Source organism: Garra rufa, chromosome 10, assembly GCF_049309525.1.
Source record: "Garra rufa chromosome 10, GarRuf1.0, whole genome shotgun sequence".
In the NCBI taxonomy this organism is placed as follows: Eukaryota; Metazoa; Chordata; class Actinopteri; order Cypriniformes; family Cyprinidae; genus Garra; species Garra rufa.
Window position 1 is genome coordinate 21,924,277 of NC_133370.1, and position 144,179 is coordinate 22,068,455.

A 144,179-nucleotide genomic window follows, 5' to 3' on the forward strand; every position below is an offset into this window, starting at 1 on the left:
AACCCTCAATTTGTTGTTTCCCTCTCAAACGCGATTGGATTGTGCAGGCCCCACATATTGGGACAGCTTATCAGCAATCACCTTCAGCCTTCCGCCAAAGTCAACTCCATAGTCAGATAATGATTTAGATAAGAGACGAAACCATGGACGAAACAATGGATGAAGACGCAGCAGGTCCATCCCGGAAATGTGCCAACCCGTGGCCCTAGTTCAGAGTTGTGTCAGAACATTGCTATATTGCCTTCTTTGCTGGTTTGGGTTTATTGATTTGATTGATGAAAAAACAGAGAAACTCACATGTACACACAATTATTAGCTGAATTTTCTTATCTGGTATTACACATTAATTTGCTTTGATGTTCTTGAGTATGCGGTGTGTTTAACACAGTCAGGTTCAAATGTGGGTACAAAAAATCCATTGAAACTCTAGCAGAGGTTTGTCAGAGCGATGCCATTGTGCTATTGCCTTGTGGGCAAGTGAGAAATGTTAAAGCAACATGGTAAAAAGATGAAAATGACTTGATTTTACTTCCAATTCCTTTTACATTCTCCAAGGTATTAACATTAACATTTTTCATAACTTAATGTAGGACGTTTCTGTGCATAAATGTAAGCACTGTGGCAGTAATAATGCAATATTTAGAAAATGTACTCTTGTACTCTTGATACTCAAGTACTTTTAAAAACAAGTACTTCAGTACTTTTACTTAAGTAGACATCTGACAGTAGTAATTTTACTTGTACTTGAGTAAAATTTAGCAAGGGGTATGTGTACTTTTACTCAAGTAATAAAGCTGTGTACTCTGTCCGCCTCTGTTCAAAAGTACAATCAGTGTACTAAAGTGGTACACAATTTTTAAATTTGTTTGTAATGACACCTAAATAACGCAAGGGGGAGACATTTATCTTCAAAATTTCTCCTTTTCCAATAAACCTTTGCTTTAGCAATGTGTAGCTGCTTTATTAATACAGACACGTACAGTAAGGTTTTAAATGCATAATTTGTTAAATACATTAGTTATTTTGAAATAACAATAAACAACACTTTTGTATCATGTATTAATCTTGATTGATGTTAATTTCATCATGTAAAATGAAAAATTGTAGACTATTCGTCTGTTATACTACTTGGAAGTAACGCCAGATTATTAGCCTAATGCTAAAATGCTCATTGTTAGTTCGTGCATTAACGTTAACAGCTGAGACCTTATTGTAAATTTTCAGTAAAATGTTTTTGACTTGTGCATAACACATTGTGATATTTTAAGAATCTTAGGAGTTAAAAAATCCTTTAAAAAAAATCAATAAATCCATAGTCTATGTGCAAGACCATCCATTTTCGTCACTAATTAAAGAAGACAAAATGCAGTAAACAGTAAAATAATTTGTTCTATAACGTGTATTTACAATTAGGCTACAGCTAGGCCTATAATAAAGTGTTTTTGTAAAGCTATAATAATTGAAAGCGCCTGAAATCGGAAGCCTTCATTACTGCGCCGTAATTAATAACATGGATATACAGCAACCTTAAAGCAGAAATATTCTATTCTCTTCAATAATTTTCACGACAATCAATAATTGAGACACAAAATGGCGCCGGTTGCGTTTGTAAAAAAGAGAGACATAAATGAAAGTGGCGCCAATCATAGAAAACGTGATAAATCAGAATAATATATTTTAGGGAACCGTGTACTAAAAATGAAAACGAACACAGAGCTTTAATGTTAGCAGTTCAAAAATCATGTCGATAAAATACACAACAGATCAGTAATTGGACAAAATGGGAGAGTATAGCCTTTTTATTTTTTAAAGCAATGTTGTCATTTCTTTTACAGAAAACGAATTATTAAATAACTTTCTTAATAGAGAAAAAAAAAACTATTTTAAACCAAAGACCGTTTTAAATGCTAAAACAAAATTATGACATAAGCAATTTGGACACTTTCTGGATGTTAGACATTACTGAATAATGTCTATTGTTAATAATAAAACATCTGGTCCATCAGTTTTATCGGTTGTGTTTATTTCTATATTTTTTCCAGCTCTCTTTTTCCCTTACAGTCTAACTATAAAATGTTTATATTATCATAAATAAGTAAAGTGCATCTCTCTGATGAATTATATAGCCTAATATCTTACACACTTACAGATGGTGACAAACTGTCAATTTTATGTTGCTATATAAAGTAATTTAATTTAATATAAATTTGCATAAACATGGTCTCTAAGGTTACTCCACTTCAGGAAATGACATCAGGACCCCATTTTTGAAGTTCATACAAAAGCAATGTGAAAACCTCAAAGACAGCATTACACCAAGAATAACTATTTTTCACAGATGAATGATGTTTTTGTTCATTTATTTTGTCCTCCTTATAGAGATGCCAGGTAAGTGTCATTTAAATAATAAGACATTAAAAATGATTTAAATGTATTTAAGTTTGCTTTTGTTTTGTTTAAAGCAGCAGTTCTGGGAGTGAGCTTGGATCAAGGTGCAAAGGTTTTACTTAAGGCAAAGGGCAAAACTGTGTATCTGCCCTGCAAAGTGACTGGTCTGGGCTCATCAGGCTATATCCACTGGTACCAAATAAAAGATGGAAAAGCCCCATCGAGACTACTTTATATCAATAAAGAAGGTGTTGTGACTCGTGATACCAACAATCCCGATGCAAGTGACTTCACAGTGGACAAAACAAAGCTGTATGATCTAAAACTGAGTAACACTCAGGACAGCCATGCTGCAGTTTACTTCTGCGCCTACTGGGACACAAGCAGCGGCCACAGTGAGAAGATTTACTCACATCCTCTACATGAACTATACTGGTAATGCTATATAATGAATAGAATATTTATATACTTATACTGTCCTTTTCTGTTTAAATTTGACTTAAGATATATGTACAGGATAGCTTAATGATGGTATTTAGATCTGTTTGGATCTGACTTTTACATAATTGCTTTTGAGGACACATTATGAATGTACAAGGTTGTTTTTACATACTATATTTATATTTGTAATTTGTGAATGTGTTAAGTTTATCTTGATTGTTAAAAAAAGTTATTGTTTGTCTAGGGGTTATAGGTTTGTAATGTTCAGTCTGATAAAGTGCTTGCTTGAAAATCACTTTTCCTTGTCAAGGTTATAGTTAACTAAAAATAAATAATAAACTGAAACAAAATACAATTTGAAAAACACAGACTTACTTTATTTCAGCTTGTTGCCAAGACATTTAGTTTAGTTTACCCTGATGTAAAAATCACTAAAACTAAAGCTGAAATAAAAAGAAAAACTATAAAAACAAAAAACTAATTAAAAATAATCAAAGCTTTAAGTAAGTTGAAACTTAAAACTGATATTATAAAATAAAAACATCAATGATACTAATATAACACTGTGTGGTGAAAATAAATTCTGGTTACATCAGCAGTGTGTTATTTGATATTCACTTAAGTTGAATATCAAATAATTTGAAAGGCACTGCAAAAGTTACAAAAGCTGCATTACAAAACAAACAGAACGAATGTATGAATCAGTGTTGCCAAGTCCATGGTCTTCATGTGGAATTGGGCTATTTTAAGACTGTTGCCACAGGGTGTTTTTCAAGTACGCAATAACTAATAATGTGATATTTAGCCCATGGAATGCTAATTTTACCAGGGGGACCTCGCCAAAAAACGCGATTGGGATAGTTTTGAGTAACAACTGGGTTGGTTTTGTTGTGAAAACCTGGCAACCCTGGTATAAATAGAATCACATGAATAGATTTTACTGTAATTTTATCATATAAATAGATTTCACTCGATCTATGTCGTGTGAATTTTAAAAAGTGTCATTATTAAAAATTTATCTATAGTGTTATTCTCTGTCAATATAGTGTTTTTATTAAATGAAAAATAAATAAACATATATGCTTGATAACTCATGGTTAAATTGTGCTGTAATATTACAGGTGTCAAATCAGTATTGATTCCCAAATAGCACATGTACATCTGCAAGATGTCTGTTAAAGATTGATTTGGAAAGCATCTGCTTTATACGAACGTCTGTCAGACGCCTGTAAGATGTCAGTTTTACATACATTCTAATTCATTAACATCTTAAAAACATCTACTAGACGTCTATAGACATCTATAGGAAACGTCCAATAGACGTATTGCAAATGAGCAAACTACGTCTTGCAGATGTAAATGCAGATGTCAAATAGACATCTCCAAGATGTACGTGTGCTATCAGGGTTCCCTTCAGCCATCATTTATAAAGGTTGGTCTTGTTGGTAAAAAACCTTCTTGTAATAGTGATGACGATGAGAAACAAAGAGGAAACCACGAGGCCATTATCATTACCTTCTGATTGGCTGATGTCGTTCATAATTCTTCACACTCCTGGACGGCAGATGTAGATATGGCAGTGTCTGGAATGATAACATTCGGGTTGTTAGTAGTCTTAATAGGTGAGATTTTAGTATCCAGTTATAATTATTAATATTTGACTTTAAAAAAGGTATTTCCAGTAATTTCATGGTATTTTTAGTTTCCTCTTGAGGTTTGTCTTACACAAGTGACTTGTCAGTTATCTTGAAACATTTTAAACAAAACAGTCGTTGTATAGGACTTGTGCTACATAAATATTGTTTACCATTTTATGATCAATACGGATTCTAAGAGAAAACACTCAAGCAGCGTACTGTGTTTAATGTAATGCCAAAATATAGGCTATAAGTGCTTTATTGTGGGAACACACTCAGTGCAGTTGAATGGTTTATCTCATGTTTTTAGATTGTGTAAATGGACAACCTAAGCATCCTGAATCTCTGGTGATTAGGACAAGGGGTAAAGCTGCTATGATCAAATGCGAAGTGGATTCATCTACATTTCAGTCCAATGCTCTCCACTGGTACAGAGCCCCACCAAACGGAGCTCTCCAAAGATTAATATATTTTGAAGCTGGATCGACAACACCCAAAAAAGACCCAGATGCCCCCCGTAGTAGTAGATATGCTGGATCGGTGAAGGATAAGATGGAGACAGCGGTGAATGATAAGAAGGATAAGGTAGTCACACTGACTATCTCAAGACTGGAGCTCAACGATGCAGGATCCTATTACTGCGCGCTCTGGAGTGAAGACAACAACACAGTGATAACTATAAGAGGAAATCATTACAAAAACCTGCTTTTATCATCAAAGTGGTTTTATATGGAACGGCAGCAAGGAGGCGACATTAAACATATTTATTGTGATGTTGCTTTTTGTTGTCAATATTTCATTAAAAATAAGGTTAAATGTTCCAAAAGTGTATTGTCTCAGAAAAAAAAGAACCCTAAAGACAATAGGCTAAAATAAAATTGTCTCTTTGGCTAATTAAATTTTCATTTAGTTTCAACACCTGTTATTACCTTTTTGTGACCGTGGACCACAAAATCAGTCTTATAGCACAGGTATATTAATAGCAGTAGCCAAAAATACATAGTATGAGTCAAAGTTATAGATTTTTCTTTTATGCCAAAAATCATTGGGATATTAAATAAAGATCGTGTTCCATGAAGATATTTTGTAAAGCTCCTCCGTAAATATATCAAAACTTAATTTCTGATTAGTAATGTGCATTGCTAAGAATTTCATTTGGACAACTTTAAAGGCATTTTTACCTAATATTTAGATTTTTTTTCACCCTCAGATTCCAGATTTTCAAATAGTTGTATATCAGCCAAATATTGTCCATACATCCATTAAAAAGCTTATTTATTTAGCTTTTATATGATGTATAAATCTGAATTTGAAAAAATGTACCCTTATTACTGGTTTTGTGGTCTAGCATCACATTCTGTATTTTACATGTCATAGATCCAGATCTTTCTATTTGTGCCTACCAGGACTCAAGAAACCACACACTCTTAAAATAAATAATCATTATGTGTATTTTGGTGTGATTGAGTGGCAGTTTGTATAAAGTGCTATAAAAGTGACTTGACCTAACTTGTTACTTTCTTAGTGGACATATGAAATATCGATTATAAGTTGAATATCCCTGTTATGAACAAGAGTAGAGAAGTATCCTCAGCTGAACAGAGCTGCTCGCATTCATGTGACCAAAAATGAGTGAGTACATGAGTAAAGAACATGTTTGTTTGGAAACAAGTTACAATTTTATAGTAAAACCACATTTAAATTAAATAATTAAATCATTTACCTGTTGAGAATGTGTTGACTACCTAAATTCTATCACAAAGAACCATTTGTGACCCTGGACCACAAAACTAGTGATAAGTGTTTTTTTTTTTATTTAAGATGCATCTAAAAATAATAAATTAATAAGCATTTTATTGATGTATGGTTTGTTGGGATAGGATAATATTTGACCAAGATACAACTATTTGAAAATCTGGAATCTGAGTGTGCTAAAAAAATCTAAATATTGAGAAAATCGCCTTCAAAGTTGTCCAAATGAAGTTCTTAGCAATGGATATTACTAAACAAAAACAAAGTTTTTAGATATTTACAGTAGGAAATTTACCAAATATCTTCATGGAACATGATCTTTACTTAATATCCTAATGACTTTTGGCAAAAAAAGAAAAATCGATAATTTTGACCCATACAGTGTATTTTTGGCTATTGCTACCAATTTACCCATGTTACTCAAGACTGATTTTGTGGTCCAGGGTCACATTTGGTTAATAATACTGGCTTGTACAAAACATCTGTATTTGTGTGTGTGTGTTTCCCATTTTTGTTTTTTCTACACATTCATATCAACCTCACTATAAAATAGTATTAAGTAAAAAGTATTAGTATCAATTTAAAAAGGTGCATCTCTCAGGCAAATGTGAGATAGATATGTGGCTAATGTAACATAAACTGCGTTTTTTATATTCCTATACTTCAATTTGAAATTTGGTTAGTGTAAAAGGCTCATGTAAACTTTTTTTAAATGGTTTCTAAGGTAACTTAATTTCAGGAAATGACATCAGCACCCCATTTTTGAAGTTCGTACAAAAGCAGTGTGAAAACTTCAAAGGCATTAGACTAAGCAAAAACCTTTTTCACCAGATGAATGATGTTTTTATACATTTATATTATCCTCCTCTTAGTGATGCCAGGTAAGTGACATTTATAATAAAATAACAAATAACAAATGATTTAAATGTATTGAAGTTTGCTTTTGTTTTGTTTAAAGCAGCAGTTCTAGGAGTAAGTGTGGATCAAGGTCCGAAAGTTTTGGTTAAGGCAAAGGGCAAAACTGTGTATCTGCCCTGCAAGGCGACTGGTCTGGGCTCATCAGACTATATCCACTGGTACCAAATAAAAGACGGTGAAGCCCCATCGAGACTACTTTATATCAGTGAAGCAGGTAGTTTCACTCGTGATACCAACAATCCCCAAGCAAATGACTTCACAGTGGACAGAACAAAGCTTTATGATCTAAAACTGAGTAACATTCAGGAGAGTCATGCTGCTGTTTACTTCTGTGCCTACTGGGACACAAGCGGCAGCCACAGTGAGAAGATTTACTCACATCCTCTACATGAACTACAATGGTAATGTTATTAATGAATACAATATTTCTATACTTAAATTGTCAAGTTCTTATTTTGACTTGTGTATATGTACAGGCTGGCTGAATGATGGTATTTAGATCTGTTTGGATCTGAATTTGATGTTTGCTTTGGTGTTCATGGACACATTATGAATGTACAAGGTCACTTGTTCATACTGTATTTATATTTGTGATTCTGGAGTATGTTAAGTGTATCTTGATTGTAATGTGTATCTCAACAGTTTAAAAAAATTGTCATTGTTATTTGTCTAGGGAATGGATTATAATTTTGTAATGTTCAGTTTAATAAAGCGCTTGCTTGAAATATCACTCTTTCTTGTTAGGGTTACAGACAGTTAACCAAAAACTAAAGCCATAAAAATAAACGTTTTGATACTGTAAGTACTTGAAAAATAAACATTAACTGAAATAAAATGCAATCTGAAAAACAAAGACTTTATTTGTGACCCTGGTCTTAAGTCGCTGGGGTATATTTGTAGCAATAGCCAAAAATACATTGTATGGGTCAAAATTATTGATTTTTCTTTTATGCCAAAAATCATTAGGAAATTGAGTAAAGATCATGTTCCATGAAGATTTTTTGTAAAATTCCTACTATAAATATATCAAAATGTAATTTTTGATTAGTAATATGCATTGTTAAGAACTTAATTTGGAGAACTTTAAAGGTGATTTTCTCAGTATTTTGATTTTTTTGCACCCTCAGATTCCAGATCTTCAAATAGATGTATCTCGGCCAAATATTGTCCTATCCTAACAAACCATACATCAATAGAAAGCTTATTTATTGAACTTTCATATGATGCATACATCTCAGTTTTGTAAAATTTAACCTTATGACTGGTTTTGTGGTCCAGGGTCACATTTAGAGAATTAATTTCAGCTAGTTGCATTTAGTTGAACTTGATGTAAAATAACTAAAACTAAAGCTGAAAAACAATAATAATAAAAAAAACTATAGAACTAACACATCAAAATGAATAACGCTTTAAGTACAACACAAAATAAAAACATCAGTGATACTAATATAACACTGGTAAAAATAAATTCAAGTCGCATAGCAGTGTTTAAATAATTTGAAAGGCATTGCAAAAGATACAAAAGCTGGATTACTAAACAAACAGAATAAATGAATAAATTAGTGTTGCCAAGTTGCCCTGAAATGCAAATTTTACCAGGGGAACCTCACTAGGAAATGTGTATTTTAGCCACCAAGACACAATTGGGCTAGTTTTGAGTAACAATTAGGCAGGTTTTGTTGTGAAAACCTGGCAACCCTGGTATAAATAGAATCATATGAAACAGATTTTACGGTTTATCTTAAATACAAAGCACAAATTAGTTTTTCCAAACCACGCATTGTAAATTTTAAAAGCGTGTGTTGTTAACCACTTCAGCAAAAATAAATAAATATGCTCTATAACTCCTATATTGTGCTGTAAAATTACAGGTTTCAAATAAATATTGATTCCCTTCACCCATCATTTATAAAGATTGGTCTAGTTTGTGTGAAAAACCTTCTTATGCTAGTAATGACGAGATATGAGCAAAGAGGAAACCACAAGGCCATTATCTTTACCTTCTGATTGGCTGATGTCATTCATAATTCTTTCGAGTCTTGGACGACAGATGTAGACATGGCACTGCCTGGAATGGTAACATTTGGGCTGTTAGTAGTCCTAACAGGTGAGATTTTAGTATCCAGTTATAATTGTTAACATTTCTGTAAGTCACAGTTACTATTATTCAGAGATATTTGACTTTAAAGAAAAGGCATTTTCAGTTATTTTGTGGTATTTTCAGTTTTTCGCTTGAGGTTTGTCTCGCACAAGCGACTTGTCAGCTATATTGAAAACATTTTAAACACAATAGTCATTGTTGTATAGGACTTGTGCTATGTACAAATAGTTTAACAATATGGATTCTAACAGTGTTTAAACTGTGTTTAATGTAAAGCCAAAATGTAGGCGATATGTGCTTCGTTGTGTGTACATAGTGCATTTGAATTGTTTTTCTTATAATTTTAGATTGTTTAAATGGACAAATTACACATCCTGAACCTGTGATGATTAGGCCAAAAAGTAAAGTTGTGCTAATTAAATGCAAAGTGGATTCAGCCAGCGTTGTCCACGTGTACAGAGCTCCACCAAACGGAGCTCTCCAACGATTAATGTATTTTGAAGCTGGTTCGACAAAGCCCCAAAAAGACACCAATGTCCCCCGTCGAATTTCTGGATCAATGAAGGATAATGAAGTGACACTGACTATCTCAAAAGTGGAGTCCGAAGATGCAGGATCTTATTACTGTGCGCTCTGGAGTGGAGACAACACAGTGTTAACTGTAAGAGGAAATCATTACAAAAACCTGCTTTTATCAGCGATGCGGTTTTATTTGGAACAGCAGCAAGGAGGCGACATTAAACACATTTTTTTGTGATGTTGCATTTTGTCGTCAGTATTTCATTAAAAAGGTGTGTTGTCTTAGAAGAAAGAATGCTTAACACAATGTTTGCTAGCTGTACTTGACTGATTTTATTTCAATGCAAGTTTTTTCTAATATGTCTTAGTTTTTGTTTTTTATGTAGCCCTATAGATTTTATTTTTCTTTTACATGTCACAGTTCCATATCTCAGTCTTAATTTTAAATTATTAAATCATTTTCATCTTAATCATTTTACATTTAAATTAGCATTTACAAAACTTTTAATCATAAAGATGTTGACAACTCTTTTATGTGATTTATTATAACATTTTTAACACAAAAATTCACCATGGTTTTATTATAGTAAAAGTGTAGCAACCATGTTTTTTGGCATATTGGCAACAATTTCTATAATCTTAGTTTTACTACAAATACCATGGTTAAACTATGGTTAGTGTAGCAAGCCCATGGTTAATTTGTGGTTACCATGGTTTAACTATAGTAACCATGGCTTATTGTTTTTATTTGTAGTAAAACCATGGCTAATTTTCATAAGGGCTGTCCCACGGCTGTGCACTACCTTCACAATCAACATTTTGATCATAATAAAGTTCTATTATGGGTAATTCCATGCAAATGTCAACCTGAGCATGAAAAAATTAAGTTTTTACCAAAGGTTTTCACTATAGCCTACTGATAGCACAGATTTGACCAACATTTGGTGGTTCAAAAGCCCATGTGAGGTCTCTCTTAAAGTTTTTAAACCATTTTTTTTAGTGCATGATTTTACGGTAAGTGCTATTTTCAGGCTTGTCACATCCATACATATTCCTCATAAATAGACACATCAAAATTAAAACAAAGTAACAAATTATATGTTCTGTGAAGAGACATCACTTCTCTATTTGTTGGGTATACTGCATCAGGTTTGTGCATTTAATTCACATAAATCCTACAAAGTATGTAGTCTCTCAAAAACTGTGTCCTTTTCTGTCAAATCCATATCGCATGATTATTTTCCCTTTTTTTTTTTTTTTTTAGAAAACTTGTGCATAGACTGATATTTTTCTGATGCTTAGAATCTATCAACAAGGGTTTATTAAAATAAAAACAGATGGTTTAGTATATTGGTAACACATTCATTCTTTAAGCATTTATATGTCACATCCATAACACTGGATTTGCCCTTAAACATTAATGGACGTTGTGAACGCGTACAGTTGAATGTTGCGGTGGATCAGAGGTAAATAATGATATAAATACTGTTCAGTTTCTAGCACAGACCGATCGTTATGTGTCTTAAGACCTCAGCTGCATGGTTTAATTTGGTTCTGTTTGCGTATGTTTTTTTGACTCTCAAAGATTTGGTGCATAATGACTGCCATTATATGACTGATAGACTGCAATGGTTTGAGTTAAAAAAAAATCTTTGTTTGTGTTCTACAGAAGAAACAAATTCACCTACATCTCGAATGCTCTGAGGGTAACCAGATAAACATCCAATTTTCATTTTTGGGTAAACTATCCCTTTAAATTACTACTAGCTTTCTGCTGTCTCAGACCACAACATAATTGTCCTGTGTCCACTACCTTACCTTCTCTATGTGCAATTCGCTAAAATTTACACACTGCACATTTAAGTCTTATAAAAGTGTAAACATTATAGTTTGATTGTGTGCATTTATGATAAATAAAAACAAACAGGTCAGCCATTTTATTTAAGTTCATTTGAATTGAATTTGGAACACAACTGATTGAGTCATATGTAACTATTACAGAGGGTTCAAACGCTCACTGATGCTTCAGAAGGAAACACAATCCATTACGAGCTGGGGGTGAATTTGAAGATCAGGGTAAATTTAACTTATTTTGATTTTGTCTTCTGAGAAAGATGTAAGTATCTTTTGTAGCTTCTGAAGGGCAGTACGTAATTTAAAAAATATGATATTTAGGCAAAATAAGAAAAATATACACATTTTCATTGTTCAAAAGTTAACACCCCTGGCTCTTAATTCATCGATTTTTGTTCTCAAGCATCAGTGAGCGTTTGAACCTTCAGTAATAATTGCATATGAGTCCCTCAGTTGTCCTCAGTCTGAAAAGATGGATCTCAAAGTCATACATTCATTGTCGGATGAAATACACAAAAGGGTTAAATACACACACACACACAAAAAAAAAAAAAAAAAAAAAAAAAAGAATTTGTGGGACCAAAAAGATTTTTCTGAAGAACACAGAACAAAGCTATTGATAATTCAGGTAACAACACAGTATAAAGTATCAACTTTTTAATGGGATCATCTATATGTGTGTACTGTGTGTATATATTATGTATATATAATTACACACACACACACACACACACACACATACATGTTTATTAAAGAAAAATATTTTAGATTTATATATAAAATATTTATAATTCTATATATAATCTAAATTAAATACAAGTATAACTATTCATACACATAATTTTTTTTAATCTATACATGTATGTGTGTGTATTTATATATACATAATAAATATACACAGTAAACACATTTAGTATGTAAACATAAACTTTTATTTCGGATGCGATTAATCGTGATTAATCCTTTGACAGCCCTAATATATATATATATACTTTTTTTTAATGTGAAATAACTTATTCAGGTCAGTACTAAATAATAAATAACATACATTTTTTATAATCCCTCTTATTTTGGTCAAATAATTAATATTTACAGATTCTGCAAGGTGTATGTAAACTTTTGAGTTTAATGTATAAGCCCAATTTCCAACAAGTCCAACATGCATCCCCAAGAGCATATCTGTGATATTTTAACAGTTGATTGTTTAACATGCAGATCTCCAACAGTGGGTGGTGCTACTGAACTGTGAAAGAGGATGTGAAAATCATATACATTTAAGGTGAGATCATATATATCAGTCAGGTATTGTAGAAATGCATCTTTTTTTTGGTTTGTTTGTTTGTTTTTTTTATTCTGATTGCTGAACAAATCACATTTAAAACAAGAGCGCTGACGTTTATCAGAGCTACATCTCAGGAAATGACATTAGCAAAGTAATGTGTATTTACACAATTTTCTGTAACGATTTTTGCCAAAAAAAAGTCTAAAAAAAGTGTACAGTAAAACATCATCATCTTGCTTAACCAAATGAATGATGTACTCTTGTTCTCATAAAGATCCATGTTAAGTAAACTTTAAATGGGGGTTAAATCGTTTAATATGACATAAATATAGTGACACTAAAAAGTAATTTGATACTCAAAATTATCATTATGTGAAAAAATAAATAACTAAGTTATTAGCTATAAGCTATTAGCAAAAGTAAATCTAAATTAAAAATGCACACTCACTACATGTTAAACATAAAATTATATTCAAGGTTAATAATACTGTACAAAAAACTGGTTATGGGTGTTTTTCATATTTGTGTTTTTGTTTGTCTGAATTTCCCAGCTGTTTTGTTTTCCCTATATATTCATATCAACCTACCATAAAAGATTTATTAAAATAATCTTAAGTATTGGTTTCACTCACATAATCAAATCTTTAAAAAAAAATCCCTTTTTTATATGACTATAATTCAAAGTAAGCTCATGTAAAAAAAAAAAAATTGAAATGGTTTTTAAGGTAACTCCATTTCAGGAAATGACATCAGCACCCCATTTTTGAAGTTCATACAAAAGCTGTGTGAAAACGTGAAAGACAACATTGCACTAGTATAAACTTTTTTTTTTTTTTTTAACAATTGAAATATGTTTTTATACATTTATATTGTCCTCCTATTAAAGATGCCAGGTAAGTGACATTTATAATAATAATAACAATTAAATGATTTAAATGTATTGAAGTTTGGGTTTGTGTAATCAAAGCAGCAGTTCTGGGAGTGAGTTTGGATCAAGGTCAAAAGGCTTTAGTTAAAACAGAGGGCAAAACTGTGTATCTGCCCTGCAAAGTGACTGATTTGCAATCTTGGAATTATATCCATTGGTACCAAATAAAAGACGGTGAAGGCCCATCAAGACTACTCCATATCAGTCATGGAGGTAGTGTGACTCGTGATACCACCAATCCCCAAGCAAATGACTTCACAGTGGACAAAACAAAGCTGTATGATTTAAAACTGAGTAACACTCAGAAGAATCACGCTGCCATTTACTTCTGTGCCTACTGGGACACAAGCGACCACAGTGAGAAGATTTACTCACATCCTGTACATGAACTAATAAATAAAATGTTTATTGTACACACTGTTATTAGTGATCTTTGAGTGTCTAGCGTGTAATCTCAACAGATGTGAGGACATGAAATGATGACGACGAGATATGCGCAAACAGGAAACCACAAGGCCATGATCATTACCTTCTGATTGGCTGATGTCGTTCATATCATAACTCTTCACACTCCTGGACGGCAGATGTAAACATGGCAGTGTCTGGAATGGTAACATTTGGGTTGTTAGTAGTCTTAATAGGTGAGATTTTAGTATTCTGTTATTTTTAAAATTTCTCAGTCACAATTACTTTTGAGAAGGCATTTCCAGTTATTTCGTAGTATTTTACGTCTTTCTCTTGAGGTTAATCTCGCACAAGCGACTATCTTGAAAACATTTTTTAAACAAAACAGTGCCTAGTTGTGCTATACGTCTATAGTTTATAGTCCTACTGTTTTATGCACGATGCGGATTCTAAAGAAACCCTCGAGCAGCGTAGGGATCAGGCTATATCAACTGCTGTTCGTGAGCTTTTAGGTTCTTGAGTTTAATGTAATGTCAAAATATAACTGCTTCATTATGTGTATACACGCGTAGCGCATTATAATGGTTTCTCTCATTGTTTTAGATTGTTTAAATGGACAAATTACGCACCTTCACAGTGTGATGATTAGGACACGCAGTAAAGCTGCTCTAATTAAATGCCAAGTGGATTCAGCGACGTTTAAGTCCAGAGCTCTCCACTGGTACAAAGCTCCACCAATGGGAGTTCCCCAACGATTAATGTATTTCGACGCTGGATCAAAAGTTTCCAAAAAAGATCCAGATGCCCCCCGTAAAATATCTGGATCGGTGAACGATGCGGATAAGGATAAACCAGTGACACTGACTCTCACAATCCCAAAACCGGAGCTCAGCGATGAGGGATCCTATTACTGCGCGCTCTGGAGTGAAGACAACACAGTGTTAGCTGTAAAAGGAAATCATTACAAAAACCTGCTTTCATTATCAATGCGGTTTCATTTGGTTATAACAACAACATGGAAGAGACATCAGACATAGGCCTATAGTTTATTCGTGATGTTGCTTTTGGTCTTCAATAAGAAATTATGTTAAATGCTGCAAAAGTGTATTCGTGTCTCAGAAGAAAGAACTCTGATGACAAAAAACTAAAACTCTTGTCTCCTTTGCTCTTAAAAAGAATGTAATTTTGTTACATTACATTTTTGTTATATGAAGGTCACATTAAAGTATAAAAACGTTCTACAGTGTCTTAATTTTTCTAAAATGTATTTAATAGATAAATTGTTTTTATTATACATTTGACACAATTGAGATCTAAATTTCATGAAAATTTATTGGGGGAAAAAACTTATTGATGGATATTTATTTATTCATGCAGTGTTTAAATGTTTGAAACATTCACTACATTCAAATTACAGCTGTCAGTGGCATCACTTCCTCCACAATCAACATTTTTGGCCATAAAAAATATATCAAAATATGAACTTTTATTACAAGAAAAGATAAAGGTATGAAGGTGTCAGTAAAAAGCATGCATAAAAACGAAATTTGTGACCACTAAACCAGTCATAAGGTTGTTGTTTTTAATTGAGCTGAATAGATAATTGAAGCTGAATAAATAAGCTGTCCGTTGATGTGGTTTGTTAGTACAGGGCAATATTTTGCCAAGATACGACTATTTGAAAATCCGGAATCTGAAAAAATCTAAATATTGAGAAAATTGTTTAAGTGAATTTCTTAGCAATACATATTATTAATCAAAAAATAAGTTTTGATATATTTACGTTAGGAAATTTACAAAATATCTTCATTGAACATGTTTTTTCAAGATTTTTTTAAATAAACGAAAAATTATTTTGACCCATACAATGTATTTTTGTCTATTGCTACAAATATACCCGTACTTCTATAAGACTGGTTGTGTGAATGATGTGTGAAGAGAAAAAATAAAGATGAACACTTAATTGTACAGAATGTTTTATTTAGATCCTGGAGTTTGTCTGTTTAAATTTTTTTTTTTTTAAATCCACCTTAGAATGCTATCAAACCCAATACAAATGTGATGGAATTCTTTAAAAAACATGACTGGGCCAATGTTGAAGATTTCCATAAACAGTGTTTTTACAATCCAGTTATTCATATTTTTTCAAAACAATAAATGACAGTTTGAGCCTAAATACCTTCCATCCCTTAAAAAACTGAGATACTACACTGCTAATATTGTAAGCTTTACAACATATTAAGGTACAGGATATGTTTTTAAAAATAAAGTGTAAAAAGGGTGTGAAAACAATTAGCTGCTCAATTAGTTAAGATCAACAAAAGGGACTTAATTTTAAAATGTGATGAGAAAAACTTATGCATTGAAACCTTCTCAGGAAATGACATCAGCAAACTTTATTTGAATGCCTTACATAGCTGTGTACAACAGTAAAACAGAGCATTACTCCAAACACCTTTTTCAACTAGATGAAGGATGTTTGCGTACATTCATATTGTCTTTCTTTTAGAGATCCCAGGTAGGTACCATTTGAAATTAAGCCTTTGAAATTGTCCTTTTAAGAAATAAGAACTTTTTTTGTTTAATCAAAGCAGCTGTTTTTGGAGTGACTTTGGAACAAGGTCAACAGATTTTGGTCAAAGCAGTGGGCAAAACATCATATCTCCCATGCAAAGTGACCGATTTGCAATCTTGGAATTACATCCACTGGTACCAAAAGAGAGAGGGTGAAGCTCCATCAAGACTTCTGTATATCAGTGAAGTTGGCAGCTTTATTCATGACACTAACAATCCCCAAGCAAACGACTTCACTGTGGACAGAACACAGCTCTACAACCTAAAACTTAGCAACACAAAACCGATTCATGCTGCCGTTTACTTCTGCGCCTACTGGGACTCAAACAACCACAGTGAAAACATTCATATGCACACTGTACTTTAACTCAAGGATATTGTCATTAGACAACATTCATTGAATCTGAAAATAAATGTGACATCTATTATAGAGCAGATTTTTCATGTGCATATAAACCCAATTTCCATCTCCACTATTATAAGTCTGACATGCATCCCAAAGAGCAATGCAACAGGCATGCTTTGTTTTGTTTTTTCTGCAATATCTTTCAAATAATCTCAAGTGTTTGTGATATTTGAACACTTGCTTGTTTAACATACAGACCTTCAACAATGGATGGTGCTATTGAGCTGCAAAAGAGGATTTTTCAGCTCTATCAGTTACTAAATTACTTCAAATAAGTCACATTTTACTGAAATTAATTAAAGAAAATCACAATAAAATATCAAATATATCAGTTTTAAATACATTTTTAAATAATTCATCCTGAATGCTGAACAAATCAGACCACATGTAAAAAGAGTACTGACATTTATCAGAGCTCCGCCTAATTTGATAATCTTTTATACCCAATTTCAGGAAATTACATCAGCACCCCATTTTTGAAGTTCATACAAAAGCAGTGTGAAACCTCAAAGACAGCGTTACACCAAGCAATAAAGCATTTTACTAGATTAATGATGTATTTATACATTTTTATTGTCCTACTCATAGAGATGCCAGGTAAGTGACATTCATAATAATAAGGTGATAAAAAAAGTAAATTCTAAAAATATTTCAATGTATTAAATTCATAATGTATTGAGTTTTGTTTTAATCACATCAGTTCTGGGAGTGAGTTTCAATCAAGGTCCAAAGGTTTTGCTTAAGACAGAGGGCAAAACTGTGTATCTGCCTTGCAAAGTGACTGGCAAGGGCTACATCCATTGGTACCAAAAGAAAGATGGTGAAGCCCCATCAAGACTACTTTATATCAGCCAAGCAGGCGATGTGACTCGTGATACCAACAATCCCCAAGCAAATGACTTCACAGTGGACAAAACAAAGCTGTATGATCTAAAACTGAGTAACACTCAGAAGAATCATGCTGCTGTTTACTTCTGCGCCTATTGGGACTCAAGCAGCCACACTGAGAAGATTTACTCACATCCTGTACATGAACTGATGAATAAAGTATCCTTAAATGGCCCTTTAAGCGTTGCACAGGATGGCTGGATGATGGCATTTGAACAAATGCATGAATATCGCATCATATACTTTATACTACAAAATTAAGCACAAATAAGAGTCTTGACTCTTTGTGATTTAATTTAGCAGTAAAACTTTTTAAAAACTACACACCGTGAAGCACACAATATTGAACGTTTTTGAACAGGTTTTCATTTAAAAAACCTGTTTACCATTTGAATCCGTACAACTGAGCAAGAGGCGTTTGCTTTGATATCTGCTTTGGGAAAGTTTTTACATCCAGGGTTGAATTGTACTCTGAAATAATATGTGTAAAATGAGTAAATAAATACAAATCAAGGTAAACACTTGACTGAAGAGAATATACACTACTGTTCAAAAGTTTGGGGTCAGTACATTTGTATTGTTTCTTTTTTCTTTTTTTTAAGAAGTGAATACTTTTATTCACCAAGGATGTATTAAGTTTATGATTAAAAGTTTATTAAAAGTTAATAATAAATAATTTACATTGTTATAAAAAAATTATATTTTGAATAAACACTGTACTTTTTAAACTTGTTATTCATGAAAGAATCCTTGAAAAAAAATTACAGGTTCCAAAAATTTGGCAGCACAACTGTTGATATTATCCAACATTGATCATTCTAATAATAAATCAGCTTTTCATCACAGGAATAAATTCTATTTTAAAGTATGTTAAAAATAAAAAACATTATTTTATGTTGTAAAAACATTTTGCAATATTACTGTTTTTTCTGTATTTTTAATCAAATAAATGCAGCCTTGATGAGCATAAGAGACTTCTTTAAAGACTATTACAAGTCTTACTGACTGAAAACTTTAGAACGGTAGTGTATGTATTCCAATCAAGGGGTTTAATAAAATCTGCAAACATTGTGAAAATATTGTTGGATTGTGCATGTGTGATAAATAAAACACTAGCTAATTCACCTAATAAGACAGCTATTTCACATAAAAGATGTTTACATAGTCCACAAGAGAAAATAATAGTTGAATGTATAAAAATGACCCCGTTCAAAAGTTTACACACACGTATTAATACTGTTCTAACTTGAATGATACAGCTGTTTATTTGTTGTTGTTTTGAATCTGTACCACTGAGCAAGAGCCGTTTGCTTTGATATCCGCTTTGGGAAAGTTTTTACATCCAGGGTTGAATTGTGCTAAAATAATGTGTGTAAAATGAGTGTTGATTCCCATCACCCATCATTTACCCTAAATATTGTTTTAGCTGGTGTGAAAAAACTTCTTGTCATAGTTGTGACAAGATGTACATGCATAGAGGAAACCACAAGGCCATCATCATTACCTTGTGATTGGCTGATGTTGTTCATAACTCTACAGGCTCCTGGGCTACGTAGACATGGCACTGTCTGGAATGATAACATTTGGGTTGGTAGTAGTCTTCATAGGTGAGATTTTAGCATTTTTAGTTAACTATTTTTAGTTAATTAGCCAATTCAGTGATTTCAGTAAACTAATTTGTTCCACACAAGTGGCTCAACATCTTGCAAACATTTTATTTATGTTATAAAGTCATAAACAATTACAGTACTAATGTTTTATCGATGTAACGTTCACTAGGTATTCTAACAGAAAACGCTTGAGCTGCGTAGCCTACTAAGTCTATAAGTCATGTATCAATATATCACTGCTTTAATTAAGGTTTCAGATGCCTGATTAGTACAATTTAATGGCTTCTTTTATCGTTTTAGGTTGTTTAAATGGACAACCTACGCATCCATTACCTGTATTGATCAGAGCAAGTGGTAGAACTGCTCGAATCCAGTGCAAAGTGGATTCATCCAAGCTCAAGTCCACTGCTCTCCACTGGTACAGACTCAAGGATCAAAGTTTCCAAAGGTTAATGTATTTTGAAGCTGGATCGAAAGTTGGAAAAAGCGATCCCGGTGTACCCAGTAGATATGCTGGATCGGTGAATAATGATGTAGTGACACTGACTATCTCAACACTGGAGCGCAGCGATGCAGGATCTTATAACTGTGCGCTCTGGAGTGAAGACAATAACACAGTGCTAACTGTAAGAGGAAGTCATTACAAAAACATCATCTTTTTATCATCAAAGCTGTTGCTAGAAAGCAGCAACAAGGGAGACATATGCAACATCTTTTAACTGTGATGTTGCTTTTTGCTGTCAATATTTCATTAAAACATGTACAATTGTAAATGCTCAGAATGTGTAACGTGTCTCAGAAGTAAGAACTCTAATAAACACAATATTTACTAGATACTGGTGATACTTTTAAAGGTGTCAGTGCATTCTTGAAAAGAAATACGAGACATGATGTGTGAAGTAAATAATACAAATCAAGGTAAACACTTGACTGAAGAGAATATGAATTCCAATCAAGGGGTTTAAATAAATCTGCAAAAAGTGTGAAAATATTGTTTGATTGTTCATGTGTGATAAATAAAACAGCTAATTCACCTTATAAGAGCTATTTTAACAAGGTCAGCTATTTCATATAAAATATTTACATAGTCCACAAGAGAAACTAATAGCTAAATGTATGAAAATGACCCTGTTCAAAAGTTTACATATACGTCTTAATACTGTTCTAACTTGAATGGGGATGAACCGATATGAAAATTTTGGCCGATATCGATATCCGATATTAATTTTTCTGTTATGGCCGGTGACCGATATTTACCGATATCTATATGTGTTTTTAAAAAATGTTTCTGAGATGATAAAAGTTTGTACATACTTACTTTTCATTTTTGACCGAAAAATTTTATGTATGTTTTGAATTTTTAAAAATCGTAGCTTCATCAGAATGAGATGACACTTGGTGACTTTTGTTGCATTAGCTATGTGAGTACACAAAAAATCAGTGACATGATTCGGATATGTTAAAGGGTAAAAAAAAAATATTCACCCTTGGCTCCTTCGCGGTCAAAAATGACCGACATAGGAAATGAATGGGAAATAAGAAAAAATGCGATAATTCAGAGAATCTTTTGGTAGTACAAGCTACAAATCAGCCACTGTGCTGAAAAGAAGTGTTCAGCAAGCAAGGACTGACAGTTTTTATCTTTTTATGCCACTAGATGGTGCAATTTTCACTTTAAAAATGGATTTTAAATGCTTTTACTCTATTTTAATGTGAAATGTTGTATTTATTGAAAAATAATAAGTACATAATTAAATTAAAAAATATAATATAAAATATAATTCTAGTGGGAAAAAATCGTTCATTAAAACTGTATAAATATTGCATAGATTCATAAAAAATGCTCAAAATTCTAAATAATAATCACAAAATATTATTGAACAAAAATGTATTTAATTGATTTTCCTGAAGAAGAAAAAAAAGTTACTTTTTAAGGCTTCGGTCACTTTTGCCCGCCAGGGAGCCAAGTGTGACCCCTAAATGAGGAGGCTCAGAGGGTTAATTTCTTCCTTTATTTTCAGAATGTATTTTATTTCCAAATAACAAGGTTACAGGGCTACCATAAAACATAATTAACCAACTTTTACTACTAATCAAGCATGCCAGTATTCATGGCAACATGTTTTCAGCTCTGTGCACTCCAGTTAAACTCAAATTTGAGAAAAAGGCTAAATCAAAATATCCAACACATATCCTGATTGTTCGTGCACATTTTTATGTAAATGTAAATGTCCAAATCCTGAAACAAGGTTTCTACCAAGCAAACATAAAAAAACAAGTCAATTTTAAGACCCATCTATAAAAATGTTCAAACAAAAATGAGAACTGTGACATAACCGTAATTCAAAAGACATGGTGCGATATCGGACAGATGCCGACACGATATCGGACCGATGCCGATAGGTTAAAAAAATGACGAACATTGGCCAATATCGATATTTATGCCCATATATATCGTGCATCCCTAAACTTGAATGATCCACAGTTGTTTTTGTTGTTGTTGTTTTGTTTTGTGACAGTTCTTCATGAGTTCCTTGTTTGTCCTGAACAGAAAAATCCTTTGTGTCCCACAAATTCTTTGGTTTTTCTGCATTTTTGTGTTTTTGAACCCTTTCCAATAATGACTGTATGATTTTGAGATCCAGGAAAACCGAGGGATTCATATGCAACTATTACAGAAGGTTCAAACACTCACTGATGCTCCAGAAGGAAAAAAACATGCACTAAGAGCCAGGGGTGAAAACTTTTGAACAGAATGAAAATGTGTACATTTTTCTTATTTTGCCTAAATATCATATTTTAGCACTGACCTTCAGAAACTACAGAAGGTACTTACATGTTTCCCAGAAGACAAAATCAGTTAAATTTACCCTGATCGTTAAATTAAAAAAGTTTTCACCACCTGGCTCTTTATGTGTTGTTTTTCCTTCTGAAGCATTGGACAGCAATTAAACCTTCTGCTGAACCTGAAGGATTTTTCAGAAGAACAGCAGGCAGTTTGACTGTTCAGGACAAACGAGTGACTCATTAACAGCTATCACTAAACAAATAAAACAGCTGTGGATCATTCGGGAAACAACACAGTGTTAAGAACTTTATGTAAACTTTTGAACATAGTCATTTTTATAAACTAATATTTTCTTTTGTGGACTATATGTGGATGTCTTTTATGTGAACTATCTTTTTGAGGTCAGTACTAAATAAAAAATAACATGCATTTTGTATGATCCCTCTTATTTTGGTAAAACAATTAACATTTTAGCAGATTCTGCAAGGTGTATGTAAACTTTTGACTTAAACTGTTTGCGATTGAAATGATACTGCTAAGAAAATGGACCAGTATTGGAGGCCTTCCATCTCAGGAAATGACATCAGCAAATGTATTTGATTGTCTTACATGGCTGTGTATACAACAGTAAAACAGAGCATTACTCCAAACATCTTTTTCAACTAGATGGATGATGTTTGCATACATTTTTATAGTCCTCTTTTCAGAGATCCTAGGTAGGTACTGTTTGAAATTAAGTCATTTAAATTAGCCTTTATAAAAATAAAAATATATATTTTTGTTTTGTTTAGTCAACGCAGCTGTTTTGGAAGTGACTTTGGAACAAGGTCAACAGATTTTGGTTAAAGCAGTGGGCAAAACGTCATATCTCCCCTGCAAAGTGACCAATTTGCAATCTTGGGATTATATCCATTGGTACCAAAAGAGAGAAGGTGAAGCTCCATCAAGACTTCTGTATGTCAATGCAGTTGGTAGCTTCACTTATGATACAAACAATCCCCAAGCAAACGACTTCACCGTGGACAGAACACAGCTCTATGACCTAAAACTGAGCAACACAAAACCGATTCACGCTGCTGTTTATTTTTGTGCTCGCTGGGACTCAAACAACCACAGTGAAAACATTCACACATATACTGTGCATTAACTCAAGGATATTGTCATTAGATGACATACATTAGATTTTACTCTTCTGAATATAAAAGTGACATCTATTATGTAGCTGATTTTTCATGTATATATAAACCTAGTTTCCACCTTCACTATTATAAGTCCAACACGCATCCTGAAAAGCAATGCAACGAAGACGCTTTATTTATTTTTTCTTCAAGACCTTTCAAATAATCTGCTATATTTGTGATGTTTAAACAGTTGCTTGTTTAACATGCATATCTCCAACAGTGGATGGTGCTATTGAGCTGTAAAAGGGGTTTTTACAGCATTAAGGCTCAATGCAAGTTACTAAATTACTTCTAATAAATTGCATTTTACTAAATTACTCATAATAAATTGATAATAACCCTGAGATATCATATATATCAGTCATGCGTAATGGAAAGGTATCTGTTTTTTAAACAATTCATCTTGATTGCAGAACAAATCAAACCACATATGGAAAGAGCACTAACATACTAGAGCTCCACCTCAGGAAATGACATCAGCAAGGAGTAACTGAATAATTTTCTGCAATGATTTTTACAAAATAGTGTTTGGAAGTGTAACTTTATGCACCATATATCATCTCACTCTGTCACCAAATTAACGATGCTTGTAAACTTGTGCACTTTTATTCTCATAATGATCCATGGTAAGTAAATCTTAAAGGAGGATAAACAGGTCAAATAAAAAAAAAATATGAATACATTAAGAAAAAAATAAATACCACTTATTTAAAAATAAAAATGTTTTTCGATGTATTTCATTGCAGGAGTGGAAAGTGTGAGTTTACATCAAGCTCAAAAAGTCTTGGTTAAGCTAAAAGGTAAAACTGTGTCCTTTAAATGTGAGGTAACAGACTTGGGCTCTGGTGGTTTTGTTCACTGGTACCATAAAAAAGATGGTGAAGGATTTAAAAGACTACTGTACATAAGCTATTCTGGGACTGCTACAACAGATGCAAACGACTTTGTCTCTGAAAAAATTGGAAATTCATATGGCATAAAACTCAAAGAAATAAAGGAGGACCACGCTGGGATGTATTACTGTGCGAGCTGGGAGGGCAGCCACAGTGAGAGAATACTTTGACATCTTTTACATAAACCATAAGAGACTGTTACTCTACAACTGGAGCGTTGCCAAAATCTAACTGTTATAAACCACATTTTTTACAGTATTAACTCATCTGATAGATAGTCTCTGAGAAGAACCACAACATCGTGTGGTTTTGTGTAGCACATATGCTTGCAGATAGCAAAAACAACAATATAGGGTTAGAATAATACTTAACGAAATTTAGTGCAAATGCCACATGCAGGCCTTCTTATTGCTAACAATATTTAGGGATGAAGTACAACTTCAGCAGGCAATTCAAGAGTCTCAATAACAACAAATCAGAAAAAGAAGGGGAAAAACAGCTCTATTTTATATTTTTACATTAATGTAATCAATATTCTATTTATTAAAGCCATGAATCTCATCAAGTTTGTGTTTTTAAACATTTTACATTAAGTCAAATAACTCAAAACAGTAACAATTTAAACTATATATTTTGTTTGTAAACTTATGTTCGGCTATTCTATTTAATAGTTACCTTTTAACTATTTTTTAATAATTCGGGTCATCAGTAATCAATTAAATCTCTGTAAATATTGGTCACAGACATGGAAATTTACTTTAAATTACACCAAGCTAATTACTAACTAAAAACTTCCACAGATTATGTTTCCATGCTATTTTAAGTCTTATTTTGATGTAACAAAGTGGTTATGTGTCTAAGTGTGCGAGTTGTTTACTTACTTTTTTAATTAGTCTTCCAGTGAACACCATTTTGTTCGTTCAGGTTGATTCAGGGACGCGTCTGAACACAAGAGGCGGGATTTATCGCATGAACCAATCACAGCTGAACATAACCAGTCATATCCAATCATATAGGCGTTATGCCCAACAGGCTTCCGTTTTCTGCTAAACAGGTCTCGTTGCTTCCGGTTCACGCGTTTTGCATATCCCTCTTTAAATATGAGCATGATTTACTCAAGATTCATTCAAAGTAGACACTAAAAATGATCATAACCAATGTCCATCACATATGTGGATTGATATATAAAAGTTTTAAATTTTTATTATTTTCACTAACATTTATATATAAATATCGAATGAAACGTCCACAATAAACAGCTGGCTTGTTTAACTGATTACCTTAAAAGTCCGTCGACATCGCCATTATTTATTACGGTTATTAACACGTTCTCCGACAAGCGGAAGCAATGAGACCTGTTTTCCGGGGTTGGTCAGGTGACGTTCGACATATAGCCTATTGCGATCAAGAAATTGCAATTGTCTAAGGGGAAGCGGGAGAGAAGCTGTAACTTTACCAATGGAAAAAAAACAACGATTGATTTATAAACCTTTTCATGTTACATTTTGTAAAATTGACGTTGTTATATTATTGTACTACGATTTTCCCCCCTCATCCATTATTTTGATGAGGCTCGCCTTGCCTCCTCAGAGAAAATGCCCCTGAGGTAAACGTAAGAGGTAGATCATGTCACATCTAATCTGTAACTCATTTTAGCAATTAGCATGACAGTAAGAAACTCAATAGCTTTACAACTTCCTGTTTGTTGCTCACTGAAATTAATTCTACCTTCATCATAGAGAAAACAAAGAAGAGGACTTTCTCTGCCATCATGAATGTCTTGAATGCTCTTCTGGTGCTTTCCTTTTTCTTGTTTATTCAGTTCATATGCAAAGGTGAGTATTTTATTGTGTGGCCTTATAACTTATTCTGTATTATAAAACTAGATATAAAAACTAATTTAAAATGATAAAACTATTTTAAATAACAGAATCCATAACCATTATTATGCATCTAACCTAGTTTATAGTCTCTATTAAAAGGTTTGATTTGTGATTTGTTGTTTTTGTAGTGGATGGAGCCGTGGCACTGCAACAGAAAATCTCACTGACCAAAGCAGAGGAGAAGTTAGCCATTAGACTGTCACTTACACATAAGCTGCTGGGACTACATCCATTGGTATTAGCAAAAAGATCAAGAAACCTTAAAGAGAATTCTGTATGCTGAAATTAGTGATGGATCCACAAAAAATGATGCTGGTTTTGAATCCATTAAATCAGAAAAGAAAGCATCAAATCATTTTGTTTTGAAAATCACCAAGCTGAAAAAGGAGCATGCAGCAATGTATTACTGTGCATGCTGGGTCTCAGGCAGCACAGCGAGTCTAAAAACTAAAGGCCCCACATACAAAACACAACTCTTCCTCCAAAGTTAAATCATGATAAAATAAACAGAGCAATTCCTAAAGGGTCCTCACTACTTCTGTATTTGGGCCCGTTATTGTTACTGTCACGACCACACACAAAGGGAGAAGGTGAGTATCTTTCAAGGTATTTATTAACAAACGTGCACAGTTCAACACACGTGCAAACGGGTGAATAATGTCTCTGTGGTCAAATCTTCAAACATAACACAACAGGTGAGTTCAAGTTCATAAGGATCATAGCGTTAGCAACAGTCACTTCCCTCTGACACGATTAACGTGTTTCACAGGAGAACATCAGAGCAATCCACGGGGAGCACAGGAGAACATCAGAAGAATCCACGAGGAGCACAGGAGAGACAACAGGAGGGGGAGAAGATCCACAGAGAAGCATCCATGCAACTTCGATACCAGCCGGTGAGTGAGTGAATGAGGTAAGTATTTGAAGGGTGTGGTGATTGCTGGTGCAGGTGACGGTGATTAGAATTCTGGTGATGGTTCACGGGTGTGCTGTGGTGGTGATTGGCTGGTTGGTGGAGGATCGTGGTGATTGGGGCTGAGGGAACGTGCAGAGGGTGTGACATCACCCCCTCCTCCACGGGTGACTCCTGGCACCCAAGAACGGCGACGGGGACGACCACGACCTCTGGGAGCTGGGCGTTCGGGATGTTGGCGGTGGAATTCCTCGAGGAGAGTCGGGTCCAGGATGTCGTCACGGGGTATCCACGATCTCTCCTCGGGTCCGAACCCCTCCCAGTCCACTAGGTACTGGAGCTGGCCGTTCCGCCGCCGGGAGTCTAGGATTTCTTGGACTTGGTAGATGTTATCTCCAAGGATCTCTGGCGGGTCGGGAGGAGGAGGTGACTCCGATTCTGTGGAGGAAGGGAACAGGGGTTCAGTGTGGCGTTTGAGTAGGGAAACGTGAAACGAGGGAGCGATTCTGTAATGTGGAGGTAGGTTTAGACGGTAGGTGACAGGGTTGATTTGTGAGTGCACGGTGAAGGGCCCTATGTAGCGGGGACTCAGCTTCCTGCTGGGCAGCCGGAGGCGTATGTCTCGAGTGGACAGCCATACTTGGTCCCCGGGGAGGTAAACTGGGTTGGGTAGCCTACGACGGTTGGCGTGTTCCGTATGCCTCCGTACTGCCCGCTGGAGATGGACGTGCGCTGAGTCCCACACCCTCTCGCTCTCTCGGAACCAGTGATCTACCGCGGGCACCTCGGAGGACTCTCCAGTCCATGGAAACAGAGCTGGTTGATAACCTAGAATACATTGGAATGGGGTTAGACCAGTAGAGGTTTGACGGAGGGAATTTTGCGCATACTCAGCCCACGGTAGATACTGGCTCCAGGTGTTTTGATGTTGGGAACAGTACGTCCGAAGGTAGCGGGAGATTTCCTGTATTTTCCGTTCGGTCTGCCCGTTCGTTTGAGGGTGATATCCGGATGACAGGCTGACTGTGGTACCCAGGAGTTGGAAGAAGGCCCGCCAGACCCTGGAAATGAATTGGGGTCCCCGATCGGACACGATGTCTTCTGGGAGTCCGAAGTTCCGGAATACATTGTGGAACAGTGCTTCTGCGGTTTCTAGTGCTGTGGGGAGACCTTTGAGAGGTATTAATTTGCAAGCTTTTGAGAATCGATCGACTACCACTAAAATTGTGGTGTAACCCTGAGAGGGGGGCAGGTCTGTGGCGAAGTCAATGCCCAAGTGTGTCCAGGGTCGGCGGGGAATAGGTAATGGTTGTAATTTACCTTCAGGTAAGCGGCGTGGGGTTGTGTTAACGGCGCAGACCGAACATCCTTGGACGTACCGTTCCACTTCCCTGCTCATGTTGGGCCACCAATATTTCTGCTGGAGGAGCGAGAGGGTTCGCCTGCTGCCAGGATGTCCTGAGCCGGGGGACGTGTGCGTACTATCCAGCAGAAGGGGTCTGAGACGGCTTGGGACATAGACACGACCCGGGGGAAGCTCCGGTGGTGCAGGTTCCTCGAAGGTGGCGGCTCGTATATCTTCATCCAGCTGCCATAGTATGGGTGCGAGAAAGACAGATGGGGGTAGAATTGGATCAGGATCGTCAGAGGTAGGTTCAGGTGAGTACATACGTGATAGGGCGTCTGCTTTGGTGTTTTTGTGGCCGGGTTGGTAAGTAATGTTGAAATCGAATCGGGCAAAGAATAGTGACCAGCGAGCTTGACGGGCATTTAGTCTCTTGGCGTGCTGAATGTACTGGAGGTTCTTGTGGTCGGTTATTACGGTGAAGGGGAACTGGGCTCCTTCCAACCAGTGCCGCCACTCTTCGAGGGCGAGCTTTATTGCCAGCAGTTCGCGGTCTCCAATTCCATAATTCTGCTCGGCTGGGGTGAGTTTCTTGGAATAGTACGCACACGGATGGAGGGATCGGGGTTCATCAGACCACTGGGACAGCACAGCTCCTACGCCTACGTCCGCCGCATCAACTTCCACCACGAAGGGCCTTGAAGGGTCGGGGTGCTTGAGGATAGGAGCGGTGGTGAACATCAGCTTTAGACGGTCGAAGGCTTGCTGAGCCTCTGGAGTCCACTGTAGTACCCGGCGTCCTCCCTTTAAGAGGGAAGTGAGTGGAGCCGATAGGAGGCTATAGTTTTTTATAAAGCGTCGGTAGAAGTTAGCGAAGCCTAAGAAACGCTGAAGCTCCTTCACCGTCCTGGGCTCCGCCCACTTGGCCACTGCGTCCACCTTACCGGCTTCCATACGAACTCCCTCCGCAGTGATCACGTATCCGAGAAAGGAGATGGAGGGCTGATGGAATTCACATTTTTCTAATTTCAGATAGAGTTGGTACTCACGGAGGCGTTGGAGAACCTGGCGGACGTGGTCTTGATGTTCCTTTAGGTTACGTGAGTAAATGAGGATATCGTCAATGTAGATGATTACGAATCGATGGAGGTAGTCGCGGAAGATTTCGTTCATGAAATTCTGAAATACGGAAGGACTGTTAGCCAGGCCATAGGGCATCACCTGATATTCATAGTGACCGGTCGGGGTGATGAAGGCGGTTTTCCACTCATCTCCTTCTCGGATACGGATCAGGTTGTACGCACTGCGGAGGTCGAGTTTGGTGAAGATGTGGGCTTCCCGTAGTTCCTCCAAGGCAGCTGGCACTAGAGGAAGTGGATAGGCGAATTTCACCGTGGCGTCGTTGAGCACCCGGTAGTCAATGCAGGGTCTGAGCCCGCCATCCTTCTTGGGGACGAAGAAGAAACTGGATGCTGCTGGGGACGTGGAAGGTCTGATGAACCCCTGTTGGAGAGCCTCCTGGATGTAATTCTCCATGGCCTCCTGCTCAGGACGTGAGAGGGGGTAGATCTTCCCGTGGGGTAGTTTGGCGCCTGGCAGCAGGTCGATACTACAATCCCAGGGCCGGTGCGGTGGTAGTTGTGTGGCCCGTTCCTTGCTGAAGACATCGGTGAAAGACTGATAGACGGGGGGAATGGCGGTGGTGGATTGAGTGGCAGGGCTCTCTATGGTGGTGGCGTGCAGAGGGATAGGATGGTATGGAGACTCTGCATCCGACGAGGAAGGATGGTAGCCGTGGTTCCTGCACGTTTTGCCCCACTCCAGGACCTCTCCTGTGCTCCAATCTATGCGGGGTTGGTGCTTAATGAGCCATGGTCTGCCCAGGATGACATCCACGTTGGCTCGCGGGAGTACTAGGAGGGTTAGATGTTCACGGTGGTTGTGTTGGGAGACGAGGGTCACTTTTCTGGTCCGGTGAGATATCTTACCATCGCCCAATGGTGAGTTTTGGATTGTGGTAATTTGGTATGTGACCTCATTTTGAACGGTGGGAATTCGATATTTAGCAATGAAGTGTGATGAAACAAAATTGCCAGCCGCTCCGGAATCCACGAGCACATAGATGGGGAGAGTACGAGAGTTTACTATTAGTTCAGCGGTAATATGGGGTAAGAGAGACATGGCCGGAGTAATAGATACAGTACTCACCATTGGACGAGGCGGGCGGACTGGACAGGCACTGATGAAGTGAGAGGCTTCTCCACAATATAGGCACAGACGATTATTAATTCGTCGTTTCCTCTCCGCAGGATCCAGGCGATAGGAGTCCGTAATCATAGGTTCTTCCGCATCTCGTTGGGGTGACGGTGTTCGAAGTGGAGGGAAGCTGGGTACAGACTTTGTAGAAGGACATGCTGAGAGATGTTGAGAGATGCCTACTGCCTTCTTAATAAAGGTTTCCAGCGGTACGTTGTCATCGTAAATGACCATATGCTTGCGGATCTGGGGTTTAAGCCCCTTACGGTAGGCTGCTAGGAGAGCGATTTGGTTCCAACCACTGGTGGCCGCTAGGGAGCGGAAGCGCAGGGTGTATTCGTGAATATTGGACGCACCTTGATTCAGAGTGATCAGTTCATCGTGTACGGAAAGGGGAGTGAGCACAGCTCCAAACACGTCCTTGAAGTGGGCAACGAAAGCATTATAGGAGATTAAAGCGTCGCTCCGTGAATTCCAGAGTGCGTCTGCCCATTGAAGTGCCTGCCCAGTGAGGAGGGAAATCATAAAAGATATCTTAGAAATTTCGTTAGGAAACTGGTGTGCGTTGGCTTCGATATAGAGGGAACTTTGCAGGAGGAAACCATTGCAGCCACCCGGGTCTCCGGAATAACTCATAGGGCGAGAGAGGGGCGTGTTGGAAATCGTCGTTGGAGCAGCAGGTAGAGATTGACGAAGGACGTTTACCATATCCGAAAATGGGTCAGGGGTGTCTTCGGTGATAGTGGCGCTCGCCTCCATGAGTGACGCGGTGAGTTAATACTTTTTTGGGCTGGTATCCTGTCACGACCACACACAAAGGGAGAAGGTGAGTATCTTTCAAGGTATTTATTAACAAACGTGCACAGTTCAACACACGTGCAAACGGGTGAATAATGTCTCTGTGGTCAAATCTTCAAACATAACACAACAGGTGAGTTCAAGTTCATAAGGATCATAGCGTTAGCAACAGTCACTTCCCTCTGACACGATTAACGTGTTTCACAGGAGAACATCAGAGCAATCCACGGGGAGCACAGGAGAACATCAGAAGAATCCACGAGGAGCACAGGAGAGACAACAGGAGGGGGAGAAGATCCACAGAGAAGCATCCATGCAACTTCGATACCAGCCGGTGAGTGAGTGAATGAGGTAAGTATTTGAAGGGTGTGGTGATTGCTGGTGCAGGTGACGGTGATTAGAATTCTGGTGATGGTTCACGGGTGTGCTGTGGTGGTGATTGGCTGGTTGGTGGAGGATCGTGGTGATTGGGGCTGAGGGAACGTGCAGAGGGTGTGACAGTTACATTCTACAACCTTTTTTGTATTTTTGATAACAGATATATCCACCTTTTTTTCACCGTATGAGTGGGCATGGCCATTTGTAAATATTATTTTACTTCCGTTCTCATCATACCATATTATTTTAATGTTTAATGTGTAACAGTTTTACCGTTTACTACACATTGTTATTCTCGTTATATATATAATAATAATAATGAACTATAGGCTTACTACTGCGTTGAAAAATGGTGGATAGTAAATTAGCATCCTGTCCTGCCCGCAGATTAATGAAAGAACAAACCAAAAATATAAAAATATCATTTTTGTACAGTTATTCAAAATTGTAAAACCAACTATCGAATATGGAACCACACACTAATTAGTATTTTATCAACATTTGATTGATTTAATAATCCTAAACATGTTTCAAGCAATACACAGGAGTATACAATATTTTCCAAAAAAAAGTTAAAAATAATACAAAATTCAAGTTTAAATATACTTTTTGAATATAAATAAAAATACTCAAACCTAGTGTGCACCTTTATCACATTTATGTCATAAACCTCAGTAGAAACTCAGAATAGCATGAGGACAGGAACCTTAATAGCTAAGCAACTTCCTGTTGCTCAGTCATCCCTGATATTAAAAAAAGCAGAAGCTCACTAGTCTTATATCTACCATCATGAGTCCTCAGCTACAGTTATCCTTTTTGCTGTTTATTCTCCTTATATGCACAGGTAAGCATTTTAATGTGTGACCATTTTATCTTTATAACATCATTCTTTGTTACCATAAATGCTTTTTAACCAGAAAATCTTAGTGTTAAAATATGTTTTATAATTACCTTTTTTTTTTGCTACAGTGGATGGAGCTGGGAAGCTTCAGCAGAAAATCTCACTGACCAAACCGGTTGAAAAGTTAGCCATTATAGACTGTCAATTAAATATGCGCTGCTGGGACTACATCCACTGGTATCAGCAAAAAGATGGAGAAACACTTAAGAGAATCCTGTATGTTAAGATTAATGATGGATCATCAAAAAATGACGCTGGTGATGAGTCCATCAAATCAGAAAAGAAAGCATCAAATCATTTTGCTTTGAAATTCACCAAGCTGAAAACAGAGCATTCTGCAATGTATTACTGTGCATGCTGGGACGACAACTATGGCAGCACAGTAAATATAAAGACTGAAGCTTTGCACAAAAACTGCAGGGTTCCTGTCTTGATCAGAAACCACAATCTTTCTATGAACTTTATATAAACATGTACTACTGTAGCTCAAACAGTAGAGCATGGTGCTAATAACACAAATGGGTTTGATTCAGGGAATACGTGAAATGATAAAATGTATATCTTGAATGCAGTATAAGCTGTGACTGATGATAATCATTAGGATCTTTTTTTTTTCTGACAGATTTAGTAAATTAGCATCCTGTCCTGCATTGTAATGAAAGAACACACCCCAAGCCAAAATATTGCTTATGACATTTTTGTACAGTTATTCAAAACTGCAATACCAATCATTAAATATAAAATAGTCTAAGGGTAGTATTTAATTAATTCTTTTTTGATTGATCCTAAAAATGTAATATGGCCTAACTTTTAAGTAATACACAGGAGTTTCCAAGAAAAAAGAAAATTAATAAATAAATAAAAAAAAATTCAATTTAAAATATCCTTCTGAATCTAAATAAAAAAAAATTCTTAGCTCCATCTGAGCAGTACTAACTGTCTCTTGTTTAATACAAATGGTCAAAAATGTAATATTAAGAAAGAAGGGGAAAAAAAACTTACAGACTTGAACCAAAAAAGAAAGAGATTCAAACATTTTGACCAGTATCACATTTATATCATAAACCTCAATACAAACTCAGAATAGCCTGAGGACAGGAACCTTAATAGCAAAGCAACTTCCTGTTTGTTGCTCAGTCATCCCTGATAAAAGACAGAAGCTCACTAGTCTTATATCTACCATCATGAGTCCTCAGCTACAATTAACCTTTTTGCTGTTTATTCACCTTATATGTAAAGGTAAGCATTTTAATGTGTGACAATTTTACCTTGATATAATTAATAATATAATTTTACCTTCATTTTTTTAAACAGGAATTTTTTTTTATAATGTTTTATCATTATATATGTATAAGGTAGTCTGATTTGTAAACTGATTTTTTTTACAGTGGGTGGAGCTGGGGAGCTGCAACAGAAAATCTCACTGACCAAAGCACAGACGAAGTTAGCCATTATAGACTGTCGCTTTCCTTCAGACTGCATAAATTATATCCACTGGTATCAGCAGAAAGATGGAGAAACACTCAAGAGAATCCTGTATGCTGGCATTGATGATGGGTCCACAAAAGAGAATGATGCTGGCGATGAGTCCATCAAATCAGAAAAGAAAACATCAAATCATTTTGCTTTGAAATTCACCAAGCTGAAAACAGAGCATTCTGCAATGTATTACTGTGCTTGTTGGGTCTGGGACTACAGCTCAATCAGCACAGTAAGTATAAATACTGAAGCTTTGCACAAAAACGGCAGGGTTCCTGTTTTGATCAGAAACCACAATCTTTCTGTCAACTTTATATCAAAATGTACTACTGTAGCTCAAACAGTAGAGAATGGTATCAATAACACAAATGGGTTTGATTCAGGGAATAAGTGAAATGATATCTTGAATGCAGTATATGCCGTGACTGAAGAAAATCATTAGAATCTTTTTTTTTTTTTTGCTGTCAGATTTATAGTAAATTAGCATCCGGTCCTGCAGAGTAATGAAAGAACACACCCCAAATATGAAATCACACAATAAATGGTATTTTATAATTTTTTTTGATTGATTCAGTGATCCTAAAAATGTCATGTGGTCTAACTTTCAAATAATACACAGTTAAAATATCAGCTTTGAATCTAAATAAAAAGCTTTCCCTAGCTCCATTTGAGCAGTACTAACTGTTCCTTCTTTAATAAAAATGGTCAAAAATGTAATATTAAAAAAAGAAGGGAAAAAATTTACTGACTTGAACCAAAAAAGAAAGAGACTCAAACATTTGGACCTGTATCACACACCCCAAATATGAAATCACACAATAAATAGTATTTAATATTTTTTTTATTGATTCAATGATCCTAAAAATGTCATGTGGTCAAACTGTTAAATAGGGGTGAGCGGGGCACAACCTAACGCGGGGTTAATTGTAACACGCGTGGTTTAAATATTTCCACACACGCTAGCATAACCAAATTCACGGTGTTTACTAGTTGCCATAGCAACACTATGCAGAGAAAAAAAGAGCGCCAGAATTCAAAAGCCTTTTGAAGATATCGCTGAATATTTATTTTACCATAGTAAAAGTACATTTCTGGCTGAAGTAAACTTTTCATTTCAGTTTTAAATATTCATTTAAAATTAGATAAATCTGCTATTATTTTAATCTCCAATTTGTTATTTATCAGTTTAGATGGTTAATGCTTCGCAAACCAGCAGAAGACACTAACCTGTTTTAAACTCCAGTCGCGCAGATGGGGAACGTTGTAACACTGTGTTACAATATTCCCCGCTGTTATTAAACTATGCTATTCTGTGACATTAGCGGTGCAGTTTACACGAGTTACTTCTAAGGATTTTGATAAGATACCTCAAGAAACAGGTGAATAAAGGCTGACAATCAATGTTTAATGTTCAGAAGTTATTATTTCAAGTAATGTAAAGCATTTTGGCTCGTTTATGTGTGTCGTGTTCTATGAGAGCTGTGTGTGGAGGAGTGGAGTCTTCTTCTGAATGTCTAAATGTGTTTCATCTATCTGTCCACCTTGTTTTGAACTACTGTACAGCTGTGTGTTGCGATCAGGGCCGTTCAAAGCATTGTTGCAATGTGTTAATTTTCAAACTCCAAAATTAGATCATTTTTATTTTTTAAAAAAACGTCATTACTTCATTTGAAAAAGTTAACTCATGTATTTTACTGACAAAATATTTTAGTTTGTTGTGTATATTTTTTTCATTCGATCAGATAACATTTTAAGCTGTCATATGGTCATGTTACAACGTGCCCCTCAGATGTTACAATGTACCCCACCTACGGGGCATGTTGTCACGTTTCACTTCCTTTCTTTTGAGGCAAATAACGAAAAACGTATACACTGTAAATATGAAACAAAGCTTTATATTTGTACTAGACAAGTGTGAAAATAACGTGGATAAAAAAATTGTACTCTGAACCCCACGTGGATTTACATAAACCGCGAAATTCAAAAAGTGTTAGGTTGTGCCCCGCTCTCCCCTAATACACAGGAGGGTACACAACTTAAAAAAGAAATCAAGTTAAAATATTAGTTTGGAATCTAAATAAAAAGCTTTCCTATCTCCATTTGAGCAGTAACCATCCTTTCTTCAATAATAATGGTCAAAAAAAGAAGGAAAAAAACTTGACCGACTTGAACCAAAAAAGAAAGAGACTCAAACATTTGGACCTGTATCACATTTATATCATAAACCTCAATACAGGACAGGAACCTTAATAGCAAAGCAACTTCCTGTTTGTTGCTCAGTCATTCCTGATAAAAAGCAGAAGCTCACTAGACTTAAATCTACCATGACTCCTCAGCTACAATTTTTCTTTTTGCTGTTTATTTTACTTATATGTAAAGGTAAGTGTTTTATTGAGTGGTCATTTTATGTTCATATCATTATTCTGTTACCCAATTTTTTTATTTTTTTATTTTTTATTTTTGGCAGTGGATAGTGCCGGGGAGCTGCAAAACTGCTTTCACTGACCAAACCAGTGGAAAAGTTAGCCATTATAGACTGTCAATTAAATATGCGCTGCTGGGACTACATCCACTGGTATCAGCAAAAAGATGGACAAAGACTCAAGAGAATCCTGTATGCTTACATTAAAGATGGATCCGCAAACAATGATGCTGGTGATGAGTCCATCAAATCAGAAAAGAAAGCATCAAATCATTTTGCTTTAAAATTCACCAAGCTGAAAAAAGAGCATGCAGCGATGTATTACTGTGCATGCTGGGACGACATCTTAGCACAGTACATATAAAGACTGAAGCTTTGCATAAAAACTGCAGGGTTCCTGTCTAAATCAGAAACCATCATCTTTCTGTGAACTTTAAACATGCATGTACTACTGTAGCTCAAACAGTAGAGCATGGTGCTAATAACACCAAGATTATGGGTTTGATTCATATAAAATCTTCATTTAGTAGGTGCAATTGGGAGGTGGCTGTCCAGGACCATAACCCTTAAATTCGTAAAAAAAAAATGATATTGAAATAATTTTTACCATTTTATTCCATTTTTTTTTTTATTTACGTTCAAAAACATGTTTATTTTCTTTGTAAATTATGAAACTTTATGTAAAAAAATGTGTCACACATTTTTGTCACTACTGAAACAGTGTACTGTATGTTTTAGTCCCCTGGCTACACCCCTACATTTGTGATTAGGAAATATTCCTGTGTCCCCCTCTTTCATAGCTACAAGGTGTGCGTAAACAGGCCCCATCATTTTGAGGTAAATTTGTTCAAAAGTATAAAAATCACTACCGAACACCGTTTTCTATAATCAAACACACTTTTTTGGGAGTTATTCCATAAGAATTAGTTTTTATATGTGCACAGCTGTTGAGAACTGTGCTAGCTAACCATGTGCTGATTAGTATCTTTGAGGTAGGCTCAAAAGTATCTAAAATTGTCACTACTGAAATAGTCATGACCAAAACATTTGGTGGAGTTTCAGTCTGTAACAGTCATGACCGAATCAGTCATCTTTGTTTCTGTAGTGACAAAAGGGAACAAATAATCCTTTGCTTGGAGGAAATAAACAACATTTTAGTGCACATTTTTAGTATTTTAGTTTGTTTTAGTAATGTAAGTGTTAAAATTCTGTAATGTGATGTGGTCGCTACCAAAACATTACTACCCATAATTATATAATATAATATAATAATATAATACCATAATAATGACAAAGCAAAAACCAGATTTGCAAATTATACAAATTTATTAAAAATAAAACACTGAAATAAGTACATTGCATAAGTATTCATACCCTTATCTCAGTACATAGTTGAAGCACCTTTACAGCCTCAAGTCTTTTTGGGTATGATGTGACAAGCTTTGCACATCTGCATTTGACAATTATCTGCCATTCTTTGCCTCACCTTTTCACCTCTCAAGCTCTGTCAGCTTGGATGAGGGCTGGCAGACATTTTCTAGAGTCCTAGTTGTTCCAATCGTCTTTCATTATGGATAATGGAGGCTACATGCTTCTGTGAACCGTCAATGCAGCAGATTTTTTTCTGAACTCTTCCCTAGATCATTGCCTTAACGCAAGTCTGTCACTGAGCTCTACAGGCAGTTATCCTGACCTCAGGACTTGGTTTTTGCTCTGATATGCATTTTCAGCTGTTAGACCTTTTCTGAGAGTGTGTGCCTTTTTAAATCATACTCATTCAAATGAATTTGCCACAGTTTAACTCCACTCGAAGTGTAGTAACATCTAGAAGCAATATGAATGCTCCTGAGCTAAATTTCGAGTGTCCCAGAAAAGGGTATGAATACTTATGCAATGAGATCTTTTCAGTTTTTTATTTCTAATAAATTTACAAAGTTGTTACAAACATGTTTTGTGCTTTGTCATCATGGTGTATAAGATGTAGATTGATGTCAGTATAAAAAAAGTAATTTAAAGCAGTTTAACATAATGCTGCAACAAAACAAAATGTGAAAAAAATAAAGGGGAAAGTATGAATACTTTTGCAAGGCACTGTATATTTAAACTAATGAATCCTTAAGTTTGAAATCAGTATGATCAACTTTTTGCCATTAAAGAAAAGTTGGATTTAAAATACAAAGTAAATCATATTTGAAAGTTTGTTAAAATAGTAATTGTTATTGTTTTACCTCAGAAAATATTTTAATAAAATAATAAAAATATATGTTTACAAGGAAGATGTAAGCAAAATCATAGGTCAATATAACACTTCTTATAAAATTATTATTAGTGTGTTTTGGTTGTGACAAATTTGGGAGGACAAATATTCCAAAACTTTCTGAAAATACAACATAACTAACTGTGCAATTAAACTATAAATGTTTCTTGGATATTGTAAAATTTGCATACATACAAAATCTTTCAGGACGTTTCCAATGCTAACTTTGAACTACTTCTGTAGAATGGCCCATATATTATATGTGCATAGGATAATAGACAAAAATCAGCTGATACTGGGTTCTGGTGTGGTGTTATGCCTGCTGGATGTCCTCATACTGTATAATGTGGTGAAAAACTACAGATGTGCACACAAACCCATTCTTCAAATGTGAACTTACATAGTAGAAATGACTAACACTTGTCTGGGATATGAAAATATACATCCCCTGCTGGTTAAATAATATCGATCTTTCAGAAATCATTCTAATATGCTGATTTGGTGCTCAAACAAAAAAAAAGTTATTTTAAACTGTAATAACATTTCAAAGTTACTGATCTTACCACATTTTTTAACAAATGCAGCCTTGGTGAGCATAAGAGACTTATGCTCATCAAAAGTAATCAAAACCACCATGCTAATTTTATTAACGTTTGTAGATTAATTATAAAGCAGATGTTGTAGAATCTGTCACATCTGAATCATGAACCACAAAACAAACTGAAATTAGCATAAGGGCCGGAAACTTAATATCATAAACCTCCTGTATGACCTCCCCTCATGCCAGAATGAAGACAGTTGTTCTCCAAACACTCTCTGCCATCATGAGTCTTCAAATATGTTTTTTGTTTCTTATTTTCCTTTTATGCAAAGGTGAGTCGTCTCTCTTTTTTTACCATAGTTTTTTTAGTTTTTAACCATGAATTTTAATTTTTAAGTTAAAACTTAACTAAAACTTGACATTTATATCAGCTATTATATCTATAGGGCAACATACTGCTTTTATGACAAGTCTGTATTTTTGTTCCAGTGGACGGAGATGTGAAGCTCGAACAGAAAATCTCATTGACCAAATCTGTGGACAAGACAGTGGTTATAGACTGTAAATATCCTTCAGACTGTAGTGGCTACATTCACTGGTACCAACTAAAAGAGGGAGAAACCTTCAGAAGAATATTATATACATCAATTACAAGTGCAACCACAAGCAACGATGCCGGTTTTGAATTGTTTAAAATAGATAGGAAACCGTCAAATTTGGCTCTGAAAATACCTGAACTGAAAAAGGAGTATTCAGCGGTGTATTACTGTGCCTGTTGGGTCTCAGGCAGCACAGTAGCTGTAAATATTAACTCCCTGTACAAAAACCCAGCAGGCTTCCTGCTTTAACTTGAAACCACAAGCCACAAGTTTTTAATGATAAAAAAAAACATCAGCTATACACTGAAACAGGATTTCATTCAGCCCAAAGAGTTTTTGCACTTGGGAAAAGAAGGTCAATTTTAGTTAATGAAGAACAAATGTGCTGATTAATAGTAAGAAACCTGAATAAGCTGTAGCATTTAAGGAATCAATAAAATTTAATTATTGCTTGAATTCATTTTCAATTTCAACTGAATTTGTCAGTTTTTTATCAGACATTCAGTGAGTCCCTTTGGCCAATGACCACACAGACCGCTGTGTTTCCACAATCGAGTCAAATCCCAGCTCGTTGACAGTTGTACCTGCCATGAGTCTGTTGAAAGACTTGTAAATAAAATTGTAGCCCTACTGTTAACAGTGTGATATGACACTGTATTGCTGGATCTTTTTAATGCAGAAGTAAAATGGTTTAGCACTTAATGGACCAAATCAATATTAACATTCTTTTTTTTCTTTTTTAGACAATATTAAAAAGTCTACAGGGATGTTCTACAACTTGAAGCAACAACAGGTGTTCTTTTGCATAAGCTGTACCTTTTTGTTCAAGAATAAATGACTGTGGTAACAAGAAAGTCTTTGGTTCGGGTACAAGACTTTATGTGACAGGTAAGAACATTTTCATATAATTAAAGTATTCTAGGCTGATTATAGGCATTGTAAACTTATTTTCACACTAATTACTTGTGTAATTCAGCTAGAGACAGAGAGAAGAATAGGTAGAATAGTAATTCTAGGCTGCTCAGCTAGTCTGCTTGTTTGCTTAAAAAAAGGAGAAAAGAATATGTGACGGACCACAAAACCAAGGGTCAGTTTTTTAAAATTGAGAAGTCTCTGAATCAATAAGCTTTCCATTGGTGTATGGTTTGTTAGGACAGGACAGTATTTGGCCGAGATACAACTATAAATCTGAAATCAGAGGGTGCAAAAAATCTAAATATTGAAGTTTTTAATCAAAAATTAAGTTTGATACATTTACAGTAGAAAATTTACAATACATGGAACATGATCTTCACATAATATCCTAATGATTTTTTGCATAAACGAAAAATCGATAATGTATGGAATATGTTTTTGGCTGTTGCAACAATTATACCAGACTAGAAGGTTGTGCATTATTCAGAAGTATTTGTAGTAGATTTACTTTGAGTGGGCATCAAAAGGTTTGGATCTGGAACACGGCTGATTGTAACAGGTAGGAATTTCCTCAAACACATATAATTATGTAATTCCTAAGTAAAAACTTTGCCTCCTTTTGCTTATTTGCTTATTGGTGCTCAGTTAGTCTGCTTGTTTGCTTAAAAAAAGCAGAAAAGAATATGTGATGGACCAAAAAACCAAGGGTCAGTTTTTTTTAAATTGAGAAGTCTGAAAGCTTTGTTAAAGGGTCACATATGTTAAAGAGATAGTTTATCCGAACTGAATCATTAATTTGTCACCCTCATGTCATTCTAAGCCTGTATGACTTTCTTCTGTGAAACACAAAAGAAGGTATTTTGTAAACTGTTGTTTTGTCCATATAGTGAAAATAAAACATGGTTCAGTGTTGTTTTAGACCCTAATGACTTTAACTGTATGAACAAAAACAGTTGAAACCTTCTTCAAAATATCCTTTGTGTTCTACAGAAGAATAAAGTCATACAGATTTTGAATGGCATGAGGGCGATAATGACAGAATTTTGATTTTTGTGTGAAATATCCCTTTTACGTGTAACCCTGGAGCACAAAACCAGTTATAAGGGTACATTTTTGAGATATTGAGATTTATAAATCTATTTGAAATTCTGGAATCGGAGGCTGCAAAAAATCTAAATACTGAGAAAATTACCTCTAAAGTTGTCAAAATTAAGTACTTTAGAAATCAAAAATTAAGTTTTGATATATTTATGGTAGGAAATTTACAAAATATCTCCATGGAACATGATCTTTATTTAATATCCTAATAATTTTTGACATAAAAGAAAAATTATTTTGAGCCATACAATGTATTATTGGCTATTGCGACAAATATACCAGTGCTACTTAAGGTTTTGGGGTTCAGGGTCTCAAATAATCTCAATTATAACAGGCTAGAAGGTTTTGCATTATTCAGAAGTATTTGATATAGACTTAATCTGAGTGGGCAACTGGATCAAAAGATTTGGATCTGGAACACGGCTGATTGTAACAGGTAGGAAAGAGTGTCAGAATTTCCTCAAATGCATAAAAATGACATATTTTTTGCTTATTTGCTTACTGGTGCTCAGTTAGTCGGCTTGTTTGCTTAAAAAAAGAGAAAAGAATATGTGATGGACCACAAAACCAAGAGTCAATTTTGTAAAATTGAGAAGTCTCTGAATAAATAAACTTTCCATTGGTGTATGGTTCGTTAGGATAGGACAATATTTGGCCGAGACACAACTATTTGAAAATCTGAAATCTGAGGATGTAAAAAAATCGAAATATTGAGAAAATCACCGTTAAAGTTGTTCAAATGAAGTTTTTAATCAAAAATTAAGTTTTGATACATTTACAGTAGGAAATTTACAATATATCTACATGAAACATGTTCTTCACTTAATATCCTCATGATTTTTTGCGTAAAAGAAAAATAATGTACACAATATATTTTTGGCTGTTGCAACAATTACGCCAGGCTAGAAGGTTTTGCTTTATTCAGAAGTATTTGTAATAGACTTAATCTGAGTGGGCTATGACATCAAAAGGTTTGGATCTGGAACACGGCTGATTGTAACAGGTAGGAAAGAGTGTCAGAATTTCCTCAAACGCATAAAATAATATAATTTCTAAGTAAAAACTCCTTTTGATCATTGGTGCTCAATTAGTCTGCTTGTTTGCTTAATACAACTACAAGTGGAACATGATCTTCACTTAATATCCTAATGATTTTTGGCGTAAAAGAAAAAACGATAAATGTACACAATATATTTTTGGCTATTGCTATAAATATTCTCGTGTTACTTAAGACTGGGGTCTATGGTCACATTATGTTAAAGGGATAGTTTACCCAAAATGAAAAATCTGTCATTATTTTGTCACCCTCATGTCATTCTAAGCCTGTATGACTTTCTTCAGTGGAACACAAAAGAAGATATTTTGTAAACTGTTGTTTTGTCCATATAATGAAAATAAAAAAGGGTTCAGTGCTGTTTTGGACCCCAAAGACTTTAACTGTATGAACAAATACAGTTGAAACGTTCTTCAAAATATTATTTGTGTTCTACAGAAGAATGAAGTCATACAGATTTTAAGTGACATGAGAGCAATGATAACAGAATTTTCATTTCTGTGTGAACTATCTCTGGACCACCTTTTTTTTTATTATTATTGAGATTTATACAACATCTGAAAGTTGATGTTAGGGTAGAACCATATTTGTCCGGGATACAACTATTTGAAAATCTGGAATCTGAGGGTGCAAAAAATCTTTTTTTTATTTAATATTGAGAAAATCACCTTTAAATTTGTCGAAATGAATATTGTTAAGGTTTTGGGGTTCAGGGTCTCAAACAGTGTAGACCATCAGGAGCAGTGATCTTAAACAATTACACCAGGCTAGAGGGTTTTGCATTATTCAGAAGTATTTGTAATAGACTTAATCTGAGTGGGCAACCGAATCAAAAGGTTTGGATCTGGAACACGGCTGATTGTAACAGGTAGGAAAGAGTGTCCGAATTTCCTCAAACACATAAAATAATATAATTTCTCGGTAAAAACTTTGCCTCCTTTTGATTATTGGTGCTCAATTAATCGGCTTGTTTACTTAAAAAAGGATAAAAGGATATGTGACAAATCACAAAACCAAGGGTAATTTTTTTTAAATTGAGAAGTCTGAAAGCTGAATAATGGAAATAAACTTTCTATTGGTTTATGGTTCTTTAGGATAGGACAATATTTGAAAAACTGAAATCTGAGGGTGCAAAAAAAATCTAAATATTGAGAAAATCACAGTTAAAGTGAAGTTTTCCATCAAAAATTAAGTTTTGAAACATTAACAGTAGGAAATTTACAATATATCAACATGGAACATGATCTTTACTTAATATCCTAATGATTTTTTGCGTAAAAGAAAAATCAATAATGTACACAATATATTTTGGGCTGTTGCTAAAGATATACCCGTGCTACTTAAGACTGGTTTTGTGGTCCAGGGTCACATATGTTAAAGGGATAGTTTACCCAAAATGAAAAATCTGTCATTATTTTCTCACCCTCATGTCATTCTAAACCTGTATGACTTTCTTCTGTGAAACACAAAAAGAAGATATTTTGTAAACTGTTTTTTTGCCCATAATAGTGAAAATAAAAAGGGGTTCAGTGTTGTTTTAGACCCAAGTGACCTTAACTGTACGAACAAAATATCCTTTGTGTTCTAAAGAAGGATAAAGTCATACAGATTTTGAGTGGCATGAGAGCGATGATAACAGAATTTTAATTTCTGTCCCTTTAGAATTTTAATTTAATCCCTTTAAAATGTGACCCTGGACCATAAAACCAGTCATAAGGGTAATTTTTTATTTTAATAGCGATTTATTATCTGAAAGCTGGTGTTAGGGTAGAACTGTTTGTTACTTCTTCCTGCCCAGGTACTACAGATGAAATTTAGCTTGTAGCTAATTCTGGTACAGCTGAGGGCCATGCACTGTCCCTGTTAAATAAACAAACAAATAAATAAATAAATAAAACCATATTTGTCCGAGATACAACTATTTAAAAATCTGTAATTTGAAGGTGCAAAAAAATCTAAATATTTAGAAAATCACCTTTAAATTGGTCCAAATGAATTTCTTAGCAATGCATTTTACTAATCAAAAATTAAGTTTTGATATATTTACGGTAGGAAATTTACAAAAAATCTCCATGAAATAATCTTTATTTAATATCCTAATGATTTTTGGCAAAAAAGGAAAAATAATTTGGACCCATATAATGTATTGTTGGCTATTGCTACAAATATACCTGTAAGGTTTTGTGGTCCAGGGTCACAAACAGAAACAGTGTAGACCTTCAGGAGCAGTGATCTTAAACAATTATACCAGGCTAGAAGGTCTTCCATTATTTAGAAGTATTTGTAATAGACTTGATCTGAGTGGGCAACTTAATTAAAAGATTTGGATCTGGAACACGGCTGATTGTAACAGGTAGGAATTTCCTCAAATGCATAAAATTATGTAATTTCTAAGTAAAAACTTTGCCTTTTTGCTTATTTGCTTACTGCTACTCAATAAATCCTTTGTTTGCTTAAAAAGTTAGAAAAAAAAATGTGACGGACCACAAAACCAAGGGTTATTTTTTTAAGTTGAGAAGTCTGAAAGCTGAATAATGGAAATAAACTTTCTATTAATGTATGGTTCGTTAGGATAGGACAATATTTGAAAAACTGAAATCTGAGGATGCAAAAAATCTAAATCTAAAAAATCGATATATTTTTGCTATAGCTACAGACATACCCGTGCTACTTAAGACTGGTTTTGTGGTCCAGGGTCACATAAGTTAAGGTATGGTTTACCCAAAATAAAAATTGTCATTATTTTCTCCGTCTCATGTCATTCTAAGCCTGTATAACTTTCTTCTGCGAAACACAAAAGAAGGTATTTTGTAAACTGTTTTTTTTTTGTTCATATAGTGTAAATAAAAAGGGGTTCAGTGCTGTTATAGACCCCAATGACTTTAACTGTATGAACAAAAACAGTTGAAACATTCTTTAAAATATTCTGTGTGTTCTGCAGAAGAATAAAGTCATATAGATTTTGAGTGGCATGAGAGCAATGATAAAAAAAAAAAAAATCTGTGTGAACTATCACTTTAAAATGTGACTCTGGACCTCAAAACCAGTCATAAGGGTAATTTTTTATTTATTTTTTATTGAGATTTATATATTATCTGAAAGCTGATGTTAGGGTAGAACCATATTTGTCCGAGATACAACTATTTGAAAATCTGGAATCTGAAGGTGCAAAAAAATCTAAATATTGAGAAAATCACCTTTAAAGTTGTTCTTAGCAATGCATATTACTAATCAAAAATTGAGTTTTGATATATTTACGGTAGGAAATTTACTAAGTATCTCCATAGAACATGACCTTTATTTAATATCCTAATGATTTTTGGCATAAAGGAAAAATAATTTGGACCCATACAATGTGTTGTTGGCTACTGCTACAAATATACCCGTGCTACTTAAGGTTTTGTGGTTCAGGGTCTCAAATAGTGTAGACCATCAGGAGCAGTAATCTTAAAATAGAAGGTTTTGCATTTTAGAAGTATTTGTAATAGATTTAATCTGAGTGGGCTACGACATCAAAAGGTTTGGATCTGGAACAGGGCTTGTTGTAACCAAGCGTGTCAGAATTTCCTCAAACGCATAAAATGACATAATTTCTATGTAAAAACTTTGCCTCCTTTTGCTTATTTTCGCATTGATCACTGAAGCTATGTTTAACATTTGTTTCTCTTTAGAATCAGGCAAAGACAAAGCCATAGCACCAAAGTTGTCTGGATATCTACCAAAAGAAAACCCTGACAAACATGGCAAACAGACAATGTTATGCCAGGCCAGTGGCATGTTTCCTGACTTGGTGAGATTTGCATGGAAAAAAAAAGATGCAGGAACATGGAAGGATGTATCAGAGGGAGAAGTTGTCGAGCAGAGGAATGAAAGTCCAGTCTCTGTGACAAGTATGTTGATTTTGGATAAAGACAAGGCCAAAAACGACAACTACCAATGCAATGTTTTCCATGAGGGAGGCGCTGACAAACCCCAAAGTCTTGAAATGAAGAAAGGTAATTTGAAGAAACTGATTTACTACAGTCATATGTGTTAATAAAGGTGTGTGTGTGTTTTGCATTTTAATTTTTGTCATTGTATTTTTATATTTTAGGTGACAGTAAGGAACAGACAAAGGAATCCAAAGATGATGATCAGAACCCAACATGTCCACCCAGCACTGGGGATCCCATAAAAAAGGAAATGTCAGGTGAATAAAGAAAAATAAATGGATAAATGTATATACATTTTGGATAAAGATAAATTTGGATGGATTTTTAACTATTTTTGTATTTTGAAATCTTTGAAAAATTTGCAAGCCAACGTTTAAAGTAATACTTTTTTGCCTGGATCAGTTAAAATCAGAGTATAATCATTTGTATATTTTCTTTTTATGCTTCACAAAGTAATTTAACCGACTATTATTATTATTATTATTATTATTATTATTATTAACATCGTTAACATTAGTTAATGCACTGTTGACAAACAACAACAAACAATTAACGACTGTATTTTTATTAAATAACATTAACAGATTAAAAGTGTAATAAAAGTGTTATTCATTATTCATTGTTCATTTCATGTTAGTTAATACATTAACTAATGTTAACTAATGACACCGTATTGTAAAGTGTTATTAAAAAATGTACATTGTCAAAACATTCATGCCAAAACATTTAATCTACATAAATTGTTACCTAAACATAATGTGCACAGATATTTATATGATTTTCATATAATAATTTAACTGTGTTTTTTGCTTTATTACAGGAGATTCAGAGCAAATATCCAGCATGCCCCTGTTGGTTTATGCATATGGTGCCATGCTCATGAAGAATGGTTTATTTTTTTTCGTTGTGTCTATATTTCTAATAAAGAGAAGAGCTGGAAAGAAAGATGAAAGTTCTTAGAGACTGAATGCATAAGATAAATATCAAGCAAGCACATTTCACCGATTAAAGAACAGATGCATATCTGCAGCAGTATTATCTCTGCTTAAATGTATTGCTTTTAAATTCATAGTAGATCTGCTTTGCACAATTTAATTTTGCATCTGTGAATTGCAGTTTTTTTTATTTTTAAAAATATACAATGTACCCAATTTTTAAATGTTTTGTTTTTCAATTGTAATCTGTTTTTGTTGCATTCTCAGAATTTATTAAATAAAATATTCTCAAAAAATGTTGTCTTTATGTGTGTTGTAAAATGAATTCTTTACAAATGCACTTTTTCCAATTATGAATAATTACACTCTTTTAATAAATCATGCTTGTATCAGAGGTTATCTTAAAAATAAAATGAAATTATCATATAAAAAGATGATTGCCTTTATCCATTTTATTATTGATAAATTAAAACACCAATAAAATACAGTATATATCAGATAAGTATTTAATCAGGTGCCAATAATCATAAAAGTAGTATAATAATACTAAACTTGACTATTATGTCTGCTAATTTTTTTTTGTGCCTGATTTACTGCTTTAAAAAACAACACTTTACGTCTTTATACACTACCAGTCAAAAGTTTTTGAACAGTAAGATTTTTAACGTTTTAGGCTCACCAAGCCTGCATCTGATCCAAAGTACAGCAAAACAGTACAATTTTGAAATATTTTAAAATAACCTTTATTATTATTATTATTATTATTATCATCAATATTTATTCTTTGATGAATAGAAAGATTCATATATCACCATTTTTTTAAAAAAACTGTTGTATTACACATTATACCATTCCAAAGCTTGAAGTCAGTTTAATTTAACAATACATTTTATAATTTAAATTTAAAATGTTTACATGTAAATTATGTTTAAAAATGAATGTTTTTGAGCAAGAAATCAGAAATCATGTGACTGGTGTAATGATGCTAAAAATTCAGCTTTAAAATCACAGGAATAATTTACATTTCAAAATATTTTCAAATAGAAAAAGAGTTATTTTAAATAGTAAAAATATTTAAAATGTGACTGTTTTGCTGTACTTTGGTTAAAATAAATGCATGCTTGGTGAGCAGAAGAGAATTCATTAAAAAACATTAAAAATCTTACTGTTTAATTAGGTGCATATAGTTGTTATCAACGTCATGGCAAATACTATAATATAATAATAATAATAATTATAATAATAATACTAAACTTGACTATTATGTCTGCTAAATTACCGCCTAAAATACAATTGTACTTTAAAAACAAATAAACAGTATTGAACAGTAGGATTTTTACTCACCAAACCTGCATTTGGTCTAAAGTACAGCAAAAACGGTAACATTTTAAAATATTTTTACTATTTAAAATAATTATTTTCTATTTAAATATATTTTAAAATGTAATTTATCTCTGTGATCTGGAGTAATGATGCTGAAAATGTAGCTACATTTTCAGCATCATTCCTCCAGACTTCAATGCCACATGATTCTTCAGAAATCATTCTAATTTGCTGATCTGCGGTTTAAGAAACATTTATTATTCTTATTATCAATATTTAAAACTCTAAATTTTTTCAGGATTCTTTGATTAATAGAAAAGAATCAAAGATCACAATTTATCTGAAATAAAAAAACCTTTGTAACATTATATACAACACCATTCAAACGCTTGGAGTCAGTAGAATTTAATAATAAATGTTTACGTTTTAAATGTAAATGTTTAAATGTAAATTGTGTTTAATAATACATATTTTTGAAGCAGATTCAGAATATTAGAATGATTTCTGAAGGATCGTGTGACTGGAGTAATGATGCTAAAAATTCAGCTTTGAAATCACAGGAATACATTACATTTTAAAATATATTAAAATAAAAAACAATTATTTTAAATAGTACAAATATTCAAAATCTGACTGTTTTGCTGTACTTTGGATCAAATAAATCTAGGCTTGGTGAGCAGAAAAAACTTCTTTAAAAAAATCTTACTGTTCAAAAACTTTTGACTGGTAGTGTATAGATTACTACGCTACAAAAGAGCATTTCTTTATTCTGTTTTAATGCATTAATGAAGTTCAAAGACCAAACCCTGTACATGACTGAAAACATCATGATGGTGATTGAAACTGCTGCGGTAGGAAAATGTGGTTGTTTATGTACACACCGCAGGCGGAGGCGCTTACTGGAAAGAAAACATGCAGCAGTTTAACCACAGCATGATTGGCTGATAATTTATTAGCGTCTGCAGGGTGTTTGTCTTGTTAATCTAAGCTGTTATTTGTGGGCGAGGAGGTTGCACTATCCGTGAGAGCGCAAACTGACTCTCAGCTGGGGTTTCCGCTCACTTGCGCTCGCTTTCAGGCGGTAAAAACTGCATAGAGACTCGCATTTCATAAAAACAGTAACTGTTTTAATGCATAACAAAAGAAGAATACAATCTGCCATCATCCTGCATATTTGAGGCTTTGTGATAAGTACATACTGTATGGAGATTCTCAAATTATTTAACGAATAACCTGCACCAGCTACATAAGCCCTTATTCAGTAAGCACGGCACAAGTAAACTTAACAGGAAGTAGATTTAACTTAAGATGATTTAGGAATGCTTACTGAAGAGGAGCCAAAACAAACATTAAAACATATTACACATCCATGCATCATCACAAGTCATATATTTCTTCATTTTAGTGCATTTCATGCAAAACTAGACTTTATTTTGCAAGTAAATCAAGCCTCTCTGTTCATTCCAGAAACTCACAGACTGGTAGAAAAAGCACAAAAAAAAAACAAAAAAAAAAAACACACTGATAAGAGGCAGTGCAGACCTGAGACTAAACTGCTATTCACATTTAGGTCCTCTCCAGTGATGTATGTGAGATCAGACGCATAACAATGTTAATACACATTTAGAGCTCGTGGCGTAAACGTAAGGCGGCTCTGGTTGTTACACAGAAGCATTTGAAAAGCGTCGTGTGAAAACAAGCTAAGTCGTGTTCAACACTGATATCATTTGATGATTAAGTTCAGTATACACATTAAAAATCCTTCATTTTATCAATCTGTACTGCTATAGTTTTGTTCAGTGGAAAAAAATTATGCACTAAGAGTTTGTGTGGGCATATAAACCGATAAACAAACTGCTGATCATGGCGATGGTGGATCGAAGGCAGAGTGACTGTCTATTTTGGGTCACCCGTGTACAAAAACCCATTTTAAGACACACGGCTCGAGGTCGAGCGGCGCTAGAAGAGGCTGTTGTACTCTGAAAGTCAGTGTTTCATCTGAGCTCCTGATGAAAAAGCAAAATAAATTTTTTAGATTGCGTGGATTAGATGAAGTGAGGAAAGAAAAACATTTTTATTGAATAACTTTTAATGTTGTCTAACTATTTTTATATAATACCTGTTAGACGATGGGCTTCTCTAGATCATGTTTATCATCAAGGTCTTCATCCGAGTCTAAAGAAGCAAAAAATCATGTTTGGTGTGATTAACACTGATATATGCAAACAGAAAATGGCTGTTGTTTGCACACAACAAACAAGCTTAAAAACACCAGTGAGGATGTTTTTATCAATGCACAAGGTAGATAATATTCATAAAAATATTAAAATATAAATTTTATTTTATATATTATTAAAGTAAACATGGAAATATATTATGGTTTCTATTTTAATATACTTTAAAATACAATTTATTCCTGTGATGCTGAATTTTTTAGTCGTCAGTGTCACATGATCATTCAGAAATCATTCTAATATGCTGATTTATTATCAGTGATGAAAACAGTTGTGCTGCTTAATACTTTTTTGGAACCTGTGGTACTTTTTTCAGGATTATTTGATTAATATAGAGTAACAAGTTAAAAAGAAGAGCATTTATTCAAAATAGAAATCTTTACTAACAATATATTGCTATCACCTTCATAAATAAAAGTATTAATACCATCTAAAAACGAAAGAATAAAAATGTACTGACTTCAAACTTTTAAACAAGAGTGCATATTGTTAGAAAAGATTCCTATTTTAAATAAATGCTGCTCTTTTGAACTTTTTATACATCAAAGAATCCTGAAAAAATATCAGATGTTCCAAAAAATATTAGGTAGCACAACTGTTTTCAACATTGATAATAAATCAGCATATTACAATGATTTCTGAAGGCTCATGTGACACTGAAGACTAGAGTAAGGATGCTGAAAATTTTGCTTTGATCACAAGAAGAAAATTAAATTTTAAAGTATATTACAATATGGAATGTCACAATATACATTTTTTGTCTGTATTTTTGATCAAATAAACGCAGCCTTGATGATCATAAGAAATGTCTTTTAAAAGAAAAACGTTCAACATCATACCGATCCCAAACTTTAAAATAAAACCATTTATTCATATTAGAATAAATTTAAATATTAACCAAGTATTTATTCCTTTTAGAAGCCCTGTTTACTAAGATGCACACCATCTGAATAAAAGCAGCACAGTAAAGTAATCATTTTTAAGGCTGTGAATCTAAAGAACACAAAGGCATAGAGCAATGCAAAGACGTGTGATAATTTAGAATTATTGCATGAAATATTAAAGGGACACATACTGTAGCAATGCCAAAAAGAGTTAAGTTGCTCAAAAAAGACTAGACACTGCCGATTCAATTACCAGGGGGGTGTTCCATAAACCAAGTTTACCAAATAAGTCAAGCTTGTTTCAGTTAGTCCGACTTATTTTCAGCCAAATCAAGTGACAATAAGTCAGACTAACTGAAATCAGCCTGACTTATTTGGTAAACTTGGTTTATGGAACACCCCCCAGGAAGTACAAAGAATCAAAACAAAATAAGAAGCAAAAACAAAATAAGAAAAGCTATTAAACTAAAAATACTGTTAGAAATAGAAAATAGAAAAAAAACAACTATATATCTACTGAAGAATTATTTTAGGATTTGTTGGTGAGATTTTGTTTGTAAGATTATAAATGTTTTTACTGTCACTTTGGATCAGCTTAATGCATTAATCCTTGTTAAATAAAAATATTAATTTCTTTTTAAAAAATCCTACCCCAAACTGCTTTTTACTGACCCCAAACTGTGAACATTAATATATATACACACACACACACACACACACAAATATATATATATATATATATATATATATATATATATATATATATATATATATATAGTACAATGAGACAAAATTGTTGTTCAATGTTTTTATTGAACATTGATGATTTTGTGTGAATATAAATATAAATCATAAAAGTGGTTTGTTTTGTTTAAGCATTTTTAAATGTATGAGACAAGGTGGTCCTTTCACCAAATCACCTGCATTGGGCAAAATTCACAAAATATTTATACAAATACTAAAGTAATACGTTTAAAACGGTTTCAAATAGAAAGTTAGTTGTTCAAAACAATCATTTTAGCAAAGTCTGTACTATTTTCTGTTTATTTTGATAAAATATTTAATTCAATTAATATACTGTTATTAAAATGTATATTTTAATTTAAATTTAATTTAATAAAAAAAAGATTCTGAGAGCACTGAAGGAGATGCCATAATAATTTAATGTAGCTTTACAGTAGTACCAATAAATATGATATTTTGGTAACACTTTACAATAAGGTTCATTAGTTAAAATTAACATTAGTTAACATGAACTAAAAATAATCAATACTTCTACAGCATTTATTAATCTTAGTGAATCTTAATTGCATTATTTACTAATGCGTTATTAAAACCACAAGTTGTGTTTGTAAACATTAGTTAATGCACAGTGAACTAACATTAACAAAGACTAGTGAATAGTGTAATAAATGCAGTTAACACTTTACAATAAGGTTCATTAGTTAACATTAGTTAACCACATTAGTTAACATGAACTAAGAATGAACTGCACTTATACAGCATTTATTAATCTTTGTTAATGTTAATTTCAATATTTACTAATGCATTATTAAAATTTTGTTAACATTAGTTAATGCAGTGTGAACTAACATGAACAAACAATGAACAACTGTATTTCCGTTAACTAACGTTAATAAAGATTAGTAAATACAGTAACAAATGTATTTCTCATGGTTAGTTCATGTTAGTTAATACATTAACTAAGGTTTAACTAATGAACCTTATTGTAAAGTGTTACCTAAATGCATTGTCAGTTGTTTTTTCGTGTCCTTTAATACATTAACTAATGTTAACAAGTGACACCTTATTGTAAAGTGTTACCAATATTTTATTTTGTGATATGATATGATTAATATCATATTTTCCTACATGATGGTTTTATTATAAATACGATGATTATATCTAAGGTGGACACCTAAACTAATATATGACATTTGCCATAGAAATAATCAACTTTAGTGTCTATAACATATAAAATTATAATAAAGCAAAACCTACAATTTATTAATAGGAAATGGTGTATTTTCCCAAGGCTCTTTAATACAGCTGCAACACCTCTAAATACAATTTTCCTTGAATATCTTAAACCGCTCACCGCAGTGCACCTGAGCTCTGACAGTGGCATTTCCTGGAAAATACGTGTCTGTTAATGCTGTATAAACACGGCGACAACATCATATCGCTCTTTTGTAACTGTGATCAGTTTAAATAAACTATGACTACCAAAAATGTAGCAAACGTCAAAAAAAAAAAAAAACATGCTGCAAAGTCATTATCGTGTGACAGAAATAGACAAACAAGTTAATACTACTTGTAAAAGACATGATTGTAAATTTCCATGTTGCCCTGAGAACCATTTCCATTTTTGTCCCACTAGTACTAAACAGTTATCAAGTTATTACCTGCCATGGACTCCGGAGGCGAGTAGAATTGGCCATCTGTAACAGGCCCTGGGTATAAAAGAGGTTCTCGATCTTGCGCATTCTGCACTGAAAGATACCCTATCACACAGGACACACGTGTTAACATGTTAACACACCATGATATTGACATAATGTAAGAACAAAGGAGTCACACTCAGCATAAGTTATAATGTCAACTATGTCCATTAGCCTTTACTGATCATGTTTGCCCGTTTCATTGCAATTCGATTTTAGATGCTCACTGATTTCATCACCAGCCTCCTGGGGAAGAACTTTGAAGTCCAGCAGCCACGTCTCTATCCATGCCAGAATGAAGGAGATAATGGGTAACAAATACCCAAACGCTCCTTGTGATAGAAGCTGGACAACAGAAGCACATTTTTGAGTTAAAGCAAAAAGAATATAAATCGCAAATAAAAAAATTGAATGAAAAACAAATCATACCTTTGATACAACTACTTTCACTATTAAGAAACCAGTGGTGACTGCTGTAGTTATCTGTAATGAAGAAATGTGGAGATATGATGATCATTACATTAGTATTTACAACTTTTAAAACTATATGTGACCCTGGACCACAAAACCAGTCTTAAGTCGCTGGGGTATATTTGTAGCAATAGCCAAAAATGCATTGTATGGGTCAAAATTATTGATTTTTCTTTTATGCCAAAAATCATTAGGAAATTAAGTAAAGATCATGTTCCATGAAGATTTTTTCATTTTTTCTACTGTAAATATATCAAAATGTAATTTTTGATCAGTAATATGCATTGTTAAGAACCTAATTTGGACAACTTTAAAGGTGATTTTCTCAGGATTTAGATTTTTTTGCACCCTCAGATTCCAGGTTTTCAAATAGATGTATCTTGGCCAAATATTGTCCTATCCTAACAAACCATACATCAATAGAAAGCTTATTTATTGAGCTTTCATATGATGTATATATCTCAGTTTTGTCAAATTTAACCTTATGAATGGTTTTGTCGTCCAGGGTCACATATAGTTATATGTTTAAGTAAAGCTCAGTCGAACTGTTTTGAGCAAGCAGCTCATGTTAGGTACTGAACAAATTTCTAGCATGTTTTTAATGAGTAAAGCAACAGAGCTCTCTGGTGGAGAATAGAGGAATATAAAGTAAAGGCCTCTTACCGCAATGGCCCACCAATGGCGCAGTTTGCAGACTGCATAGGCCAAAATCAAGGCTGCGAAACGGAACACAGCCAAAAGCTAAAGAGAGAAACATTCACATGTTAATATCATCATATATATACACAACATATACCATTTACATATTAACCTTAATGACATTTACAGTATAATCTTACGAAAGATTTCCATTTAATATAAATGCTGTTCTTTTTCTTTAACGTGGCAGTAAGCCTATGGGCAAGGCTTCCGGTTCATTAGTCGCTATATGGAATTAACAGGAAGAATAAGAAAACAGTAAAACTGCGTGCATTACAAACCAGTGTGTTCATATTTAAGATAATACATTAAAATAATATGGTAAGACACACCAATCTGCAATATCAAGCAGCAAAACGAGTTGTTTTTTGCAGCTTGTAGAAAAAATAATAGCTGGACATGGATGAGACCAGAAGTCAGACCCATACATTTCAAAATGGCTGCGCCTGCTCTTATGGCAAAAATATGGTGGATTTATCAAAGAATACATGAAATAATATCATGCTTTCCACAAAACTATTAAGCATTTGTTTTCAGCAGTGATAATAAAAAATGTTTCTTGACCACTGTTTCTTGGCTGCTGAAAATTCAGCTTTGCCATCACAGGAATAAATTACATTTTAAAAATAGGCCTACATAAAAACTGAAAACATTTTAAATTGTAGTAATTTTACAATATTACTCTATTTTTGCAGCCTTGGTGACCATTAAAGACTGAACACTTTTCTATGGTAGTATAAGTGTGTTCTGCTCACCAAGCCTGCATTTATTTGATCCAAAGTACAGCAAAGCAGTAATATTGTGAAATATTTTTACTATTTAAAATAACTGCTTTCTAAGTGAATATAATTTAAAATGTAATTTATTCCTGTGATTAAATATTTTTAGCATCATTACTCCAGCCTTAAGTGACACACGATCCTTTAGAAATCATTTAAGTTTTATTATTATTAATATTTAAAACAATTGAGTTATTTTAAGGATTCTTTGATGAATAGAAAAATCCAAAGATCTGAAATAAAAAGCTTTTGTAACATTATGCACTATACCACTCAAAAGATGGAGACAGTATAATTTATAAGTTAGAGAAATTAATACTTTTATTTTGCAAGTATGCTTTAAATTGAGGTGATGATAAAGACATTTATAATGTTTCTGTTTCAGACAAATGCTGTTCTTCTGAACTTCCTATTCATAAAAGAAACCTAAAATTTCTAAAATAAAATAAAAAAAACTACTCAGCTGTTCAAATCAGAATATTAGAATGATTTCTGAAAAATCATGTGACTGAAGTAATGATGCTAAAAAATCAGCTTTGAAATCACAGGAATAAATAACATTTTAAAATATATTCAAATAGAAAACAGTTAATAATACAACTATTTTACTGTTTTTGCTGTACATTGGATCAAATAAATGCAGGCTTTGTAAGGATAATAGACTTTTTTAAAACATTAAACATTTTTCTGTTCAAAAACATTTGACTGGTAGTGTACATAATACACTTACATGTTCTGTCAACCTTTCAGGACTGGTTTATCAACATTTCATTAAAATGACTTGTTACATTAAAGAATGCAGTCAGGTAGCATTTTAAAAATGGCAACACTGTGTATTAAAATAAATCTAGGCCACCAGCAGCTTACAGGGCAAAGTCTACCATATTATTTCCTAAATGCAAAGTTGTATTGAAAAAAAAAGGAACAAGAACAACAGTGTTTTTTTTTAACCCAGCATGACACTATGGCAGGAACTCTCACATTTAAACAATTGAAGATAAAGTTTTTAAACTAATTTTAGTGTGCCAAAGAACAACTAGATGTGTATATAACATAAAATTAGATTAGATCAGATTAGATTCAACTTCATTGTGCAGAGTACAAGTACAGAACCAATACAATGCAGTTAGCATCTAACCAGAAGTGCAAATAGCAATATGTATATAACTAAATACACACTACCGATCAAAAGTTTGAACACACTTCCCCATTAATGAGAAAGGGGAAGTGCGTCCAAACTTTTAACTGGTAGTGTAAAGATATGCATGTATATATGTATGTATATACAATAAGATTTTTATGTTTTATGTCAAATTAAGATTTTTGATGAAATCTGAGAGCTTTCTGACCCTGCATAGGCAGCATTGCAACTGAAATAGTTCATGTGACATCAGTTCAACGATAATTTTATGAAGCTACAAGACTTTTTTGTGCAAAGAGAAAGAAAACAAAAATAATACAACTTAATTTAACAATTCTTCTCCTTCAAGTCACGTCCTCCACCATTATAGAGAGTACCACAAGTCCACATGCTGTCCATGCAGGGTCAGAAAGCTCTTGGATTTTGTCAAAAATATCTTAATTTATCTACAATTTACCAAAGGCCTAATCTAAGCCCTATCTGTGAAACCAGGCCTACGTTTTCCTGGACAGAAACTATGTGGTTTGAAAGAGCGTGAGTGAGGTCATATTTCAAGTTAGAAGAGTCATCTTTAAAAAGGGAACTGTGGGATGAACTGTCCACAGTATTTTACCACAACCAGTTTTATCATAATTCACACCTTTAAAAGCTGGTGATTTCCCTGCTAAAGCATGAAAATGTAATATATCTTAAAGAGAAGGTCCTGTTTACTTGTCCAATATGTTAGGAATTCCCAAACCTTTTGTCAACCAAACCCATCTGACCTAAAATATTTACATGAAATCCCTTCTCAAAATAGAAGCTAATATTTCAGAAATAAAGGGTATTGTATAGGCCAGTACTTACAAATATGTCAAAAAATGATTTGTGGTAATCATACTCCACCACCTCTTTTTTCAGCTGCTCTTGTATGCCTCCATTCACCTGGAGAAACATAAACAAAAATGTAGTGCAACTAAATCAGTGCTACACTGGAGTTTTCTCACATATATTTCAAGGCATCATTAATGATATCTAGTGGAAATGTATTACTACAACATACATTGAGCTCAATGATCCACAGCAAGGTGACGAACAAAAGGTCGAAGGTCACAAACAAGCAAAATGTTCTTCGGACATCAGAGATGCACTTCTTCTCTCCTCCTTCATAGGACTCGATACGGGCAGAAATGGGTGTTGAGTTAATGTTGCCCACACCCCCTATAGTGGCCCGGGAACCCACACTGCTGCTGCATTGGCTGTCCATGGCTCGTGTCACTCCATTCACACTCACTCGTCTGGAGAATGAGACTCTGTAGTCATGCCTAGTTCTGAAAGCACACACAAAGTGGAGGCATTTTACACAGTGATCAAAGGTTTATAGTTTTTACGGCCACTTGTTAAAAAAATTGTGGCATCTCAACATCAACAAACCACCAAACATCCTGTGTCTAGTCACTAGGCGGATATAGTAAAAAAAAAAGAAAAAGAAAAAAAAAAAGTGATGAAACATTAACACCAATTATAGAGTGCAACAGTTGCGTTCCAGATATAAAAACTACATTCATTTTATACATAGGGGAAGTTATTTTAATGATAATTTTTAAAACGGTGAGTTAAAATATCGTTGATTGAAGGTATATGCTTTTGTTGAAGCCACAGTCTGCATCATTTCAACTTATTTTTAAACAAGCTTGTTTAACAGCAGTATTCCAGGTGAAAACTACATTACCCATGATTCATGTCCACCATTTAGAGAATCGAAACAAGCAAATTGCACCAAAAGAACACTTTATTTCAAAATAACTGTTAAATGTTGTTTCTTTATTCATAATTAACACCTTTAAATCAATATTTTTCTATTCATCTGTTTTTAATTTGATTATGTCCTTTGGAATGCTTCATGGGATTATAGTTCTTTTTCTTATTAAAACTGTTAAACAATCTTGTCTTTTCAGTCCAAAAACTTTTTGTATCAAATCAAAGTTTGTAATGTTGTAATTGTTGTAGCTGATTGGTTTGGTTCATAACTTACAATTTTTTTTAACAGAGATATGTGGGGAAAAATGAATGGGATAAATACTTCAGAATCAGAACCAAGTTTGTTGAAAAGTTAGGTTGGCACTGTTGCCCTCTATTACACTTCTCTCTGGAATACTATATCCTGATTGGTCAAACAAGGCATTTAGCTGTAAAATATTTCGAATAATATTAATAACCCGCTTGTCCATATTTTATTTATTCGCATGTAATAAGCAGGATAATACAATCGTGATGGTGAATTAATCCTGCTAAAATCAATAAGGCTTGCTATAATAAAATTTTGATCACAAATGCTAGGACTGTAAATAGTGAATAGTAACTAGGCATGAAAATGTAGTCCAGCAAGTCTTATCAGGAAGTATATATATAAAAAGTAAAAAAGTAAAAAAAAAAAAAAAAGAGTCAAGAGTTTAAGAGAACAGCAACTGTCTGTTTGGTTACTGAGACAAGTTCCTCTTATTTGTCATTTACCAAAAACAACGAGCTCAGGAATTCTCATGCCTTATGGGCTGCATTGTTTGCATATCACTCTGTATAAGACAGACCTAACCACACAAGGCAGGCAGGATATTTGCTTCCCCAAAAAAGACTTATACATGAGAAGAAGTGACCTGACTTTTTGCTGAAATTCCTATTATTCTGGACTACCCTTACTGACAATACAGTTACAGTAACTTATGGGAAATTTGACTTCATTGCTTTCATGACTCTAGCTGATATGGTGATACAAAATGGACTTGGTTCCTTTTCTAATATGGAAAATAAAAGTATACAACGCAAATAACTCAAACTAACTATGTTAGTTTGTGTTTATGCTGTGAACTGGTTACTTCAGAGCTCTGCCAAACCAATATATAACGTTAAGCTATAGGTTAGCATGATAATATAGCAGTATGACAGGATAAGCAACGCAAATTTCTCAAAATGTGAAACACAGTGTCATAATTACACATTACAAATGTCTATCATGCTAACTAAAACGTTAACAAGCGAAATTAACAATCATAGACTCTCTTAAAAACAATCTATCTGGTTACATCGAGTCGATTTACAGAACATTAACGTACAGGTTCAGTTCTTGTCGTATTAGCTTTGGTTTATCAAAATAAATGTGAGCTGTCGATCATGTCGCTTACCTTGCTATGCAATCTCATAAAAGTACGCCTTGTTTTACAGTCAACCGATAAATCAGCGAGGATCTACCTGTGTCGTTAAAAAATCCGCACCATCTGATGACTTTCGCTTCAGTCATACAGGAAATAGTGTGATGTTGTTTTGGAAAGGGAATTCTGGGATATGTAGTAGAACCCGGAAATGTATCAGACCTACGACAACATTTTAAATGTATGAATTTCATTTAATTATTTTTTAATAATTAAACGATTGAACGAATTACATTTTAATATTTTTAGTTTCTTCATTTTGAACAATATCCATCTTATTTTTTCTGTAAGAGTGGGTGCGGCCTTTTTAAGTGGGGTCTGGCTTCCGGTCTCATCCCTGTCCAGCTATTTTTAGCTGTACGAAACAGCTCATTTGGCGGCTTGATTTTGCAAATTGGTCCATATTACCATATTAATTTAATGTATTATCTTAATTATAAACACATTTTTTTCCGTTTACTTTACGTTGTTATTCTTCTCACTGTTTTCTTACAGTGGCTAATTAACCGTAACTCTCGCCCATAGACTTACTTATTGAAGAATAAGGTATAATTTCAGTATTTCTTTTGTGAAAACTTTAATGGGATATTTAATGCCTGAAATGCAACGACATATAGATGTTTTAGTCTTTGAGTCACTGTATTCTTGTAAGATGCTATAAAATATTACTTAATAACATTATGTTATCAAGACATACACTACCATTCAAACATTTTTTAACAGTAAGATTTTTAATGTTTCTTAAAGTCTCTTCTGCTTAGCAATCCTGCATTTATTTGATCCAAAGCAGAGCAAAATTTCTAAAATTGAGAAATATTTTTACTATTTAAAATAACTGTTTTCTGTTTTAATATATTTTAAAATGTCATTTATTCCAGTGATTTTAAAGCTGAATTTTTAGCATCACTACTCCATTCACATGATCCTTCAGAAACCAATATTCTGATTTGCTGCTCAAAAAAACATTTATTATTATTTCTTTGAAAACAGCTGAGTAGAATTTTTTCAGGTTGGTTTGGTGAATAAAAAGTTCAGAAGAACAGCATACCTTCAAATTTGACTGTTTTTGTTGTACTTTGGAACAAATAAATGCAGGCTTGGTAAGCAGAAGAGACTTCTTTAAAAAAAACATCTTACTATTCAAAAACTTATGACTGAGCGTATACAGCCAGGTCTTTATTTCACATAGACTTGAGCAAAAACGCAATTCTTTTATTAAAATATGTACTCATCTACAGCTATTTTGCTGAAGTTTTTGTCTGTCTTAAAAAAGGTATATACTGTTAAATAATTTTTGCTTAACAACAGTGAAAGAAAGGTAAACAATTTTATTTAAATCAGAATTCCAGAAGTTTCTTTAACAACATTTGAAAACAAACTGTAAGCATCCACACTGTAAATCATTTTAAAGACTAAATAAAATAAGAAGTAGATAAACAGAATGTTAACTGTCAAACAAAAAAATGAAGTGCTACATTAGTTCAACCTGTATCAGCACAAGATACAATTGTAATTTGCCCACAATGTGGCATATTGAAAATGAGGCTTCAATAATATGAGGCACAGTTCACACTGTAAATCAACAACTACTGAACTTTAAACCGGCATTCATTGTACATTTCAAAGCTGATTATATTGAACAGTACCTGCACTCATTTCATGTGCTATGTCGGTGTAATATTTATTTAGAAGCTGTTTATTTAAGCCTGCTGTGTTATGGTTAATGTATATTGCAATGTAATGCAAAGCATGGTGTTCAGCAGTCAGACGTCATCTTCTCAGTCAGAGCTGTTTGGCAGGTGCTGGGTGGGTCGAACACCCCAGGGTCACTAATGCCCAGCTGAAGGTCAAAGAAGCGAGTGGACGTGGTCACACTACTGTTTTTGGCGTATGTCTCCTGCACAGGATAGCAGTCCTTCAGAGTGTACACACCAACCCAAGCTTCATCTGTGAAAGACAGAAAAAATGGGCAGACCATGCAAATCAGGATCACATTAGAGGTTCCTTATAAGAAAAATCAAGGCATGTGTGATATACAAAATACTTCTGGTTCATTAGCCGCTATAATGAAATAGCAATAAGAATAACAACATGCAGTAAACAGTAAAACGGTTTGCACTACAAACCAGTGTGTTCATAATTAAGAAAATGTATTAAAATAGACACCAATTTGCAATATCAAGCAGGAAAAGAAGCTGCTTTGTACAGCTAAAAATAGCTGGATGCAGATGAGACCAGAAGCCAGACCCATAAAATTTACCCATTCTTACATGTAGAAAAAGGTGGATTTTAAACATACTTTTGCGAGCTGGTTTCCGATCAGACCATTCTTGGACCTCGATCATGTCTCCAGGTCCTCCAATGAAGTACTGGTCCTCGTATGTGGAGTTCAGGGGAATATCATAAGGGTCCCAGGCCTCCGTCAGAGCGATCTTTGCACACTGCTTAGTAATTTCCTCAATTTGGAAAAGCACTCCACTCTTGAACAAGTAGATGTACTCAAAGAACCTCAAAGACAATTGCACAATGCAAATACTTTTAATGCAAGCAACTTTGAGTTTTTTCAATACAATTTAAATCAGTTATATTGATACAATTGTGTTTGGTCATTCTAATTTCGACAATGATAAATCATTCGCATCCAAAACGGTAAAAAATTGCTCAAGCAGTCATTAGATTTTGGACATTTACTTGAGAAGCAAAATGACCATGTCTTTTTTTTGACCAATCAAAAGTTTTTGAACAGTAAGATTTTTATGAAAGTCTAATCTGATCTGCAAAATTGTAAAATATTTGTACATTCTTGCTAAATAAAAGTATTAATTAATTTCTATCATTTCTTTCCCCAAAACAGCAAATCAGCATATTAGAATGATTTCTGAAGGATCATGTAACACTGAAGACAGGAGTGATGATGCTGAAAATTTACCTTTATTCAGAGGAATAAATTACATTTTAAAAATATATTCAAATAGAAAGTTATTTTAAATAGTATAGATATTTCACAATATTACTGCTTTTGCTGTATTTTAGATCAAATAAATGCATGGTGAGCAGAAGAGAATTATTTAAAAAACATTAAAAATCTTACTGTTCAGAAACGTTTGACGTGTACATTCTCATTTTGCTTCTTAGCTAAATTTAAATCGATTTAAAAATGTTTAGATAGCAAGACAAAAATAGCATATTGAGTAATAATAATAATAATAAACATTTGCAGTGATAAGAACGCGTATTTCATAGTACTTCTCGTACTTCTTACATGGTGTGTGTCCTGTTTTCTGCTCCAGGACCCTAATTCGCTGATTCTGTGCATCATATGAGACCGCTGCCCTTGTGTTTCGCCCCGTCCCGTGGTCATATTGAACGGTCCGACCCTCCCACTGTAACGGCGCTAGACAGGGCTGCGGCGCTGCCGCTACTGACGGTGGAAAGCCCAGACAAGGCACCATCGCGGACAATGAGATTACTAGTGCAAAAACAACAAAGCCTGGCATATCTGTTGGTGCAAAACTATAATTACAAGAGATTTAAATAGTCACATAGATATTCAAAGGCCTGTGAGTGAAGTAGAGGTTTTCCAGAAAGTGTCTGCGCCGGTGCCTAATCCAAAATGACAATATACACCAGCGTCCATGTCACAAACACGTCGGAAACACTGATTGGTCAGATATATCCAACCGCATGACAAACCCAGATAATTATTTTCCACTAGCTGAAAAAAAATATTAGGCCAAGATCGATTTTTATTACTAAAATGTATTCCTAACAATAACATAATTTATTAATAATTATAATATTAAAACATTATTTGTAGCCGTTTCTGTAGAAACGAACCATATATGATTTCACTATAATAATAATGATTATCAGCAATAATAACAATAGGTTAATAAATGTATTATCCATGTTTAATATCAGCGTGTTTAATGTATTATTTACATTTTTGTTGTAAGGAACCGTAAGAATTTGTTTTAAAAACGACTCTTCTTCTCGCCAAGCCTCCATTTATTTGATACAAAATACAGCAAGAGCAGTAATATTGTGAAATATTTTTACTATTTAAAATAACTGCTTTCTATTTGAATATTTTTTTTAAATGTAATTTTTCTGCGATTAAATCAAAATTTTCAGCATCAGTTTTGTGTCACATGAATCAGCATATTAGAATAATTTCTGAAGGATCATGTGACATGATCCTTCAGAAATTATTCTAATATGCTGATTTGCTGTTCAAAAAAACATTTTATTATTATTATCGATATTTAAAACAGTTGAGTACATTTTTTTATTCTTCATTTTCTTCATTTGATAAATAAAAAGATCCAAAGATCAGCATTTATGTAAAATAAAAAGCTTTTGTAAGATTATACACTGAAAGCTTGTGGTCAGTATAACTTTTGTTTTGTTTTTGGAAAGAAATTATAGAAATTAATACTTTAGCAAGGACGCTTTAAATTGATCAAAAGTGAGGATAAAGATATTTATAATTTTACAAAAGATTTTAATTTCAGAAAAAAGGTGTTCCTCTGAACGTTCTATTCATTAAAGAAACCTGAGGAAAAAAATCTAATTAACATAATAATAAATGTTTTTTGAGCAGCAAGTCAGAATATTAGAATGATTTCTAAAGGATCATGTGACTGGAGTAATGGTGCTAAAATTCAGCTTTGAAATCACAGGAATACATTACATTTTAAAATATATTAAAATAGAAAGCAGTTATTTTAAAAAGAAAAAATGACAATATTACTGCTTATAAGATTTAAAAATATCCTAGTGGCCAAAAACTTTTGACTGGTAACGTTAGTAGTCAGTATTTGCCGTCTGTGCTGTTATTATAAACTCCGCCATTTGCATCAGTTTGTTTTCTTGCAGATATTACTAAGACATCCATCCACCAGATGGCAGTATCTGTTGCTGCCATTACTTGTGACTTTAGCCTGCCTGTCTTTAATGTGTGTTTAGTGTTGTTGGCTTTTTAATGTGGCGACTCCAACGTGTGTACTACAGAGTAGTTTGATACGTTTAAAAAGACTGACAAAATGTCTGAATTGACAGAGCCTCACATTGAATCCAGTGATGATGAACTCCCAGAGGAGGTCGCCTTTGATGCGTCCAAAAGTGCTGCGCTGAAAACCATAAAAGATGCACTGGAATCAGTCAAAAGGTTCGCGAGTGAGTCCACTGGCTTCAGACACAGAGCACATGAGCTTATGAGGTGTAAACATGTTTGTTTTTTGTCTTTCAGAGAAAAGAACATACTGAAGGAGAAGCGAAAAAAGAGACAACAGCTGTTTCAAGAGCAAAAGGTAACGTTACTGTCCTCAGGATGGCTACTACATTATTACTACAAAGACACGTTTATACTTTTTAACGTAACGAAATGTTATATCTGTTGTTTTTCAGAAGAGAAAACTTCTTCCTCAAGAGCTTTTGGAGGAATTTGATACAAAACTCCAGAAGTAAGTTCTCCATCTTCTGAATAAAAACGATTTGATTCCTTAAATCATTTTGGAAACGTAATACATACGTATTCCTTCATTTTAGAAAGACAAATCCATCAATCAAGAAACGTATCAACAAAAAGGTATCAACAACGCCATTAGACATCGACAAAGGTAACAATAAAATCTCTAACCTTGTAATTTTTTGTAACTTCAGACACTTTTTTTCTGTTGGTCAGTTAAAACATTAAATGACAACTCTTTTGTAGACAAAGAGCAGAAGTCCACGCCTGAGAAAATTGCAAAAAGGTAAGAATAATAGTATGTTTATTTACACTTTATCTTATTGAAAGCGTTCAACATGTACTTATGGAAGATGTGTCTAATTTCAGTTTACCAGAGAGCTACAAAGTAACGAGGGTAAAGGATGAATCCGCTTCTAAAACACTGCAACAAAAGGCCGCAGACTTCATTCAGTCCCGCCTTTATGGACCAGGAACCCAAAGAACGACTAGTAAGTTCATGCGTTGTCCTACTCAGATCTTTCTTTTTACTGTATCTTTTAGACCAACTGAATATTCACACTATTTGTGTATATTTATCTTCAGATGCAGCCCTTCTGTCCCTCAATAAAAAAAGGGGTGCGAGCCAAGGTGCAGCTGTGAATTTTGCAAATGTAAAATTGAGTGAGTGGTGAGATCTTCATGTCCAGCAAGTATTTCATGTGTTTTGTAAAGCAACAGGCTGATCTGTCTTTATTCATTTATAGGTGCTAAACAAAGAGGAAGAATTGCAAGGACCAACAAGCATTTTATACAACACACTCTGACAAAGAACTGCTAAATTTTGAGTTCAACACATGAAAACGGTCACATCCGGAGATGGCTTCTATCATCCAGCTGTCTTTGAACTTGTGGATCACATTTTTCGAAAGGACACCTTCAGTTATTTCATACCTTTTTTCTTTAAACCATTTTAAAGAAATTACATACTTTACATCTTGTGTACAAATTAAAACTTAAAGGGATAGTTCAGCCAAAAATGAAAATTGGATAAATATCTGCTTACCCACAGGGCATCCAAGATATAGGTGAGTTTGTTTCTTTAGTAGAACACAAACAAATAATTTGAACTCAAACCGTTGCAGTCTGTCAGTCATATAATGGCAGTCAATCTACAGCTTTAAGAGTCAAAAAACATACACAGACAAAACCAAATTAAACCTGCGGCTTGTGATGATACATTGAGGCATTAAGACACAAAACGATCAGTCTGTGCAAGAAACTGAACAGTATTTATATCATTTTTTACCTTTGATGTCCAACTGTCCTAAGCGTGTTCACAACAGGCAGCGCTAATGCCTCAATGTATCATTACAAGCCGCAGGGTTTAATTTGGTTTAGTCTGTGTTTTATTTTTATTTTTTTTGACTCTCAAAGCTGTGGATCCCATTAACTGCCGTTGTATGAGTGACAGACTGCAACGGTTTGAGTTAAAAATCTTCTTTTGTGTTTTACTGAAGAAACAAAGTCACCTACATCTTGGATGTCCTGGAGGTAAACAGATAAACATCACATTTTCATTTTGGGGTGAACTATCCCTTTAACTCTGAACTTTTTTTTTTTTTACTACTGGCAGAAGATGAATGTGAGTTTAAGTTTGCATATATACTCTACATGTCAATAAATGTAAACCTGATCTAAAGATGAACAATTAATGCATCAGTTACATTGTACATAAGATTGACTTTAATAAACAAAGTAATTGACCAAATGAACAAGTCATGGTTATAGAATTTTATAAGGAAGCTGGATAGTTTATCTGAAAATGACAAACCTGTAATTACTCACCCTCATGTCGTTCCAAACCCGTACACAATTAGGGTATTTTTGATGAAATCAGAGCGCTTTCTGATGCGATGCAACGGACCCATAATTCAGTTAAATAACGCTTGACGTCACTCCATTCAAAGTAAATGGGAGGCTTGACACCGACAACCCATTTGAATGTACTATTACGGTACATTCACATGGGTTGTCGACGCTCAACAGAGGGCGTGTCTGAAGCTTGGACTTTGACACAACTGTCACATTAGGTGCGTTTCCATTACAGATTTGCGCAAAACTTTTATAAAATATTGCCAATGTTGATTAAAAAGTATAGCGAAATGACAATGTTTCCATTAACCGATGTTACGCAACTAAAACTTATTTTTTCCTCTCGCGATAAGCCATGGCAATGGATTTTTGTGGGATTTTTTTGGCTATATTTAATCAAATGTGACTTGTAAATGCGAAAAAAAAAACTTTTCCACTGCTGTTTTGCGCAATTTAAAGGGTAATGAAAACGCAGCTAGTGACAACAGCCAATCACACTTTCTTGGTGTTGCTTGAACATGATTGGCTAGTGTTTGCTAGGGTAGATTGGCTAGGGTAATTGCATAAGGCGATCTAATTGGCTGATGCCTGCATTGGCAATTTTTCAACTTATGCCGCGAGCAACGCGACGGACCCACAATTGAGTTCAACAATGCTTGATGGCACTCCATTCAAAGTACTGTTAAGGTAACACCATTTCTGGTGTCGCATGAACCGAATTGGTTAGCATCTGCACTAGGATATTTCTATAAGGCGATCTGCAAAGGACCCACAATTCAGTTTGACAATGCTTGATGTCAATCCATTCTAAGAAAATGAGAGTCATTGATGCCGACGCCCCGTGTGAATGCATATTAGTTTTCTGGTGTTGCATGAACGGGATTGGTTAGCGTTTGTGCTGGGTTATTTGCATAAGGCAATCTGATTGGCTGAAACCTGCATTGGAGATTGAAAAGTTTTCAATTTCCGCCTTGAGCAACGCAAGTGACACGACGCAACAGACCTATAATGTACTTTTATGGTACATTCACACAGGGCATCAATGCTTAGCGGAGGGTGTATCTGAAGCTTGGTTCTGACTCGACCATCATAGTGACAACAGCCAATCACATTACTTTTCTGGATTTGGTTGCATGAAAAGGATTGGCTAGTATCTGCACTAGGTATTTGCATAAGGTGATCTGATTGGCTGACGCCTGCATTGGCACTATAAAAGTTAAAAAGTTTTCAACATCTGCCGCAAGCAATACCAGTGACGTGACCATTACAAGACATTCACACATGCTGTCAATTACAGCCATTTACACGGGGTGACAATCAACAGCCAATCACATTACTTTTCTGGTGTTGCGTGATCAGGATTGGCTAGCGTCTGTGCTAGGGTATTTGCATAAGGCAATCTGATTGGCTGATGCCTACATTGGTGCTTAAAAAGTTTTCAATATCCTCCTCGAGCAACGCAAGTGACACGACGCAACAGACCCACAATTCAGTTCAGCAAAGCTTGACGACACTCCATTCAAAGTAAATGAGAGGTGTTGACGCTGACGTCCCGTGTGAGTGTACTTTTTGGTACATTCACACGGGGCATTAATGCTTGATTCGGTCTGAAGCTTGGTTTTGACTCGACCATCATAGTGATCAATTACATTACTTTTCTAGGGTTGCATGAAAAGGATTGGCTAGTATCTGCAGTAGGTATTTGCATAAGGACATCACTCCATTCAATGTAAATGAGGAAGTTGACGCAGATGGCCCTTGTGAATGTACTGTTATGGTACTGTACATTTAAACAGGGCGTCTGCGGTGATGCTTGACTGAGGGCGTGTCTGAAGCTTGGTGCTGATGTGACCATCCTAGTGACAACAGCCAATCGCATTAGTTTTCTGGTATTGCATGAATGGGATTGGCTAGCATCTGCAGAGGGGCTTGAAAAGTATTCAACTTCTTCCACAAGCAACTCCAGTGACGCAATGCAACGACCCCACAATTCAGTTCGACAACACTTGCCGAAGTAAGCGAGAGGCGTTGAGGCCATGTGAATGTATGGTTATGGACTTACAATGCCCACCGCGTACACGTGTCCGTTAAGTCCATGAGACGGTAGGGTGTCCTATTTGTCATTTTAGCTTTTAGAAGGGTGCTCGCCTTCGCCCCCTTTGCGCCCTCGATACACTTCTACCAAGCCTGCATTAGGGCAAGTTCCGCGGCAGACATCTACCCGACAACCAAAGCGGCATTACATCATGAACATGCGGTGATATGAGGGTGAGTAATTAATGACAGAATTTTTTTTTTTTTTTTTTTCAAAAATAAATATTCTGTCATTTACTTATGATGTCCCAAACCCATAAGGCTTTAGTTAATCTGAAACCGTAGAGGTTTCTGACTAGGTAACCACAATTTAAAAGATTATGAAGGCATCATAAAGGATTTAATATGATATGAATCAAGCAGTTTAATCCAAGTCTTATAGAGATATAATCGTTTAATACATACAAGCTTTACCATATGTGACCCTGGACCACAAAACCAGTCATAAGGTTAAATTTGACAAAACTGATTTATAACTGATTTAACTCAATAAATAAGCTTTCTATTGATGTATGGTTTGTTAGGATAGGACAATATTTGGCCGAGATACATCTATTTGAAATCAGAAATCTGAGGATGCAAAAAAATCAAAAAGACTGAGAAAATCACCTTTAAAGTTGTCCAAATTAGGTTCTTAACAATGCATACTACAAATCAAAAATTACATTTTGATATGTTTACAGTTGGAATTTTACAAAAAATCTTCATAGAACATGAACTTTACTTAATTTCTTAATGATTTTTGGCATAAAAGAAAAATCAAAAATTTTGACCCATGCAATGTATTTTTGGCTATTGCTACAAATATACCCCAGCGACTTAAGACTGGTTTTGTGGTCCAGGGTCACATATGCGATTTACTCTGTATACGTTTATCTCTTCACAAAACTGTCATTAAACAGTTTGATACAATTGGATTGTCTCAGGTTTTAATAAAAGTATCTTCATGTGTTTGAAGATTAACTAAAGTCTTACAAGTTTGGAATAAGATGAGGGTGATTAAATGAGGACAGTTTTCACTGTTGGATGAACTCTTCCTTTAAATATGTGATGAGACACTTATTTTGGCACTATTAATGCGCTGCATGGTGTAATCACATACTTAATACTTGTGCAACATCCGAACGCTCGCTGAAATGCCTCAAAACAGACGGGTATATCTCGTTCAACTGGGTATTTACTTTTTATTACTGAAAATGATAAGACAGTGTTGATGACAATACTGTACCATTCTCCTTGTTTTAAAAGTACTGATGATCTGAGGGATTGACTGGTAAACAAGTGGAGAAAAAACAATGGAGCAGGCTTGCCTCTCCAGGACTGGATATGACCTTAATTTCACCATGTTCCTGTCGCACATCCAAACTGCACAAAAACACAGTGCAGGCAACGATGATGAGAGGATGCCTGAATATGGACTTTTTAAAAGATGGAGTAAGAGATCGGGTGGATGAAAAGACCATAGACATCAATACAATTACAAATCAAAGTGTCCGAACATTGCATCAATCCTGCTGTGCAGTTGGCAGAGGGAGGGTGCGCTTGCACAAAAAAGGGCATAACTCATACAGCTCACACTAACGCTCTATACTAAATACCACCACTAAGGATGACTCCAGCAGTGTTAGGTTTTCTGGGTTTTAATTTTTTTTACTGTAAGATAACTAAATGTTCCACTCCTCGTGTTAATATAATTTCAATATTTTTTCTTTTTTTTTCTTTTTTAAATGGTAAAGTACACAAGCTGAGACCTGAAAATAGCAGGGTGTTGCCGCGGTGGGACCTTAATTATTCGGTCTCGCTCACTCTGCCAGCTTTCAACCAAGAACAAATATATCTTATATGCAAGTTTACTGATAATAACATTAATTATGTCATAATAATTTTCCTCATGCCTTGTAAATTAGGAAACAAACAATCAGAGCCTGCTGCACCCCCCACCCAACACCTCCTCCCCTCCCCCAAAATAAAAAAGACAAAAGGAAAAAAAAAAAAAAAGACCATAATGATTGGGGATTTTTATCTGACTTTTAAGAACCCCTCTTCCCTAATGTGTCTTTAGGCCTGGGTGAAGAGGATCCAGTCTTGTCAGAGAGCCAGGATGGGTCTGGCCATGTGGAGGCTCAGTTCATCAGGCCATGGTTTCAAAGCTGGCCCCAGTTTTTTTTTTCTTTTTTGGGAGTCTGGGATGGACTGGGATGATGTGGGCCTCGTTCACGTGGTCATTTAAAGGGATGATTCTCCAGGGGTTAGTGCAGGTAGTCATCCACTGATGCGAAGGCGCAGGATCCGCTGCCTGTGCGAGCCATGAGGGACAGACACTGAGCTGCCTGGCCGACGGCGAGTGCCAAGGGAGGCTGCTTTGGCAGGTTATGAGTCTCTGCATGAGAGAAAGAAGTAACATTAAATGATAAATGCATATGTTTAATTGTTCGGTTCAAAATTAAAGGGATAGTTCACCTAAAAATTGTAATTCTGTCATTAATTACTCACCCTCATATTGTTCCAAACCTGTAGACCTTCATACATCTTTGGGATACAAATTAAGATATTTTTGATGAAATCTGTGAGCCGTCTGAACCTGCATAGACTGCAACGCAACTGACATGTTTTAGTCCCATAAATGTAGTGAGGACATTGCTAAAATAATCCATGTGACGTCAGTGGTATTCTCATAGCTTCATAAAACTACATTTGAACCACTGATGTCATGTGGACTATTTTTATTAATGTTCTTACTACCTTTTTGGGCCTTGAACGTGGTAGATATGTTGCGGTCTTTGCAGGTTCAGAAAGCTCTTTAAAATGAGGGTCTTATGGGTTTGGAATGACATGACGGTGAGTAATTCATTTTTTTGGGCTGTTTAATTAATTTGTTTTTGGGTGAACTAACCCTTTAAGCTCTAATAAACAGTTATACAAACCACCATTCAAACATTTTTTAAAAGAAATTAATAAAAAAAGATGCATTGAATTGATCAAAAGGGACAGTTACAGACTTTTATGTTACAAAACAATCCTATTTTAAATAAATGCTGTTCCTTTGAGCTTTCTATTCATTACAGTATGTTGAAAAAAAGTGTCACTGTTTCGACAAAAATATTAAGCACCACAACTGTTTCTTGAGCACCAAGTCGGCATATTAGAATGATTTCTGAAGGATCATGTGACACTGAAGACTGGAGTAATGGCTGCAAATTCAGTTTTGCCATCACAGGACTATAGTACATTTTGAAAAGTGTTCAAATACAGAAGTTATTTTAAATTGCAATAATATTTCATAATATTACTGTTTTGACTTATTTTGAAAGGTAGTGTATATACCATATAAATACTAATACACATATGAATATAGTGTGGCAAAGTGTAGACAGTTCTTTAGTGTCACAATTTTAATTAGAGCAGCAAAATATATCAAAGTTATCAAAGAATTTGATATATTATCCTGTTGTTCCTGACAATAAGCATCTAATAGCTTAGTTTGAGGTAAAGAAGGCTTTTTTGGCTCAAATATACTGAATGCAGAGAGAGAGAAAAGAAAAATTAAAACTAAAAATTAGCACATTAACATGCATTAACATACAATTACATTTACATTTATTCATTTAGCAGACGCTTTTATCCAAAGCGACTACAATTGGGAATACAACAAGTGATTCATCCTAAGGAGGCAGTTCAACAGAGGAAGTGCTCAAAAATACCATATATCTCAGGACATTGTACAATTACATTGTAATATGTGACCCTGGACCACTAAACCAGTCGTAAAGGTCTTTTTTTTTTTAAATAAGCTTTGCATTGATATTTGGTTTGTTAGGATAGGACAATTTTGGTCGAAATACAACTATTTGAAAATCTGGAATTTGAGGGTGCAAAAAAAAAAAGGGAAAAAAAGAGAAAAAATTGCCTTTAAAGTTGTCTAAATGAAGTTCTTAGCAATGCATATTACTAATCAAAAATTAAGTTGATACATTTACGGTAGGAAATTTACAAAATATTGTCATGGAACATGATCTTTACATAATATCCTAATGATTTTTTGAATAAAAGAAAAATTGATAATCTTGACCCATACAATGTATTTTTGGCTATTGCCACAAATGTGCTACTTAAGACTGGTTTTGTGGTCCAGACCAGAGTCATATTTGCAAAACAGATTGTGCACGTGTTATGTGCCAGGATTCTTCTATAGAACTGCAAAAGTGCTAATTAGGGTCTTGCATCAAGCTTCAAGAGTTTTTCCTTAAAGAGTACATCGAATGTCCATTTTCTACATGTTGGTATGATTCTTTAGGGTCATCGTAAAATGTCTGCAACATACTTTGGTTAAAATTCTGCAATGGTCATGTAAAACAACACCCTATTTACCTAAAAACAGCTTTGTTCACAGCAACCCATTTCGGTGCTCTTTAAATGATAATGAGCTACTGCTCACCCCACCCTTTTCTTCAGTTTTTCTACAGAACACCTGCTCAACTTACAAAACATTGTCACTACAGCTGCTCGAGTGTGGAGAAAATGGCAAACAGTGCACAACTGGCTGAAAGCGGAAATATGCAAATACAGGATGGTCAGTCAGTGGTTGTGGGTGGGGCCTGAGCAATATGACATCATACTGCTCAGAAAATCAAAACGTATTGATAATTGAGACAGTTTAGTTTTTTGGGGGATTAAAAAAAAAGAGAGTGTGAATGGAGTTTTATCATTGTAGGGTGGTCAATGAGTCAATGGCATCAGAGGGGTCTTTGTGATGACTAGGCAATTCTGATTTGATCAAAGGTGGTATTTGGCCTGAGAAGTTTGAGAACAAATGTTCTAATATATGAAGACTAATGCTGTACCTACCTAATATTGCACTGTTGAGTGTTGAGCAGACAGGCTCTCTCTGGATGGAGTCTAACTGGTAGCCCACAGGGCTGTTCCATGGATCTGAATATGCCAGCAAACTGAACGCATCCTGCAAGAATGGACACAGTTGGAGGTTTTAGGATAAAGCATAAATATATATAGCACACATCTTAAAGGGATCCTATTATGCTTCTTCACTTTTTGAATTTTAGTCAGTGTGTGGTGTGTATGTTTGCATAAAAAAACATCTACAAAGTTACAAATCTCAAAGTCCACTCCAAAGGGAGATATTTAGAAAAATCCCTTAAGAACTACAAAGAACTGCTTCTTTAGACTACAGCGTTTGTTTTCCGGATGCTATGATATCACAACGTGGTCCACCAGAATATCATTCAAATAAATAAATCCTGTTGGTGGAGGGGGAGGAACGAGGTGGGGCATTGCCTTCAGCGATGTAGCATGGACAGCCGCTTCTGGGATGCAGTGTAGATAGCTTCACTAGCCTAATGCTGGAGCTGGTTTCCGGCATGTAAATAATTAAATAAATTAGCACACTAATGATCTCACAGGCTGGCGATAGGACCAACACTACTGTATCGTATTATTTACTCACCCTCCATGCATCCTAGGTGTATATGACTTCTTTCTTTCAGATGAATGCAATCAGAGTTCTATTAAAAATAATCCTGGCACTCTCAAGCTTTAGAACGGCATAGACAAGTGTTTCTCTCCATCAGTTCAAAACAAGTCGATCCATAATAAAAAGGAGGTGAAGTGAGGCCAAGTATGGTGACCCAAACTAGGAATTTGTGCTCTGCATTTAACCCATCCAAGTGCACACACACAGTAGTGAACACACACACACACACACACACACCGTGAACACACACCCGGAGCAGTGGGCAGCCATTGCTGCGGCGCCCGGGGAGCAGTTGGGGGTACGGTGCCTTGCTCAAGGGACTCACCTCAGTCGCGGTATTGAGGGTGAAGAGAGTGCTGGTTATTCACTCCCCCACCTACAATCCCTGCCGGACCTGAGACTCGAACCTGCAACCTTTGGGTTACAAGTCCGACTCTCTAACCATTAGGCCACGGCTGCCCCACATGGCTCTGGAGGGGTCAGTAAAAGCTCCCCTTAGCAATCCGATGTGTTTTTGTGAGAAAAATATCCATATTTAAAATGTAAGAATCACTTTAATCTAGTTTGCGCAGTTGTACAAGGAACTTGCTGCTTTTGGAAGGGCCGTGACAGTATTGAAACGCCTTTTAAGCTGTTCACCAATTGGGTGCAGTGGGACTGCTAACCAATCACAACACATTTTGTTTTTCGGAAGGCGGACCTTCATCCAACCTGGAACTAATCGAGCCATTTGTGCCAGCCTGGGGAGAAAGCTATTGTAATAATGTAAATTATGTGAAAAATAATGCGTTTTTCGAACCACCAAGCATGAGAGCATGTTCTAGTGCACCCCCAAAACAAAATAAAGACTTTGTAGAAGAGCATAATAGGACCTCTTTAATGTTTCTGGTCATTACCATTATGTTATGTTTTTTATACAGTGTTTTTCTAAACACTACTCAAATCATATTTGTCATTACAGGTACAAACAGCACATACATTCAACTAAAGGCAGTACCTTGAGCATCTTCTTATTGGCTGAGTTTTTGCCCCTCTCACGGCGCAAGAGTTCACTCATGCTCTGTAGCTCTCGGCCGAACTGAATCATCCTCTCAATGGCTGCCTGGCTCCCTCCGCACAACTGCCTCTTAGACTGAGCACTATCCACTTCTGTACAAAACATTTAATCCATTAAAAAAGGTACAGTGGGTTCATTTGCATAACATAATTGACAAATTTCACATGCACAACATCAAATATGATAAACAGATCACAGAAAAAAAAAAAACATTTCGACCAACAACTAATTTCCCTGCAGATACACAGGAATTTAACAGAATACTGAGCCAAATGAATGTTCTCACCCATATCTGCTTCACATTCCTCCAAGTCTATCCCGTGAGTAGAGCTGCCATTCAGAAATCCATTTGAAGAGGATTCAGACACTCCGTTTGAGAAGTGATCAACCTCCATTTCCACCTCAGCACTACGAGAAAGAGTCAACATTTACACAACAGGCTTATTTTGTGTTGTAAAGTTACTATGTTTCTTATATAATTTATCCTTCGGAATTAAAGTTGGGATGAAACAGAATTTGTGACATAACTTTTCTTCTGTATTATGATGTACATCTCTGTGACTAACAGATTATTGGGTAAAAAGAGCAGGGATTTGATCTTTTTTTATTTATATGTGACGCTGCACTCAAAAATGAATGTAAGCCTGCTGAGGGGAAGATTTTAAGTAGACTAAAAGATTGGAAAAGTCTGTAATTTCACTGAGAGTTACAGTTTAAATATACATTACAAGGTCAAAAATTTGTACAAATAATAAACATACACAGAGATGAATTGCTCGCAATTATGTCTATAACATGCATATGCAACAAAGACATACCTGACAGTGGTCTGCTGGCCCCGGCTGCCATTCAGGACACCAAGCTCAGGACTTGGCATGGTAGGCGGACATGACTTGTGACTGTGGGCCGAGGTGTGGCCTTTACTTGATGAAACTCCATTACAGTAATTACTATCAAAACCTGGAGAAAGAGGAAAGCACAAATGATCAGTGAGAACATCTCCTATTCATGATCAACAAGCCATTCTCGTCTAGAATTAGCCTTGATTTGAAAATGATCTAAATCGGCAGTTTTCAACCTTTTTGAGTCCAAAGCCCCTGTCTTTCCAAGACAATTCTGGAAGGCCCCCCTATCTAAGCCAACCTGTATTCTCACAACTTCATAAAATTATGATTGAACCACTGATGTCACGTACTACTGTAATGATGTCCTTACTACCTTTCTGGGCCTTGAACGTGTCACTTGTGTTGCTTTCTATGCAGGGTCAGAAACTCTTATATTTCATCAAAAATATCATTATTTGTGTTCTGAAGATGAATGAAGCTCTTACATGTTTCGAATGACATGAGGGATTTTTTTTTTCACCCATGCCCAAGTAATTAGTGGATATAATACATACCTGTCTGGTAGGTCTGGGAGCTGCTGGCTTTGTGAACCGGGCTGTTGAAGAGGCGGGGGGAGCCTGGGTAACTATCCTGTGACTTAGGGCTCCTCCCACCGAGACACCTGACCTCACTGTCAGTGCCATTCACCATCTCAATGAACTGCCTGACTCTGGAAAGAGAGATGCAGATACATTATGTGTAGGGATGTAACTCAATACTATCATGGTCACATGACGATATAAAACAATAGGTCTTCTGGGCACAAAGTGTAATTTTTTAAATATATTTAAACTACTTGTTCTCACATAAAAGATCTTTAAAATTGTGTTTTGGGCCATAATGCTTTGGCACAGTATCTGTCAAACAAACCAAAAGCACAATTTGGCTTAATCTCTTCATCAAGTCGCTTCACTGCGCATTTCAAAGCAAAGCGCACTTAGTTCAGCCAATCAGCTCGTGATCCAGTGTTTTCCGCACCTCGGAACTGCTCAGTTCACAGTGAACTTGTCTATTGCATATGCTGTGAGTTTCGCTTGCGTTTGGGAACACAAAGGCCACCAGTTATGCATTATTTTCATGGCAGATGATTACAGAATTTCACTAGATTTGTAGTAAGATGCATTTTTAAGCCATTTCTAAGCCTGTTCTCACTGAAGTTGGAGTTTTCCATCAAAATATAAGCTGTACTACTGACAGCTGCTGGTTTAAATGGGCAACATTACTGCAGTCCAAATTCAAAATCTCTCTTTCAAGTGTAGAAATAAGTAGTATGGTAATTTCCCTACTGTAGTATAAAAGCAAAAATAATATACCTATAAAATATTCATTTTCATTTATTTTACAGTGCAGTTGATTTACAATATATGACTATTAAGGATTAACAATAATATAAGATTGCTGTTGTTATTATTATATTGTAATTTGTTTGGCTTTCTAAAACACCAGTGTGAATGTAATGAGACAGTATACCACAAATAAAAGAGGGTTGAGTCCCCTTTAAAGTTCAGGTACAAGTCAATTCACTGACATTTTTCTTACTCAAGTTTTCTTTGTTAAGAACATGGGTTGGAGCTCCTAATTTTGAACCCTCAAAGCAAAATTTTTTAAATATCGCAATAAAATATCGCATTGTGGACTTCATATCGAGATATTATTGTATCATGACATTTTGAGATTGTTACATCCCTAATTATGTATATAGCATCTTTACTTAAGATGTGACAATTCATTTAAGATGAACACATCAAACTTACTTCAACATAAAGAGGAGGTCTGGGTTTCTCTCTAACAGACTTGGGTAAAGTTGTTGAGTGGTCTCTATAGCCTCTCCCATTCTGCCGGACAGGACCAGCTTCTGGATCTCTGCAATCACAAATGTAAAATCATTACTTAGCATTGAGTTGAGAATGTTCAACCCTGAAAGCATGCTGACATGCACTGATGAATCATTCAGATTCATTCAGTTCAATCACTGGACCAGAAACTGCCAATTTGATGTCATGTTGACTTCAACAATCAGACAGACCCAAAATAGGACCCTGATAAGAGTCTGAACAGCTGGTTTGTGTTGCCTGTGAAGACTCACTCTGTCTATTTTTGATAGAAGCAAGTTCCTCATGTACGGCCTGGTCAGTTGATTTGGCAAAGGCCTCAGCGGTGGCACAGTAGCTGTGATGAACCAGATAGGAGGCCACCATTCTAAAAAGAGAAAGCAAATAGGTCAGAATCCATTCATTACCTTTGGAAAGGTTTTGAAAATTAGACACTGGTAAGTACTAATCTTACAACAATACTCCAAATCAAAAGTACTCACTTCTGAATCATGGCCTGCCATTCTCCTTCTCTCTCCCCAATGGGGAAGCGGTCAATCTGGGCTTGAATTTTGGTTCTCCATTCACGCATGTAATCCTCAATATCAAAGACAAACGGATGCTGCCCAAAATTGGCGTCCACGACCTCCCCTGGGGTCTGTAGACCCACTGTGGGATACAGGTTGGGCTAAAAGCAAAATAAGCACATTTTATTAAATGTGGATTATGGTTACTGGCTAATTTAACAGTTTTTTTACTATTAATAATGTGTATGTAAGCACAATATCTAAAGACATTCTTATAAAACAACTGAGATTAGCTTAAAAAATGATGGAAAATGTTCCTCAGTTTAATGCGTTCAGAATGAACATCATATTTTAATCTGATTTCAAACCAAACTAAACCAAACTATATAATACAAATGTTGCTTATCGGTCAGGCCAGGGGGCAGACACATATTAGTCATTTTCTGAAGCTTTCTGAAGAATAACTCTTCAACTGGGAGGGTCTGTGCTCATAGTCCAATAGAAAGAAAGGTCAGGGCTGCTAAACTGACATACTTCACAGAAGTACTCAGAGTAACATGAATGCTGGTCACCAGCCAACTGTGTTTTCTGCTCAATGGATTATTGTTTTAGCCCCAAACAGGCCTCTGTTCAGTTTGCGAGAGAAATTCTGAGAGGCTGTCAGTCCAACATCTTGAATGATGAAGAAAGGAAGGAAAGACAAAACAATGGCAAAAACCTTCCTCTACAATATCTAAAAATATTACAATAGAATGAAAAATATATAACTGATCAATCACCCTACGACCTTCTAGCAAAGCAAGACAAAAACATATCTATAAAGCTACAAATGATGCATCACTGCAAGTTCAATATTTAGACAACACACTGACAAAATGTAACTTTAACAAAACATGCATATAATCTGAAGAAGCTATAATAAACTGTAATGTAAGAAGACTGTAATAAACAATAAAAATATACCACCATTTAAAAATAAGACGTTTTTAAAGGAAATGCTTTTATTCTGCAAGGATGCAATAAATTGATCAAAAATGACAGTAAAGACATTTAAAATTTACAAAAAAAATCTATTTCAAATGCTGTTCTTTGAACTTTTCATGCATCAAAGAATGATGTAAAATAAAGTATCATGGCTTCCACAAAAATGTTATATGGCACAACTGTTTTAAACATTGATAATAATAAAAAATATTTATGAAGGATCAGCTTTGCCATCAGAGGAAGTAATTATATTTAAAAATATAAAGAAAACATTTTAAAATGCAATATTTCCTAATATTGCTGTTTTTACCATATTTTTGATCAAATAAATGATCAAATCAACCGCATACTTTTGAATGGTAGTGTATATTATAATATGGCACTAAAATCTTAATTTTAATCCATGAGGTGATTAAGAAAAAAAAAAAGACTTACCGGTAAATCTGTAAAAGCTATCCCTGAAAAAAACAAAAAACAAAAAAGAATTGCATTAATATTAAAGTGAATTTAAGATTTAGATATGAAACTGAAAATATAATACATGTGTTAATAGCCAATGCTTTATACCTCCTACTAAACATCCTAAATGAAAAAAAATCTATTCTTAGAGATGTGGACATGATATTAAATTGTTCACTGAATTGATCAGTAGTAAAGAAAAAACAAATAACAACAGTTTAGTTTAAAGGGATAGTTCACCCAAAAATGAAAATTCTGTCATTAATTACTCACCCTCATGTCGTTCCAAACCCGTAAGAACTTTGTTCATCTTCAAACACAATTTAAGATATTTTTGATGATATACAAAAGCTTTCTGACTCTTCATAGACAGCATCATGACAGATGTGTGTGCTCGTAAACAATGGAGGGTCAAAAAGCTCTTGGATTTCATCAAAAATATCTTGTGTTCCGAAGATGAACAAAGGTCTCATGGGTTTGAAACAACATGAGGGTGAGTAATTAATGACAGAATTTTTATTTTTGGGTGAACTATCTGTTTAAGACAAATATTTGATGTTAATGTGCAATTCAATTGTTTACTACCTAGACTGTGGCCATTTTTTGTGTAGAAACAGGTATTGTTGATGAGGTTCACACAGCAGCCAATCACATCGCCTGTTGTAAATGTGGGGCCATAGGGCTGCCCAGTGCCAGATGAGCAGAAGGAGTGGCCGTCGTCGCCATGATATCCATATGAGTGTTTGTCCCATCCTAAGGGCAGAACATTGTACACATACAAGTGATTTTTTTAAAAACAATGAACCACAAAAATGCTAAGGAAAGAGCACGAAGCTCTTTAAACCCTTATCTCCCTGGCAAGCTGTAGTCTCACAGAGGAACCACCCAGTGTCTGTGAGTGTCAAAAGGTGGAAGATCAAGTTAACATGCCCACTGGCTGCATCTAAATTACAAAACCTGCCCATATTGTGATCATAGACACTGAACAACATAGACATGAACAACCTGAAAACATGACATAGCTAATGTGTTACTAGCAATAAAAGTCCAGTGACTTCTGAATCCGAAAGCAGTTTTACCTGGAAGTCTGTTCATGTTGACACCTTGAGCTGACAGGCCAATCCCCATGTACCTGCTCACAAAAACAACATTTATTTGATTAAATTTCTGCTTCAGAGAAAAAGTACAAAGAAAAGTACACTCAGTAACTTTTTTCTAATTACAAAAGTTTTATCCCTAAAGAAATTAATGACTAAAAAATGAGATCTACACGAGACTGGGTGTTATAGCATCACTGATAACTTTTATATTTTGCATTTTCTTATTAATTTTAGTCTTCTGTTAATCTTAGATTTTGTTTCATTTTTTGTATTTAGTTTTAATTATTTTAGTACATCAAGTTAAACTAAATATACAGTTGAGGACAATTATTTACCAAAATAAGAGGGATCATACAAAATGCATGTTATGTTTTATTTAGTACTGGCCTGAATAAAATATTTCACATAAAAGACATTTACATATTCCACAAGAGAAAATAATAGTTAAATTCATAAAAATGACCCTGTTCAAAAGTTTACACTTGATTCTTAATACTGTGTTGTTACCTGAATGATCCACAGCTGTGTTGATAGTTAGCCGCTGTTCTTAAAAAAAAATCCTTCAGGTTCCACAAAATTTTTTATTATTTTTTTTTTTTTAGCATTTTTGTGTATTTGAACCCTTTCCAACAATGACTATATGATTTTGGGATCCATCTTTTCACAACTGAAGGGATCATATGCAACTACTACAGAAGGTTTAAACGCTGATGCTTCAGAAGGAAAAACGATGCATTAAGAGCCGGGGGTGAAAACTTTTGAACAGAATGATAGAGATTTTGTAAATTCCCTACCGTAAATATATGAAAACTTAATTTTTGATTAGTAATATGGATTGCTAAGAACTTCATTTGGCCAACTTTAAAGGCGATTTTCTTAATATTTTGATTTTTTGCACCCTCAGATTCCAGATTTTCTTATAGTTGTATCTCGGCCAAATATTGCCCTATCATGACAAACCATACATCAGTGGAAAGATTTTTGGATTAATAAATCAAAAGTTGGTCTGTGAATTAATTCAAATCGCGATATTGACTAGTGTCTGTGAAAACTGAAATGCAAAAAGACCGTTTTAATATGAATCCTGCATGTTCCGTTTGCCTCTGTATGTATGAATGGTGGAGACACATTTTATTTTTTTACTACACTCATACTGAAGCAAACGTGAAGCTCCCGCTAATTTTTGGCATTTGCATCTCACATGAACAGATAAACTCAATCTCCAAAGCTGCTGTGAGTTTCACTTTTACGTTTCATTTGAGAAAACTAGCATCATATCATACTGTACACACAGAAACTTCACGGCAACCTGTCAAAATAAAAGTACGGTTTAACATGAAACAGAACAATATTAGTCCTGTATCACTTTTGTACAGTATAATGTAGGTGTTTATATATTCCCATTTAAATAATTTATATAAAACAATATATATGATAAAAAATAAATATTACAACAAGATTAACCACTTAATTATTATTTAAACGTTTTAAACTGAATATAATTTTTCTTCCATGTATTGATTTTAACAGTAAACTTCTGTTTGTTTGCCAAAAATTAAAAGGGTTTATTTTTCATTTGATTAAAAATAAATAAATGTTTATGCTTTTTGATTATCAGAAAAATTAAAACACAAGAATTTCTAAAAAAAAAAAAAAAAAAAAGCAAAAGATTGTAGAGCCCTCAAAATGTTAAAGTAGAGAGTTTTGGACTTATTTTTCCACTGAAATTAATGTTTTCGTTATTACACAAAGTAGGCTAAAGTACCGGGAAAAAAGTAACATGGCTAATTTATTTTATGTTGTCTGTTTTAAAAACAATTTTACTACAGTTTTGTTTATTAAACTTAATACTATGCTATTTCATTGGGAAATGTTTTATTAAAAAAAAAAAAAAACGCAAATAAAATCGCAATCGCAATATTCGTTCAAAAAAATCTCAATATGATTATTTTGTCCATATTGCACAGCCCTACTTTCCGGTGATGTATAAATCTTAATTTAAAAAAAATTGACCCTTATGACTATTTTTGTGGTCCAGAGTCACAAATGTTACATTGCCTCATAAACAAAAAATGACTGAGTGCACCTTTAAACTTTTTCCTTCAAGTAATTAAAGAAAATACTGAATCCTTCACATACCCATCTCGTCCTTTACTGATAATTTTCACCTCGAAGTAATAGACCCCGCAGGCAGCTGGAATAGGGTGCGTTGCACGGACAGATGCCGCATCTTTCGGGGTCTTTCCATGACCTGGATGACATAACACAATCATTTACAACTGCTAATGGTTTGTGTCACTCACAAGGAGCACCAGAACATTTGTAATGTTATAACATCGCCAGAGGTCGCCATGGCAAAAAACACTTAGCAAAATAATCAATGTTTTTGCTGTGAGAGCTGTACACTTTAGGCTGATGATATTTTGCCTGGCAACAGCAAAGACCCTTCACATTTGCTTTGATATTTAAAAATGGCAGTTTATTTTATGTGAATAAGCACTGCTGTAAATTTGTGAGTTCATATTCATTGTCATTTTTATTAGCAATGACCAACAAACCAATGTCAGAAATTAGTTTAAAAATTATTTTTTATTGTTAACTGTCAATATTTGTCCCCAAAATATATCTATTTATTTTAAAAGGCATGTCATCTGGCATAAGTCAAATACTTCTTTTAAATCTACTATTTAAAAAAAAAAAACTCAATTCTGAACAAACATGGCAGTTTATTATAAAAATATTGTACAAGATAACATAAACACAAAAAATAACTGTATGATATACTATGTAGCTCTCTACTGTGTATCATTAAGTTTGATTTTGATGTTTTGGGCTTGTTGGAAGTGTTTTCTTTATTTTGATGCAATAGGCTCAACATATAAAGCCTATTGCATCATATTTGACTCATGAATTACTAAGGCGTCTAATTGACGAACATAATCAAAACTTTGCTGAAAAACCTGTTGTACAAAATAATCTTTATGCTTTCTGCCCTCAGACTGTTTTTTTTATGAAAAAAGGGTTCTCAAAATTCTAAAAATATCTTTAATGATTTTTATAAAATAAACATAAGAACCGTTTTTAAATCATTAGTAATATTTCAAAACAAACATTTACTGGACTGGAGCAACTTCATTATTACTTGATTATTTATACATAATTGTTTTTAAATCATCATCAGCATCAATTATCATGCTGTTCCTGTTGAGGAACATTTATTTGTACATCAATCAATGTTTTCCACAAAAACTAAAACTACAGAGTACTGATCATAAAACTAAGGATTTAAATATAATCTTACAAATACATATTACTAGGACATAGAGTGTGACAAGTGATATGTGTGACCCTGGACCACAAAACTTAAGTAGCATGTGTATATTTGTAGCAATATAGAAAATAATACACTGTACAGGTCAAAATGAACAATTTTTCTTTCATGTCAAAAATCATTAGGATATTAAGTAAAATCGGGTTCTGTGAAGATATTTTGTAAATTTTCTACCATGAGTATATCAAAACTTAATTTCTGATTAGAAATATGCATTGTTAAGAACTTCATTTGGACAACATTAAAGGTGATTTCTTTCAATATATATATATTTTTTTTTAAAGACTGCAGGTTCCAGATTTTCAAATAGTTGTATCTCGGCCAAATATCCTATCCTAACAAACCATACATCAATGGAAAGCTTTTTATGCAGCTTTCAGATGATGTATAAATCTCAATTGCAAAAAGTTGATCCCAATGACTTGCTTTGTCATGTAGGTAATTAAAAATGTTTTTTTTTTCTGATTTACATTACAAGCTGTCAGAATTCCATCTTACTTTTCATATAAATAACAACTACACCAAATTGAACATTTTTGCTCAGTTTGGGCCTCTAAATAAAACAGTGTATGAGCTCCATATTCTCACTATATCATACTATATGGGCCATAACAGCCTGGTGTATTAAATACTACAAAAAATAAAACACATATAGAAAATTTTTAAAATAATTTGTCTATACATTTAATTAATTCCATTGTTATCTGACTAGAGTTTAATATGTCAGGCTTTTAGTCCTGAACCCTTGATAATCAGACTCAAACAAGTAAATAAATTCATAAGCTTATATGTAGCTTGTACATTTATTAAGTCATCTTGGCCTACTGGTAATTTAAGGCAGTCTACCTGAAACCTACCTGTCGTCAGCAGTGACTGGTCTAATTAATTCTGTGGCCTACCTTTATGACTCAGCTGAGGGAAATGGCAGACACCTCGCTGGATTACAGAGGCTTATTTAAAAACTAAATATGGTAATCGAATTATACGTATATTACAGCTTTTCTTTATCTGCAGAATTCATAGTACATACTTGCGATGGCAGAAAACCTGCCCCTGCAGATAAACACACACAGGCCTTGCTGGAGCTTCTGCGTCAGGCTCGATCACTAACGTTACCTACATCAGCATGCGTGTATTAAGACATAGCCTTTGTACGCAGATCATGTTGTCAAAAGAGCTGACAATGACTGCATTTCAACAGTGAAACTCCATACAGTAGGTGCTTCCGGAAATGACTGAAGCATCTTTATTGCTCGCTACTGAAACTTACCACATCTCCTTGCTACAGTACACGAACTTTATACCTTCAAACTTAATGCCTGTATCATTTATTTTTAAAGGGTACATGTCACGCATATAAACACACACACTGTAAAGCGTAAAACATCATATAAAAACAGTCGTTTTATTATTGGACAATGGTGACTGCTAGGAATGGTGCTAGATAATGCTAAGGGAGGCTATTTTTATTCAAACATGTCGTCTAAGCAGTTAGTTATTAGTAGTCAAAGTTTCTAGTTTGGTAACATTTGGTAGATTTACATCGGTTAATGTCCTCGATTGTGTCTCTAAATCATTCCTGTTTCGTAACCATTTTAGCAGTTTGTGTGCCTAAAAATAGGTTTGGTTTACAGACAATGAGTACGCAGAAGCTAACACAAGTGTATTTTTATATCATTAATCAGAGGTGCAACTTGACACGAGCTAACCTGGCTAATGCCTTGACCATTTAGCTGGTAAACAACTTGGTGTTTGTGTTCATCTGCTGCTGTTAGCCTTGGTTACCTTTATAGTGCACCCGGAGGTTGTTTTGAGACAGGCCGATGTAGCTGAATTTGTCTTTGGGGCTCCAGGATCTTGGCAGCGGGGTCTCCTGCTCGTTGACGGCCGGGTAAAGGCGTCTAAGCCGCTGGTTGAGCTCTTTTTCCTGCTCGTTGAGAGCCAAGTCTCCGTGAACGACAACCGACATCAGAAACCCACAGCCCGATGACGGTCCTGACATCGCGATCCGATTCCTGCCGTCGATACCAACAGCTTGCCAGCTATCTTTAGCTGGACAGCTTTCTAACAGTGTCCAGTGGCTCAAGCGACCACTGTCAGACACCACAGGAGAAGAGCCGCTGAGATTTCGGGGTTGTTTTATTCGCTAGCCAGCCAGCTAACTGTGATTAGCCCGCAAACAGCCTCTCTGGTAGAGTTAGCAAGACGCTAGAGAGAATTAATCACGCCAATACAGCGAAACGGCAGCTTACGAAATCATAACAGACATCCAGAAAGTTGATCCTTGTTATTTAAGACGACATTCAACCGATCGGACAGACTAAATTGGGGAAAAGGAGCAGAAAGACAGCAGCAGAGGGAACCCCGATCTTTTGTTTGTTGTTAGTGTGAAATCCAGCGATCTGATTGGCTCTCTCAAGGTCCAGTCATACTTCCTCGAGCACTTGGTACATGACTAGACACGGGCTACCAATAACATGTCCTCCTTCTCACTTGGCTTGTTATCCAGAGTTGAGATGGCTGTGACAGTGACAATATATTTGCACACTTACATATACATATATATGTATATATTACATATAATAGTATTTGTTTATTTATTTAATCATTTTCATATATCATGGGACAATGCAGGTTAGAGTTCCCTTACAATTTTTTCATTGACCTCCACTGAGAACATTTTCTATATCCCACACCTAAAACTTAGTATTTCATTGTCCATGCAACATCATTTATGAATGAGTGTTTTAGTGGTGTTTTTGTAATTTAACATATGAAAATTATTAAACAAATTACAGACTTGGTCAGAGCCAGTGCGTTTATTCTTGTTTAAGCAGCAGCAAAACATTTTTCTGAAACACAACATAAAACAGTTTTTTATAAAAATGTAAATAGTAGTGTTTTCCTACAAATCTTCACATTTGCATGAATAGTTTATCAAGATCTGATGTTTTGATTTTCCAATTTACACATGAAATACAAGCTTCATCTAATGTCTTGGTCTTCCCATTTGTTTTGGGATGTAAAGTACTTTTTTTGTGCTAAATGTACAGAGTGCATACTCCAACATTCCTGTGATAACCATTAATGGTTCATTCATAACTTTGTCATGAAGGGAAAAAAACATATGCAGAATAGTTAAGACATGTTCAGACAGGTTCATGCATCACATGCATTTGTGTTCCAACTAAAACATAGAAAGGTCAAACTAACAATAAATGATTGAAATATGAAAATATGTGACCTTGGACTACCTTTATACATCAACTGAAAGCTGAATAAATAAGCTTTCCATTGATGTATGGTTTGTTAGGACATTTGGCCAAGATACAACTTTTTGAATCTAAGGGTGCAAAAAAGGTGAAATTTAGAGAAATGTTGCCTTTAAAGTTGTGCAAATGAAATTCTTAGCAATGCATATTAATAATGAAAAATTAAGTTTTGATATATTTACAGTAGAAAATTTACAAAATATCTTTATGGAACACAATCTTTACTTAATATCCTAATCATTTTTGGCATAGAAAATTTTGATCCTTACATTGTATTTATTGCATACATCTGTAACACTTTACAGTAAGGCTCCATTTGTTAACATCAGTTAACTCATCTAATTAATTCCACATTTACTAATACATTATTAAAATCAAATGTGTGTTAAACTATTATTTAACAGACCTGATAGAGCTAACAGTTGTTTTTATTAACTAACATTAACAAAGATACCATACTAAAACAAATACTATAACAAATATATAGCTTATTGTTAGTTAGCTAATACAGTGATAGTTAACCCAAAAATTAAAATTCTGTCATTAGTTACTCTACCTGTAAGACCTTAATTTGTCTTAGGAACACAAATTAAGATGTTTTTGATAAAAATCTACTCTCCAAAATGGTGCTAAGGTGACACAGAGGAGAATATTGTTAAATAAAGTTATTTGCACAACAAAAAAGTATTCTCGCAGCCTTATAAAAATTACGGTTGAACCACTGATTTCATGTGATTGTTTTGTCAATTATCTTGGTAGGCCTATCTTTCTGGACCTTGAATGTAGTAGTTGCATTGCTGTCTATGAAAGGTCAGAAAGCTGCAGATTTCGTCAAAAATATCTTAAATTGTGTTCTAAAGACGAACAAAGGTTTTACGGGTTTGGAACGACACGAGAGTGAGTAATTAATAACTGAAATTTCATTTTTGGGTGAACTAACTTAACTAACTTTAACTAATGGGACCTTATTGTAAAACATTACCCAAACATTCAATGATTAACAAAGTTATTGCATGTTAATTATTAAGACAATTAAAACGTACATCAGTGAACCTAGAGTAGGCATAGTTATTGAACTGAACATTTCAGGCACTTCAAGAAAAGGCACATTTAACAATCAGACAGTTATAAAAAAGATGCTATTTTTAAGTATACTACAATAACATTGATTCATATGATGGCCTACTAAATTAAATCTGTGCACTTTTATTGTTTGTATTTCAGTTCAGTGTACATTGTTTATCCAATAAACAATGAGTTTCAACAAACTGGCAGGACCATTAGCACATCCAATCATCGTATATATATCCACACACAACAGTTACACTTATTGCTTTGGTCATTATGGTGGTACACAGTCCCAAAACTCACGGCACAGGCATTGGCAAAGGCCGTACACCATGACGATGAGAAGACTGACAGGTACCAGACTGACCATCAACACCCCCATCGTGGTATTCTGCATGATTAGTAGATAGACCCCTAGAGGCAGCGAGCTGAAATACAGCAGCCCCAGAAGCCAGACCAGGATGCGTGCTGAAGTCTGGCACAGGAGGGCCGCACAGTTCCACACTGTCCATCTTTGAGTAACGGAGGCCATGGAGTCCTGGCTGGAAGAGCGGTAATCCCTACCCGGCTCCTGCCGAGGCTCCATAATGGTGATCACCACGTAATTGGAACGAATGGAGGTGGGAGAAGCTGAGGCAGAGTGTCCCACCAGGGAGCTGAGACATCTGGGACTGAGGAGAATCTCGCCTTGGTTGGCATTAAGGTTCTGATGCTTCCGAGTCTGGATGGACAGCAGTGCCGACACCAAGTTATACTCATCTGGTAGACTCTCCACGTCTTCTCCGGGAAGCTCTGTGATGTAGCGACAGAACGGACAAACTACTGTGTTTGGAGAAGATTCGCCCAAATCAAGGATTTTTGCAAGGCACTTGGCACAAAGACAGTGGCAGCACTTGAGGACCTTGGGCCGTCGACTTGACAGGCTGTAAGCGCAGTAGCAGATTTTGCATTCCAGTTCCTCTGTGGTGAAGCCACCCACCACATCCTCCGGGAACTGTCTCATCATTTCTCCCTCTTCTCAGCGCTTTCTCATCTGCGGGTTGTAGTCAAAGCTATGTGAGAACATGGTTGCTGTTGGGCCACTCCTGGTGTCCTGTGCAGAACGGGGAAGCATCGCCTATGCTGTGCCATGGTGGCTCTGGACGGGTTTGTGCTGAGGAACATTTCATGCAGTGTGTGGAAGGGTGGGGAGAGGCCACCACCGAAAAGATAACTGTTAACACAGCAGTAGAGAACAAACACTGTGGCAACAAAGCAGGCCCTGTAAAACCAGGGCTGGAATTTTCTAGCCAGGGCTTTTGTTGCTACTGAAATTCAGTCCAATTAGTGGCTCCACACTTCTTTCTGGTACACTGTGCTGTTTTTGCTTGCTTGATGCAAGGTTATTCCAAATAAAAAGAGATTATGTTTGACTGAAATCATGTTAAGTTCAGAATATACAATAATATCAAATATTTTAAATGTATTTAAAACTTGTTCCAAGCTGTAATTTTGAATACCAGCCAGTTCGGAAGTACACAGTTCACTGTGCAACATCAAAAATTAGGTCATTGCTGTTCACTGAGTCTGTCTCTCAAAGGCAGGTATTACTGAGATTGTACCATGTAACATGAGGATGTACTTACATCTGATTTGTATTTATTTCCAAACATAATACATTTTATATATCATGCATAAAATCATTTTAAGGCAAGACACCATAAGAACAAACTTTTATTAGATTTCAATTTTAGTATATACAGTTGAAGTCAAAAGTTTACATACACCTTGCAGAATTTGCAAAATGTTAATTGTTTGACCAAAATAAGAGGGTTTATACAAAATGCATGTTAATTTTTTATTCACTACTGACCTGAATAAGATATTTCACATAAAAGACATTTACATTTCCACAGCGGGTTTTTTTTTTTTTTTTTTTTTGTTAAGTGATAGTTCATGAGTCCCTTGTTTGTCCTGAACAGTTTAACTGCCCACTGTTCTTTATCTTTTTAACCTTTTCCAACAATGACTGCATGACTTTGAGGTTCATCTTTTCACACTGAGGACAACTGAGGGACTCATATGCAACTATTACAGAAGGTTCAAATGCTCACTGATGCTTCAGCAGGAAAAACGATGCATTAAGACTTTGAAACTAAAAGACCAAGACTAAAGACTAAAGACTAAAACTTTGAATTTGAAGATCAGGGTAAATGTAACTTATGTTGTCTTCTGGAAACATGTAAGTATCTTCTGTAGCTTTTAAAGCTAAATAAAAAAAATAAGATATTTAGACAAAATAAGAAAAATGTACACATTCTGTTCAAAAGTTTACACCTCTGGCGACACTGAGCATTTGCATCAGTGAGTGTTTGAACCTTCTGTAATAGTTGCATATGAATCCATCAGTTGTCCTCAGTGTGAACAGATGGATCTCAAAATCATAGTCATCATGGAAAGTTTAAATACAGAAAAATGCTGAAAAACCAAAGAATTTGTGGGACCTGAAGGATTTTTGTGAAGAACAGCAAGCAATTTAACTGTTCAGGAAAAAACAAGGGACTCATGTCACAACTATCACAACACAGTATTAAGAATCAAGTGTATGTAAACATTTGAACAGGGTATTTTTTTATTTTTATAAATTGCATATGCACTGAGCCAGAAATTTCCACTTCATTTGCACTTACACTTGATTGACAATTTTTGGTTTTTACAGAGGGATTTGTTCACATAAGATTTTTTTTACAAAATTTTAGTCCTAAATGCATTGTAAACATGTTGTTTTTTTCTGGCTGTTTTAAGTAATAAAAAAGATACAGAATCCCTTCTGTAAAAACCTTTGACTGCAATGTGAGCAAAATGAAACAAGTATTTTGAACCTGACTTTATCCAATATTCATGTTTCTGTTCTGGAAATGTATGCCAACTAGTGCATATTCAATTGGAAAATGTCCAATTAACTTAACCTATATGTTTGTATGTCACTGCAAGCTACTTTTTCTATTTTCAAATGAAAAAAAAATATTACTTTAGAGTTTCACAACACTTTTTATTTAAAGCAGAGGAGATGAAGGCAACTGCAAACTTCCTTCATAACTCACAAATTGTAATGTGGCTAGGGCAATTGTAAGGGCAAAAGCCTGGTTTCACAGACAAGGCTTAAAACTAGTCCCAGACTAAAATGTAAGTCTAAGCTGTTTCAACTGAAAGAAACTTGCACTGACTGATCTTAAAATATATCAGTGGCTTTGTTTTGTCTCAAGATGCACACCAGTAATGTTTTTTTGTTTCTATAGCATGTTTATAAAAATTACTTAAATGTCCTAATTGAACTATGGCCTAATGCTGGTTAAGTCAAAGCCCTGTCTGTTAAACCAGGCATTATAATAACTTAATAATAAAACAATATAAATATAGCTGTCACCAGCAATTACGAGGCCAAGCACTGTGTGAGGTGACAATGGCCGTCACAAAGTTTGGTGTCAGTATGTCAAAGCTTTGCAGTGATAAAGCTTCAAAGTAATTTCCGCATCATGCCTCAAGTTTGTAGTGGTGCTATACAAAAATGGTTTTGTCTATCGTCACGAAATCCATAGTCTGATGATGATATGATTTAATTTTGGTGAAAATTGGACCAATGGTCGAGGAGAAGTTTGAAAAAGTAGTTTTTCAACATAAATCAAAATGGCAGACAGGAAGCAGCCATCAGCAGAAAAATAAAAATAAAACAGTGAACAGCCAAAGGACTTAACTTAGCATGGGAGATGGATCGGTGTGTGAAAGAGAAGAGAAAACCGTAGATGAATTCGCACAGGCACATGCAGGTGCTGGTCATTCAAAAGCTTAATGCAGAAAATATGACAAAAAAAAAAAAAAAAAGCTCTCGGCTTTACTCACCGTGACTACATCGGAAGCTACAGTTATGCCTCGCGAGATTTTTTTATAGGTTTAAAGGGGGTTGACCAAAAAAGTTGGAGAACCACTGTGCTAATGCAATCGAACGTTATTATCATTTTTGGAAATTTCATAATCACAGGTTAATTATGGTTCACTACTCTTGACCAATAGGTGATTTTTTTTTCCTTTTGGATCTTAGGATTCAAAAGTTACTAGCATAAAGTAATTGAAATTTTGGACAATTGGTGGCACTAGAGGTTTTGATTAAGAGAATCCAAACTCACTATGGTTAATGTTGAGACTGTTCTCTATCAGCAGAAGTGGGACCAAGTCATTGTTTTGCAAGTCACAAGTAAGTCTTGAGACTTTGCATTCAAGTCCCAAGTCAAGTCCCGAGTCAAGACAGGCAAACCTTTTTGAAAGGTTTAGCCAATTATTAGGCTGTTTCAATATACATGGCATTTCTTATTATTATTATTATAAGTGGTTTATAGTGAGTATGTGTAATTTAAATGTGTAAGGAGCCGTTCACATGTAGCCTCTTTTGCGCGCTCAAGTTCGTTATTTCAAATGTAGATGTGCGGTATGCGCGCTCATAATAGAAGCGACGCGGTCCCGACAGGCTAGTTTTTTTCCAGCCTCCTACGCACTGCATCAAGATAAACATTTCAACTTTTCAGACTAAAAAGTTGAGATGTTCAGTCTGAAAAGTTGAAAAGATGTTTATCTCGATGCGAAAAAACAAGCGCGTCGCGACCGCGTCGCTTTCATTGAGATAGGGCCGATTGCAGAACAGCAGAACCATACGTCACAGCAGTCAGGCTCAGCCGGTAGTGGGCGGAGTCTCCAACTCAGATCGAAAGTGTGTGAAAATAATTATCAACTTATATTTTTTCTTTTCCTTTTCTTATTTTTAATGTTGTTTCTTTATAACGTGTTGTATGTTATTTAAAAAAAATAATAATAATAATACAAATAATTTATTAATGATAAACACCAGAAATTGCACTTCTTATCTTTGTGAAGTGTTTCAAAGCTGTTAATGTTAAGTCAGTATTTAATTTAAAGTTAGTTTTTAATTGAAAAAAAAAAATGTAAATACATATTTATAAATATATATGTGTGTATTCGCGCCTGTTTAAATTATATATGTATTTAATCGCGCCTATTTAAATTATATATACGTGTGTAACATTTTTGTTGTCTTAAAAAAGATAAACAGTATAAACTGAGTGCAAAGCTTAAACAAAAAACAAAACAAAACCTGAGCAATAGAACGTTTTTATATAGTTAAACTATATTTTTACTTAATAATTTCAGGATTAACCAGTTTTTCATAGTACATAATACCATGTACTATACACTATACGCATCATTAACTGGATTTTCAAAAAAATATTACAAAATCAAACAAATGTTATAGCACAGAAGGCACACATTTGACAACAATAATAACCACACATTACTCACCTAACTAAATTAGGTTAAACCTATGCAGTTAATCCTGAGGCATGTTTTGTTCACACACTCTTTAAGGAAAATGTCCATATCAATATCATCCTTAAATTCAAAGTGAAACACGAAGGACTCTTTGGCCAGCAGACTCTCATCATTTTTTTCTGCAGTTCTAAAAGTTCATTATGTTGCTGCACATGAAATATAACGCGGATAACATTAAATATATATATATATATATATATATATATATATATATATATATATATATATATATATATATATATATTTTTTTATCAGGTAACACATTGATTATTTATAACTCAAACCCCTTTCTCCACCCGTCCGTTGATCGCGCATATCCGCCATGTTTGTAGTTTTTTTAAACACTTTTTTATGCGTGTTTGTAGTTCTAATCGAATCTTCCTTCACCGCGTAACGTGTTGTGGGTGCATTGATCCGTATGTCGTATTCTGAAGTTAAGTAGTAGACCACCCGGAAATCTTTGGAATACTTTTTAAACATAATACGATTTGGGACATACTAATTCTATTTGCGAATACTATTTAAAACGCATAGTTTGCGAATTGGGACCTGATTGGGCCGCAGCAGGAGACTCCGCCCACAACCGGCTGAGCCTGCTGCTGCCGTGTGACTGCTGTGTGACTTTTTTACAGTCTATGGCTGTGACGTATGGTTCTGCTGTTCTGCAATCAGTCATTGTTGGCTTTCATTATGAGTGCGCATACCGCACATCTACTTTTGAAATAACAAACTTGAGCAGCACACGAAAGACCGCAGGTCATGTGACAAGAACCAACCAATTCGCTTCATCCTTTCCCTTAATAACATTGAAAGCACTGCCAAGTTGGAGAAACAGCTTATCATAGCTGTACAGGAATAACCATTTAAAAAAAATAATAATAGCAGAGCAACATCAAGCGATTTTTAATGCTGGAAATCCATTTATCCTTTGCTGAAACGTCCGCGTCTTTATAGAGAGTGCAGACCTGGTGCAGACCATGGTTGCTTAGCAACGGAAGACGCGCCATAGAAGCGAAAGGTGGAGAGCGGTTTGGAAAGAAAGAGAAAGTGGCGCGCATAGCTTTTTCCACGTGTTTTCAGTTGCGACATGTGAACGGCCCCTAAAACATAAAATATCCTATTATGTGGATAAATATAAACGCTCACTTAGCGAGTCCCTATCTGGCTCAGTGCCAAAAGCTGCGCTAATCATACCAGTGTGATCAAACGCTTCAGTAACAAGACTATATTGATCAGAACTCTCCAAAGTTTTTTTAGAAGTAAAGACTTGCCAAGTCACAGGGTTCAAGTCCAAGTCGTCTCGAGTCATTGCTGTCAAAGTCTAAGTCGAGTCCCAACTAAGTCTTCTTTGATTATCTCAAGTCAAGTCACAAGTCATCAAATTTGAGACTCGAGTCTACAACTCTGTCTATCAGTGTGCCAAATTTCACAACTTTCCTGCAAGCGGTTCTATGGGCTGCCATAGACTTCCAGAGAGGAAGAAAAAGAATGCTAAAGGATACAACAGGTGCTTGGCCCCTAAATAAAAACAGTATCCACCTTATTTCTGCGAAAGAGCGGGTGCGGCCAGTAAAATGTATGGGCCTGGCTTCTGGTCTCATCCAGCTATTTTTAGCAGTACATAACAGCTTGTTTTGCTGCTTGATATTGTAAATTGGTGTGTCTTACCATGATATTTTAATTTATTATCTTAATTATGAACACATTGGTTTGTAGTGCAAACTGTTTTATTATTTACTAAGCACGTTGTAATTCTAGTTACAGCTAATGAACCGGGAGTCTCTCCTATAGGCTTACTTTCGCGGTGAAGTAATATAAAGAGAGATAATTACCTTAATACTTAAAAAAGTTGTTTTTGCCTTAATACTTTTGAGTCTGTCAGAAATGACATGTTAAAACAAAAATCGTATTTACTAAGATATACTGATCAGCTGACATGTCAAGAAAAGTCATCATTGCTTAGGTTCTGTGTAAGCTATGCAGAAACGTTCATAACATCAGGACTTTAAACAGCAGGAAAACATTATGTAAAACGATAGTAATTTATTATTTTACGTATTTATTTTTTATCTCCATGGAACTGAAACTGTCTGTTTCTGCAAGCACTTTACAGTAATGTACACTGCGCTCTAGTGGATAAAAAGCGTATTGAGCTCTTTCATATTTTGCCTTCAAAAGAAATAAAATATCAGATTATGTACATATGACTGAAAAAGAAGCAAAAAGACTATATAAGATATTGTCCCAATGCGTTAGAATAATGAATGATAAACTAGAAAAAGAAGAAAAAGATATGTATGCATTATTTCCTTATAACATGAATTAAATCAGAACAAAACGTTGATTCGGCTGTAATCAAACAATAAACTGCTTGCATAGGTAACCCAGAGCAGGTGGAAAGTCTCACAGCTGACTGATCGATGACGTAAGAGTTCCCAACAGCAACCCGGGGCTGCCTCCGAGTGACGTCAGCGACTAAACAACAACAAAATAAATAGCAGCTGGCAGTGCGCGCCAGGAGCGGGCTCGCGTTCGTTTGCTATGGCTAATCAGGGTGGATGCGGCAGCCTGGAGGCTACAGAGGTGGAGCCGGTGGGGCACATCGCCGGCGAGACTTCCTCCCGAACACTCAACTCAGGTGGAGGAGAGATGGCGGAGAAAAAGGAAGAGCAGCCTTCGGGAGTCCGACACCCTGCAGGCACTTATCCTCTATGTCGTATATCAAAGCTGATTAACTGGAAAAGACCATTATGGACTTCCGCTTTCTTCGCAACTACAAATATAGCGTTTTGGTGAGACACATGACGCAGCATATTTTTATTAGCTCAGTTGAATGCAGAATGTATGAATGCAAATATCAGATTTTCTTTAAGACATTATGATGTTGAAGTTTAAATAAAATATTGCATGAACGGGTCAGTTTTTATCGCTTTCCAATGCACTACATTTCTCTGCCTAATTAAATCAGGAGGCCTTACTGTTATTTGTACACTGGCCCCTAAGGCATTTTCCCTTGACCATTTTCTCTGTATCTGTGGTTGCACTGGATTTCTCTACAGTTGTATTGGTATTCGTATAGTGGTGGGCCTTTTGTGTTTGAGACTATAGCATGAACATATTTTTAAGGAGAAACTTTTAAAATCTGAGTTCAAAATGTCATATGCATGAACAAAAGTTGTTTTAAATAAATCTTGTTGTCGCATGTGGATAATTAGTGTATTTGGGTTATAAGAATGACTATAAGAAGTAATTTGGTGTGCAACTAGGAATTAGTTTCACCCTCAAAGCACATGATTTTACATAAGAGGTAACCTGTAAACAGAAATAACAACGCATGTGCATGTACAAGTTGTTGTTTTTTGAAGTATCTTAGATAATCTCGTTCAGAGGTGGGTATAGAGTACCCAAAATCTGTACTCAAGTAAAAGTACAAGTACTTATGGAAATATTTACTCAAGTAAGAGTAAAAGTAACAATCTTAATATTTACTTGAGTAAGAGTAAAAAAGTTTCCGATGGAAAAAGTACTCAAGTAGCTAGTTACTAGTTACTTCTGATCTGATTGATATGAAGTGAAAACCCTTAATTTCAAACTGTTCAGATTCAGATACAGTTTCACACAAAAACAAAATATGTTACACTATGGCATTTCATCCTTTATAACATTAAAAGGGATAAATTGAGTATACAATTTATTATATTTATTTAAAACATAAATATTACTGTACTTGTTTAGATTTTTAGAAGGCACCTTAACTTTTTACATTTACAACTCTGTGTTTGCTGCATAAAAACATGGGTCGATAATTGCAATCATTTGACCATAAACAGCTGAAAAAAAATGTATTGGAAATGAAAAAATCATTCTCTGTCACGAGGGGGCGCTTTAGGAGCGCTGAAATATTTCGGTTTCCATAGTAACAGCTGAACACAAAGCAGCATTAGTTCAGTTTTATCAGACATGAAATGAAAATTCCAATGACACGTTTCTGGGGACAGTAACGGACGAACGCCATCAAATGTAGCGAAGCAAAAGTAAAGTTTTTTCACTATAAATGTACTTGAGTAAGAGTAAAAGTAGGCTGCCTATCTTTAAATATACTCCAAAAGTACTAGTTACCCCAAAAATTACTCAAGTAAATGTAACGAAGTAAATGTAATTCGTTACTATCCACCTCTGATCTCGTAGTACATATGAAAGTGTTAGTTTGATGTCTGTTAGATTAGTTTGACTGTAACTGTGCACGTGATGAAGATGGGAAACCTGTTTGTTTGTTTGTTTTTTCCATGCAGGTTTGTGTCCCTTAGTCCCTGTCGGGCGTTCAGCCTCATCTCTATGTGTGTGGCTCTCTTAGTGATGAAACAGCTGATGAGAGATGTGGCTCTTTCCAGATCAAGAGGTGTGGGTTTGTTTCCTCCCATAATACCCCAACATGTGTGACTGTTGTTAGATTAGAAACAAATTTTGATATGGTGTCTACCACCAGTGTAGATTGCATTGATGTTTATTTTCCTACTTACAGGAGCCGCTCTGTGGAGGAGTATGACAAGCAGGTAAATTTAGAGCATGCACACAAAGTTTGGGGTACATTTATTTGTTTAAAAATACTGTAAAATTGTGAAATATTGTTACAAGTTAAAATACATTTTTCTATTTTATTATATTTTAAAATGTAATTTATTTCTGTGATAGCAAAGCTGAATTTTCAGCAACCATTGCTCCAGTCTTCTGTGTTACATGACACTTCAGAAACTATTCTAATATGCTGATTTGGTGCTCATAAAAGTAAATAAATGAATAAGACAATTTTGAAAAAGCACTTTTCATCAATTTAACGCATCCTTGCAGAATAAACGTATTAATTAACTATTAACTATTTTTAAATAAAAAGAGCAGCTAATAGGTTGTAATATATTACATTCACTAATTAATTTTTCATTTATTTGAGTTTGAAACAACATGACAGAATTTGAATTTAAAGAAAATTATCTACCTTCAACACATTTACAAATAGTTTTTTTTTGGTAGTTGCATTGAAAATGTAATTGACTCAAAAAATTTAAAGGAACACACATCTGAATGCATTTATAAAGATGTATTTATCTTGTATATTTTCCATTCTGTACACACCGAGTTAAAAACAACTCAACTTGGTTTATTTGGCAACCCAGCTCTGGGTAAATATTGGACAGTACACATGCTGGGTTATTTTGACCCAGCTGGTTGGGTTAAATGTTTTTACCCAACATGCTGGGTTGTTTCATTTAAGTCAACTATTGTTGAAAAAGTATTATATTGCTGGTTTAAAATGGGCTGGAAATTTAAAATCACACAGAATTATAGAGGAAACAGCGATAATTGAAAGATTAACATTTATTAAGTAAGAACACACATGGACAAAAATATAAGGCAAATTTAATTTATTTGGGTGAATACAACATAATTTACAATATTACATACATTTAAACTTGTTTAGTAAGCCTTATACAAATAAAAACTGTAACATTTAAAAGAAACATTTTAATTTGTGTATTCAACCATTCTCGTTCTTCCCTTTTCACCAAAATCTGAAATCTAAACTGGTGATGGGATGCTGTTTGCTATAGGGAAACTGCAAACCTCAGACCACCGCCTCACATTTCACTCATAGCTACGAGTTGAATATATGAATAAAATCAGTTTATGTTATTCAAGGCAAAAGGTGTTTCCATCATTAAAAACGACCGCTGCTGATGCAGCTGACTGACATCTCGTCCTTGTATGTTGCGGTGCATAAAATAATATAATTTACTGCAGAGTAAAGACTTTGTAAATGAAATAAAATGTATACATTTTTTCAAGAAGTGCACCAAATCTGTGACGCTGAGAACCACTCTCTCCTGAAGAGGACTCAAAAAGCCTGTGCTCTGACTGTAATTCAACAGCTGGGTTGTTTTGTGGGAGACAGATTTAACCCAGTGGTTGGGTAGAAAAAAAATGACCTAGCAGCTTAATAACAGAAAAACTACCTACCATAGAATTACTAGGGATACTCGAGGGAAACCACAGCCTTCTGGCTAACCGTAGGAAGAATACTGAGACATGTTGCCACAACCTGCGGGGCGAAGGAGACCCGGCAGGAGCACAGTCAGGAACTACTCCGCATCTAGGCTGACTGTGGGGCACGGAGGACCCAGGTTCGCCGGAGGGAACATCTGGGAAATAGCGCACGGATCCCTTGGGAATGGCGCAGCAAGCCGGCACCAGCCGGCCTCCCGTTTACCTGATGTCTATGTTAAGACACGGGAGGACACAGCCTCTACGCGAAGGTTATAAAACCTGGCGAAGGTATTGGGTGTCGCCCAACCCGCAGCTCTGCAGATGTCTGTTAGAGCGGCGCCATAAGCCAACGAATAGGATGAGGCAACACTCCTTGTGGAGTGGGCACGAACACCTAAGGGGCATGGCTCTCCCTGGTATATAAGTAGGACAGGGAGATGGCCTCAACCACCCAATGGGCCAACCTCTGTTTGGAGACAGCATTCCCTTTCTGCTGACCTCCGAAACAGACAAAGAGCTGCTTGGTGCGTCTAAAGTGCCGAGTGCGGTCCACATATGAACGTAGAGCGCGAACTGGACACAGTAGCGGGGAGTCGTTGGGTCTGCCTCCTCCAGGGGCAGAGCTTGCAGGTTCACCACCTGATCGCGGAAAGGCGTGGTGGGAACCTTGGGCACATAACCGGGCGGGGGTCTCAGGATAACGTGAGAATTGCCGGGCCCGAATTCCAGGCACGTTTTGTCGCGAGAGAACGCTTGTAGGTCCCCTACCCTCTTGATGGAGGCCAACGCAGTCAGGAGCGCTGTCTTAATTGACAGGAATTTCAGCTCGACTGAGGTGAGTGGCTCGAATGGGGCGTGCCGCAGGCCCTGAAGGGTGACGGAGAGGTCCCAAGAGGGTATGAGGTGCGGTCTGGGAGGATTAATCCTCCTGGCACCTCTAAGGAACCTCACGACCAGTGGGTGCTTACCTAGGGATGTTCCATCCACTGCATCGTGATACACTGGAATGGCCGCAACATACACTTTGAGAGTCGAAGGGGACAGCCTGCGCTCCAACTTCTCTTGCAGGAAGGAAAGCACTACTGCAGTCGTGCATCTCTGTGGGTCCTCTCTTCGAGAGGAGCACCAGTCAACGAACAGACCCAACTTCAGTGCATAAGCCTGCCTTGTAGAGGGAGCTCTGGACTGAGTGATAGTATCTATCACGGCCTGTGGAAGACCAGCGAGGTCTGACGCGTCCCGTCCAGGAGCCACACGTGCAGGTTCCATAAGTCGGTGCCAAATTGTGCCCATCCCCTGAGAAAGAAGGTCCTTCCTCAAGGGGATTCTCCAGGGAGGGGCTGCCGCGACGGAAATGAGTTCTGGGAACCAGGCCAGCGTAGGCCAACGTGGCGCAACCAGCAGGACCTGCTCCTCGTCCTCCGTGATCTTGCACAGGGTCTGTGCAAGGAGGCTCACTGGGGGAAAGGCGTACTTGGGCCCCGGGGGCCAGCTGTGTGCCAGTGCATCCCTGCAGAGGGGGGCCTCGGAGAGGGAGTGAAAACTTGCACGCCCTGGAGGGGAGATGTGGACGGTCCTGCCAGGTGGCAGCGCCCCGCGGGCATAAGTGCACCACAACGGCGCTCTCGAACCGCCACATAACCCCGGGCTGCCCCGCCATCGAGAGTGGCGAGGGGAGAGGAGCTGGGGCGCGCTCGAGATGAATAAGGAGCGCGCCAAGTTTTTGTCAGCTCCTCATGCACCTCCGGGAAGAATGGCACCGGGGGAGAGCGTGGCGGTGAACCAGTCATTCCCTAGGAACCAGTCATTCAGCCTCGAGGGATCGGCTGGAGGCTCTTTAGGGACCTCAAGGCCGATCCCCCTGGCGGCTCGGAGGAGCATAGCCGACAGTTCAGCGTCAGCCTCCGATGGGACAACGACCGTGGAGGGGCGCTGCGCCACTGGGGCGACCGCCTCACCGTCTGACTCTCCCTCTGATGCTGCGATGGACATCTCATCCTCTGCTGGAGCACCGAAGGAGACGCTCAGCCCGCGGGGCGGGGAAGCATACTGCTGCGGGAACTCGACGGGGCCACGCTGAGATGCAGAAGACCGCGGGGCTTTATGGGCCGGCGGTGCGTTCTGCACTGTGACTTGAATGTCCCCCACGCACCTCGCCGCGGTGGCCGAAAAGCATTGACGGCTTAACGACCTACCACGGGAGGAAGGCGGGGGGAGCCGGCTCGCGAACGAGCGGCGGGACTTCAGCGTGGCCATGGTCATGCGCTCGCAATGTGGGCATGTACCATCCATGAACGTTTCCTCAGCGTGCTCAAAGCCCAAGCACGTGAGGCAGCGTTTATGTCCGTTTGCTGAGGTGAGGAAACTACCGCACCCAGAAGCGCACCCGTGAGAAATTGCTCTTTTATGATCCCGGTTTGCCCAGGGAGGAGCCGCGGGGGCAACAGTGCACTCGTCGGGGCTGCTCGCTGGAATGCAAAGGCTTGTGTAGATGCCGTGAAAACGGCAGCCCGCAGGATCACGCTGGCGGCTGCCAAACAATGCTCTTTTAAAAACACTCTTTTAGGTCTGGCAGCACGCCAACGGAGAGAGCATGAACTCTCGAAGAACTCTTTGTAGAAATCGCTCTTGTAGTAAAGAGAGGCTCGAAACATTTGGCTCCGAAGCAAAAGTCTGAATGAGTGGTGCGTGCAGCCATCTTATATACCCGTATGTACGGGGGTGTGGCTTGGCATGCAAAAACCACTCACCAATGTTCATTGGCCTTTTGAATAAGGCTCAGAGATGATTGGTCTCTCAAGCGAGATCCCAATGTAACGCCGAAGTGATTCGACTGAAGGGGAACAACCCAATAAAATGACCCAACAGGCTGAACCCAGCATTTGGGTTGAAAAAAATAACCCAGCATTTTTTAGAGTGCAGAAAACTACCAGCTTCTGGGTAAAAATATTAAAAATAACCCAATAAGTCGGCGCCGATAGCCTTGTGTTTAGTTCACCGACATATACAGTACAACTGTGCTCAAGGCAACCTGAGTTTGATTCCATCTTAAGGTCCTATCAACTACGATAATATTGTAATTTTTGCTTTAACGATATGTGGTTTGACATTATCGAGTATATTGCAAAAAACAAACAAAACACACCTACAGAGTGCACATTACCTGAGAAAGTCTACGCATTTAGAGAAAGTTCTTTCACTTCAAGATTCAGTCTTGATGAATGAATTTAGAACGATCACATAATTCAAGATATGGTATAAATTTGTGTAAAATGTATACATTTATATAATTTCATTAGTTAATATCACACGAAGAGAGACCATTTTTTTTCCTTTAAAAATCTGCATGACTATGTTATACAACAGTTCAATAAACAAGAACTTAATATTAAAAGACTTAGATTTTAGACAGCATATTTCCTGTTTTTACTCAACTTAATAAAATAAATTCCAAACACAGTATGGCACTGTTTTGCGTCTCTGAGCCACATAAGACGTTCCTGAAGGAATCAACCGTTTAAATGATTCGATTCAATCGCAATGCCTCACTTATTAACAGCGACTTGCCAACCCCTACTGGTGATTTTAATTTCACATTCAAAGTATCTTTTGATTTTTAAAAAAATTTCAAATATAGCTGCATTAACATGTGTAAATACATCTAATTGCCACTTTATATGCAACTTCTGCAAAGATGAATTTTGTTGATACTGATTTAATGTTTGGTAACAGCCTAAATGTATCATTATTATAATTTATTGATTAAATGCAGGAATTTGACTCAATAGACGATGCACACATTTAGAAAAATGGCTTTATAAAGTTAAAAATGCCCATAAAAGGTAAAAATCTATTTAAACTTATTGGAAAAGAATAATTTCTATCACTTCTGTGAACTGACCACACAGAATATGAAGAATATCAAAAATTTTAAGAGTCAGCACGGTAGTCCTTAAGCACAATAACACACACAGCAAAATATCGTCTAATTCCTGTTATCGATAAAATCCCATAAAATATCCAGATATACACTGCCTTCCAAAAGTTTGGAAATGCCGTAGAAAAGTGGGGTTTTGGACAATATTGGCATGAATTCTTTTTAATTTGTGATAATTTTGCACTGAAAAGGGACAACACAAACAGTTTATTCAAACATTGACTTGATATATTACTCTAGTCCTCCTGAAGGATTGCCCAAAGATGATTCACACTATGATGATATCGTCCAAAACCACACTTTGCCGGGGGTGTTTCCAAACTTTTGGAGGGCAATGTAATTTTTTGTCAATATCGCACACCCCTAGTCCTATACCGATTCCGCTTTCCTCTCTCTACCCAGTACTTTCCTTTCATCTCTACACTGTCCTTAATAGTAAAGTAACAAAAAGCCCAAAAATATTACTTAAAAATAAATGTAAAACTTATAAATAAATAAAAATAACACAGTAAAATGACCCAACAAGCTGAACCCAGCATTTGGGTTAAAAATAAATTATAAGAATGCAGAAAAACTACCCAGCACCTGGATAAAAATATTAAAAACAACCCAAATAAAAAGACCCAACATGCTGAACCCAGCATTTGGGTTAAAAAAAAACTGCATTTATAAGAGTGTAGAAAAACTACCCAGCACTTGGATAAAAATATTACAAACAACCCAATAAAAAGACCCAACAGGCTAAACCCAGTAGAGTTTAGCCACTAGAGGGCGTCCTATACCTCTTATTGGTATTATTGATGGCATACAGCAATCCATAAAGCCTGTCATGTGAGTTTAGAAATGTCAGTGAAATCCAGTGCTATGGTGAGGTCAAGTCTAATTAAAAAATCTAGCAAAACACTCCTGACCTGCTTGAAATTTAGAAATGGAACACTGGTAGCCTTTCTCATGCAGTAGTTTGAAGAGTGCTGTCTAAGTGAACAAAGATTATATAATCAATATGTACGTCATATCTTTGCATATGAGAACATTCAGAAGTTGGCCTAAGTTTGTTAAAGTATTGGATTAGTGGAAGACTTGATGAATTTATCCAATGCTGCTTATCCATGGCCTTCGGCTTTCCATTATTTTAATCTGGGTTGCATCTTGCTGTACTCTGACCGAAGTTTCCCTGTCATTGTTTACATGCTTATGGTAAAAAACAAATGCAATGACTTCACTGTGCGCCAGTGGATGAGATGCCAGTGTAGTAATCCTCAGTGTGGTGTTTATGTGAGACGGGCCTCGTTAAAACCTTCGGTACTTGACCAACAGCTGCTGGATTGTCTCAGCTTGTTCATTTCTGCCGGCTGCTGTTGATGTGAGTCCTGTTCCAACAGTTGTCTTTACCCGGATCTTCACTCTGACCCCCTTACACCCCGTCCTCCCATAGCTGTGGGATTAAAGAGCTTTCTGTTGTGCCCTACTTTTTGTATTAGTGTATTTTATAGCTACAATAAATTTAATTTAAAGTGTGATGAGTAAAGTGTCACACCTTTGAGCTTTGTCTTTTCATAAAACGTACAACAGACATTTAGTAATATAAATTTAATTTCTAATTTTTTTTTCTGATATAAATATTTACACACTATGCTACTTGCAGTAATTTGTACTAATGTGTTTGGTCTGTAGTGATGAAATGTTTTGTTTATCTGTACATTGTGACGTATGCACTAGAGTGGGTTGTTTTGTCCTGTGGAAGCATGTTGTGTTGTGAAACTTGAGTTTATGTTTCAGACTGGTGCGTGTCTGTGGGTGGCATGGCGAGTAGAATGACACAGCCATTTGTAGACACAGGAGTGATCTTCCTGGACGTTTTTATTGGGAGGATTTTGGAGTTTCCCAAATGAGAAGCCAATCGGATCGCAGGATACTAGCTAATAAAGGGTGTGTCTAGAGACTAAGTGGCCCATTGGAGGAAGGATGACTGGTATTATTTGTTTGCTGACCAACTGACCAGTCATGGTCCTTTCATCACAGTCAAATGACCAAATAATATTTATAGATAGAGTTACATAAATAAAGAAGTGGTATAAATAGTAAAAACAACTGTTACTGTTACTGAATATACAGGAGGAGGCTAGGCAAGTTTTTACACTTTTTACTCCCTTTCTCTGGGAATGTAATTTTTTTTTAAAGCATAGAAAAAAGTTATATGTCCACCATTTTTAACTTAGAAAAATGGTAGAGTTTATGTATGTTGTCACATAGGTGATAAGTGGATGTTTAAGCAAACCATATTGAGGTAAGCAAAATTTAAACAGTGAAACAAGTATTAAAAGATGATATACAAATATAGCAAATCGTTGTTTTGGCCAACAAATAATTAGATAGTAATTTTTCATTAATAAATTGTAGACATTTAAAACATTTAAAAAATGATGGAAAAACAATAAAAATGTGATGATGTGTCCCAAAAGGACATTTTGAAAAATATATATTTAATGAATCAATTTTATAATTTTATACCATTTAAAACACATATTTTTTTAAGTGTTAATGATGTTAATGAAAAATAAATATTTCATGAATTAATTGTATAATTTTACACAATATAAACACAAAAAATATGAAAGCTTGTCTAAAATGAACGTTTTATAAAATAAATATTAATATTTAAATATTTTTTTAAACACATGTAAATTAATAAGAAAGCAATAAAAAAAGGACAACCTGTCTCAAAAGGACATTTGTGAAAAATAAATATTTACTTAATAAATTTTATAATTTGATACCATTTAAAACACAGGTAAATAATAAAAAATAATAATGAAAAGTGCCAAAACTGTCCCAAATTGTTGCTTATAAAAAATGCTAAATTAATTAGCTAATGTTATACTATATAAAACACAAAAATGTGAAAGCCTGTCTCAAATGGACGTTTTCTTAAAATACTAATATTTAAATATTTTTAAACGCATGTAAATAATAAAAAGAAAATGAAAATGTGACAACCTGTCTCAAAAGGACATTTTTGACAATAAATAATTACTTAATAAGTTGTATAATTTTATGCCATTTAAAAGACGGGTAAAGAATAAAAATATATGAAATATAAATATATTTTTTAATATAAATATTTTCAAAAGTAAATATCAATAATAAATAAAAATGTGACAACGTGTCTCAAGAGGATATTTGTGAAAAATATATATTTCAATAATAAACTGTATAATTTTATACCAATTAAGACACAGGTAAATAATAATAATAAAAAGTGCCAGCCTGCTCCAAATGGATGTTAATGAAAATAAATATTTATTTTATTAATTGTATAATTATCTATCTATGTATCTATATCTATATCTATCTATCTATATATATGATCAGTTAAACTTGCCAACCTGCCCCAAATGGATGAAAAATAAATATTTAATTATTATTTTAATATTTAATTAATTAATTTTATACAATATAAAAGGTCTCAAAAGGTCATGTAACTTGGTTTTAAATAATAAATATTTACATTTTTTAAGGCAAATAATAATAAATAATAGTAAATAATAATAAAAAAAAAAAACTATGAAAATTTTACAACTTGCCCCAAATGGACATTTATATAAAAAATACCCTTGCCCTGAGAACATTTCTGTTTAACTCTACTTTCATTATATAGATGATTCTTGTTTAAATGTTTTTTGGTGTAGTTTTATTGTTCATATGTTTGAAAATATTTATACTGTATAAAGTTGACTAATATATGTTGTGCTAAAGAAGTTCTATATTTAAAATGTAAAAGTATAAATGTAACATTTCTTTCAGTATAATGAGATTTTAAAACATTCACGATGAAACGTTAATATATTATAAATCAGCTTGAGATTACCATAGCACATTTTTGTGATGTCAGGAAGTTTCCTTGTTATGATCCCCATGTACCTGATCATTTTTAATTGAGAAAAATTTGCATAATTCAGAATCCTCTTCTGAGAGGGTCTCATTCTGTGAAGTGGGGGTATTAAGGGGGTATTATATGGAGTGTTTGTACGTGTGTGTGTTCATGCTCCAGCACTGTCCGTCTGATGCCTGCTTGAGGAATGCTATGTGACTCTGGTATTTTTAGATCTGACCAGTTGAAATAGTGAAGCTCAGGCCTTGGTCAACATAAACACTAGCTGGTGTGGCTTCATGCAACACTTCATTTGTGACTCTGTCTAAACTCTGGAACTTATCGCTGACACACTCACCTTCTGACTTACCTGAACGCCTTTCATGCTGAAACCTAGAGATTTTGAGATGACTGCTGAAGACCATGGATCAGCGCTGAGGTAAAAAAGAAGAAATTGGTACAAAAACAGAGTGGTTGTTAACTTAGAATACTAAGTATCACTGTTATGTGAATTATACCTCCAAGTCTAAGTTTTGTACATTTGACTTTCAATATTTATTTTGTTTCTCTTAAAAAAAAAAAAAAAAAAAAAGCTTTTTAAATTATTACCAAATTATTACAAATATCAGACATTATGCATCAGATGCATCCAGTGCTGTGTGGTCTCCATAGTGCCCCTTGTTTTGGAACATTTGCTAGGGGGAATTTCACGTTGATTGTCACAAGGACTTAATAGGTATTGATACGTGCATGTACACCACACAGCCATGGGACTTGTCAGTCATATGTGATGAGGTTTGCATGGACAGACCCACAGACAAGCTAAAACATGGTTAAAGTACTGAAATTGGCAATGCCAAGAGTTCTTTTACCCTTATTTTACAAATTAAGACACGCAATTGATTTTAAGTGGCATTCCTCAGCTGTTTTGGCCTATTTTAGTACTTTGTCACTGGGTCTGTTTGAGTATCAGACAAGTAGCTTTCTTTGTTGTTTCAGCGATTAGCATGGGAGTCAGCCAGTCTCCAAAGTCACCTGTTGTTGGCATTTACAGAGACATTAGAGGCTTTTCCACACATTTTCTTTGGTTTTAAAAGATTTAGTACTTTCTTGAGGCAGCAAACTTCAACTTTATTTGGTTTCACATGATATTAGTTAACATATTTACCAGTGGCAAACATCATGCGGTACGATTTCAAGTAGTGTCAAAGGTCCACTGAAGTGCTTTGAAATACGCAGTGTTGTTCTGTGTCGACGTAATTTCAACTAAAACAGTTATTTTAAAAATAGCCGATAGCGTTTTGTTTAAATCACAACTTGGGCAGGAGTCATTGAACTTGGTAAAGCTGCATTTGACAGCATATAATAGCCACAATCTCATCCATATCACTATAAAATATAGCATTCTGTGTAGAAGTCAATAGGTCTGATACGTTTTGTGGTCTGCGCAAAGTTGCGCATACGATCCGCTCTGTGCTGTCATGTCTCTGGACACAGCATGAAAACAGACTTCATTCGCCTCAACGGAAAGCATATTTACACTGTTTGAGTCATTCCCTATTTCTATATAGTGCCCTATGTGCCATTCATCGTACAGAAAATATCAACTCTGTGAACAAGTGACCAATTTCAGCCACAATTTCAGCGTCTATTTATAGTTTAGGGGGCGGGGCACTTCAGATTCAAGAGAGAATTTGATTGGACAGAAAGTTTAATGGGTAGCTGAAGTGCGGGGTGATGTCATCAAAGTCATTGATCCATATTGGTGGAAGTTAGAGATTGTACGTTTTAAAATGTTGTTATATTCTAAATGCTAATTTTGTCATTGTTTTGGAGCACACTAGCTTATAGATAACCTCAAAGCTAACATATTCATACTAAAAGCCAAAAACTTTTCGATTTCGTGGGGACTTTAAAGCCCGGGACACACCAACCCGACGCCAACCAACTAGCGCAGACGAAAGCCGACCGTCTTGTCGCCTCTAGTCGGCTGCGTCTGGGCAATTAAACTGAACTCGAACACACCGAACTGACGAAACACCCGACTACAAACTAGAAGGTGCTTTCTGCGCATGCATGAGGAGATATACAGTTGCGTACCTGCAGATGGCAGTATTGTATATAGAATTGTGCGAATTGGGAAATGATGACAGCGAGCCGGTTCCCTCTTGACTCCTTCCTTTGCTTGTTACATCACTCTTCACGTTCAAGTCCTCCAAGCGCTCTGATTCGATGTCTGAACAGCCAATCAGAGCGCTCTCTTTCCCAGACGGCCCTGACAAGCCCGACGGCGATTCAACATGTTGAATCGGGCAAACTTTGGTCGACGCGAGCCCGATGAAATCCGACGAGAGCCGACGTGCGGAACACACCGAACCGAATCGCTACACCGACGCCCACCAACTGCCTGACGAGGCCAGACGGCCAATCGTCGGCTTGCTGTGTCCCGGCCTTAAGGGTGGCTTTGCGTCGGGTGGTTGTTGGCCTCTGCATCCTTTAATGCACAGCTAGTCATGCGTTATCCCTCTTACACCATGGTCATTTGCCAGCATTGACAACTTAAAGCTGTTAATGATGTTTGCAACTCAATATTTGACCAGAAATGTAAAAATGATGGTTATTTTCCATCAGTTACAGCTCGTTAGCTGTGATTACCGCGATTTTAATGATAAAATACTGTAAAAATGCTACAGTAAAAACCTAATAAATGGTTAACAGTAAGTTCCCCTACTATTTACGATGGAAAACTGTATTGGTAATTATACGGTAGTATACCGTTTTTTGAAGTAGAAAAAGAATCCATAGTTTACAATGAATAACCGTAAATTGACATTCCCAAAATTCCCTGCGTTACATTTCACATTTGATGTTTTTCCGTTGAAATACCTGTTTCTTCTTAGTTTTTTATTAATCAGTTATGTATATTAGGGTTGTATGTTACATCTAATGTTGTTAAATTAATGTTTATTGCATCATTATCAGTGTATTACAAAGGTACAAAACAGATTTCAGTACTTCTATAGGTTGGTACACTGTAAAAAAAAAAAAAAAAAAAAGCCATAAAATTGATGGTAAAAAATATGGTAGCAATGTTTTACGTTTTACGGTTTTCACTTAAATTTACAGGTAAATACCGTAATTTCATTAACTGATATAATGGTAATGTACCAACCTTTTGAAATACTGAAATCTGTTTTGTACCTGTTTTGTAATACACTGATAACCACCAAAAGCAGGTGGTGATGACAACATCACATGATGAATCAAAGCCCATCATAAGGAGTTTTTAAATAATAACATATATAGAAGGTGCACAGTGTCATTCACACAAACACTAAACACCATCATGGTAACACACACAAAACTGAAATAATGCAAAAAACATTAATTTAACAACATTAGATGTAACATACAACCCTAATGTACAAAACCGCCAAGAAAAAACTAAAAAGAAAAAGTTATTTCAACAAAAAACATCAAATAAAAAAAATGAAACAGGGAATTCTGGGAATGTCAATTTACGGTTATTCACTATATATTTTACATTCTTTTTCACTTCCAAAAATGGTATACTACCGTAAAATTGCATGCAATGTCCAACACAGTTTTTCACCGTATATAGAAGGGGAACTTACTGTTAACCATCTCACAGGTTTAAATTCACGGTCATTTTTAACATATCAGTTATGTTATAATACGGTACAGTAGAAATTATGGTATTTAAATGTAAATTTTAAGTTTAATCTGTAAAACCTAAAATGTTGCTACCGTACTTTTTACAGTAAAATTCTTCGATCGAGACAGAGAGATGACAGTTGTGTGTGAACTGGTCTGCGTGTCTCTCTATACAAACAATTAAGCTGTGTTACTTCAAAAAACAGTGATTTTACCCCCTCGTTTCTGAAGAATATAATGTAGCGATGCAGTATCTAAGCTATTTTATTAATAAATGTTGCGGGCAGTGCTGACAACAAGTTTCTGTGTGTGAGGAGTGCAACCTGCAATCTCTCTCCATCTTATTCTCTCTCTCTGTGTTTGTCTTTGTGTGCAAGTGATGTGTGTGTGTGTGTGTGTGTGTTTGTGTGCATCAATTAAAGCAGCGCACTAATATAGAACAGTGATTAAACTGGCTTGGAACTACCTGTAGCCAATCAGAATTGAGTATTCAGACATATCACGTTATAAATAATAGTGTTAACTATCAAACATCACATGGTGCCAGTCAACAAGCAGATTTCCAAAAAGATGTAACAAAAGATCTCATCTGATGAAATCTCTTAACACTTGTGAGCATTACACCTCACTGATGTCCAGTCGTCGGCTCTGGTCTGGGTTGGGCAAGCCTGAGCTCACTTTCCCTGGCACTTTTGCTTGTGTCTGCCACATGGTCGATGGTGAAATGCTAATGTGAGCTCTGTTGCCTCATAGTCACATGCCCCCCATGTGCTCTGTTTAATAGGAAACCTCCGGTGGGGACACATGTCTCTGTAATGTTGGAGATGACTGGTTCATGTGACCTTTTGGAGGAAATGCAGCTCGAGTGGATCTAAAGGAGATTTTCCTAATTGCGTGGGTTATGTGTAGTGTGTTTTTGGACTCAGTTTATTTGTTTGAAGGACTTTTTGTTTGAATATAGGTGGCATTGTTTGGTTTGTTTTGGAGATGGGAAATACAGGGTGACAGCTGTGAGAGGATAGGGATAGGGGCGCATAACCACAGATAAAGGGCATTAACAAGCTGCCTGTTAATAGATGCTTATCTTGTGCCAAGAAATTCCCTCGTTCTGAAAGTCAATCTAATTCATTCAAAGCCAAATGTTTGACCAAAGAAGTATTTACTTGACTTTTTACCTGATATTATTAGATGTCCATGATTTATTTTTAAAGCTAAATTACATTATACTTTCCATGTAACATCAAATTTGCAGACGTAAGCTGTCGGTTAAGGACCTGAATAGATTGATATGTAATCATATATTTTAAAACAAGAATCTAATAGCAATCTTAAGTGAACCTTCAAATAAGTGAAGCCATTCACTTATTCATTGAGAAACCAGGCATTCTCTGAGCGCCTCCTTTTCTGTTATCTCAAGACCCCATTGTAGATATTATAAGAATCCTCTTGTACATTTCTGCAGTCAACACTCAGACTGTGAAGTATTTCACACATGCGTAGTGCACTCTGATAAGTGCTAGAATCTGCCTTCAAAGGCATACACGCCGTATAGCTGATATGTTATAGACACTGACATACATTTATTAAAATGGACTAAGGTCGAAATTTGTATTTAATTCCTTCTGTCCTCCATAACATGAATTTAAACATCCTGCATAGGCATGTTGTGTCATATCCCAGTTCCAGAGGTTGAGAGGAGGCCACTACAAATATAGCAGCAGCAGATATGCAGTGATAATAAAGAAGTGTAGATTGTTTAAGTGAATGAATTAATTAGTAAGTGCTTTTTTGGTCTTTTAATTGTAGCTGGGAGGTCATTGATTCCGTCCAGGAGGGCAAGTCTGGATCAGGATCTCCATTCACAGACTTCTGGACGAGCTTCAAGCTTTTCATTGAAGAGACTTCCTCTTTCAAGCAGCAGAATCCAGGAAAGGTATGAATGGATTTAGTTGGTGCATAATGTACCCTTTTTACATTAAAATGTAGATTGTAGGTTAAAACTTGTGTGAATGTATAAACGAAAACCATATATATTAGGTATCAGGTAAAAGTCTTGCTTTCTTATAAATTCTGGTCTAACAGTGATCTTAATATTAATTTATAACATTACTCGTGATGTTTCCAGGTGCATCAAATAAGGAGATATGTTAAAAGCAGATTTTCAGGATTTTTAATGTTTTTTTAAAAAAGTCTCTTATGTTTACAAAGCCTGAATTTATTTGATCCAAAGTATAGCAAAAACAGTAAAATTTTGAAATATTTTTACTATTTAAAATAACTGCTTTCTGTTTGAATATATTTTAAAATGTGATTTCAGAGCTGAATTTTTGGCATCATTACCCAGTCACATGATCCTTCAGAAATCATTCTAATATTTTGATTTGTGTGTCAAAACATTTATTGTTATAATTATGTTGAAAAACAGCTGAGTAGATTTTTTTTTCAGATTCTTTGATAAATAGTAATTTAAGAAGAACAGCATTTTTCTGAAATAGAAATATTTTTTAACATTATACATTAACATTTTAACATTATAAATGTCTTTATCATCACTTTTGATCAATTTAAAGCATCCTTGCTAAATAAAAGTATTAATCATAAATCACAGGAATAAATTACATTTTAAAATTATATTCTAGTAGAAAACAGTTATTTTAAATAGTAAAAATATTTTTAAAAAATGTTACTGTTTTTGCTGTACTTTGGATCAAATAAATGCAGGCTTTGTGAGCAGAAGAGGCTTCTGTAAGAAACATAAAAAATCTTAATGTTCAAAAACTTTTGACTGATAGTGTATATGAATATTTTTTAAATATTAACATTTTTCAATGTAAAATTATTCCATGTAGTATCTTAATATAATCTCATAAAAGCTACATTTCTAATAATTCTAATAAAAATAGCAAAATTGTATTTAGAATAGATTTATATAGAGTATAGGATGTCACATCGCAGGTTGTAAACTTTCCTAAAGCATTTTATGTCAACTATCATTTTGCGGTGAACTAAGACATTTCAAATTTGTGTCACATTGCAGTTCTGTCTGCTGGTTTGCAGTATGTGTTCTTTTCTGGCAATACTTGGACGTTACGTTCCAGGGGTTGTTATTTCATACATCTTAGGTAAGTGCCAAATTAGGTCTGCTGGTTGGCAGTTAATAATAATGTACAACTTATTGTAACCATGCTTCTATTGGTTAACATGAGCCTAGCCTTTCCTGAATTTATCTCCAGCACTCTCAAGAACATCCAACAGTCTGTTTGTCATGTGATAGTGGATTCCTAGTAATGTAACCATGATGATATTCTCACTCTCTGGTTTCTCTTTCTTCCAAGCAGTCAGCAGGTTCATAAACACACTGGGAAGTGTGACGTACGTTAATAGTTTGTACATCTGTTTACCGCAGTGCTGGGCATTTTTCTCTGGCCTTTGGTGTCGTCACATGAGTTTGGGATGTGGTTGGAACCAGTTCTGCAGAAACTGGACTTTGGAGTGGGCGTGTTTCTTCAGAAAATAAAAGAGAATCATGGTATGTCATATACTCACATTTAGCAAAATTATTCAGTTTTACATTATTCCAGTATACCTTGTCATCGAGAAATGTTGTTTTTGGATGACAAACCCCCAAAACATTATTTTTAGTGGTTAAGGTTAAAGACAAAATTAGAAACGTTGCCTGGCAATTACCTAAAAATAAAATAAATTAATTAAATTAAATGTTTTCAAAATATTAATAAATACTATACTGATATATAAATAATACTAAAATAAAACTCTATGGAAGCATATAAAACATAATGATACATTTATATTTTTCAATAATACTTAAGTATTTTTATTGATTTTGTTCAGCTTTGAATGAAATATTTAATTTAATCATGGCTGACTTGGATTCTCCATATTCCGTCACTGTTCCAGAGAAAAGGATACTCCAGTCACAAGCCAAGAGAGAGAGCATTGAAGCGGATCTGTCTGCACTTTTCCCCAAGGTCAGTGCACTGCCACACAACTGGCCAGATACTGTTACTCACACGCTTATCATGTGCCACTGAAGACTGTGAGGGCTTCACGATATGACAACAATATAATATACATAATATGTCCGTTTCCTGTCTGTGTGTGAACTGATATTAAGTATTTATTACAGATGGACTCCATCGTGTGCAAAGAGCTGTCTATATCCGACACAGAGGTCTCTGAAATAACATGGACAGACAATGGCACCTTTAACCTTTCAGAGGGACATACACCTCAGACAGAAAACTCTGAAGGTAAGCTCTCTTACCTTTTCCAGAATTAAAGTTAAAGTCAAAAGTTTACATACACTTTGCAGAATCTGCGAAATGTTAATTATTTTACCAAAATAAGAGGGATCATAAAAAAGGCATGTTATGTTTTAGTACTGCCCTGATTAAGATATTTCACATAAAATACATTTACATATAGTCCACAGGAGAAAATAGTAGTTGAATTTATAAAATTCAGAAGTTCAAAAGTACATACACTTGATTCTTAATACTGTGTTGTTACCTGAATGATCCACAGCTTTTTTTGTTGTTGTTGTTGTTTAGTGATAGTTGTTCATGAGTCCCTTGTTTGTCCTGAACAGTTACACTGCCTGCTGTTCTTCAGAAAAATCCTTCAGGTCCCACAGATTCTTAGGTTTTTCTGAATTTTTGTGTATTTGAACCCTTTCCAACAATGACTGTATGATTTTGAGATCCATCTTTTCACACTGAGGACAACTAAGGGACTCTAAGCAACTATTACAGAAGGTTCAATTAAGAGCCAGGGGGTGAAAACTTTTGAACAGAATGAAGATGTGTAGCTACATCTTTCTTATTTTGCCTACATATTATATCATTTAGTACTACCCTTCAGAAGCTACAGAAGATACATACATGGTTTTTTTTCAGAAGACAAAATAAGTATAATTTACCCTGATCTTCAAATTCGAAAAGTTTTCACCCCCCGGCACTTAATGCATCGTTTTTCCTTCTGGAGCATCAGTGAGCGTTTAAACCTTCTGTAGTAGTTGCATATGTGTCCCTCAGTTGTCCTCAATGTGAAAAGATAAATCTCAAAATCACACAGTCATTGTTGGAAAGGGTTCAAATACACAAAAATGCTGAAAAACCAAAGAATTTGTGGGACTTAAAGAATTTTTCTGAAGAACAGCAGGTAGTTTAACTGTTCAGGACAAACAAGGGACTTGTGAGCAACTATCAATAAATATAAAAAACAGCATTCAGGTAACAACACCGTATTAAGATTAAATAAAAAGTAATCCATCTTATTTTGGTAAAATAACTGTGAAATTTTGTAGATTTTGCAAGGTGTATGTAAACTTCTGACTTCAAATGTAATGTCTAAAAATGTTTAAAGGCATGGTTCACCCAAAAATGAAACTTCTGTCATTAACTACTCACCATCATGTTGTGCCAAACCCGTAAGACCTTTATTCATCTTCAGAACACAAATAAAGATATTTTAGATGAAATCCGAGAGCTTTCTGACCCTACATAGACAGCAACGCAACTGGGGCATTTTCTATATTATTTATTTTATATATTTGACACAGACTCAGACCGGCGAAGTGACGAGGAGGTCTTCACAGGTGGACTTCCAGAGTTTCCCTCTCTGGACAATGGCTTGGGGACAAACGGAGATGACGATGAAGACCTAAGCATTGGCATGCCCACCCCTCCAGCCCATCTCAGCAGAGTCGGGTCCACACAGTCAGCGGAGGAACCCGTAGCCCAGGCCCTGGAGGTTGTGCAGAGGCTGGCTGGAGACGTAATCACGGCAGCAGTAACCGCAGCCATGCAGGAACGCCTGGAGGCGGCGGTAGCGCCTGCGCTGGTCCAAGCCCTGGCTGAGGAATCAGACAGCGAGGCGGAGGACTTTGAGTTGTTGGACCAATCAGAGCTGGAACAGCTGGAAGGCGAGTTGGGGCTGGACCGGGCAAGCCGTGCAGAAGCGTCTAAACCTAGCAAACCCTCTTCAGGCTTTCTGTCCAAACTACTGGGGCGCCAATGATTTTATTCAGAGGGGTTCCGCTTCCCTCTGTGATGGGATGTGGGTGGGAGGATTAGTGTGGGGTTTACAGGGAAAGGTCCAGAGTAATGAAGGTATTCCATTGTTTTACTTTGCTGGTGTGACTCAGTTGTTTTGCTATAAAAAAAAGTCATCTGTGTTAGGGAAAGGTGATAGTGGCTGGTTTTGGCGTAGCTCCATCTCAGTGGGTCAGCGGAGGAAATTGTTTTCAGAATGTTTTCTGTCCTCCAACCCGCCAATGACCAGAGGGTTATGGACCAGAGTAAAGTCAATAGTTTAGCTGTTAAAGGGCTGGTAGATTCAGATACGCCATATTTGGTTGCCAAATATTTTTTCTCTTTTCAACTTAACATAATTACTCCTAAAAAAAAAATGCTTCATGGCCAAAGAGTAAGGGCCACCCACTAACTGACAATCAGGACAGAAACAGCTTATAATGAAGTAAACGTGACATATGTATTTTTATTTGAAATATTTTGTTTTTCTAATTTTTGTATTTTTTTCATGAAGGATTTTTGAAAAGCTGGTGGTCTTAGTGTAATCCTTTGCATGGGTAGTCATGTTTTAGTCTTTTTTTTAAATTTGCACCTTCTTTTAGAGTGAACCAACTAAGCACTAGAGCACATAGGCACTACAGTTGAACAGATTATGATTTATATTCATATAGATGAAAAATGAATATTTTGTCATTAATGGGGTTTAAACTTGTTTTAGAATCAATTGAATTCCACAAAGTAAACTTTTACAGACATGAAAGTGAGCAAACAATAATTTTTGTGTGAACTCTTTCTCTTTAATGCACCCAAAGAACCTTAAGAATTATTTTCAGGCAAAAGTAACAAAAGTAAAATCTATTTAATCCCTAAGAACAGTGTAGAGAGAAGAGAAATGTACTTATAAATCAAAATGTCTCTTTGGGGATCATTACCTGCTTTCTGTGAGAAAGCAGGTAATGTTCCATTATTCATTATTGCCTTTTCATCAATGTAAGTACAGAGGCACATATAGCCAAGACTGTTTCTGTTCACAGTGTGGTGCTTGGTGTGTATCTAAATTTAGTGTTTCTAACGAATTACTGATGTATTATGAATTTTGTTTTGAGATGTATCAAACACATTTTGTAACACAGTTGCTGAATAGGAATTTCTGTCGGTCACTATAATGACTGCTATTCAAAAATGATTCTAATCTGTGTCAGTTTGATCTTTTTTTTATTATTTAAATATTATTTATTCCTATATATCTCTCTTATTAGATTGCTGCCACGCACATATGATTGCCTTATATGCCTGTGCAAGTTTGTCTGTCAGGGCGGAGGAGAATAAGCAAAATACAGTTGTATGTAAACAATCTCCAGAATGTAATTAAAACCGTATGATTCAAAATTGTGGGTTTTGTCATTATTCTGAATGAGGTTTTGCAATGGAAAATGTCTTAAGTGACTTTGAAACAATCCTAAATGGGATCGAAACATATTTACTGGGGCTTAAATTCACCTTTAACTTTAAACTTGGAAATTAAAATATTAGTACACCCCAAAATTATTTCTGTCATTAATTAGTCACCCTAATGTCGTTCCAAACCCATATGACTCCACGCATGTGTTGTGGTACTGTTGTGAATGTGCATCGAAGACTGACATGGAAGAGAAGAAATTGTTGAATAAAGTCGTTATTTTTGTTTGCGCACAAAAAGCATTCTCATAGCTTCATAACATTATGGCTGAACCACTGATGTCACATTTTAACAATGTCTTTGGCCTAGATTGTGGTAGTTGCATTTTTGTCTATGCAGGGTGAGAAAGCTCTCGGATTTGATCAAAAATATCTTAATTTGTGTTCAGAAGATGAACAAAGCTCTTACAGTTTTGGAATGACATGAGGGTGGGACAGATTATTATTATTATTATTTTTTTTAAATATGAGCTATTTTCACAGTTTGTAGGTTTACTAGGTAAAGGGGAGGAACAGTCCTTCTCATAAATCTGACACTTTTAAACCGCACAAAGTGATTTACTTGTAGTCCTCCTGTAAAGAGCACAAGTCAGCAGAACAAAAATAAAGTCAGGTTTTAAATGTTTATGATTTATGCTCATCACTATGCAAGATTTTATCCAGTGCAAATGAATTAATCTATCAAACATGAATTAAAGTGCTTCATTTTGTACTATTCAGATCCGTTTTAAATATGGTTTGATTTATTTAGATGTGAAATAATTTATTAACACTAAATATTACAATGCAGTTTTTTTTATTTAATGCTTAAAGGAACACTCCACTTTTTTTGGAAATAGTCAAGGAAGTTTGCTGCCGTAACATGGCCGAAGCAGGCGCAGTAATATCATGCAGCACATGTGCAAATGCTAACCTAGCTGGGAATTAATTTCAGGTGCTGCGTGATATTACTCCGCCTGCTGCGTCCATATTACGGCAGCAAACTTCCTTGACTATTATGCCGGAATGGGAGTGTAGTTCCTAAACTTATTGGCCTAGAAAATCAGAGCTTTACATTTTCCGACGATCTTAGTACACGATATAACTACAGAAGAGTCAAGTTTTAAATAGGACAAATATCGAAACTCGCTGGTCATTTTTTAACGCGATGCTATTGGTCTAATAGGATTCAATGATCTATGCTAAGCTATGCTAAAAGTGATATCGCCAGAACAGGAGAACGGCTGAATGGATTCCAAAACGGTAAAACTCAACTTATTAACTCAGGGGGAGTTGGAGAATGAGCCTATTTCCAAAAAAAGTGGAGTGTTCCTTTAAAGGGATAGTTCACCAAAAAATTCTGTCATTCAGGGAACATTTACGTTGATGACATTGCTGTCTATGAAGGGTCATAAAGCTTTTGGATCTCATCAAAAATATCTTAATTTGTGCCCCAAAGATGAATGAAGGTCTTACGGGTTTAGAATGACATGGGGGTGAGTAATTAATGACAGAATTAGCATTTTTGGGTGAACTATCACTTTAAGGCAGATAAAAAAGAACAAAACTAATTTTCCCAGTATAACATTCAGTCCTGATTTAGAGTGAACAAATGTCCAGTTTTTGACCGGATGCAACATGAGTGATTGTATAAGTTATTTAGCTAAACATACTGAAACAATTAAAAGAAACTCTTCCATAATTCTGCATCTGGTGGTCCTTTAAAGTTTCAGGCCCAGCGGGAGATGTTTTTACTACCGCAGAATTTCTTTATGAAGTGAGTCGCTTAATGTGGTGTGATTTGTGTCTCAGGGCCGAAATAAAAATCAAACAAGCCACAAATTATTATTTTTTTGCCACATATTAAGTTGATCTGAATGTTCTTCAAAGAATGAGAAAAATGAAAAAAAGATCGTCTGGACAGTAATTAATGTTTATCACATCATGGATAAATACAGATAACCATCTAACAAAACGTTTCATAAACATATATTATTTGTATTCATTTAGCTTAAAATATTTTCATGTCATTGATTCATACATGTCATTCATTTCGAACAGTGAAATATATAAAATTATACATGACAGATTTAGTTACTTGTCCTTTCTGGCATGTAAATTACACGGTGTCATACACTTCATTCTTACCTGAAAACAAGCCTGAATTCTTTCTAAGGCCTGTTGTTTACAAATCGTGTTGCTGGTAAAGCATGCCAGAAAATATAATTACATTACCTTAACATCTCACTCACAGAAACCAGAGATAGTTCATCTTCACATTGAATATAGACACATAGCTAAGGTTTGACATCCAGAAACTGTCAGTTTGTTTTGAACAACAGCATTTTTTAGCATTTGGAAATTAGCTTGTGAGTGTTTGTGTTATGCTTTTAAGAAAAATGCCACTTGGTTTGATATTTTGATATTCAAATTTTAGGTGTGACTTTAAGAAGTAGTTCACTTCCAGAACAAAAAAATTACAGATAATTTGCTCACCCCCTTTCTTCTGTCTTTCTTTCTTCAGTCGATAAGGAATTTTGTTTCTTGAGGAAAACATTTCAGAAATTATCTCCATATAACGGACTTAAATGGTGCCCCTAAGTTTGAACTTCCAAAATGCAACTTCAAATGGCGATCCCAGCCAATGAAGAAGGATCTTATCTAGCAACACGATCAGTCATTTTCGAAACAAATTGACAATTTATATACTTTTTAATCTCAAACGCTCGTCTTGACTAAGTCTGCGTGAACTCTGGCTTTCTTCAGTCAATACAGTTAGGGTATGTCGAAAAACTCCCGTCTCATTTTCTTCTCTAATGTCAAAATCGTCCTACATCGCTGTTTTACCTTTTTTTGGTAAAGAGCGTTTGATATATTTTTCATGTTTACTTTGTTAAGACTGGTTCGGTACTTCTGCAGCGATTTAGGACCATTTTGAAGTTGGGGAAGAAAGCGAGATGGGAGTTTTTCGACATACCCTAACTGTATTGGCCGTATTAAACTGGAAGATAACAATTATGCCGCGTTCCAGGCAACCCGTTACTCGTGTTTTTCCAACCTTCTACCAGTGAAAGTGCACTGGAACGGCAGTCAAACCCGTGACTTCCCACTCGTGAACTCGTACTAGATCGATGTACTCCCAGTTCCGAGTTCTGACGTGACATAGCCCGCGAAACCACTATGTCAGCACCTACGGGTGCGGTGTTTATGCAAGTGGTACACAGTGAAAAAATAGCCTTTAGGACAATAGAACGTTGCAAACAAATGAATAATAATGTAATAATAATAAATGCGCTCAGGCAGTTTGGGGTGACTTGCCTGGAACGCTACAAAGTTGTGAGTCGTGATTTGAAGTCGTGATATACGAGCTCAAAAACCTGCCTGGAACGCAGCATTACTTTCCAATACAGTACTGGAAGTGAACAACTTCTTTAAGTGTCTGAATACTTTTTGGAGCCTTTGTATCTACTTTATTACTCAATGCGGAAGTAGCTATTTTCTGGTAATGTATTAGACTTCCAGTTCATAAGCCGCAGTAGGGAAATAACGAGGAGAATATTGAAGTGCAATAACGTTAAATAGTAAAACAGTTTAATTTTTTTAAATATTTAAAATAATACTCTAAAATAATATGGTAAGACACACCAGTGTGCAATATTAAGCAGCAAAACGAGCTGTTTTCTACAGATAAAACTTGCTGGAAGCACAAAGCCAGACACTTTTCACTTATGTTACAAATGGTAACATGAAATGGTCACAAATGGTAACAATACACTTATGTACAATTACATTGTTACAAATGGCCGCATCCGCTCTACAGGAAAAATAAGGTGAATAGGTTCTTGCACAAGTCCGAAATTTTAATTATTTCGTATTCATCATGCACAGAGCATCATGGTGGATCAGAATTGTCGAAACACATCTCCAATGCTTGCTATGCGAAAAACGCAGAAAAGTGAACCCGTTTGAATTTTTTTTTTTTTTTTTTATGACGGACTAAAGTTTCAGAGGCAGTGTGTATAGACGTGATTGACAACATGAGGTCGTATTTATTTTGAAGGTGCAAGGACCGCCTGGAAAGAAAGGAAAAGTGTTCTGCCCTATTTCCAGGTGAGAAGATGTGAAAGCTGGCTTGTCCCAAGTCTTGTAAAACTCTACAGAGTCATACAGGTGAACTGTAAAAAAAAAAAGAAAGAAAAAAGCAGAACTCCTCAGAGTTTTACCACCTTGACCTTCCAGTCACAAGTTAAACCAAAACGCTTATTTCACTAAAGTTTGTGAGATATGGCAATTGGGTTTTGTGGAAAGATAAGTAGATAGCCTATTGGTAGATACTGTATACATTCATTTAAAAAAAAAATAGCTTCAGCAAAGGGCAAAGATTTGTCTTTTTTTTTGTCTTCGAAGTGATTTTTAAAGTCTTCTCTGGCGCCAGGTGTTCCAAAATTCTGAGTGCATGTCACATTCTTCTGCATGTGGTATGTTGAAATTACGAGGCCATATCATGTTTGTGTGCTCAGCTGCTTCCAGGTTGGATTGCAGGTTTATGTGCTATGTAAAACACCTGTTTGCAGCAAGCCTGAAGTTTAATTATATGTGTAAGAGTGGACATGCTGATCTGGCCATCCCATCATCATGATGAATGGATCTTAGTGAACACTATTAAGCATTCAATCACATGGAGTACAGTATATGCATAAGAGCTACATGTCATTTTTAAATCAAACCCAGCCACCATATAGCTTCCGCTATAGATTTTTGCAGCTATATATGGTGGCAAGGAATCACCTGAAATGATATTTGACAGCCCATCATTCTGATCTATGATGTTCTTGTCATAAAAAGTAGTCGGATCGTTAACCCAAACCTGATTTTTTTATAGCATCCTGTAACCTTCTGGCCCTTCAGTTGCCATGAGTTTCTTATGACAGTGGCCGACACTTTCTGCTTTTCCTGTGGAATCTTTAGTGAGTGTGAAGAAACCGCCAGATAACACCTTCAGAAAGCTGCTGACAGGAATCTGCTTGTTGGGGAGAGTTTTTTTAACAGCATGGGTCTGGTTTTTAATTAGCTTACTTTACACAGTTTTCACTTCAACACAGATAACTAGAATTTAGGCTGAAAATCTTGAATGAGAAAGATAATTTCTCACCCAAAATCAAAATCTTATCAGCATTTATATCCTCGATTTGTTCCAAACCTGTAAGAGTTTCTTCTGTAGTCAATAGGAGCCACTGACTTCCTTTTTTTTTTGTTATATAATGTTTTCAGGCCAGTCACTTTAAATAATACAGGATGTTTGCCTTAAAGTGATAATTCACCCAACAATTTAAATGATCAGGATTTACCCATCTTCAAGCTATCCTAGGTGTATATGACATTCTACTTTCAGACAAATACAGTCAGAGTTATATAAAAGAAATTCCTGTCTCTTCCAAGATTTATAATGGAAGTGAATGGCTGTTGATTTTTTGAAGTCCAATAAAGTGCATACATCCATCATAAAAAGTACTCCACGTGGCTCTGGGGGTTAATAATGACCTACTAAAATGAAGTGATGCGTTTGTGTAGGATAAATATTCATATTTAAAACTTTATAAACCACAATCTCAAGCTTCCACTAAATGTCGCACACGCACAAGAAATTGACGTTTGCTCATGTCCTAATTGATGTAGGACATAGGCAAACGTGGTGAAAAATGTGAAAATTATGAACTTGGAAGCACAGAGGACAGAGGAAAACGAAACACCAGACATAAATTAGAAGGACAAAACAAGGTTTTATAAATAAAAAATAAAAAGGATTTCAATATAAGCCAAGAGGAGACTGGTTATGTCTATTTTAGCACATTTTGGGTTATTTTGTGTTAAATGTGTGTTAAAAACGAAAAAGAAAAAAGAAAATATCCAACAGTGTCCAACACAATATGTGTTAAATATCAGCCAATCACATTGCTGTTTGCGTCACTTCATGAGTCTTTATTCTTCTGACACAAGCAAATTTCCTCGTGCTTGAAGTGTTCATCGCCAGCCGCCAGGACATAACTTCGATGTGTGAAGGTAAGAGAAATGTTTGTATTTGCCATTGTACGTTTTTAAAATGTCTTTTGTGATCGTTTGTAGACGGTCGAGGGGCATTTGGCACATATACGTGGTAGCTGGAATCTGGAAAACTGCCTCACGAATGGCGATGCAAGCTGCGCCCGCGCCTGCTGCACATCTCGGCTGTGGGAGCTTATTTTATCAGGCTTTAGTTTCTTTTGTTAGATTTATTATGAACAGAATCGCTTTTAATTAATCATTGACACGTTGTAGTGCTTCACATGAGGAAATCCATTAGTTCATCGCGTCTTTCTCTTTGAAAATGAACAGCTTCGTGGTGTCAGGTATTGTGCAAATTGCCCTATGACGCTAACATAATCTCTGATGCTTAAGTTTTTCTTGCCTTTTTAGCTATCGCTATTTTACAATATTCGTTAGCCTATAAATAACAAAAGTATCTTTATTTTACTCTTGCAGCTTTGACTGGAAGACACTCCTGAAGCGCTTGTGGCAAGACAGGAGACAAACAAGAGACTTCATCTCACCGACCATCACCACCACTTGTATGCTGATAAAAATATGTAAATAAAACGATTAATGCTTAAGAGGTTGTCAAATACCACCCATTTTTTTTTTAAATTTAAAGTACAAACTTTATTAACCATTAACAACTTTCCACTCAAGGAACAATTAAAATGTTTAAATTACTGTATTTTGATTGTTTAGCTCTCTTTTTTTTTTTTTTTACCTTTTTTGAGTTTTTATGTAATTGTTAGTAGCAGGTTTAATAAATGGTGTATAAAATATACGTTAGTTTGCTGTGTCTTTATTGCATACAAGATTTATTCAAAAATAACACATACTTGACACAAATTGTGTATTCATAACACATAGTGTGTAGAAAAAAAATCAACACATTTTCTGTGTTAGAAGGAATAACACACTGGTTGAGTTAAAAAGAACACAAAATGTGTTGTCCTTAACTAGACACAAAGGTGTGTTAAGAAACAACACAGGTGTTGTTTTTAACACATCCTTTTTAAGAGTGTTCTTGCGAGACTAGCATATTCACACCAGAGCTTATGCTTTATCCATATATTCTTACACAAACGCATCAGTTCACTTCAGGCTTTATTAACCTCCTGGCGTCGTGTAAAGTACTTTTTATGGTGGATGGATGCACTTTATTGGACTTCAAAATCTCAACACCCATTCACTGCCATTATAAAGCTTGGAAGAGCCAGAACATATCGTTATATACTTCCAATTGTATTCGTCTGAAAGAAGAAAGACATATACACCTAGGATGGCTTGAAGGTGAGTAAATTATGGGGTCATTTTCATTTTTGGGTGAACTATTCCTTTACACCAAGGGTCACCAAACTTTATCCTGGAGGGCCGGTGTCCTGCAGAGTTTAGCTCCAACTTGCCTCAACACAGCTGCCTGGAAGTTTCAAGTATACCTATTAAGACCTTGATTAGCTGGTTCAGGTGTGTTTGATTAGGGTTGGAGCTAAACTCTGTAGGGACACCGGCCCTCCAGGACCGAGTGTGGTGACCCCTGCTTTACACAAAACTAGTATATGTTACAACATCAAGAACTTGTTTAACCTGTCAAAACATTTGTTACAATGGGGTGCAAGCACAAGCACAAGTTTTTAGATTAATTTATTAAAAAATACTACACATTAGCAAATTATACAAATAGAGAATTCCATGAATTCCAAATGACACTCAAGTACTCTTGGTGAGTAATAAAAGTTCATGAACTGATCAAGTCATAATACATATGGCAGAATGTTCGGTTCTGAAGGTTTTCTGACATGTTTGTGTCTCAGTGGTAGATGTGGCACCTCATTCATCAATCAGTAAAAAGGTATTTCTTTGATTGTTTCTGCATCCCTCCGGCTCCCTCTTCCAAGTTGGATCTTGCTGCTTTTCTTCCTAATTACAGGACTCTCATTGGTCAGTGAGCTGATTTTGCAAGAGCCAATCCCAAAAAGGCTAACAGCAAGCTCCTGACATATGACATGCCTTTTTTTCTTAATGATCATGGAGCACCTTAAAAATGTTGCCGTATGTCACAGCAGTTCAGAGGGTTTGAAGGGGAGTGCAGGGGTTGTGTGAAGAGCTCAGTACGCCCCTTCAGAGCCCACCAGCACCAAGAGTATCTTCAAACATTTCTGCAAGAACAGGTAAGTGCTTTCGGAGATCCTTTTTCTCATCCAGCTGACTGATACAGACAGAATACACTATATATATATATATATATATATATATATATATATATATATATATATATATATATATATATACATACTCTACTGGTCAAAAATTTTTGAGCAGTAAGATTTTTAATGTTTTTTAAAGAATTCTCTTCTGCTCACCAAGCCTGCATTTATTTGATGCAAAATACAGTAAAAGCAGTAGAATTTTGAAATTTTTACTATTTAAAATAACCTTTCTATTTGAATTTAATTTAAAAAATAACTTATTCCTGTGATCAAAGCAAAATTTTCAGCATCATTACTCCAGTCTCCAGTGTCATATGATCCTTCAGAAATCATTCTAATATGATGTGCTGTTCAAGAAACATTTATCATTATTATTATCAATATTAAAAACAGTTCAATCCACTTTTTTCAAGATTCTGGGATGAATAGAAAGATCCAAAGATCATAATTTATCTGAAATAAAATCGCTTTTGTAATTATTAATTAAAGTATTATAGAAAGTAATACTTTTATTTAGCAAGGATGCTTTAAATTGATCAAAAGTGATGATAAAGATATTTATAACGTTACAAAAGATTTTTATTTCAGATAAATGCTGTTTTTCTGAACTTTCTATTCATCAATGAAACCTGAAAAATTCTACTCAGCTTAACATAATAATAATAAATGTTTTTTTTATGAGCAGCAAATCACAATATTAAAATGATTTCTGAAGGATCATGTGACACTGAAGACTGGAGTGATGAGGCTACAATTTTTGCTTTTATTTATTTTACATTTTGAAATATATTCAAATAGAAAACAGTTATTTTACATAGTGAAAGTATTCCAAAATAGCAAAAAAGTTACTATTTAAAAGGCTATTTTAAAAAAATCAGGGGAAAAAAAACTATTTACATATATTTCTACAGAAACAGCAGAATGTGAATTGCAGTCTATCCATTAAAATTTTTTTAAAAATTGTACAACAACACAAGTTATTGGTCGTTTTAAACAAATCATGCACAGTTTAAAAGTTAAATAGTTAAATGTTTATTATTATTTAAGAATCAATATTGAAAAATCCAATTAGCCAACCATTTTTTTGTAATATTGGGTGGAAATCTCCCTGATATGGATCACTCTCTCAATTTCTGTGGCAATTTTTGTTTTTAGGACTCAACTAATCAAGAAAAATGGCCAGACTTACATTATCTGTTGTGTTCTGTGGAATGGCTCTTGCAGCTGTCTTTATGCCAGGTGAGAATCCATTTTTATCTAAACAAAATATTCTGTTATCCTGAATATTTAGCGCAATTCAATCTTTGCTCAGTGTAAATCATATAGCATTATAAAGCATGGACCAAATGAATCAGAAAACGAATGAGCACTGTATATGGTTATTCTTTTTTTGTGAACACCTCTGTATAGTAATTTCAGTTAATCAGTTTTCATTGGAAAAGGGAGGCCTTGAGAATATCAGCCAACTGCACATGCCACAAATAACGCTGCACGTATAGAACATTTTACATCCTTCATTTTATTTTACAGCAGTGGTAATTATAGCAGCAGCCTGTGGGCTAGTTCCCCAATCTCTTTGTAGTTTAACAGGTACACTTGTAGGGGGTCCCGGAAGTTTAAACCCCATTTTAAGGCACTTACAGCTCTCAAGAGAGCTGAGACAGAACGGTAATCACTAGAATAAAACACAGGCTCCGCTGAGGGGAAAAGTGCCTGCTGTGCAGTCATAGCTAGTTGGCATTTTCCTTCATTTCAGAAGTCTGACATTTGGTTCATAACAATTCAAAAAAGTTTTTTTTTCTTTCTTTTCTTTTCATTTTTTATTAACATCTGACACAGACTTTCTGAGTGCTGGTCCTGTAGGACGCAATGAAGGTGAGTTGGACATTTTTGTGTAATTATATCATCAGCTATGCGGCAAATACACTGATATCAAAGCTCTGAAGTGAGATAATGGCATTAAATGTGAATCATTATGCTGCATACTTCAAAATGGCAGTAGTTTATTGTCTCACATAGAGTTTCTTAACATCTTGGCCCCAAAATAGAATCTCCTTCTTCTTGTTGTCATTTTAGGTTAAACATGTAGAAAATGTTAACACTTCATAGTTACGGACTGTGACACCGGCAAAGAAAGAATGCAATCAAATCAGTTCTGTCATTAATTACTCATCCTTATGTCAGTCGAAGCCCGTAAGATCTTCGTTCATCTTCAGAACACAAATTAGGATATTTTTGATGAAATCCGAGAGCTTTCTGACTCTACATTGACAGCAACGTAACTACCATGTTCGAGGCCCAGAAAGACCAGAACATCTGCGCAAAGAAAAAAAAAACTATTATTATTCAACAATTTCTTCTCTTCTGTGTCAAAAAGTATTATCGCAGCTTCATAACATTACGGTTGAACCACTGACCTCACATGGGCTATTTTAACAATGTCTTTATTACCTTTTTGAGCCTTAAACATTTCAGTTACGTTTCTGTCTATGCAGAACCTTAAAGCTCTCAGATTTCATCAAAAATATCTTAATTTAGGTCTTACAGCATAGGCTAAGCATAGGTCTTACAGAAGGTCTTTGGAATGACATGAGGGTAAGTAATTAATGACATAACTGTAATTTTTGGGTGAACTATTCCCTGAAATGATGCTTACTGTAGTCATTTGTTGGTTCGGTTATAGAGGGCGCTGCTGAGGTGAAAACCGACAGCAAGTCATCACTGAAAAACCTGGTCCGCAGCAGGAGGAACGTTGCCTACTACAGGAGCCAACCTGATTTCTGGGGCTGGTATAAATACTACATGCAGACCAATAACCAGGAGGGAGTGAGTAGCCTTAAACAAAAGTCACAGTCATAGTCATTGTTCTATGACTTAATATGAAAGTATATAAAAAAAAACACCTCATAATTGGCCACTTACACAAGCGTTGACTACACAATCTTTGCTATTAGAACTTTGATAACCCCTTATTTACACTGCAGAACTCTGCAGAGCTGATTGCGACCACTCTAGTCAATGCTTGTGTTTATACCAGACGTGCTGCAGCTTTTAGTTTCAGAAGTGGCTCTCCACACTGATTCTATAAAGATAGATGCTGTGTCTCCTACGATAAAAATTAATGGCTAGTGCGGTGGCTGCAACATATGTAAACCTATCAACATCCATCGGCATGACTTATTGTGAGAGGAAAAAGTGCTGTTTTAGTCGCATAACATCAGTTAATGGAAACGCATTTCGCAACAGTTTTTTATTGACATTTATAATCTATTGCAAAAGTTTTGCACAAATCTGTAATAGAAATGTACCTTCTGTTTCAATCTCCACAGATTGAAGACATGGATCGCATGTACCTTGTTTACCTGCAGAACAAGCACAGAGTAGAGGAGGGCCGCTCCTACAACCATTACCTCACTCACCTGAGCGAAATTTACAAAGCCTGTGCCAACTCTGATGACCCAGACTGCATTGCAGAACACACCAGCAAACCCAAAGCCAAGATGGTCATGCCTGTTCCTTTAAGGCAAGCTACTGTGACAGTGTGCAACCCCTACCTCGACCCCTACTGCCTCTATGGCGTTAGACCAAGAGCTCCAGAAGAGCCTTCACCCGCCCCAGAAAAGGTCCCTGCTCCAATTCTGTCCTCTCTACTACCTCTGCCTCTAAAAACCCCACCAGCTTACTACTATGCTCCGGTCTTAGAGCCTTTCTTGTCGGCTGAGCAGAGGGCTGAATTGTTGCGTATCTGCAATCCTTCAGACACCGAGTGTTTGCAGTACCACCTGCGTGCTGCTTACGGCTACAGGCCTTCGCTCAGCCCTCTGCCCTCCTATGCTCACCTTGGATGTGATCCTACCAAAGATCCTTACTGCCAGCCTAAGTTGGTGGCCAGATCACCTTCAGGTTTGTATCACCTGTACCCCTCCTGTAACCCCGCCACTGACCCCCTTTGCGTCACCAATGTAGTCGCACCTTCAGCCCAAACCGGCAGGAGCGCAGAAGCCCCCAAAGAGCAGTTTTGCAACCCTTTGTTTGAAGAAGGCTGCAACCCCCTTACAGCTGCCAAGCTAGACGCACTCAATAAACCTGTCTTAGAATACGCTCCAAGAGATGAGTATGCGCCGCTTAACCTGGCCTGTGATCCTCGCTACGACCCGTATTGTCTGTTGGGTGGAGCTGCTGCTCTCAGGAAACCCCCTCCGGTTCTTCCGGAGTTCCAGACTCGTCACCGCCTGGGTGTCCGTGGGAAGACCAAGGAAGGTTATGACTGCTACATGTACTATGATAAGGACTGCACCCCGGTGGAGGACCAAGACTTGAGGGCTGATAAACCAGACTGCCACCCGTATGACCCCAACTGTGGTAAGTTTGCCCCTCAGCCGTCCACTGGAGCTGAAGCAGCCAAGACGGTCAAAGAGAGCATCATTGAGCCCCATCCGGACTGTGACCCAGAAATCGATTACAACTGCCGTCTGCGCAGGGCAGAATCCACAAGTGAGGAACACAAAGAAGAACAAGGTCATGGCAACCCTCTCCCTGAACATGTTGCCCCTGAATATCCAGTTCCACGATTCGAGGACTTCCTGAGAGGATATATGGGTGGCTACAAGAAATGAGTAAAAAATGGATGAGAACTTGCATATTCAATTATGTTTATAAACATGTAGCAACAGTTTAGGCCTGTGCAGGAGAAGCAATTCAGAATCATCTAGGAATAGTTGTTTGCATTTTTTTTTTATAGTAACTCTAGTGATGTCTAATTCTGTCTGAAATGTCAAATCCATAGATTTAGGGGTTTTATTAGTGGTAATGTGAAGCAATATATGTATTTATGTATTATATAATGTAGGGTTAGGGTACTTGAATAAGACTTAAACTGATAAACATATACATAAATCTGAATGGTACTTTTTCCTCTACATTTGTTATGTAACTTTTTGATATATATGTAAAGTAGTTTACACTTTGATAAATACAGTCTGTCTTGCTCTAATACATTTTATGTTTAATTTTTTCAATAAAAAATAAATGACTAAAATGAATTACAGTTGGTGTTTTTTTCCAGATCCTACAATATGCTGAGAACTCTAATAAGTTCACTCAACTCACCTGATTGAGTAAACTCAGTTGAGTAATGGGTGTCCTAAAACTATGTTTGATTTTACTCAACTTAGAGCTCTTGTTCACTTTATTTATATTTTTAAGTTCACTTGATTTGTTGTTCATATATTGTACTTAAATAATTAAGTTAAACTAATCAAGGGTCAAGAGCCCAACTAAAGCAAAGCAAACACCGGCCTTTATCATGGTGACATCACTTTACTACTTTACATAACTTTACTAAACTTTTAACTGACATATAAACGATGCATTAAGAGCCAGGGGTGAAAACTTTTGAACAGAATGGAGATGTGTACATTTTTCTTATTTTGCCTAAATATCATATTTTTTTTCATTTAGTACTGCCCTTTAGAAGCTACAGAAGATACTTACATGTTTCCCAGAAGATAAATTAAGTTAAATTTACCCTGATCTTCACATTCAAAAAGTTTTCACCCCCGGTTCTTAATCCATCGTTTTTCCTTCTAAAGCATCAGTGAGTGTTTGAATCTTCTGTAATAGTTGCATATGAGTCCCTCAATTGTCTTCAGTGTGAAAAGATGGATCTCAAAACCATACAGTCATTGTTGGAAAGGGTTCAAATACACAAAAATGCTGAAAAACCAAAGAATTTGTGGGACCTGAAGGATTTTTCTGAAGAACAGCAGGCAGTTTACTTGTTCAGGACAAACAAGGGTCTCACGAACAACTACCACCAAAAAAAAAAAAAGGCTGTGGGTTATTCAGGTAACAACTGTATTAGAAATCAAGTGTATGTAAACTTTTGAACAGGGTCATTTTTATAAATTCAACTACTATTTTCTTTTGTTGACTATAACGTCTTTTATGCGAAATATCTTATTGAGGTCAGTACTACATAAAACAACATGCATTTTGTATGATCCCTTTTATTTTGGTAAAATAATGCAGATTCTGCAAGGTGTATGTAAACTTTTGACTTCGACTGTATCTCCTAAGGAAAAATAAATATGCCATTCACAATATAAACTTCTATGACAAGTATACATTTTTATTTGAACATATATGTCTGCTGTAGACAGCGGAAAAGGTTTGTGTGGAATAGAAATAGAAATAGTATATTTTAAACACCATGATCAAGCATATAAAACACATTAAACATTAGTACCCGACACCCAGTATTTAAATTCACAATAGCGTTTATCCAAAAGATCCCTCAGGCAGATGAAAAATGAGTGCACTTGATTACTGTTTTAAAAGAGCTTTGCATGCCAACATAGTAACACTAATGACTACTCACACAGACAGTGAACATGTTGAAATATGCATTAACTGCAAGTGCACTGTAAATATGCCACTCTCAGAAGGTCCCTCAGCGGGCAAACCTGCGATACCTAAAAAAGGAACTGATGAAGCACACAAAATATACATAATACTTGGATTACCCAACATACTCTCCCAGGGACAGATTTTATTGACACACTTCATTATGACAGGCAGCTTGAGTACAAGAAATCAGATGGGATATGTTACCCAAGTGCAGACTCAGCAGCTTCGCATTTCATACCTCTGGCACGTCTGTTGTGGTTCTTTCCTTACTGTCTAATTGGCCTTAGGTGGGCTTTGAGAGGGGATACAGCAAAGGCTACAAGACTTTGAACTGTTGCTTAATGCCTCAGTCAGCATGAGTCCGGTTTGTGCTGACTGCACCCCTCCATGGCCTGCATACCTGCGGGACCAGCTGAATGTCATTAAGTGGATGGGAGAGGGCCCTGAATGGTAATGAGGGTAAATATGTCCTCTGCATAAGCAAACAGAAATTAGCAGTGTACTTTTGTGTGCTGTATTCAGCAGTGCTGCAGAGTTTTTCATTTAAATGTGGTCAGAGAGTGAGTCTGTGTTTGAAACACTGCATTTGTGTTATGAGATGAGCCTGCAAGGCAGAAGATCTGGCCTTGAACAGAGATTTCAATTCCTTCTGTACAGTGAAATGTGGCTATTGAAAAGTTATATAAATTTAGCCTTTCTTCCCCCAAAGGTGCGCTTGTAAAATAACACCTGTACTGCTGTTTGACACATCAAACAGCTGACAATGATTTTCAAACCAGATGTTTGTCATATATCCACAGTCCTAAAAGTCCATTTTAAAGTTGGCTAACGTACTGAAGGTAACCTTTTGACAACATGAGAAATGCCCTAGTTACATGAACACTTTTAACCACTTTAATCTCTCTGGATGACATACTTACAGAACATTGAAGACAGATTCTTTGTACTGAGCTTCAAATGAAAAAATGCATCTTTGCCATGCAGGGAAACCTGCTGAGGAAAAAATAACATCAAGATAAATGCCATGACTAAAGTGTATTTATACATTCAGGTGTGTCTGTTCCTATAAACGCCGGAATGTATTTATGGCTGAAGTGTTAAAGTTGAATTTTAGCATAATAAAATGTTGTGCTCACAGAAGATGAAAGAGAAGATAGTCGCACACAAGATGTACACAACCTCCTCATGCAGGCTCTGAAGCATGTGATGACATGGTGCAAAGGCTTGACAACCCAAGAGGAACATTTTTAACTGTTGGTTCAGATGGAGTTGTCTGGTACGCTTCAGGTTCTTCTTAAAGATTTAATTTAAGATAAAGTTGTAGTTTTGCTGCGCCTCTAGAATCTATAAAAACTTTGACCGTCTGAAACAGTGCAACACATGTCATTTTCCATTTAATTGGAAAAATGTTAACATTACATACTGATTTTTTAATTTCCTAAATTCCATTTCTTATTGGGCTTTAGTAAAACGGTGTATGAACAGTTTAAATATGTTTCTAAACTACGCACTATGCTAAGCTTTAAAATATTTGTACCAAATGTACAATTATTTTGCCGTATTTAAAGGAACACTCCACTTTGTTTGGAAATAGGCTCATTCTCCATCTCCAACTCCCCCCGAGTTAATAAGTTGTTTTACCGTTTTTAAAACCATTCAGCCTTTCTCCTACTCTGGCGATATCATTTTTAGCATAGCTTAGCATAGATCATTGAATCCTATGAGACCAATATAGCATCGTGTTCAAAAATGACCAACGAGTTTCGATATTTGTCCTATTTAAAACTTGACTCTTCTGTAGTTATATCATGTACTACTGGCGAAAAATGTAAAGCTGCGATTTTCTAGGCCGGTAGGATTAGGAACTACACTCCCATTCCGGTGTAACTGAGTGTTACTGCGCCTGCTGCATCTTTTTGAACGCGATGCTATATTGGTCTCAATGATCTATGCTAAGCTATGCTAAAAGTGATATCGCCAGAACAGGAGAATGGCTGAATGGATTTCAAAATGGTAAAACTCAGCTTATTAACTCTGGGGAGTTGGAGAATGAGCCTATTTCCAAAAAAAGTGGAGTGTTCCTTTAAAGCAATTCTATGTAGTTTTGTGTATTTTTGCGAAATTTGGGCAAAATACACATGCTCTCTCATAAACACGTGAAAATTCTGTCATTTATTACCTTCCAAACCCATAAGAGACCCATAAGTTTATTTTTGGAAGAGAAATTAAGATATTTTTGATGAAATCTGAGAGTTTTCTGACCTTGCATAGACAGCAAAAGTAGTACGTAAGGACATCGATAAAATAGTCCACGTGACATCAGTGGTTTAACCTTGATTATATAAAGCTACAATAATATTTTATGTGCACAAAAAAAAGTATTTCATATAGTAATTCAATAATTCAATAATTTTTTCTTTTATGTGTCAGACTACATTATGTGTCAGTGTACATTCACGAAAATACCACAACATATAAGTGTGATGCTGGAATCGGCGTTTTGAGCAGAACACGGATGTGCTGCATCTAAGTCAGAAAGCCCTCGAGTTGTATCAGAAGTATTTTAATTTGTGCTCCAAAGATTAATTAAGGTCTTACAGATTTGGAACAACATGAGGGTGAGTAATTAATAGCTGAATTTTCATGTTTGGGTGTGCTAACCCTTTAAATACAGATGCTTTAAGTACTGTTTAGTTTTAAAAAAAAAAGTATTAACAGTGGACACACATGTCACAGAAGAGTCGTTTTTGTGTCCATAAACATATATTTTACAATTATTTTTATAAAGCAAATGTAGTAAGTGAGCTGTGGATGAATGGATGCAGTATGGGCATGTGGATGATGAAGCGGGCAGCAGCTGCTGTCACATGATCCAGTGAAGCTGAGAGCTGAGCGATCCAGAAGCGCAGCGCTCTGCACTCGCTCTCCATCTCATCTGATGCTCGGAGTCTGTGATTGGTGAGTAGCTTCAGTGTTTTAGCTGCTGTCTTTCACAATTCTTTAGATCGTTGTCGAATGTTGAGATGCTTTTCCTCGTGTAGCTATTTACTGAGGTAATTTTAGATTTTAGAGATTTGTTTTTGCAAAGAGGTCCTACTTTTTATTTCGTTTGATGTCTTAAAAATATGTTGACGTCGAGTTAATTTTAAAATAATAATGATGTGTTTTATGATCAAGGTATAAATCAAGGTGTATTTTTAATCTGTGCATGATTAATGACTCTTGAGTTGGTTCCGAAGTTTGCAGCACTGCCTCTTGCTTGTTTGATTGTATTTTAGGCTATTATGGTCCAGTAGGAATAAAAAGGTTACTGCAGCTAAAAATCTTCTTTTGAGTCTGATGCCAAATTAAAACCTGCTTAGGTGTTTTCTTGTTCTTTAAAAACGTCTACTGTATGTTCTTGTGATTTAAAGGACTCAAATACAACTATTTAAAGAACCTATAATGTGAAATGAAAAACTTTTTGAACCTGCAATGTGTAAAAATGTCTGCGTTTGACACTGAAGTTATTCAGATAAGTTGCATTTCACAGTTGGTCGGTCTCATTCCCTGCATCCATACATACAGCTGAGGTCAAAAGTTTACATACACCTTGGGGAATCTTCAAAATGTTTATTATTTTAACAAAATAAGAGGGATCATACAAAATGCATGTTATTTCTTTATACATATATAGTCAACAAGAGAAAATAATAGTTGAATTTATAAAAATGACCCTGTTCAAAAGTTTACATACTTGGTTCTTAATACTGTGTTGTTACCTGAATGATCCACATTTGTGTTTTTTTTTTTTTTTTTTTTTTAGTAATAGTTGTTCATGATAGTTGTTCCGTTGTTTGTCCTGAACAGTTAAATTGCCCTCTTTTCTTCAGAAAAATCCTTAAGGTCCCACAAATTATTTGGTTTTTCAACATTTTTTTTTGTATTTTAACCTTTTCAACAATGACTGTATGATTTTGAGATCCATCTTTTCACACTGAGGGGCTCATATGCAACTATTACAGAAAGTTCAAACGCTCAGCTTCAGAAAGAAAAATTATTCATTAAAAAATTATTTTGCCTAAATATCATATTTTTTTCATTTAGTACTGCTCTTCAGAAGCTACAGAAGATACTTACATGTTTCCCAGAAGACAAAATAAGTTACATTTACCCTGATCTTCAAATTCAGGTAACAACACAGTACTTTTGAACAGGGTAATTTTTTATAAATTCAACCATTTTTTTTTCTCTTGTGGACTATATGTAAACATGCATTTGTATACTTTTTATTTTGGTGAAATAATTGACATTTTGCAGATTCTGCAAGGTGCATGTAATTTTTTTTTTTAAATTCAGCTGTATTGTTATGACTGGTCTTGACATTATTAAAATCATATATGAAATGATAGGTCTATGAGGGATACTACTGAGAATAAAAGCCTAAAAAACAAACAAAGAAACACAAAAAAAAAAAAAACTCACAAAAGTTGCCTTTTATTTTATTATGCCAGTTGCATTTTTTTTTTTTTGTGTACAAGCACAGGGTCAAAAGAATAATAATCAGTCATGTCCTCAACTAGATAAGATGCTCACAGTGTTCCTGCAAACCCATTTTCTTTAATCAATATTGTTCTTTTGGAGTCGAGAATGATAGTGTAGAAGATGTATGTTATTCTGAAAAGAATGATTTACTATTCAGAATGTGTCAGTCAAGGGACAGGTGGGGGAAGCCAGCCGTGAAATATCCTTTACCCAAGTAAGGCTTATCTCTCATTGGGAATTCTAGAAGGGATGGGAGTATCTACCATACGATACCTGGACAGAATCCCTGAGTCTTCCACGGAGCTCCACTTCAAACCTGAATACAGAAAAATGCATTGTTATTAATATAACTTATCAGTTTTAATAGCAGGAATAAACTGTGAGTACCATGCCATATGCTTCTGCAGAGATGGAGGATAGATCAAAATAACTCTATCTAGTCAGAGATACCTTAAACTCCCATGCAGGACATCTCTTCCAGCAAAGTTTTATTATGTAGACACCTACACAGGATGAAGAATCCTCTTTCACCATTTAATTTAGAATAAAAACGTGAGTAGGAGGAAGACGATTGCATAAACCACCCCATTTTGTCATGTTATTTCAGAAACACAGCCTATTAGGCTTCACACCGAAGCCACCTTACTGTCTGGTTGTGATTTAATTTCTCTGGTTTATTTGGAAATTCATTGTAGATAGAGAATGAAGAGATAAATGGAGCTTCTTCTCACTGACTTTGGCACTGCAGTAATTGTACCCAGCAGGCTACGAACCATTTAACAGTGATTAAATCTTGAACAAATCTTTTCATTTAGTATTATAAATAGTTTGGTATCACCAAATCTTGGATTCAATCTTTTTATCAACTTATTTTCTTTCAATTAGCACAGGTTTTGTGTTTCTTTTTGGAAATATTAAGTCATAGGCCTCATTGGGTAAATTTAGCCAGAAATATCCACAAATTCACATCAGTGAGGCCAATGACCAATTAGTTCCAAAAAGAAATACAGAACCTGTGCTAATTAAAAGAAAATAATTTGACAAAAAGATTGAATCTAAGATTTGGTGATATAATAACATAGTGAGAGCTTATAATAAGCAATTTTATTTTTTGACCGAGAACTCCAGATCACAACACAAACTTAAAAAGTGGTAAATTACCTTTAATGGTATCATATGTGAGTTTGTTTTTGGATACTCTGAGGGATGTTTTGCATTGTTTGTTTTGTTTTCAGAGTTATTAGTGACGTCAATAGACTCTATTGTTATCTTTGATGACACAAATATGACTCCAGGGGATGTTTTGAGACTATTTCAGTGCCCTGGATGGCGTCATCCTCACTGTTTATGTAAAAGTGAATGGATTTCAACCTTGAATTGACCCTGTGTTGTCTCTTCTAAGCAATACACCTGTCATGTCAGCTGCAGTTCATTGTGTTACCAGCTAATTAGTCAGTGCTCTAGTGACCCACTTACACATGCCAGGTTGAATTTATTTGGGATCACCCACCAGAGGGTGAGTTATAACTTTGTAGAGATAAAAAAGAAGGTTTTAAAGGAATGTCATGGCACTAGATAGTTAACAAAAGAAGATTGTCTTCTATTGATTTAGCAATTTCCATAAGAACTTCATTAACATTAAATGATCATTCATTATCTTATGAATGTAGATGTGAATAGTATAGGTGAGGTGTGCTGTATTGTGGATTGGTAGGAGCTGTTGTGTTGATTTCCCACATTGTTTTTTATGTATTCTGTGTGAAGTGTTCAAAAGTTTTCATGCAGAAACTGTCATCTGCACAAGCACAGCATCAGGAACAGCTACTGTAGTACATAGGGTTATACTGCCAAAGATATAAACACGAGTGTAGAATCAGAAGCTGCTTTAGATAAATGCAGCAATAGTATCCTGTTTAATACAAGGCTAAATTTGTAAATACTGTATGTCCACTGTAATGTACAAAACGGTCAGATTAGCAACAAGAAGAACACTGTAAAATAAAAAGTAAGTCCTCTTTGGTCATTTTCAGTGCATTTATAGGGCTCTACGCTTACTTTTCTTTTTAGGCACTTATGCTCATAACTGTAAAAAAAAGTGTAGGAGTACAGACAATAATAAAAACATATGATCAAATTCTCATTACAAGGTGATATTTATATAAGTGAATTAAAGGAGTAGTTCACTTTCAGAACAAAAATTTACCGATAATGTATTTACTCCCTTGTCATCCAAGATGTTCAAGTCTTTCTTTCTTCAGTCGTATAGAAATGGTGTTTTCTGAGGAAAACATTTCAGGATTTCTCTCCATATAATGGACTTCTACAGTGCCCCCGAGTTTGAACATCCAAAATGCAGGTTAAATGCAGCTTCAAAGGGCTCTTAACGATCCCAGCCGAGGAAGAAGGGTCTTATCTAGCGAAAATGTTTTTCTAAAAACATTTACAACTTATTTACTTTTTAATCTCAAGCGCTCATCTTGCTGAGCAAGACAAGACGAGCATTTGAGGTTAAGAAGTATATAAATTGTAATTTATTTTTAGAAAATAACCCATCATTTTGCTAGACAAGACCCTTCTTTCCTCGGCTATGAGCGTTTAGAGCCATTTGAAGCTGCATTTTGGAAGAATGCAAAAAACATAATTTCCTTACGACTGAAGAAAGAAAGACATGAACATCTACGTTATTTGCAAATTTTTGCTCTGAAAGTGAACAACTCCTTAATGGAAATTTTGTTTTTATCTTTGTGATGTAATAACTTTATTAAAAGTATGTCTTTTTTTGTCAAATAAAAAAAAAAATTATATTTTACCAATCAAATGTGTTAACAAAATTAATATGTACTACAGAGGTGGCACAGAAGAACACAAAAGTGTCTTGTAGGTGTATTTTCATGTTTTATGAGGCTCAGAGGTGGCATGTGTGCAATTAAATTCATAAATTCATGTTGGAATTAATGTTAATTAATTAATTCATTGATTCACTGGATTCATATAAAAAGGCACCTTCATTCATAAACGAAACACCGTTGTGTTTGAATGGAGATGCACAGCGGCTCAGTTGTGACTTGTTTCAAACTGTTTTTGACGACGAAATAGAGCAAAATCAGGCAATAGTATTATAGTCAGACAATGTCACTTAATATGTCGGCGCCGATAGCCTTGTGGGCAGCGCAACGCCATACAGCATCGTTGTGCTCCGGGCATCTCGTCCTAACTTGAGGGCCTTTCCCACTCCCACTTAGTTTCCTGTCATTACTGATCTGTCCTATCACAATAAAGGCTGAAATTAATCAATTAAAGGGACAGTTCACCTAAAAATGAAAATTACCCCATAATTTATTCACCCTCAAGCCACCCTAGGTGTATATGACTTTCATCTTTCAGACAAATACAATCAGAGATATATTTTAAAAAGTCCTGGCTCTTCCAAGCTTTATAATGGCAGTGAATGGGTGTTGAGATTTTGAAGTCCAATAAAGTGAATCCATCCATCATAAAAAGTGCTCCGCACGGCTCGGGGGGGTTAATAAAGGCCTCCTGAATAAAAAATATGTGTTTGTGTAAGAAGAATATCTATTTTAAAATCTTTATCACTGCCGTACGCGCATTCACAAGAGAGTGGTGTTTCAGCGGATGACGTAGGATGTAGGTGTAGTGTAGGCTCCGGTGAAAAGTGACGCATGCAGAAGTGCAGTGGAGAACACAAAACATTGGTCATGAATTAGAAGTACAAAACAAAGATTAGTAAAGAAA

At 35.5% G+C, this 144,179-nt stretch overlaps 8 protein-coding genes and 1 gene segment (V, D, J or C); 5 read left to right on the forward strand and 4 right to left on the reverse strand.

Moving 5' to 3' along the window:
- The first annotated feature begins 2,381 nt into the window (after positions 1-2,381).
- Positions 2,382-2,827, forward strand: LOC141344521 (T cell receptor gamma variable 4-like). The segment is given in 2 exon segments: positions 2,382-2,388; positions 2,463-2,827. Coding segments are annotated over 2 exon segments (372 nt in total).
- Positions 2,828-7,056: 4,229 nt separating this feature from the next.
- On the forward strand, positions 7,057-48,533 carry LOC141343965 (immunoglobulin kappa light chain-like). Its single transcript, XM_073848671.1, has 6 exons — positions 7,057-7,099; positions 7,177-7,497; positions 42,736-42,786; positions 47,076-47,399; positions 47,498-47,593; positions 48,157-48,533. Exons 1-6 carry the CDS (start codon positions 7,057-7,059, stop codon positions 48,294-48,296), a joined length of 975 nt encoding a protein of 324 aa, XP_073704772.1. The 3' UTR covers positions 48,297-48,533.
- A 2,166-nt stretch (positions 48,534-50,699) lies between these two features.
- Positions 50,700-61,522, reverse strand: stard3nl (STARD3 N-terminal like). Its single transcript, XM_073849557.1, has 9 exons — positions 61,402-61,522; positions 59,286-59,553; positions 59,090-59,167; positions 56,288-56,365; positions 55,583-55,636; positions 55,381-55,498; positions 55,118-55,216; positions 51,714-51,769; positions 50,700-51,600 (listed from the first exon to the last, which is right to left on the reverse strand). Exons 2-8 carry the CDS (start codon positions 59,487-59,489, stop codon positions 51,717-51,719), a joined length of 684 nt encoding a protein of 227 aa, XP_073705658.1. The 5' UTR covers positions 59,490-59,553; positions 61,402-61,522; the 3' UTR covers positions 50,700-51,600; positions 51,714-51,716.
- A 1,214-nt stretch (positions 61,523-62,736) lies between these two features.
- On the reverse strand, positions 62,737-65,050 carry epdr1 (ependymin related 1). Its single transcript, XM_073849685.1, has 3 exons — positions 64,684-65,050; positions 63,728-63,936; positions 62,737-63,375 (listed from the first exon to the last, which is right to left on the reverse strand). Exons 1-3 carry the CDS (start codon positions 64,923-64,925, stop codon positions 63,185-63,187), a joined length of 642 nt encoding a protein of 213 aa, XP_073705786.1. The 5' UTR covers positions 64,926-65,050; the 3' UTR covers positions 62,737-63,184.
- Positions 65,051-66,422: 1,372 nt separating this feature from the next.
- Positions 66,423-68,655, forward strand: nol7 (nucleolar protein 7). The gene is made up of 8 exons (XM_073849681.1): positions 66,423-66,598; positions 66,680-66,740; positions 66,838-66,893; positions 66,979-67,049; positions 67,145-67,184; positions 67,268-67,389; positions 67,484-67,561; positions 67,645-68,655. Exons 1-8 carry the CDS (start codon positions 66,474-66,476, stop codon positions 67,716-67,718), a joined length of 627 nt encoding a protein of 208 aa, XP_073705782.1. The 5' UTR covers positions 66,423-66,473; the 3' UTR covers positions 67,719-68,655.
- A 3,350-nt stretch (positions 68,656-72,005) lies between these two features.
- ranbp9 (RAN binding protein 9) lies at positions 72,006-88,885 on the reverse strand. The gene is made up of 14 exons (XM_073848687.1): positions 88,273-88,885; positions 85,296-85,407; positions 83,136-83,188; positions 82,642-82,809; positions 82,033-82,055; positions 80,590-80,774; positions 80,362-80,474; positions 80,030-80,138; positions 78,791-78,945; positions 78,210-78,351; positions 77,678-77,799; positions 77,332-77,483; positions 75,692-75,803; positions 72,006-73,226 (listed from the first exon to the last, which is right to left on the reverse strand). The coding sequence occupies exons 1-14, from the start codon at positions 88,487-88,489 to the stop codon at positions 73,096-73,098; spliced, it is 1,794 nt and encodes a 597-aa protein (XP_073704788.1). The 5' UTR covers positions 88,490-88,885; the 3' UTR covers positions 72,006-73,095.
- A 526-nt stretch (positions 88,886-89,411) lies between these two features.
- On the reverse strand, positions 89,412-92,232 carry rnf182 (ring finger protein 182). Its single transcript, XM_073849805.1, has one exon. The coding sequence runs from the start codon at positions 91,831-91,833 to the stop codon at positions 91,102-91,104; it is 732 nt and encodes a 243-aa protein (XP_073705906.1). The 5' UTR covers positions 91,834-92,232; the 3' UTR covers positions 89,412-91,101.
- Positions 92,233-98,663: 6,431 nt separating this feature from the next.
- On the forward strand, positions 98,664-121,217 carry retreg1 (reticulophagy regulator 1). The gene is made up of 9 exons (XM_073849529.1): positions 98,664-98,998; positions 100,499-100,605; positions 100,729-100,759; positions 115,535-115,661; positions 116,766-116,850; positions 117,135-117,257; positions 117,647-117,717; positions 117,876-117,999; positions 119,310-121,217. Exons 1-9 carry the CDS (start codon positions 98,748-98,750, stop codon positions 119,765-119,767), a joined length of 1,377 nt encoding a protein of 458 aa, XP_073705630.1. The 5' UTR covers positions 98,664-98,747; the 3' UTR covers positions 119,768-121,217.
- A 9,452-nt stretch (positions 121,218-130,669) lies between these two features.
- Positions 130,670-134,110, forward strand: and2 (actinodin2). The gene is made up of 4 exons (XM_073849400.1): positions 130,670-130,733; positions 131,334-131,369; positions 132,178-132,320; positions 132,824-134,110. Exons 1-4 carry the CDS (start codon positions 130,670-130,672, stop codon positions 134,108-134,110), a joined length of 1,530 nt encoding a protein of 509 aa, XP_073705501.1.
- Positions 134,111-144,179: the final 10,069 nt, after the last annotated feature.

Bases quoted from the DNA above. Each gene is read 5' to 3' on its own strand.
- LOC141343965 (XM_073848671.1), top strand. From the start codon at position 7,057: ATGTTTTTATACATTTATATTATCCTCCTCTTAGTGATGCCAG. The intron at 7,100-7,176 runs GTAAGTGACATT...TTTTGTTTAAAG, and splicing joins CCTCCTCTTAGTGATGCCAG to CAGCAGTTCTAGGAGTAAGT. The intron at 42,787-47,075 runs GTAGGAAAGAGT...GTTTCTCTTTAG, and splicing joins AACACGGCTGATTGTAACAG to AATCAGGCAAAGACAAAGCC.
- stard3nl (XM_073849557.1), bottom strand. From the start codon at position 59,489: ATGGACAGCCAATGCAGCAGCAGTGTGGGTTCCCGGGCCACTATAGGG. The intron at 59,168-59,285 runs GTATGTTGTAGT...ATGTTTCTCCAG, and splicing joins TGTGGATCATTGAGCTCAAT to GTGAATGGAGGCATACAAGA. The intron at 51,770-55,117 runs GTAATAACTTGA...TTGCTTCTTTAG, and splicing joins GCCTCCGGAGTCCATGGCAG to ACTCGGATGAAGACCTTGAT.
- epdr1 (XM_073849685.1), bottom strand. From the start codon at position 64,925: ATGCCAGGCTTTGTTGTTTTTGCACTAGTAATCTCATTGTCCGCGATG. The intron at 63,937-64,683 runs GTACGAGAAGTA...ATTGTCTTTGAG, and splicing joins GGACACACACCATGTAAGAA to GTTCTTTGAGTACATCTACT. The intron at 63,376-63,727 runs GTATGTTTAAAA...TGTCTTTCACAG, and splicing joins TCGGAAACCAGCTCGCAAAA to ATGAAGCTTGGGTTGGTGTG.
- nol7 (XM_073849681.1), top strand. From the start codon at position 66,474: ATGTCTGAATTGACAGAGCCTCACATTGAATCCAGTGATGATGAACTC. The intron at 66,599-66,679 runs GTTCGCGAGTGA...TTTGTCTTTCAG, and splicing joins GCACTGGAATCAGTCAAAAG to AGAAAAGAACATACTGAAGG. The intron at 66,741-66,837 runs GTAACGTTACTG...GTTGTTTTTCAG, and splicing joins AGCTGTTTCAAGAGCAAAAG to AAGAGAAAACTTCTTCCTCA.
- ranbp9 (XM_073848687.1), bottom strand. From the start codon at position 88,489: ATGTCAGGACCGTCATCGGGCTGTGGGTTTCTGATGTCGGTTGTCGTT. The intron at 78,352-78,790 runs GTATGTATTATA...CTCTTTCTCCAG, and splicing joins CTCCCAGACCTACCAGACAG to GTTTTGATAGTAATTACTGT. The intron at 75,804-77,331 runs GTACTGCCTTTA...CCATTCTTGCAG, and splicing joins CCAATAAGAAGATGCTCAAG to GATGCGTTCAGTTTGCTGGC.
- rnf182 (XM_073849805.1), bottom strand. From the start codon at position 91,833: ATGATGAGACAGTTCCCGGAGGATGTGGTGGGTGGCTTCACCACAGAG.
- retreg1 (XM_073849529.1), top strand. From the start codon at position 98,748: ATGGCTAATCAGGGTGGATGCGGCAGCCTGGAGGCTACAGAGGTGGAG. The intron at 100,760-115,534 runs GTAAATTTAGAG...TTTTAATTGTAG, and splicing joins TGGAGGAGTATGACAAGCAG to CTGGGAGGTCATTGATTCCG. The intron at 118,000-119,309 runs GTAAGCTCTCTT...TATTTGACACAG, and splicing joins TCAGACAGAAAACTCTGAAG to ACTCAGACCGGCGAAGTGAC.
- and2 (XM_073849400.1), top strand. From the start codon at position 130,670: ATGGCCAGACTTACATTATCTGTTGTGTTCTGTGGAATGGCTCTTGCA. The intron at 130,734-131,333 runs GTGAGAATCCAT...CATCTGACACAG, and splicing joins TGCAGCTGTCTTTATGCCAG to ACTTTCTGAGTGCTGGTCCT. The intron at 131,370-132,177 runs GTGAGTTGGACA...GTTCGGTTATAG, and splicing joins TCCTGTAGGACGCAATGAAG to AGGGCGCTGCTGAGGTGAAA.